This window comes from Abrus precatorius, unplaced genomic scaffold (assembly GCF_003935025.1).
Source record: "Abrus precatorius isolate BTA unplaced genomic scaffold, Abrus_2018 Scaffold8, whole genome shotgun sequence".
NCBI lineage: Eukaryota > Viridiplantae > Streptophyta > Magnoliopsida > Fabales > Fabaceae > Abrus > Abrus precatorius.
The window spans coordinates 16,985,720-17,111,140 of record NW_020874428.1 but is presented as its reverse complement, the minus strand read 5'-3'; the positions used below and the strand labels follow the sequence as shown (position 1 = coordinate 17,111,140).

General features: G+C 30.5%; 8 protein-coding genes and 1 pseudogene across 12 annotated transcripts; 4 read left to right on the top strand and 5 right to left on the bottom strand.

The window, feature by feature from the left end:
* Positions 1 to 9,990: 9,990 nt before the first annotated feature.
* On the bottom strand, positions 9,991 to 14,631 carry LOC113847639 (auxin response factor 17-like). Of its 2 annotated transcripts, XM_027476866.1 has the most exons (4): positions 13,438 to 14,534; positions 11,507 to 12,032; positions 11,286 to 11,367; positions 10,036 to 10,145 (listed from the first exon to the last, which is right to left on the bottom strand). In XM_027476866.1, exons 1-4 carry the CDS (start codon positions 14,449 to 14,451, stop codon positions 10,043 to 10,045), a joined length of 1,725 nt encoding a protein of 574 aa, XP_027332667.1. In that variant the 5' UTR covers positions 14,452 to 14,534; the 3' UTR covers positions 10,036 to 10,042. The 2 variants fall into 2 exon arrangements, with proteins under 2 accessions (XP_027332666.1, XP_027332667.1); XM_027476865.1 differs by having other exon boundaries at positions 9,991 to 10,145; positions 11,286 to 12,032; positions 13,438 to 14,631.
* Positions 14,632 to 24,231: 9,600 nt separating this feature from the next.
* LOC113848054 lies at positions 24,232 to 26,668 on the bottom strand. 3 transcript variants are annotated; one of them, XM_027477420.1, is made up of 4 exons: positions 26,422 to 26,668; positions 26,276 to 26,344; positions 26,030 to 26,197; positions 24,232 to 24,591 (listed from the first exon to the last, which is right to left on the bottom strand). In XM_027477420.1, exons 1-3 carry the CDS (start codon positions 26,569 to 26,571, stop codon positions 26,036 to 26,038), a joined length of 381 nt encoding a protein of 126 aa, XP_027333221.1. In that variant the 5' UTR covers positions 26,572 to 26,668; the 3' UTR covers positions 24,232 to 24,591; positions 26,030 to 26,035. The 3 variants fall into 3 exon arrangements, with proteins under 3 accessions (XP_027333221.1, XP_027333219.1, XP_027333220.1); XM_027477418.1 differs by lacking the exon at positions 24,232 to 24,591 and adding an exon at positions 25,687 to 25,884; XM_027477419.1 differs by lacking the exon at positions 24,232 to 24,591 and adding an exon at positions 25,687 to 25,842.
* A 1,468-nt stretch (positions 26,669 to 28,136) lies between these two features.
* Positions 28,137 to 30,353, top strand: LOC113846447. Its single transcript, XM_027474739.1, has 2 exons — positions 28,137 to 28,328; positions 29,980 to 30,353. Exons 1-2 carry the CDS (start codon positions 28,279 to 28,281, stop codon positions 30,215 to 30,217), a joined length of 288 nt encoding a protein of 95 aa, XP_027330540.1. The 5' UTR covers positions 28,137 to 28,278; the 3' UTR covers positions 30,218 to 30,353.
* A 1,195-nt stretch (positions 30,354 to 31,548) lies between these two features.
* Positions 31,549 to 34,897, bottom strand: LOC113874340. Its single transcript, XM_027512566.1, has 6 exons — positions 34,639 to 34,897; positions 34,454 to 34,555; positions 33,555 to 33,679; positions 32,607 to 32,884; positions 32,447 to 32,531; positions 31,549 to 31,989 (listed from the first exon to the last, which is right to left on the bottom strand). Exons 1-6 carry the CDS (start codon positions 34,895 to 34,897, stop codon positions 31,549 to 31,551), a joined length of 1,290 nt encoding a protein of 429 aa, XP_027368367.1.
* A 748-nt stretch (positions 34,898 to 35,645) lies between these two features.
* Positions 35,646 to 41,884, bottom strand: LOC113846446 (DIS3-like exonuclease 2). Of its 2 annotated transcripts, none has more exons than XM_027474737.1 (7): positions 41,350 to 41,884; positions 40,458 to 40,852; positions 40,311 to 40,364; positions 40,075 to 40,143; positions 37,225 to 39,501; positions 36,977 to 37,048; positions 35,646 to 36,486 (listed from the first exon to the last, which is right to left on the bottom strand). In XM_027474737.1, exons 1-7 carry the CDS (start codon positions 41,462 to 41,464, stop codon positions 36,118 to 36,120), a joined length of 3,351 nt encoding a protein of 1,116 aa, XP_027330538.1. In that variant the 5' UTR covers positions 41,465 to 41,884; the 3' UTR covers positions 35,646 to 36,117. The 2 variants fall into 2 exon arrangements, with proteins under 2 accessions (XP_027330538.1, XP_027330539.1); XM_027474738.1 differs by lacking the exon at positions 35,646 to 36,486 and adding an exon at positions 36,690 to 36,789 and having other exon boundaries at positions 36,919 to 37,048; positions 41,350 to 41,877.
* A 15,113-nt stretch (positions 41,885 to 56,997) lies between these two features.
* Positions 56,998 to 60,420, top strand: LOC113847570 (selenoprotein K). The gene is made up of 4 exons (XM_027476758.1): positions 56,998 to 57,134; positions 59,797 to 59,900; positions 59,992 to 60,172; positions 60,295 to 60,420. Exons 1-4 carry the CDS (start codon positions 57,029 to 57,031, stop codon positions 60,327 to 60,329), a joined length of 426 nt encoding a protein of 141 aa, XP_027332559.1. The 5' UTR covers positions 56,998 to 57,028; the 3' UTR covers positions 60,330 to 60,420.
* A 4,127-nt stretch (positions 60,421 to 64,547) lies between these two features.
* LOC113848076 (flavonol synthase/flavanone 3-hydroxylase-like) lies at positions 64,548 to 66,470 on the top strand. Its single transcript, XM_027477456.1, has 3 exons — positions 64,548 to 65,011; positions 65,820 to 66,147; positions 66,258 to 66,470. Exons 1-3 carry the CDS (start codon positions 64,548 to 64,550, stop codon positions 66,468 to 66,470), a joined length of 1,005 nt encoding a protein of 334 aa, XP_027333257.1.
* Positions 66,471 to 84,668: 18,198 nt separating this feature from the next.
* On the top strand, positions 84,669 to 87,654 carry LOC113874338 (annotated as a pseudogene).
* A 7,634-nt stretch (positions 87,655 to 95,288) lies between these two features.
* On the bottom strand, positions 95,289 to 116,272 carry LOC113874337. Its single transcript, XM_027512565.1, has 8 exons — positions 115,804 to 116,272; positions 113,348 to 115,472; positions 111,620 to 111,840; positions 110,511 to 111,535; positions 110,076 to 110,351; positions 108,508 to 109,989; positions 96,081 to 96,269; positions 95,289 to 95,372 (listed from the first exon to the last, which is right to left on the bottom strand). The coding sequence occupies exons 1-8, from the start codon at positions 116,270 to 116,272 to the stop codon at positions 95,289 to 95,291; spliced, it is 5,871 nt and encodes a 1,956-aa protein (XP_027368366.1).
* Positions 116,273 to 125,421: the final 9,149 nt, after the last annotated feature.

The following is a 125,421-nucleotide window of genomic DNA, read 5'->3' as shown; positions in this document are numbered from 1 at the left end:
TCTTTATGTTCCATCGTCTTTTTTGGACCTATCCACCATGCATAGAGGCATTCAAATATTGCAAAAAATTGATTTCAATTTATGGAACACACTTGTATGGTAAGTATAGTGGAACGTTGTTCATGGCAATTGTCCAAGATCACAACTCAAATATCTTGACATTTGCATTTACAGTGGTGGAGGGAGAGACAAAAGAAGCATGGTCATTTTTTTTTCTCTGAGAAATATTCATCAGCATGTGATACCACAAGAGGGCATTCTTGTCATATCTAATAGGCATCATACTATCAAAGCAGCTCTAGAAGCTACAAGGAGTGGGTGGCATCCACCTTTAACTTATCATGCATACTATTCATGACACATTGCATCAAATTTGGCTATAAAATTTAAGAACAAAGATGTAAAGTGACTGCTAATGAATGCAACATATGCAAAGAATGAGCATAATTTTCTATAGTGGTTTAGAGCATTAGACGACATGGATCCCGTGATGATCGCATGGGCTAACAACATACCGCGTGCAAAGTAGGCTCAATATGCTGATGAGGGTCATCACTTTTGGCATATGACTACTAATTTATCTGAGTATATGAATGTGGTCATGAAAGGCACTTGCAATCTTCCCATTACAGCCATATAGTTAAGTCAACATATTATTGTCTTATTGAGTTGTTCGTACAAAAGGGTACAAAAGAAAAGACGCAACTTGCTAGTGGCAAAAAATTTTCACAAACCCTGTTAAATGCAATTGAGGAGCATAGACAACACTTTGGGAACATAAGTAGCACTCGATTGACCCACGATGTGTTAGACTACTTGGTGTTTGAAAGAGACAATATGGGAAGTCGTGGTCAACGGGAATTCAGGGTACATTTAACAGAGCAATGCTACGACTATTGAGAATTTCAAAAGTTGCATTATTCATGTCGTCATGCACTCTTTGCATGCTCTAACACTCGAAGAGATTGGACCTTTTTTGTTCACGATGTTTATACCATGGAGTCTGTGTTCAATGTGTACAAACCATAATTCTCTTCGATTCTTAATGAAGATATATGGCCACCATATACTAGCGTTTCTATACGGCCAAATCCTGCATTAAAGTGAATTCTTGAAGGTCGTCTGGTTTTCACAATGAAATGGACGAAACTGAAATGAGCCAGGAAAAGCAATGTGGATTATGTAGAGGTACTAGTCACATTAGACAGACATGCCCACATACTCTATCCTCTAACCAACATAATTGATTAGTGTGTTATGTAGTAAAAGTAATATTGTTAAGTTTAATTTGTTGCTGTATATATGTTGTTTATCGTTTTATTTTCTTGTGTACTAAGAGTAATATTGTTAAGTTTATGTAACTACCTTCTTAACGAATATTTGTTTTCTATTGCCTTATTGTCTATTATCATTCGATGTATTTAACCAAGCTAAACTAAAATACATAATTGATATATTTCAAAGTATATAAAATTTAAAGTCGATTAAAAATAAATGTCTTACACCACCATGCTTTAATAATAAAAGACCAAAGTTCATAAATTTAAAAGAAAAAGTACATAAAATTAAAAGTCTTAAACCACCATATTTTAATAATTAAAACTATTACATCAACCAAATTACAAGTCTACCATACGTATTGATCTGAATTACTATAGGCCACGCCTATTGCATCTAGGGCTACCAATGTAACTCCTTGTTGGACAGCGACGATACACAATCTGTTACATTAGTCTATGATGTACATGCTCCTCCTCCTATTCCTCCTTTTGCTCATCCGCTTCTTCATCCCGGTCATCTAGTTCATCATCTTCCTCCTCCTAACGTGAGTCTTGAAAAGAAGGAGTTTGGATATATGTTGGTGATGGTCAATAGAAATTATCTGGTGGTTAAACCTCTTGAACTGGTGCACATATAGAGGATAAATGTAGCCATGTTATAACCTCAGCATCTGACATGAAAGTTGGACTGAAAGATATATTTCCTACAACATCACTCTAGCCTAAACTTGTGACGAAATGTTGCATTGAACTGGGAGTAACAAAAGAATCTGATATGAACTGATGATTATGGCCTGCCATAAACTACTGGCTCGGGGTCATGCATGATTGGCTAGCGCCTGGCATGAACTGGTGCTGAGAAGGGCCAGTCATGTACTGCTGGTGGATATGTCTTGACATGTAGTGCTAGCTAGGTACTGACATGAAGTGCTAGCTAAAGTACATGGGTGTTGGCTGGTATACATGGTGTGATTGAGACTCAATTGGGTGGCTATGTTGTGCTTAAGGTTGTAGGTTGGGATTTGCATCAGGTTGTACATGGTCATCATCATCACGTGCCTCATCTGGGTACTGGCGTCTACTAGCACGTGTACCAGCATGCAAATGATGCCTAAAAGATCGTTTATCTAGGATGTCAATAGGGTGTAATATGTCTAGTGCTTGGGGGGCATGAAGTGCTACACCATCAGTTAAATCCTTAAGCTTTGGATTCTGTGGGGCTCTATCCAATGACAAAAATTTATTCACTACTGACAAATACCACTGAAAATACTCAACAAAGGGACGATTATCTTCAACCAGTGGATACTGAACTTGCCGCTTCCTAAGTGCCTCCCATGCAACATGTTGTGTCACATGATACTTAAGCCACCATATATCTAGATCATCCCTTCCATCCTTAGCATGCAACCGATCAATGTTTATGGGGACAATTGGTATATGTTCTGCTTTACCAAATTGTCGAACATTCCTCACCTCCTCATAGCAAATTGGATAAGAGCAGTTATAGATACCCATACATCAGTCTCATCATAAACAAAACGAGGTGTAACATTCCTCACTTCCTTATTATTATAGGGCATTCACCTAAACTGAAACAATCGATAATAAATATTAGACTAATAATTTTTATAATTGAATAGAAGACTTAGTACCATATGTCATATTTTTACTTACTCCATTAATATCAATTGAATCAATGATCCTCTTATATTATAACAACTTATCTGTGTATGATCTTGTTGATGACCTAAAACTTTTCCACCAAAAATGAATAAAATTGAATTTCATACTTGCAAATTTAATATATATAAATCAATAAGAAGAGGGAGTCACTTCATATGAACCCTAAATCCAGATTTATCAGGGAATAATATGCCACCCAATAGAACCTTTATTTAAGCTCTAGTGTAACAGATAATAGTCTGCTCATCAACATTATAGGGTAATCCTCCAAATGTATCTGTAAACTAGTGTAGATTTATGGAGAATCCTTTTATGTCTCATCTTGAACTACTCTAAGTAAATCTTCGCACAATATCTATATATCTCGATCATAAAATTTCTCTCATGCTCCAATACACTCACTCACACAGAGCCCATCTACGCGTAAGTCTAACTGAAACACAACATCCTCCAAAGTTATCATACATTCTCCGTATGGAAGATAGAATGTGTGCAACTCAAGCCTCCAACGCTCTACAAGTGTACTAATGAGTGCCTTATCATAATCAAATATCGATACCATTTGCGCAACATGCCAAAAATCAGTCTGGCTAAAAAATGGTTCCATCCTCGGATTTGGAGCAACCATCATATTGTAGCGTTTACTTTTTAAAATTTGAATTTCCTATAAGATAAACAAAAAATAATATATCAAGTATTGTTTACCAAAACTAAAAAGAAACACCAAAATAGTAAGCAATATTTAATTCATATACTATATGATATCTAATATACACAAATTACAATAAAATTATACTTAAATTAACTAACTCACAAAATAAATTTAACAAACAATATAATTTAATGAAGATTATCTTAATACATCAAGTCCATTAAAATGAATAAATAAATTATTATAATACAAATTAATAGTTAAAATTCTTCAAATATATTTAACACATTAAATTTAAATTTATTCGAATTCACCAAGTTATAATCTAAATGTTTACTTGCCTAAAACTATAATTATTAAATTTACGAAACAAATAGTAAAAATTCTAATATCAAATACACTTACAGTAAAATAATCAACAAATTAAATACATAACAAAAATTATGTGTTATATACACAATACACATTATATAATACATTATCATAAAAAAATAAATATATAACATACAAATAATTAAATATACAATAATTTATTTATATTTTATATTTTTTTAATTAAATACTAAAAAGATTAATGATAAATAAAATTAAAAATAATTCAAATAAATACAATGATATTTTTAAATATTTACCTATACCAACAATTTACTTGTAATATAATCAATAAAATTAAGTAGATTTAGATCGTTATTTATCTCCGTTGTAGCAACAATGAGCTTCTTTCTCTTCCTTCCTCTCAATGTATTACTATTGCTGATGCTTTTTTCTCCCACTCCTAAGTTAGCCATGGTGAGGGTTAAATAAGCACACAAAAATCAATTAAAGTCAAAACTCACACTTCCTTTAAAGTCGATTTAAATTGACTTTTTCACATAACCAAAGTCAATTCAAATCTACTTCTTTAGATAACCAAAATCGACTCCAATCGACTTTTGTGAGAGAGAGTTGCAGCACAGTAAGCTTGAACTAAAGTTGATTTGAATCGACTTCCATGCACCAGCATAAACAGTTTCAATTGTCTTCCATTCAGCTAAAAACGTGGCGGATTGACCTGTAACTAAAGTCGATTCAAAACAATTTATATTTTAAAAGAAAATTTGTTTAAATTGTCTTCTTTAAAACTGATATCAAGACATTTATGTAATTTTTTTTATAACAGAACATTTTTGTAATTTTACTTTTTTTAATTTATTATTGTAAAAAATCCCACATATATTCATTTTCATGGAGTAAAGGTTAGTAGAGCACATTTAAGTAATTTGAAGAAATAGAAAGAAAGTATTAACTAATTGCTTTGTAATATGACTGTTAGTGGATTCAATCCAAAATAGATTCTTATGCAACTTCAACGGCGCGTGAGTGAAGTTTATAATGGATCCATCCATCTCAAATAATGATTGTTGAAAGAAAAAAGAAATCACCAGTCAAATGAAAGTTAATGCTTATTCTATAATATTCCAGAACAAGGACAAATAATAAACCATACATCTTTGCATGTGCAATATTGGTTAATTGGGAATAACATAAGTCCCATGAAACGATAAAAACAAACTTGAGCTACAAAAGCTTGTCCTCACTACTCATCATTCAAATCATTTTCTTCATGGTTTTTCTTAACATCACAGGTACAAACCCTTGCTTCCTTATAAATTCTACCCGCTCTACAAAAGTATCCCTTTTTTGGTGCACAGTGATTATCTTATGAGCAAATATACAACCCTTCTAACACACATCCATCCTTCAATATTGTCACCTCTTCTTCAAGTCCAAGCATTTGGTTTGTCCATTAGCTAAAGAAAAGTCTCTGTGGATTGTACTTCTTTTAACCTTCAAAAATTTGTCTGTATTATGATATTTCTTCATTGCTCCCAAAAATACTATGTTTATGTTTTTAGCCTAGTGAGGTAATCCTCCATATTTAAACAATTCAATTTGCTGTGACGCATGTTGATCAATAGACATGAAGCATGTTGATTGACAACGCTATCGTTCTCTTATGTCTGATACTGCTGCCTTCTTGACACGTATCACAAGGTGGGTGAGTATCAACGAAATGTGGCCGATAGAGTGTAAAATAATAATAAAATAATAGCTATCATCTCTTTTCTTTCGATATTATTATTATTTTTTATTTTTATTTTTTTGTCAATTTTTAATTTTCACGTATCATTAAAGTGGTCGATAGAGTATTAAAAAATAATAAAAATAAAGCTATCATTAGTGCATGACTGAAACTGGTAGTGACATAATAAAATAGCTTCAGAAAGAAAATTAGTTTGAAAGAAATTTTATTTTAAAATTTTTTTAAATATGTATTAATTAAATAAAAAAGTCATTTTTTTCCCTATCTTGCTACCTTCTTTTTCTTTCCCTACAACGGAATTTGCTGAAGCCATTCTCACATCGTCAATCATCGCTTCCTCTCACCAATACATCATATCCATTGCCAGTGTCTCAAATCATTCGATTGCAGTAACAAATAATTCAAGCTGCTATTTGATTAATGCTTTTGACCCTATTGATCTAACTTGGAGAATCAATATATCATTTACTATTTGAAGGACTTCCGCACTTCTATAAATTACAGCTTATGCAATACGATTTTTTTATATGTAAATTAAATTTAGAGTAAAAGAAAGAAGTTAACACATGTCAAGAAAGGCAAACGTCGCGGATTAATCTAATAAATATAAACTTAAAAAAATTACTAAAAAAATATAAAATCTAAATAATTTAATGTTTGGGTAGTTTAAATGCGTAAGTTCAAAATATAAAATTAATTTTACATGTTTAACTAACGAAACTAAAAAGAAAAAAGATAAATTTTGTTATTCAAATTTGCAATATATGTATAGTTTCATACGCATATTTTATTATTTATTTGTTTTGCAAGTTTTGCGTCATTTTAATTCGATTGAACCCGACTCGTGGAGTGAATTTGACCCATAAACTGGAAATTAGTTTCACAACTTTGAAAAAATTGAGTTTGGCCCACCAATGCAGCATACATCTTAGATGTGCTATTCATATGAATTTTGGATCTCTAAATTTTTGTGGACTTCTATTTTGTTTATTAACCTTTCATAAACGAAAGCTTTTATTAATTTAAACTTTATATTAGTTTTTTTATTAATTTAACTATAATATATGTCTGATTTTTTAAAAACTTAATTTAAATATTTTACAAATTTAATATTTAAAAAGCGTATATATATTTTGAGAACATAACCCTGTTTGATTTTTTAAAATATTTCTTTGTCTTCACCATAATTAATTTTCATATTTATCGTCCTCACTTGAAAATAAGCATTTTTAAACAAAGAAATATATTTTAAGAGACAGAATATAATAATTTTAAAATAAGATAAAATGTATTAATAAGTGTTGATTTTTCAATCAACAGTTATAATTATAACTAATTTTAAAATATTATAAAGCCTAAAAAAGCAATTAATATATGAAATATCATGATTTTTGTCTTGTGAATATTTATTTAATTTTATTTTCCATATTTAAAAAAATGTAATTTTGATATCTCTTTAAAAATTAAAATAATTTACTTTTATATTCTTAAAAATTAAAATCAGATAAATTATTATAGAGATAAAAAACAAAATATATGATATTTTCAAATTTTAATTGACTATAAATTTTTAACCATTAATTTATTTAGTTGATAATAGAAAAATACAAAAGAAAATAAATTATATTATTTTTAGTTCAATAAAAAAAATGGTAGAAGGAGACTTAAGAACCTTAAAGTGACTTAAATACGTAATTAATCTCTAAAATTATACATTCTTTTGAAAATTAGTTCTTATAATTTCTTTTTGTCGAATTTAATTTTGATTTTTTTTACATATACCTTATCATTAGAGAGTCACTAAGTGGTGATTAAGCAAACACTTTTTCACACAATTTCACATTTGTAAGATGAAATGTTAACTTAAGATGAAACAAGATTTAAATAAGTATTTAGTTCCTAAAAAATACACAATTTTCAAATTAGTCTATTAATTTTGTTTTATTCTTATAAAATTTTAATTTTTTAAAAATAATCCTACTAATATCTCTTGAATCAATAATTTTGATCTAGATAGCATCTTATATCTCATCTTTTTTTAAAAAATACTTGTAAAATTAGTGTTATTTGAAATCAAAATATTATTTTTTTGAAAAAATTTCAAAGTGATTAGAAAAAATTATATTATATAAAGTAGAAAGTCTTACTTCATTATATTCTTTGAACTCGTATTTTAATTTTCATCAATTGAAATAATTTGAAAAAATTTCATTAGGTGTAAGGCATGAAAATTTATTCTTATCATGTCCAAATTCATCTTAAACAGTAGGAATATAGACTTTTTTTGTCATAAGAAAAAGAGTAAAAAAATTAAAAAACTTTAAAAAATTATATGCTGGTTGATTTCAAATAGTGAAATACCTTAGTATTAAATATGCTGACGAAGAAAATCTCTTATTTAAAATTTTACAAGAAAATAAATAAATAAATAAATAAATAAATAAGGACTAATTCTAATAAAATATATTTTTTAAGATTAATTACTTATTTAAGTATTATGTGTAAAGCTAGCAAGTTACATAACAATATTTTGAAGCTTAATTATCACTTAACAACTTTTAGATAGTAATAAGGACTATTTTTAAAAAATTTAGGACTAAATAAAAAATTAAGAACTAATTCTAAAAAGAAATATACTTGTAGGGACTATTTACTTATTTAAGTTTAAAATTATTATAAAAATAAATAATATATAAGATAATTTAGTTTCTAACCAAGTCTAATGACATAATGTGATTTATGTAAATTATTTTATCTAATATGATAATACTTAAATTTTATAATTTTTTTAGAAAATTTTGCAAGTAACGAAACTTATATTTTTTTTAATTATATTTTCAGTTTAATTAAATTGACATAAAAAAGTAATTTTACTTTTTTACCTACAAATTTAAATTTCCTCATACATTTAAACTATTTAAGTTTTATACTATTTTAATAAATTATTTATAAATTTATATTTAGAGTAAATCCATAAATTAATCTCTTAAATAGTAACATTTGTACATATTAGTCATTTATTTAAATTATTTTATTAATTTTTTATATAGTAAGTTATCAAGTAATTAAGTTACTTCGTTAATTGATAACTGAGAAATATTAACTTTTATTATTAAGTAATATATAATACTAAAATAATGTCCTTTTAGACAAAGTTTGAAACTAATGTAATTAATTTTATGTCCTTGCGGTTGTTCTCATCTTTGACTATTATTTTCCCTAACTATGACTTTTTAATCCCTCCCTCCAGCTCCTCTCTCTCAAACCCACACTTCACTCCGCAACCACTTTCTCCTTCCCTTTTTCCACCAACTTTACTTTCTAGTAGACACCACCACTTGCCACAAAATCCCTCTCTGAATCACAACATTGGAGTAAATGCTATAAGTCTCTCTTTCTTTCTTCTGGATTCAACCTTAAATTACCATGTGATTACATAGATGTCTACAAATGCGAGTTAGTGATATAACTCGCATTGCATTTTAGATTAGGGCGATAGTTCCAACAAAGTGAATGATGATGGATGAGTTCGCGTTCAAAGAAGACGACTTACTATGGTTTATGATGCGCATTTTGTTTATGGTAGGCATGAGTGAGTATCTACCCTCAGTTTATAACAAAGGAGTTGAGGAGGATGATGGAAACGACCTTTATCTATAATTTTTGGCTTTTAGCAAATGAGGATTGAAGATGATGAGAATAGAAAGAGAGGAGGTTGAGTCAAAACCACTAGTGTGGAGCTGAGTTAAAGTGTAAAACGATGTCATTTTAATATTCTACATGTCACCTAAATATTTATTACCGAAAAAACTTGATTACACAACTGCTGTTACAATATGAGTGAGTTTACCCTTTATATTTATTAAGTTAATCGGTTAGGCAAACGATAACATACAAAATTCATGACTGCAAAGTTTGATTTCAACCTTCACGGGTCAAGACTTGATTAATTAGCCTTGATTTGCAATATCCAGACGCGAAAGAATGGGAAGGGGAATTATAAACAGCCACCCGCAAGTTACCCACAGTGAGTCATGACAAAATAATCACTACGTGCCGTTAAAGGGTTTTTTTTTTTGGTAGAAGTAAAATTTAAATATATATTCATCTAAAAATATAATTATTTCATTCCTTATAATTTATTTATTTATTTTTAGTCCTTCAAAATTACAAAAATTATAAACTTTAATCCTTGGAGAAGGACAAATTTCATATTTTGAAGGACTAAGATATATTTAAATTTGGGGGTTGGAGGGTGGTGGATGCATTTCAAAATATACACAATCTGTCGAATATTGATATCATACAATTGATCGAATATCACAAAGTTAATTTCACCGTTCAAGTTGCAGTCAGACCAACAAAAAAAGATAACCGGAATATACTTTTACCACTACAAGGACAAGAGTTGACAGTTTCGTGTTTACCTACCAGCCTTGAGTGCCTGCAAGAAAGGCAATCACAGTCAGCAAAATATAATTGATCCATGAATTTTAGTTGCCTAGCCATCATGATTTTAGTTCCAAAACAATTCATGATTTTGCCATTTAGTCTCTCTTAACTTTTTTTTTTTTCAAATTAATCTCATTAAAAAAATTTTACCAAATATTTCCTTCCGTTTAACTTTTCATTTCTTTTCCCATTTGTTATATATCTAAACATCATGAGTTTTTCATTTGGTCCCTGTAAATTGGGAGACCAAATGTTAAATTAGTAATATTTAGAGGGGAAAAGAAGAATAACTCATGATACATAGAGGAACCAAATTCTGTGGAAGAACTGGCAGGTAAAGAAAAATGTCTATGAAAGACTCCTTCGAAAACAATAATAAAACTACAGAATTAAAGAACCAAAGGAAAACTTATGAATCTTTTAGAGATAAAAAACTTAATTTAACCATATAAGGAACAAAGTCACTGACTTTGGTGACAACCAAATTCTCATTTTTGCCATTGAATTTCATGCAATGAAAAGCTGCACGTTATTTACAAGTTTTGGCTACAAGATGCATTACTCTGAAAAATGAATTAGAAAGGGTAATAAACGGATTAAAAACCTCTTTTCAACTCAGACAATCAGAAACAATGAACCAATTCATAATACTCAGGAGTTTGGATTATATATAATGAAGCAACAACAATCGTGATCTAAAAAATTTGCATCATGCTTTCCACCTTACAATGTTGCAAGTAAAGGATGAATTATGACTTGTTTCTGACTCATTTGATCACATCGCAATTTTAAGATCCCATGTTCAAATCAAGAAATTGTAAAAGATAATCCAGTTAAAGCAACAAAAGATTAATAATTATACTCAATAAAAATTGTAACTATAGTGAAAAAATTAGATTAAAATTTTGAAACCAAACTGCCTCTAAGTGATTATTTCTCCAAATTTGTGTTTCCTAATATGCACCTAGTCAGAACAGCACCTCCATCTGACAAAGGTGTATGTTCAACTAGATTTGAGACAGTTCAATAAAAGCCAGAGATAATTTCTTGAACACAGAATTTATCAACAAAGCATCAATAGCTGATTCTATCCTTGGATTAGAGACAACTTCATTCAGATATATGAGCATACCTGTACAACTTCTTATCTGCATAACTAGTTTCACAAATAACATGCCTCGACTGGGGAGGGTCGTTGACATTGGACATCAAGCCTGTTGAGCAATTTTGAGTAAGTCAAAGAATGATCTGGTGGGTTGTTAATGCCTTCAGTTTCTTTGCAGCCCCTACTGACATCACCTCCCATGCAATCAGCATCATGCAAATCACTTTTAGCAGGCCGGATGATCTTACCAAATAGCTGAATTGAACCAGAACCAACTTTGGAGTTGCCGTTGTGTGTCCCAGCAACCTGTGTGTCAATGGAATGAAAACTACTCTGACTATGTGGAGACAAGTCATCAGATTGAGGACTGCCAATGTTCAGCTCTGTTGACACAGTTCCCGCCCTTGGCAGTTTATTGTTCCCAGAGGAAAAATTATCCATATGTGGATAAGAGTTATCATTTAAAAAGTTGGAAAAACTTGAAGCAGAAAATAGATCATGCCTGGCTCCCTGCATGCCAGCAGGAGAAGTATCATAACTCAACAATTCTTTATTCAAGTGTCCAATTGTTAAGTTAGGAGACCCTGTCATAGGAAAGAAGGGATCTCCCTCTCTATCCTCTCTACCACTCAACAGCCCAGAACCCTGGTCAGCTCTAAACCTTTTTGCGGGGGGATATGCTGTATGAAGTGTAGGTACCGGGGAAACGAGTTCAACCTGCCAAGGACTGACCTGCTTTGCATTCTGCAAAACCTCAGGTTCATCCCAGTTAACCTACGATATTGAGATCAGCAGAAATGGTAAGAAGCCAATATCAGTCATTTGAGATAGATGATCAATTATAAAACCAAATTTTCTGGGACAAAGGTCTCTAATCAATTAAAAGAAAATGTCATCACAAATAACATAATTCTAGGAATCATTGGCACAAAATTACAGGAAAATTTAAATCATAGAAGGATAGGGAAAGAATTATAATAATAAAAAGAGATAACTGTCATCTGTATTAAAAGAAACTACCAAGGAAACAATAAAATCATCTCAGAGGCAGAGCATAATTACAGTGATTTTGTATGCCCCAAATTGATTCAAATGTGAAAATGTTATATATTACCCTTAACCAAAGTAAAGCAAAGATATAATTTAAATGCAGAAAATCTACCATTTTCTCAGTTCAATCTTCGATGTTTTAAAGTTCAAGAATGCATGCCAATCTTCCATTCTAGCATTTCACTTGTCACCAAAGGGCATGTTCTTTCTGTATTTCCCATATACTAAGACTATCCTCTTGGAAGCAATATTAAACCCAGAGCCATTAGCCACAGTGTACTGTTAGTCAGAATCCCTTATAGGAAAACGTGTAATTCCCTAACCCTCTCCAATCATCCTCACATGCTTTGGTCACGAGACCAATCCCATTGCGCACAAAGCAACACAGTCAACGCCTCTCCAATTCTATAAAAAGAGATCCATCCCAAACAATAAGTTATGGAGACTTAAGAATATCACTTTTTTGCTTCATAACCATATGAACTCCCACCGCACTAACAAAAACTTCGGAGCTAACAAGTTCCTAAGAAACATCCAATATACCTTATTAAATGGTTTAAATTAATTATAAAGCAATTATTAAATATTTTTTATATTTTCAATATAATGCATACTTGTTCTTCTAATAAAAACTTTCTAGTTTTGTTTTCCAGATAAGTTATAAGTGTTAGTTAGCATTTAGGAAAACTTAAAGAGCACCACTCATCCTCCTAATATCGTATCTTTTCTATCTGCATAAGAAATGACCAAATCAGATTAGCTTCTTACATCTATAAGCATTAATTGCTAAATTACAAAATTGCCCTTCCAAGTTTCTAGATATTTACAAAAAAATAGCTAGTTTTCTAAATCGGGCACGCAATAAGATCCTATATATGGTATGCTTTCTTTTATTGAAAATAACAAAATATCCCTGAATTCAAAACATTGAATTCTATAACTTTTAATAAAAAATTACTATTTCTCAACATGAGCCCTTGGCAAATTAGAAAAACTGTCCTAAAAAACTTGATACATTAGATGATTTTAATAATGCAACAAGTTTGATTTATGTTATTTCCTTGACTAACTCCTATAAGTAACTATTGAAAAATCTAATTCAAAGACTCGTTGCTCATACAAAATATACCTGAAGCATGCGCCAAGGTCCATTTTCAGAAGCAGAGGCAGAAGATACAGTCCCCTGAAACCACGTCATTCTAGAAGAATCCTCAGTCTCCATACCCATCTTCACTCTCATTCCACCAACCCACATGATCTTCATTGCTTCCTCCACAATCTCTGCCTTCACCACAAAATCCGCCAAACCAGTTCTCGGATAATACACAACCTCAAACGGCACCTTCCTCCCCGCCGCTTCCACCACCGCCGCAACTGCCCTTGCAGAAACCCTCCCCCTCGCACTCCGCGAAAATCCCTCATTCGCAGGCATCTCCTCCTCGGCGACCTCGCCCTTTGCGAACCGCAGGGCGCGGCGAATCCCGACAAAGACCTTCCCGTCAGAGTCCTTCACGAAGACGACGGAATCACCAGCGACGAGCTTCTTGTGGTTGACGAACTTGCTCCAGCCGGTGGTGAGAAGGTGCCGGCGCGGCGTTCCACGGTAAATGTGGCGAAACTGCCACGTGACGCCGTGGACGTCGGTGACGGAGAGAACCTGAACGGGAGGATCATCGTCGAAGTTGAGCGGAGGGAAGATAGAATCGGCGCAGAAACGCGGAACGGAGAAACCGCCACCGTTGTTGGCGTCGGAGGGAGTGAGAATTTTGGAAAACGAAACGACTGCGTTGCGGTTGTCGTCGTCATTGGGCGAATGGAGGTGGGAGAGGGGAGTGAGGAATCGGGGGGACACAACGACGTCGTTTTGGTTGTGGGTGTGGGTGAGGGGAGTGAGAAGGAGCTTGGCGAAGACCTCGTCGGAGAGGGGATCGGCGAGGTAATCGAGAGCGGACACGTAGCAGGGAACAAAGGGGAGTGAACGGATGAGAGGGGGGAGAGAGAGGTTACGTGAGGGAGAGGCGTGTTCCATTTGACCCCTGGGGAAGTAGTAAACCCTAGAATGCAGCGCTGGGATTTTCACGGTGGCGCCGGCGCATGCCTGCCACAGTTTTTGGTCGACGCGGCGGGGGTGCGGCGGAGGCATTCTCAGATACTCAAGAATGGATTCGAAGTTGGGAGAATGAATGAGGGGTTTGATTGTTATTTGTTAGGGTTTAAACATAAGAATAGAAATGTGAGTGTGTCAATGCCAGAGAGTGTTTATTCTGTTGGTGTCGCTGTGTGCGCTTCTTTCTCTCTCCCAGCAGTTGTGTCCGATCGATTTTGTGCAGTCAGTATCCGCCCTTTCCGCAACATGTTCGTTTTGTTTTTTTCTAAATAATTTTAGTTTTTCTGTTATTATCATGTATTGCGAGATTCTCGTTTAAACTTTTTAACGAACTCTTCTTAATATATTCTGTTAAAATTTATAAAATTTAAACATAATAAGAAAATATCTTTAAAAATATCTTTTTTCTTTAAAAAGAATTGAAATATGTCCTAATTAAACATAATATAAAATTATATTAAAATAAAATGAATTATAATTTATACATAAGTTACATAAAATTTTAACGACTTATAATAAAGTATATCTCGTTTTAGAAGTAAGTCCGGTTATACTTAAACTTAAGATGAATAAGTGAGATGACTATTATACTAACATGGCTATGTTAGTAACAAGTACAATCACGTTAAAAATTATGTTCTTAACATTTTTTAACTAAATATATATCAAAATTTGTGTATAAAATTTTTTAAAATATTATTTTTATTTTAATATTTTTTTAAAAAAATATATTAATAAATAATAGTAGTATTTTATACAAAAATTAAAATAAAATGTGTGTATAAGGTTTTTAAAAATATTTATTCATATTTTTATTTAAATAAATTTTATTTAGAATCAACTATATTAATAAATAATAAGAGTATTTATATAAAAAATAGTATTTATTTAAATAATTTTTTTAAAATGTGTGTATAAAAATTTGTTTTAAGATTAGTTATATTTTATTTAAGAAAATAATTTATATTTTTTAGGACACAAAATAGTATAACTAAACATGTTATTTTACAATAAATAATATACAAAGGTGAAAGCAAATCATACATTTATGTTGCAAGTTGTTATAAAAGAGTGTAGTAATTAAGACAAAATATTTTAATTTTTATAAAAAAAACAGTATTTTTAGTATATATTTTAATTTTAAAAAAATTTAAAACAGTGTAAAGTATATATAAATCTCTTATTACTTATTCGTTAATTAAAGACAATATAAATTATATATTGATATCGTGAAATATTATATGATAAGATAGAAAAATAAATTTAATTTATTAAAGTTAGAAACATAATTTATTATTATTATTATAAACATAAAATTAATTTTATTTAATAAGAGAAGAAATATTTAGAGAAAAGAATATATTTATATACTTAGTAAAGATAATTATTTAATAAAATGAGTGACAATTATAACTTAACTTTAAAAGTTACTTTTATTGTATGAGACTTAAGATAATATTAGTATATCAAAATTTTTACGATTTATAATATATAATAATAAAAATGCTACATGTTAACGTTACAAATTACTACTCTTAGCTTAGTTAATAAATTAATTGTTTAATTATTTAAAAGTTTAAAAACATTTATATCAATCAACAAAATAGTTATCTAATTAATTTAAGATAAATTATAAACTATTGTATCAATAAAAAAATAATTTATTTTTTATTTTTAACTTAATTGATAAAATATTTAAAAGAGTATATTTTAAAGGTGAAATATTTAATTGATTTTAAAATAAGATATTTTTAACTTGAAAGATTTATATGGCATAAAATCAATAACAACATATGTACATGTTAGCTTTGATGATTAATAATATATAAAGATAGAGATGGCTATATAGTTATTAACTATTGCATTAAAAATAAAATTTTGATTTAATTAATTAATAATTAATATTTAAATAAAGAAATATTTAAGAATAATCTAATAATTATTTAATTAATTAAAATTAAAATATAATAAATTTATATCACATAAAACCTAAAGTAATATAAATAAACATATATTTTATCAATTTATATTATATGATGATGTAGAAAATTTATATATTAATATTATAAATCGTTTAAAGTATTATTTATTTGCAAAATGTATAGAAGAAGATATAATCTCAGCAATATAAAATTTAAGAAACAACATAAAATTTTATAACAAATGATGTCAAGATAATATCAACAAATAAAATAAATAAATAACTAATGACTATTATAATGAAGTAAAATAAATGTTAGAATATAAATGATAATTTTTAAATTTTATTATCTATCATTTATTTATTTATTTTTATTTTTATATATTTTTTAATGATGTTATTACAATTTACAAGAGACAAGATGAAAAATAATTTGCATCCTTAAAAATAAACAAAATACTAAGATTAACGATGATGAAATCTTCATGCTAAAAAATAATGGTGATATCACTAATTATAATAATATTAAAATAAAATTAACAAAATAATAGATATATTATAATAATTAATTATTTTTTAATCAACAATTTTTCATATGTTTTACTATTATTTTTATTTTATTTATTTTAAAATTAAATTTTTTATGTAAATTGAAAGTAATAATATTAGTAACAACAATAACAGTAATACTATTATAAACTAAAGGTGAAATTTTAATACAAATTTAATTTAAAAAGTCTATTTACCATATTTTATTATTATTATTGTTATTTAAAAATTCATAAGTAAAAATTAAAATAGGTAAACTTAGAGAATAAAATAAAAATTTAAGCCAACAAAATAAATAAATAACATAATTTTTTTAATTTTTTTTCTTTATTAAATATTTTTCTCTTTCTCTTTGTTTTATTATTGGGGTACAAGAAGATCAGTCTAGATTTTTTAAGCTCTCTTTTTTTTTTAGGTTGGGCTCCTTGAACCTATGCTTGCCAAATTTTATTATTATGAAATTCACTATATATAGCCCAATTAGGTATTATAAAAAAAATCGATCCTAACTTTATCAATCAGATCCAACTCGCCTTCTAATTCATGACTTAATTTTTATTTTTTTAAAAATGTATTTATAAAATAAAAGTAAAAGGAAATTAATGATACAAAACATTAATTTATTCTTTAAAAGTGGACTTTGGGAAATTAGGACTAACAAGAAAGTTTTGGAAGAAGAGGGTGACTACGTTGACAAAGACTAATGAATTCAACACTGAAGGAGAATAAGCTATGGTAGTCCATGTTTTACACTCCTTCTTCCTTTCTTAATTTTGTCTCTTTTCTTTAATTTCTTTCTTTTTTTCTTATTTTTTTTCTGTGTTTCTAATTCTCTGTGTTTCTTTAATCATGGCTCCTTTTGTACGAGTATTATATTTGGTTAATGAGGAGAGAAGATCAACCATGTGGTATATTTATGAAGTAACAGAGAAAGGTAAATAAGCTATTATAAAGTTATTCGAAAATAATAAAAGCAAATACAAAAATATGTTTACAATCATTAATAATAGATTAACTTGTCAGCTTCATCGTCAATTGCATGCAGTTGATCACATTTTAAACTCAGTGTTCTATTATGACAACCTTCAAATAGAATTTGATTTGGAGGTTATAAATGGGTTGTATAATTGTATCAAGATATTGGTGCCAAGTCAGGATGTGCAACAAAGCATATTATTTGAATTACCAATTTATAAGAGTGGTGGTGGTCTCTTTGGGTTCGACTTTACAAAAATACAAAGAAAAAACATTGCTCCTAGTAATTCATCAAAAACTTCAACATTTTAAGTTAATTTATAGTTAAGACCTTACCTTTAGAGTTATAATTCATCTTTGATTTTATAGCTCAATGGTGGAGAATGTATGGATATTCACCTCCATATTTGCAGCAACTAGCTATAAAAAATTTGAGCTTAACATGTAGTGCATCCTGATGTGAATGCAACTGGAGTATTTTTGAGTAAGTAATTTTTCATCTCTCAAGCCTACTACTTTATTCTAGAACTTAGAAAGAAACTAATTAATACTTTTTTAATTACACTTATGTTACAAATTCATTTAAAGAAGAAGAATAGACTTGATCATAAAAAATTACATGACTTGGTTGACGTGAAATATAATCAACAACTCAAAGAATATTACAATCTTAAAGATGTAATTGATCCAATTATACTCAATCACATTGATAATTGTAATGAGTGGTCGGTTGGAGAGATGGATGATGATACACATGATGACTATGAGGATGCCAAAAATGACTTAGTTTTTTTTTTATGGAGATAACACTTTAAATTGGACAACTGTTTATGAAGCTTCTAGAATTGGAGAGTCAAGAACATATATTAGGCATCATTCTAAGAAAAGAAAGAGTTTATCAAGTGGTATTACTATCAAAGCTGCAAATTTTTTCAAGATTAAGTCATGTTCAATAGTAAAAGAGAAAGAGAAAATGATAATTCAAGATGATGTTGGTGATGATGAAGAATTAGAAGGTGAATAGATGTCAGAAGAAATAGAAGATGAATTAGAAATTAATCTTAATTCAAGATGATGTTGAAGAATTAGAAGATGAAGAGATGTCAGAAGAAATAGAAGATGAATTAGAATTAATCTTTCACAATCTACGAAAGAAGAAGAGAGGTGATATGCCTTGGTGGATGAGAAAGAAATCAATTACAATGGAGTTGAAGAAGAGGACTAAATTAATATCTTTGTTTTTATTGTTAACTTGATATTTGATAACTGCTTATTTTATATTGAATTATGCTTTGAATTGTGAATTATACTATTTATATTTTGAGTTAATTATTTTCTATCATTTTCTGTGACTTATAATATTTTTTATATATTTTATTATATTCACCATAACTCGCCATGGCGGCTGCCATAACTTTATGGCAGTTTTTTTAGTTTTCACCATGATTTGCCATTCGTTATTGATAACGTTGCTACATAATGTAAAACACTAATTGTTTTCAGAAAATAGTATTGCTTAGACTTAAAATATATACTATAGTCATTGTATGGTAGAATATGGATCTAAGTGGCATGTTTAACTAGTCATCTAACAATTCTAAATCACTAGATTTTTGGACTTTAAAAGGGCACCACACTTTATGTTCAAGTATGATGTTTTTATCAATAAGGAATAAAGATTGGTTGTCTCTTGTGCAGTCAAAACAAGTTAAAATATTCTAGCCTAAACATAAGAAATAACGTGTAGAGATTTGAAAATAGAAATAATGTGCGATATCTCTATTTCTTCATGCTAGCACTGCATTCCTTTCCAATCTATTTACGTGTGTGCATGTGATTTTTTTTCCCTTCTTTGTTTCTTATTTTTAAGGGGTTAAAAGCTAAAATGACCTATCATTTATCACTTTAGTTATGCTCACGTTAACATATGTGATTTTTACTAGGACACACACAAAATTAATGAATTGTATGAATAAAATATTGCTAGACTTCATGAACGAGTGATTGTTGGTTTAAAATTTCTGCTTGTCATTCTAACTTGTGTCCATTTTATACTATGTATGGAATATATGCAATTTTAATCCTACTTTAATCAACTTTGTTTAATAGCACATATGTTCACTATATGAAAATATATCATATATTAAACCACTATATAGGCAATAATCACTAATTAAATTAAATTATCCAAATCATCAAGCAAGTGCAAAATTCCTATGTAATACAGGTCATAGTAATATTCCTTAATCTTAGTGGTAAAATTGATTTCGATGCATTATTAATGCAGCTCCTTCCAGATTTAGTCATCTAAGGTAATTCTAACCTCAACAAATTTATATATTTAAAGCATTATTTTATTAAATAGTTTGATAAACATAGTTTTTTCTTTACAATATCCATGTTTTAAATTGATGATTATTGTATGCATAATGTTTTGATTCAAGAAAAGTAATAGTAAAAAGAGATGTTTATAACTTTCAAGTTGAGATATTAGAACTTTTAACAAGAGAAAAAACCTAATGATGAAGCATTTATGGAAGAGGGAACCAACTTTGTCACATGGGTAAGACATAATTCTTGCAATTGGATGAGTATAACTGTTTGAAGGAGTAGAAGGTGTTGTTAGATCAAAAAGAGTCATAAAGATAAAGAAGGAAGGAGAAGGAAGAAGAAGGAAGAAGAAGAAAAGAGATAAAAAAATGAAGATGAATGGAAGGAAAAGGAAAGGGTGGAGGCGACATAGTACAAAATTTGAAGAAAATGATAAACAATATCTACACAATACATGTGACAAAAAATGACAAAAATTTTAATGCGGTTAGCATTTTTAATGAAAGTGGACCTATTTGAAATATTTTTACAAGTTAAAGGACTAAAATTGACAAAAAAAAAAGTTGGAGAATAAAATCGAAACTTTCCTTAAGTTAAATGATGAAAATACTAATTTTGCCTAAAATTTAAATGCAAAAATTCTTGTAATGAATTTAAATGTGAGAAAATGAGTTAATTTTTTCAAATTTAGTATACAATGTTGTGATCTTGGTCTCAATTTCCTTTTCTAGTTATTTCCCTTCTACTTTGATACTTTCTAATTTTTTGTTCTTTTTATGTTCTCCTTCCATCTCTTTGTATGTGTGTCCTTTTTTAAATGCACTTATATTTATACTTCTTGTCATGTTAGCATTTTATAATTATAATTTTCTAGCTTCTCTTAATTCTATAATTTCAACTTACAAAGATATGAAACTAGTTAGCTAGCTTTAAAAAAAAAAAAAAAGGCAATGGTTGAAAGACCTTCACAAGAACTAACTCACCAACTTTTAAGGAGGTGAGTTTCAAGTCAATGTGCATAGGCCTCTTTTTTTTTTTTTGGTGGGGGGGCTTAATTTTTTCTCAAAAGTTTAGTTTTTATGATTTTGTAATGAGTTACAAATTAAAATAAATAAAATGGATAAATAAGAAATTAAAAGGAGACAAAATGAGAGATGAATAAAATAAAATAAGTGAGAATCCATTTGCAATTCAAACTATTGGATTTATAGTTTCACTTGCTGCTTCAATACTCGTCTGTGCATCACATCTTTTTGGTTTTGTACAGCAAATCATTGTTGCTCCACCACAACTTTTTGCAAGCACTAGTTCTACACCTCAACCTACCAACTCTAAGATAAACTCCCTATACAAAAAGCATTATTCAAATGAAGAGAAAAGTTATGTGTAACTCATAGCCAACTTCAAGGTATTGTCAAGTAAGGAATGCAACAAAGTATTTCAAGCCAAGAGTTTTAATTTGAAAAGACAATATTAGCATTAGAATTAGTGGATGCAATACTTTTTTTCTTTCTTTTTGGTCCTTTGTACGTGTAGGAGGGAATTTTTGTCCTTTGAGTATTATTGTACATCTTATTTATCCCATCTTCGTATTATAAGTGAAACACTTTGTCATTTTGATATAATTAAGACTTATTTAGCTGTAATCATCATTATGTAGAAATACTTGATTTATTTAATTGTAGTTATCTTTGCTCACAATTTATTCAATTTGGTACTCAAGTCAAAAGTTCTAATTTTAGAACAAAAATTTCATTCACATGGTAACATACATTGTACACATGAAAAGACAACTATTACATGACTATATTATCGTACAATTACACATTTAATTTCTGCTCACATACATGCATTCGTTGTCTAAACGTATTATACCCACCATTATATTGACTTCACATCAATTACATGTTTCAAACTCTAAAAATTTTGTAGAAGCAAAATCCTATCACCAACGTTGCTGTCATGTATCATGATAATATTATTATTATCTCGTACTTATGTACTAATTTTCTTATTTCTTTGATGCTATTTTGCTACATGTTAATTGTCTCCACTGAATGATAAAAAATTGGTTCATCCATCCATTAAAATTTTTTGAACCTTTAGTCCCCTTCGAGACAAAACAAATGAAGAATAGAAGCTAATATAAATAAAATTAGAACAAGAAACTAATTTTTTTTATTATTACAACTTATTTTAAAATTTGAATGCTAGTAAAACCTTTTACTTGAGTTTTGAGGAGTACAAAATATATAAATCTTCATCCAACCCATGCAATCATAAAATAATGTTCATTTTTCCTCTTAAAGATAGAAATGCTTGCATTTGACTCTATTTCTTACTCTGCAATTATTTTCTTGTTACAAACCAAAATAAAGTGATGGAGGCAAAAGAAAAATGTATTCTAAGGTCCCTTTGCAATCACTTTCAAGTTGCACTAGCAATTGAGTTGCATTTCAATCTAATAATAACTAGGTCAGATCGTTATAACTTCATATAATGACGAAAACTAAAAAATTAAATTTGATATCAGGACTAGTTTACAGGTATATTATTTATAGGAACCAATTTTTTTTAAAAAAAATGCTTCGAATAGAAACAAAAATATCATTTAAACCAAATAAAAAGAATAATATAAAATATCATTTGATGATAAGAATGTAATAAAAAATTCATATTACATATGCCAAAAATTTAAATTAAAATTCATCAGAATAAATAATTTTCAAATCTTTAAATCCATTTTATTTAAGTAAAATTTGATAAATTTATATAATTTTCTCTTCTTTTTTTTATCAATTGTTTGCCAAAATTTCAACAAAAATTTACACCTTTAGCTCCCTAATTAATTTAGCTAATTTCTTGTAAAATATATACATGTTTTCAACAAACCAACTTCCAATGTATTTATGAAGGTTATGAATTTATATTTTTAGCTAAAATAAAATGAATGAAACGAAAAAATGATAAATAAAACATTAGTGCTTTGAACTAAAACCAAAACTATTCATATAGTGAACTGCAAATTTTGAAAACTTATTTTATTCACGCGGAATTGAATAAAGTTAAATCAATTTTCCTTTTTTTTTTTATTAATTGATTGTGTCATGTAATCATAAACACTTTACTTTTCTTTTCCTTAATTGATTCAACTGATTGTTCTGTAAAAACTATGTTTTCTAACGAATCGACTTCATATATATACTGATTTTGAATTTATACCTGAATAAATAAATAAATTAAAAGCTTATCATTATTATTATTATTATTACTATACTTCTATTACTATTACTATTATTATTATTATGACTGATCGGTGGACTCGTAATCTAAAATTGCAATATGACAGGAAAATGCATGTAAGACACACCCTTCCTAATCATCAAAACACAACCTTAGATCATTTAAAAGAAGATTACAATCCTTTTTAGTGTTTATATCCGTTCAGCTCATGCAATAAATGCTTTAGTGTTATGTAATAAACCAGAAGGTGCTATTACTAAATTTCGTTGTCATTCTTATAGGGTTACAAGATTATAAGTGACAGGTGGAGATAATTATGGACCAGAACCATTTTCCACGAACAATCCTTAGCAAATCAGTATTTATAACTCAGTACCTATACAATAGAATATGATTCTTTAACTCATTTTTTATGTTAATTTAATACTTATTATTTTAGAATATCAAGAAACATATATTTTTTTTCATAATACTCTTATTTATTAGTTATTATTAACAACTATAATCAAGGTAAAAAAAAAGCCTTATATGAAGTAATATAAAGTCTTACAGCATATATTTAAATGAATATGTAAAAGTTGCATACAGGGATCAAAATGAAACTAGTTGTTGTAAATATTTAATGGAGAACTTAAGATTGTGTTTGAATAGAGGGCATGAAGAGTATCCAATCCCTTAATTCTGCTAGAGAAAGATCGTAACCAAGTTTTGATTAACCAAATGAATTTCATGTAATAGACTTTACGCGCAGTGCAACAGTTTGGAGTCCACCGAAAAATATTTTGCAACTATGGTCAAGTCAAAATACGATAATGGATTAGTCCATACTCAAATAATGTGAGGGTGTACACTTGATCTTAGAAAAGATAAAATGAAATAAAAAGAAAGGTTTAAAACACCTATGGTAAATAAGATTTTCGTAACGGTGCATAGATAAATAAAATTTAAGTTCATCATAAACGGGGTCATGAATGGAAGTAGTATTTTCCCCGTTAGAGAAGATTTTCCCGATATGCGTTGTTAGGACTAACATTTCAATGTGGGATTTTCACTCCGAAACATTACTTCATGCAGGTAGCACCAAGCTTTCACAAAACTTGCTTTAATAACTATATACGTAGCTCAATCAAGGTTCAAGCCCCTATACATAAAATTTCCTGGTACACACAAAGAAGAAGATAAAACACTAGTGAAGCTCAGTGGAGCTACTTGAAAATTCTTGTGCTGGGTTAAAGGGATCATATTACAGGTTGCTGTGATTATTGATGATATTTTATTATGTATGGATCGTCTAGCAGGCCTAGGAGGTGATTTCACTTTTTAGCATGGTTAGCGAATTTTAAATTGAAGTCCGAAGATATTCAATCTAGGTAAAGGATTTCTACAACATAGTAGGTAGGAGGGCAACCCTTATTGTATACAGAGCTCTAATACACCAAATGTATAATGGTATACCATGTTATGATGATTCAAAAAATGAAAATCAAAAGCTGAATTGATTAGCAATGCCTTACATTTTGTCAATTATTAATCTTATGATATTTTCTACGATTATTTATGTTTTGATACCACAAATTTTCTGGACAAGATAAAACTAGAAATACTGTATTTTCAAAAAGTGTTTTATAACTACTATCAACAATATCTCATTAAAATGTAATGCTTTCAAATGTTGAGAGAGTCCATATTATAGTGGAGGACATTTGCAATTCACCTCCAAGCCTCTGGTGTTCAATACACCACTCCTTGTTTTCTAACGAACCAAACTAGAACTTGCATACTTGGCTATATGCTTTTTCATTTCAAACTACCAAAAACATCTTAATGGATGGTCAGCATTAAAAAAATTGAAGTCACAACTCGCTTAAAACAATCATGTGACTTTTTAAATTATTTATGTTTTAAGCTTGACCATTCATGATAAGATCCAATAGTTTAAATTTATTCTTCTCATTCTCACATAAAAGAAAACATTCTCATTTGATATATTCCCATGGTTATAAAGCACTTGCTATAACATTGTTTTGATAAGTTAAGAAGCACCTATTTGTATAATGTTGAAACCAAGTTTGACCAAAACAGAGAAAATGTCACTTTGGTTTAAGGTGTGTTTATGGAGCCTTGCATATTCTGCAATCAAGCCGACCAATGCAGCCATTATTTCAAATATGAAAAGTAACATTCATCAAATACACATTTTAGTGATCAATTCATTATAATAATAATAACATAATATATTCCCCAATCCTCCCAGTGTTTGCTTCTCGATTCATAAGTAAATTTTGAAGGTAAGAAAATATTTGGGTTGAGCAACATATTATATGTCAACAAGATATTAAACTTAAGAAACAATAGTATATCCTTGAGACCTGTCTTCATTTTCTTAGTATTTCCTCAGTTTTCTTTAACTACAAAACATTCAACAGGGGGAAAAGTAACTTCATAACACTCTGCATTAAAACAATACTAAATGATCTGGCTATAACACTAAAAATAAACAACACAAAGATGATGGCCATCTTTCTTAGACCAACAATCAACAAAAATAACAATACATTTTATCAAGAAAACATGATGTAGTACAATTTCACGAACCTTGTTTCACTTAGAGGCAGGACCATAATAAAGCGCCTTTGCTGCAGCTATTGCAGAATCCCCCCTCTTAACAATTTTGTGAAGCTCCTCAACCTTCTCCAACAAGGATGCAACACTTGAATTCGTAGACTGAACCAATTGGTTCGCAGTTTCTAGAGCAGTGCATAACTGAATAACAAAATAAAATAATAAATTGAAGTTGAATCGAGTAACGGATTCAGTTGTGAAATAATAGCCAAATAGTACCTTCAATGTGAGAGAGGTCCAAGAATGATCGGTGCCAGCGAGAGCGGAATTCAAGTGCTCGTAGTTTTCCTGAAACGACAGAAAGGAAACGCTAAACGCAGGTTACGATGACGGAGAATTGACGGGTTAAACGGCGAGAGTGGAACCTGGAAGAGTTTGGTGAGGTCAGGAGGAGGATCGGGATTGGGGGTGTCGTTTAGATGCGAAAGAGAATGAGAAGAGTTTCCTAAATCTTCTTCTCCAACGTCGTTTAGGAGATCTCCAATGCATAGGAGGGGGCCTCCGATTCCTCTCATTTTCTGTTTCTGATTTCTCTATACAAAACGCTTTGCCTTCTAATCTCCACTTTCTTTGCTTCAATAATCGTTAAAACTCTCTCATCATGATTCATTTTTATTTTACCATTTTTCTACTCTTTCGTTAAAAAGCAACCCCGAATTTTTTCGGCATTTTTATTTTATAAAGATTTTATTCATTTGTTTATTTATATTAATTACCTTATTATTTATTTAATTTTCATACTTCTTAACTTTATCGTGTTTTGACATTTACAACATTGAGATAAAAAAAATCTTAAACTTTTAGTTTTTTTCTTATAATTATATATTTTATATTTTTCAAAATCAAATTAATATAAAGTGAATTTATAGATACTGAGTAAATAATTTGATTTTTTCTTTAATTTTTAATATTTTTATTAAATATATTCTTAAAGTAGGTATTATAATTTAGTTAGAGATGGCTTAACAAATCGTAAAAAATATTTTATATAACTATTTAGAAAATAAAAAATTCAATAATTTTATTATTAAATATTTGATAAACTCCACTTTTGTTAATGAGTGTCTCTTAACTTTTGATATACACAAAAAGTAAAAATATTTTATTTAATCTATTTAAAAATTTTATATAATTGAAAAGTTACAAGTAAAAATGTAGAAATTTCATTGTTTTAAACTTTTACATAAAAAACAAATAACAATAAATTTTTTAGACAGATAAATTGAAATAGATATAATCTAAAATAAAAATAAATTAAATAATTATAATTTTTAAGTTTCAAAAATATAAAAAAAACATAAACAAATCTAAATATAAGATAAGTCATAAGATATGACGAAAAAGAATTTTAAAAAATTCTCTCATTTTAAGATAATAAATATCTATGTATTTTTTATGAGCACAAAATTTTAAATTAAAATATTTTAAAGTTGAATTTAATAACATAAGTTTAAAGCTTATTAAACAAAGTTTCATGAATATTTTCACATTAAATCTCTTTCTTATCATGTTAAGCTTTTTTTCCCCATACATTAAGCATTTATTTTTTAAAAATAATCATAAATATAAGTTTATTTATTTTAAAAATATATTAATTTAATAATACCATATAATCCATAAAAATATATTAGTAATTCTTAAAATTGACCTCATTTAGTAACGAAGACTTACACAATATATAAAAATGAATAATTTATAGCTTTATATATTGTTTTTAATATATATCTAAATATATAAGATAAAAATTCTAAAGAATCGGTGGAATAGAGTAAGGTAGAGTTTAAGCTCTCACTGTTTCTATTAAAACAAAGTAAATATAAATTATTTTGAGCTAAATGACTTTTTTTACTTTAAAATAAAACATCATCTCTTTCTGAAAAATCGTAAAAGAAAACTATATATATATATATATATATATATATATATATATATATATATATATATATATATATTAAAATTTTAATATAATACCGTGTAAATTTAATAAAAATGTATTATTTATTAATATTTTTATATTAGCTTAAACATACCTTCAAAATAATTCAGAACAATTTCTCGCAACTCTTGCAAGTGAAACCCAAATCAAAACCGAAGTGAGTGAAAAGCTGTAAGCACGCCTTTCTCTTCCACTATTACAAGTGAACCGCACTCTCTGTTCTTGAAAGGAGCCTTCCCCATTCATCAATTCCCCAGAAAAACCCTAGCAATTCATCTTCAATCAAATGGGAGGTGAAGATAATGTAAAGCATATCGAAGATTGCTCAGTTTCCAAGTCAGTCTCACTTCTTTCCCTCTCCTTTATTTGTGTTTTTTCGGTTTTTTGAAGCCAGATTTGCTATATGTTACCAAAGTTTACGGTATGATTGATGCGAATCAGCCTATATTGATATTATTGGTTAAATATTAATTTGAAAAATTAAAAAAATGTAAAGATATTTGATGGAAATCAGCCGCAAAGTTGAATTATAGTTTTCGTAAAACCCGAATTCGTGACATTTAGCAATTTTCTTCTTTTAATATTTGCCAGAACCTTCATAGGATCTGTTTGGATTTTTTTAAAAGCTCTTTTTAGCTTATTTCAATAAGCATTTTTATTTTATTTCAATAAATTTCGTAGTTAAATTTTTTACACGTTATTATTTTTAAAAAAATATTAAAGAAACGATTAATTAAGCTGTGTATCAAAACACATCCTCATTTGACTGATGGATTCATAAAAACGTAGAATTGCATTAAATAGTTGAAACTAGCTTCTTACACATCCTTTTTGCCATATAATGAAATCAAATCAAATCTAAGAACTAGTTAGAACACAAGGAAAAATACCAAGTATTCTGTGACAGTGTATTTGGATTAGCTAATAATCATGTTCAACCTGTTTTAGCAATAGGTTTGGTACGGGAAAATTTGTTTCTTTTAAAGTCTTGAATGTATTCATGATATTGGAAACTCCCTAAGTTTGTCTCCTGGTTATTGAAAATGTCACTGATTAGTGATTAAGTGTTCTGCTAAAACTATTCATCTGACTTTTGGAAGATAAGGCTGAACAAGTGATGTATTTGTTTGGCATAGTGCTGCATACTTGTTTTTTTTAATTCCTGGTAGATTGGTACCATAATGAGTTGTCAAATATTTATTAGTTGCTGAGCCTTGGTGCAATGGTAAGGTTGTTGCCTTGTGACTTCGAGATCACAAGTTTAAATCCTAGAAAACAGTCTTTTGCTTGCGCAAGTTGTTCTGCTATATGACACCTTTGTTAGTTTTGGCAATAAATGTTTGGTAGTCCAAGTATAATTTACGAGTACCTAGGAGCTCTCAGGAATGAGAATATTGGGTTGAAAATATGCTTTAGGAAATCATAGCAGGTTTTGTATCATCAAATCTGTATCCACATAAGTTGCCTGGTCACAATAAAAATGTATCTTATTTAAAGAATTTAGGGTTAGTTAAAAGTCATGATTTTCTTGGTCATGGTTACTCCTTTGATTTATAATGACATCTATCTACTAACTTTACCAGTGAGAAAATAATTTGGGGCCTATGTAAGAACTGAAGAAACTAAAAAGGTTCTTGACATGGTGCAATGCAATGGCACTTTGTCCCCTAACAAACTGTTTACTTCCCACACCCTATCACCTTTGGTTATCTTTTGCTATATGATGATTTGGTTTTTCCAATAATGGTTATGAATTGAGGAGAGGTTGGTGCCTCTTATTAATGCTTATGTTTTTCTTTAGTATGGAGATCCTCAGGAGCTAGACCTTCAATTTTATTTTCAATTACTGAAAGTTCTTCATTCTACTTGGTTATTATTTCTTTTATTCATTTCTTTTGTGCTGACATTCTTTTTTCACAAATGCCTTTTCTATTTGTTTTAAACGGTTAATTTTGTTCAAATGTAACTGAATATGAAAAGTTTGCAGTGCATTGGGTACTTGGGTATTCTCAGTGGCAGGAGCTTTGCTAGCAATTCCAGTGGGGATAAAGCGCAAATCTCTTGCACCTCTTGTATTTTTTGGCACCACTGGTACTATGGTGGATATCATTTTGGGAATTAGTGCATGTGAAAGGGAACATGCAGAGCGCCAAATGAAGCTTCTTGAAGCCCAGAGTGCTGCTGCAGCTGAGACCTCTTTGGGAGAGACAAAAGTTGATTCATAACTTCTGTATCTTGAGGTTGTCATATTGGTTTCTCATGATTGTAACAAACTAAATTCACTTTTCTGGTAGCCCGTGGTTAATTGTTCTGCTAATTGGCGCCTTGTTATTGGCCTTTTTCCTCTAGCAGTACAAACAAAAGGTGAATAAAACCGGATTTCCTTGTTAATTCATTAAAAAATATTTCAGATGCTCTGTTCCTCTATTTTCTTATATAGGACCTGTGTGGAAGAGCTTATAAATAATTTATGAAAACCAATTATGACTTCTGTTTTTAGCTTGATTTTAATAAGTTTAATAAAATAAGTTATTTTCAGTTTATTTCAATAAATTTTATTGTTAAAGTTACAAGTTATTATTTTAAAAAGAGCTTGTTAAATAAAAATTAAATAATTAGTTATTTAAATGCATACTTATTAGAAATGGAAAAATGCCCTTATTGGATTCTTATACCTGTTGGAGCGGATCTATTTCTCAAGTAAAATTAAGAGTGGGGTATTGTTTATAACGAGGTTTAAATAGTCTTTTTCTTTTAAATATAGTCTTTGATTTAGTTCTTATAAAAATTTCATTTGTTTTAAATCTTTAGATTTAATAAAAATGATAAAACTTCAGTTTTTACTGGAAACTAAAAACAAGGTTTTTTTATTTTCAGAAATTGAAGAAAGTATTTTTTTACAAAAATTAAATAAAAAGTATCATATTTCAGGATTTAAAAATTTATCCTATTCTTACTTTATTTTATATAGTTTTTATACGAGATTGTAGTGTTAAATTACTAATAGAATTAACTTTTTTTAATGGTAATGAATCTTTTTAAAAGCAATCTTTTAAGGTTTAGAGATAGTGAACTTTATTATGAAAAAATTAAAATTAATTTATTTTAAATTATGTTCTATTCTAAAATATATTAATCTTCTCTTGCAAAACTTTTTGCCAATGTCCATAAATCGTATTATTCACAAAATTATTCTGGTTAATTAATTTGTTTTACACTTTTATCTGAAAATGTCTTTCACCCTCTAAATGATTCTTCCGATGCATGCAATTTTTAGATTTTTAGTTTTAAATAACTTACATATTTTGTAATTTATCTTTTTTTTACTCTTTCCTAAAACACAGAAGTATAATGTAAAAAGTCTTAAATAATGCAAATTGATGGATTCAGCTTATTGGTGCATTCGCTTATACGTAACATACAAGTTCCTCTAAAATGTTATTTTCTCAAATCTAAATGGGGCTAAAGTTTATTTTATTATTACAATTTGAGAAGAGAGTGTAGGGAGTGTTCCAGAATTTGCAGTTTGGAAGAAGATGCAAAAGTTAATATTAAATTAATTGGTACCAAAGCAAGGCATTGTTGTAGAAATCATTTCAAATTTTCCATTTTCTATATCTAAGCTGGGATCAACAATGATCTCAAATTTCAGAGGACTGTTCTTTCCTTGTTTCAGCAACATTTTCAGAAAAATTAACCAGACACGGTAAAAGTCAAACTTCTTAACAGGAAAATGTTTTTCCTCCAATTGCAAGCTCTTACCCACCTCTAAAGTATTGGCACTCGGAAATTCTTCCCCAGAAAGCCTCAGATTATTAGCAAGCCTTTCTTCGGCATCTTCATCTTTGTATTTATTTCTTGGCCCACAATTTTGGTTAGGCATTTGTTCTTTATAACTTGAATAGACCTTTCCAGCCTTGATGTTCCCAAACAAGATTTCTGCGGCCCTGTTCCTAACGAGAACTGGCAGGTAATCTGATTCATCCCACTCATATAGCTGCCAAAAGGGCAAAAAATGCATTAATAAGCAATGTTTAGGCAAGTCTAAGATTATAGTTTTATAAGAGCATTCAACATGTTAAAAATCAGATGCGTAACAAGATTTTTTTTTCTTATTATCTTGCATCTTAATTACGGAATAAATAGGGGGCAGACATTCAGGTCATTTATACTTCAAAATTTTACGTACTTAAAAGATGCCTCGCAGTTCATCAATTTGGCTATGGATATGGATAGATTATTTGTTTCATTTATCAAAATGATAAATTGAAGGTATATGGAAATGGAATTGTGGATTCCTCATTGACAAGAAGAATACATCTTTCTAGTTTCATGTGAATATAATTAAATGCAGCAAATTAATTAATCCTTGAAGTCAAATAAACGATCAGATAAGATCTCTTGGCTAGGAGAAAGAGAAACAGATGATCAAGGTGAATGAAAACATATATCACCATGAAAGGCCTGTATATCAAGCATACTGAATGAAGTCGGCTTGAACTTTTCGAACAAATCAGTGGAATGGCGCTTTTCTCATGTCTGAAAGGAGGGAAAAAGTATTAGTGACCATAATGGAACATACAATAGGGCCCAAGGAATAATCTAAAGTAATACTTTGAATCTAAGGGTGAACCACATAGCTGACAGCCAGTGCATAAGAAATCATCCACTAATTTTTTATCCTCAGTTCCATGAAATCTCTTGCTAAGGAAAATCTCTTTCATGGCATCAACAGAAGTCCAGGTAGTAAGTAGTGGAACAATTTCACCAATAGATGCACATACTATAGCCTTGCATGATGTTGTTAGCTGAGAAACTTCCATAAGTGAAAAGCAGTCCATAGGCTTTGTCTCTTCATGCAACGTCCAGTTTCTAGGCAGATGCTCTATTTGCTATGCATATCACATTCAGTAGATTCATAAGTATATCTAAGCCAATACAGTATGAATGAAACATATTGATAAGTATTTTTTCTAAGTGAAAATAATCAACTTTATCAATGAAAACCATTATTGTTATGAAAATTTAAACCTGAAATATGAAATATACAAGGTATGATAAGCACAATTATTTGCACATTATGTTTACAAGACAATGAAGAACAACAAAAGAACCAGACAAGTATAAAATATCAAAACAAGGACTTGCAAACTTTTAACATCCAACTTGCCTCAGGACAATCAAGCACAACAAAGGGCATCTGAAATATCAAAAAATAGAAGTACATAAGCACCCAGCACAATCCTCAAATTTAGGACATGAAATGATGTCAAGAAAACAATCGATGCACACAAGCACCCACCACAGTCCTATGAATACACAGCTATGCTATTGTGACTTAATCTTTATACAGAAGAAGTACTAAATCCTAATTTTTTCCTCCAAACTTGTAGAATAACATGATATAAATGCAACGGATGACACCCTCAACCTGAAAGTATGACCACAGCCATTGATGTAGTGTTCTAATGATAATTATTATGGTTTCATGAGGTATTCTCACACCCTTTGAAAGTGAGAAATTATACAGTTGAGGCAACAATTACAGGGAAAAGAGAATACTTGATTGGACTGCAACTTGATGTTGCAAATGGTGGATCGAGACTGTTGCACCCACTTTATGACCCTCCTAAGCTTGTCCTTTGTTATCGTCCCAATACGGCAACCTATTATCAACTCTTCCACAGCTGTACAGAAGCATATCATAAAAGTTGAAATTTAAACAGCATAGAGTAACTACCTTAATTCACATTTAATAATTCTTTTTACACGATGACATAGTATTTGTTAGGTTATCCCCATTAGTAATTTAGTTAAAATAGGTTATGTAATTACCCATTAGTTAGTTGGGTTAGTAGTTTGAATAAAACATGTTGCCTGTAAATAAGAGGGTAGGTTAAGAGAGGAATGGCTTGTCAATTGGAGAAAGGATTGTACTCTTCGAGAGCAATGAGAGTCTAGGTTCTCTCGAATAGTTTGAGATTTTCAGTCATTCAATAAAAAAGTTTTTTCTTTTTTCTTTCTCTTTTACTGATCCAGTTTCTATAAGTAACTCACATCAGCATGGGAGTGTAGAGAGTTCTAGCAGAACCAGCTGCAATTAATTGGTAAAAACTGTGCACAAATCACATCTACGGTAACAGCTGTGTAACTATGTGCAGGTAGCATTATTCAATAACACATGAGAACACATTTCTATAGACAACTCCAAGTTAAAATGAAAAAGATAATAAATAATTAAATTATTATTTTTCTAATATAATGATCAATGATACACAATGAGAAAGTAAATTATAATATTTGATATTATTAGTATATTGGATCCTGCAATTCTTAACAAAAATGTACTATATATAAATTTTTTTAGTATGTATCATTGGGCAGCTCAGAAAACCAGTTAAACTTAAACGACACTATAATTTAACTATTTACCCATTAAACAACATAAGTACGGAACAGACCCTTCGAGACGAGTGATTCATAAGGGTGAACCAAGCAAAGCAGCGAAGACCACTGCAGGGTTCTGGCCTCAACAACATCACCATATTTCGCAATCTTGAAGTCTGCCACGTGTCAAAGAATCGTTAACGCCGTCTAATCAAAAGCCATAAGTTTCGAAACGGAAAGCATATCATATTGTACTTACTCTGTAACAAAACGACGTCTCCTGCTGCCACCATGGACCCCATGTGCTTCTGCCATAGAGAGACTACGAAATACGGCATCGTATCATCGCCGACTTGAATGTGGGTTCGGGTAAGGTCTCGTGCGCGTTTTGAAGAATGAGAAACCTGAACGGAGAAGGAACGGTGAACGAAAACGAGAAGCTGAACGAAATCGCCGATGTGAGAAGAGGCTGTGGAGAGGTCTATGAGAGGACCGTACCATCCAAAAGGTGAACCCATTTTTATCTTGTTCAGAAGTGCCCTAATACTACCACTATTTATTCTTTCCTCTCTTTTGGGGGGAAGGGGGAGTGTTTAACTTCTGGGTTTTGCTCTTCTTTGTTGCTCATCAGCACGAGTTTCGATCCATCGTCATACCTTACTACACAGGATAAATAGTTTTATACGATAAAAAGTTATCGCATTTTAATGCATTAAATTATATTAAATTCTACATTTTTTAATAAAAATTTACAAGTTTGGAAAGTCCTTATTTAATTTATATATTCTTTTTTTATATTGTCATATATATAAATAAAAGTTGTATTGTTTTAAAATATTAATAAGGGAGATTTAAGCATATTGTTAAAACTAAGAATATTGACAAAGGATTACAATAGTTAATGTTCTTATTTTAATAATAATGAATTAATGTGTGTAGTTTTAGAATAGGTTTCTTGTTTAAGATAAAATAATGCTTTGGATCACTTCACAAAATATTTAAATACATAAAAAAATATTAAAATCGCTTCAAGGGTCTACTGACGTGAAGGGTTTTTGTTCGTCTCAGGTAGTTGTTGACTAGATGACAAGTTGACAACAAAAGAATATTTGATCGATGAAGAGACAAATATTACTTAAAAATTAATTGACAAAGAGTTTGAAGAAAGAACCAGGCAATAATGAAAAAAAATATTTCCTTGTTTTTGGCATAAAATAAAAATTAACCCTGAATGTGACAGAATAACAGTTAGGGGCAACAGTGAACAATAATAAACTCCAGCAACTGTATAAAGCATGAAAGATTATTCAATTTCAAAGTTTACCAAGTCAGAAATTAACATACAAAAATGTTTCAGAAACCAAATAACTAGTACAAGTGGCCACCCAAAATCAAAAACTTTATTGGGCTGCAGTCAAGCCGAGCAAGAACCAAATACGTGCACATACTAAGTAGATGGAACGGGCCAACAAAAACAAGCGCCAATTCCAGTAAGAAGCTTCTGTTAGAAACAGGCACCTTGGCCGAAGCTATAACAGAACCTCCACCTTTTATCTACACACCTACTTCCGAATTTTAGTTTTAAACATGTTCATAGAACATTAGCAAATTTTGAAATTGTAGTTTCCCCACCTATGTTGAACTATACACTATTCTACAATGGAGCTAAGTCCATTTCATTAAAACTTAAAACTGATAGATTCATCCAAACTGGATCTGCCACTTCAGAACTACCAACTTACCCAAAATAGGAGCTCATGTACAGCCTTACTCCGATATCAAGGGGGCCATCATCACCGCCAACAGCGTGAAGTGCAACAGGAATTGTTGAAAGAAGACCTACTGTGAGAGGAAAAACTGCAGGATCAATTTCAGTCTCTGATCTAGAAATGGGCTCCTTGACCGTGGAAGATATACTATCATCCATGGTTACATTCAGATTATATGGACATGTAAGCAATGCAACTTCTTCAACTGTCCTGCACTTGTTAGGGCCTCCCCTCCTAAATGCACGCTTAGCACATGTGCTAAGCACCAAAGTGGATGTTGTCTCAAGCCACTCCACAGTCAAGCCTTCAACATCATCGTAATATATGCGACGCTCAATCTGAATAGGAAAAAGGCATAAAAGAATCATAAGAATAGCATGAAGCATTTCTAACAGAATAGGTCCAAATTTCACAAGTTAAATCAAGAAAAAACTCTTTTTAAGTCTTCATATTTCAAACAATTTTTTTTTATGAAGTGCACAGAAAAATTCAGAATACGCAAATTCTGTCTCCAAGATGCAAACCACCACTGCAACAAACTACATCATTATATTTTATTATGAATCATGTCCATAGACAAACTATTCAGTTAATACCCAGCCTCTTAAAAGGATAAATTTCCAAAAATATATTATCATTGGCTACAAAAGGTGTGATTACCTTTGACAATCATCAACAGGAAATACCTATATAGTCAATTTCTTATTTGAGTGATATGTAAAAGCTATTCCACATAAAAAGAAGAAGAAAAGCATATTAATTTAAGAGACACTTATGCCCCCTACTCTATGTGTAAACTTGCACTGCATATTGTTAGAAGCTACTTACAGCTAGCTTTTGAACATATATTGACATGAATCTTGGGCCAAGTCCCAGTATTCTTGCTTCTGACAATAAGACCTGCAGAATGGATGACAGAAGTTAAGTGCAAAGGAATACATATGAGAATCAAACCTAGGCTTGAAACATGACAAGAAGAACAAAAGGCATTCCAACAAGCTATAAAGAGGTTACAATGTCAACAGAAGTAAATTTCATTCACCAAGACATTAAGAACATGATTAAAAAAGCAATACCTCCTTCTTCTTCAGGAGAAACCAAATGTAAAGTCTATCACAGGCATCCTTAACATTTCTACTAGCTAGCTTTCTCTCATTGCAATAAGCAGCAATATCTGCAAGTGTTTCAGCACTAGGAACACTATGCTTCACAGCTGCAGCTGATAGTGCTTCCTTACCTTCCATGGATTCAGCAGCAGTTTTATCAAAATTGATGCCTGTGAAACATCTTTTTTCCATTTCGTTGTAATCCTGCAAAACCTTCTGATGCTTCAAATATAATTTCTCAGCCTCTATAACAGCAAGTAGTGTCCGATGAACAACAATATCTGGATAACGACGCAGAGGTGATGTAAAATGAGTGTAAAATGGGACAGCCAATGCATAATGACCCCATTCATGCTCATTGTCCTTTAAATCTCCACTACAGAAGTAAGATGCCAACTGCATTGGCCTTGTAGCATACGAAATAAGTATATCATAAAGCACAGGATCACCCTTGAGCTTTTCCCTGATCTGCTCTAATGACCAATGGAACTGACCAGATGAAGATGTGTCCAATTCTAAACCATGCTTCTGACAAAATGCTATAAACTCTCTCAGCTTCCGCATATTAGGTTCAGGATGCCTCCGCAACAATGCGCCATCAGGATAAGCTCTACATATGACTTCAGCTGCAGTTCTATTGGCCAAAAGCATATATTCTTCAACAAGAAAGTTTGATTCTTTCCGTTCAGAAAGCATACTATCATAAGGAATTCCATTTTCATCAAACAAAATAACAACTTTGGGGTTTTCAAGACCCAGAGCCCCATCAGTAAACCTTTTGCTTTTCAAGACATTTGAAATTTCATAAAGACCCTTCAAAGATGTAATAATATCCGGCCATCCAAAATGGCCATGCACTTTAGGAAAGCCATCTTCAAAAAAGTTTGAACTTTCAAAATCAAAAGCCCTGTCAATGATGTCCTGGACACGTTCATATGAAAGCTTACAGCAAGAATGCATTACTGTACGACCAATCCAACGGTCTACAACATCCCCCGCAAGATTTATATCTAGTAGCATGGAAACTGCAAGTCGATCCACGCCAGGACGAAGTGAACCAATATTCTCTGACAATAATGCAGGCAACATAGGTAACTTTTTTTGCAACATATAGACACTTGCTGACCTAAAATGAGCCTCGCTATCTAAGGCTGTATCAGGTAAAACAAAGTATGATACATCAGCAATATGGACACCTACTCTATAATTTCCATTAGGTAACTTCTCAATTGACAGTGCATCATCCAGATCAGTGGCAGGTGAAGGATCAATAGTAAATATACATAAATTTCTAAGATCTATTCTACTTTGAATTTCCTTCTGTGGTACCTCCCAAGAAACATCAGGCAGATAGGACAGAGGTTCAGGGGAAAATTCAGATGAACAGATTGCATTCTGAAACAAAATTGCATCTAATTGGGGTTGAACTTCACCACCTCGTCCAAAAACATGCAAGATATGAGCCTCAGGAAAAGGATTATCTTCAACCCAATCATCAATATGTGCAGCTACCAGATCCATTCCAACTGTCACATCACCACTTTTCAGCCTTTTCTTAATATACTTTGGTAACTTTCTAACAAGAAGCATCAGATTTGGAAACTTTGGATTAGTTGGTGTCAGTTGGATATATTCATGCTCAGAAACCAAATTCTTATTTTTCTTTGCATCCTTATTATTTATGTCCCTGAAAGAAACCCACTGCTTCACATTCAGATGACCAACAATACCCTCTCGATGTGGAGACCTCTCAATAATAGCAACCACCCTGGCAGTCGGTCTTTTGTAAGGGAAAGAATTAACCAACGAACACATGTTTTCCACTGCACTAACTACTTCACTCTGTCCACCACAAGAATTGATCTTTAAGGAATCAGGAGCAGCACAGAGATTTCCATCAATGCTGTCATGGCTGGCCATTCCAAGTAGATCTAAATGGTTTGTTGAACCCTGAGTATTATCCCCAGAAACAATTCTTCTTTCAGGAAAAGGATAACTTCTACAGGAGTTGGAGTTTTGATCAATATCCTCCTTGTTTTGACCAGGAGAGCTTCTGCAATGGGCAGACTCATAATCAGCATCTAGCTTACCTTTCCCTTTACAAATATTACCACTCACTTCATTATCCTCAGTAAGAAGGTTGCAACCTTCCAGTGTAGCAGTATTGTTACAATTCCCGTTTGGTCCTTTCATTTTTGTCCACAATGAAAAGGGATCAATCTTAATTGCAACAATATCACCTTCCACCTACACAGAACAATCATTAGATGTGCACCCAAACACTAGGTACATGGCACAATGAGGCACATTTCAGTTATGTATCAACTATGTAAGGAAGCATTGCATCTCTATCTAAAATTCATGCCAATCAGAAATAAAATTTTCATTGTAGAAGACAGATGAGTGAAAAACTCAGCACCACCACTGTGCACCATGCGTGTGAAAAATTATAACAGCTAAATAGCTCAGAGAATTTGTTCTGATCCCCCACCCCACCCCACAAACCAATACACACTCGCATGCAAAAAAAAAAAAAAAAACAGAGATCAACATAACCAGGCACATGCAAGGTTGATAATTACATCTATAGATTCTATACATGCATATGTAATATATGAGAATCAGAAGATCTCAATGAATGGACATGAAACATAATGCGCAAATGACCCTGATAAAAGCCACATAAGCCATCACAATGATTTGTATATGATTCACAGACAACAAAAACTAATTAAAACTCAAGTGTATGTATGTGTGTGTGTGTGTGTGTGTGTGTGTGTATATATATTTATATATATGTATAATGACATCTATACTTACAGCTCTATTTTGGGCTGGAATCCCACCAACGAGAACATCAATTGGCAATCCATCAATTTTACAGTATGCCTACATATACGTACACGGGAAAATATTAACCATCATAATAATACAGTAGATGCACCAGGGAACAACAAACTAATTCAAGTTCCCCCACACACCCCACACCCCCCAACACACTGAAAAAAGGGGGAAAAAGAAACTAAATTGACTGTAAGATAGATGTTAGAAAAAACCTCAAGTCTATTGTGAGCATTGACATGAAAGAGAGCTTTAAAAACATTGCCCTTCTGCAAGCCAAAAGAAATTAACCCCATGTTATTCCATAGCAATGGTATCAACTTTACACTGTCAGCATGTGTGCAAATCACCACATCACTAACCTCTAATGCCTTCTCGACAGCCTCTACAGACCAGTGTGGACTAAAATAATTTCTCTGGGCACAAAACCCAATTTGACTGCAAGGGACAGAGTCCTTGTTTCTATTAGTTCCTGATGACCCTCGGCAACCAGTGGGCTCAGAAACCGATTTTGAATCAATTCCTCCACCAGAGATTTGTATGTTTTGCAAACCACCGGTTTCCCCTTGCTCATTGATATGCATGGGGGGCATTGAAACAAAAGCAACATTTGATGCTTTGGATAATCCTTGCTCATTAGGAGAACAAATATTGACCTGCTTCAGTGAACTGCTCAAGGATGTAGTTGTATTAGTAGCTATTCCGATTTTCTCCAAACTTTCCGACAACACCTCATGGGCCTCATTCACTTCAGATGCTATCATAACGAAAGAACAACAATCACTAAAGAGAAAACTGAACAGACATTGTTTTCAGCATTAATAGCATAAAAAAAAAAGGAAAAGAAAACAATTTTTCAAAATATCTCACCTATATGACAAAAAAAAAAAAAACAGAACGAAAGAGTTTATCATAGTGGCAGGTAAACTGAACCACCGCGGTACATTTTGCATTGAGTGAATAATTTCAGAACCCTATACTACAAAACGAAACAGTTACAAACAACAGACTCACAAAAAAAAAAAAAAAACCTAGAAACACTGGGAAAGAAAAGCGATCTGTGTTACTATAAATAGCAATGGCACACAGCAGCAACCTCAACAAACACAAACCCATGTTCTCTTAATCCTCAAAGACCACAGAATTGACATTGTAATAAAAAAATTGAACCTTTTATTCTGGGTAGGAAGCGAAAATCTTTCATTATGATTAACAACATAATAATCAAAAGAAAAATTGTAATTGCAATAATACCCGAAGGAGAGGGAGGGTTTTGCTTGGATCGACGATTGGATCGGCGTTTCTTCTTCTTCTCCTTTTCCCCATCATCAAACCTCTCAGCCATGGATCCTTCAACCGTGGCTTTCATATTTATCCGAAGAAAAAAATCAGAAATATTTTTTTCCAAATAAAAATAGGCCTTAACAGCAAAATTCAAGAACGAGAAGAGAAATGAATAAAGAAGAAAGAAAGGAAAAGAAAAAAAAAAAACAAGTTAGAAGGAAGAAATCTTCCGTGTTTTTAAAAAAAATATAATTCTGAAGAATCAAGGAAAGAAAAGTATGAAAATGGAACGAAAAAGGGATAGGGTTTAAGAATAAGAAGATGGTTGAATAGTGCGTAGAGAGGGAAGGGTTAAACGACAAGAGTAGAAGGAGAAGGAGGTGGGTATGATGAGGTTGAAAACGACGTTCTGATTGGTCGGCGGGGACATGGGGCGCCGACTCTCCTTTCCTTTCTCTCTCACTCTTTTTCTTCCCAATTCTTCTCCACTTCTTTCTCTCTCTTTTCTTTCTCACTCCACTTCAATCTCATAATATACCTTTTTCTCTCTTTTTTTCTTTTAATTGATGTTTTTTTAAAATAATTTTCCTAACCTGTCTCCCGTTGCATGTTGATCTCTTCAATATATAGTCAAGGAATATGATACAAAATTAGTACATAACAAATTTTATTAAATTTCTTTAAATAATAAAAATTAATAATTAATAAATTTTATCACAAATTATAATACTTAATAGTATTAATATACGGAATTAAATTAAATTTTATATTTTAAAACATATTATTTTCTTTTTCTTCCCTCAAGAATAGGGAGTGCAATAGAAATAAAATGCGTTTTAATTATTACTCATTTAATTAATGCAAGTATGGTATAGTGGCCAGCTGTAAGAAAAACTCGTCATGCGGTAAGGTACTGATCAACGTGTAATGTCTTGTCCGGAGTGGGTTATACGTTTTAATTAGGTATAGTTATAGTTATAGTTTTATGTTTCTTTGGGTGAGAAAACAAATAGAGGAAAAAATTATGAACGATAATAATGTATATTTACATTCGATGGGAGAAAATAAAAATATTCTAAAAGTGTGATAGATTATTAATTTGAATAAATATGTAAAAAAATTAATAAACAAAATTATTTTTGATATATTTTACATATTTTATATTTTTATTTAGATATTTTTAATTAATTTATATAAAAAAATGATATGTCACATATTTATTATATTTTTTAATTATTAAATAAATTATTTTGATAAAACTTAATTTCATAAGTTAATAAGTGACAAAATTCAAATTAGAAAAGTTAGAATTATATACAAATTGAAGTATAAAAGCTAAAATATAAATTAATTATTTTATTTAATTTTAATACTGAAGCAAAATTTTATCTTTAACTTATTTTTTATAAAAATTTACTTTGTCAAAAAGCAATATTGTTAATGTTTTAACATAAAATATTTCTTTTAAATATTTAAATATCTTTAAACTTTCATAAATTAAATAATAGAAATGTAAGTTTAACTTTTTTTTCAGTTCTTTCAGTCATAAAAATAAAAATATATACTTTATCTACCTTCTTTTGCTATAATTTACATTATAAATTAAAATATAAATTAAGTTTATTATATAATTTGTATGTATATTATCTAAAATTTAATATCTACTTATATTTTAAAAATGTATTATATGGTAAATAATGTAATGTGATAAAATATTTTATTATTTTATTTTATTTTCATGAAATCTAATATCCTACAAAATGTTATTAACATGTTATTAAATAGTGCATGCATGAAAGTTTAACATTTGATGTCTACAAATTTAAGGACTTAAATATTTTTTTATTTTTACAATTTTTTTAAATTTTAATTTTAATCACTCAACTTTTTTTAGTTAACTATGTTGTTATTTGATAGTTGATACAGATAAAAAGTGCTAAATTTTAAAAACTAAGGATAACCTATTTGGTGATATTTTAAGAAGTCTATATTCCTTTTTTATTCCTTTTTGTTTTGACAATAACAATCTATTTAGTGATATTTTTGATGTTATAAATCATAACTTTTTGTTTAAAGTGATCTATTTATGAATATTGGATGATGAAAATTTTGGTATTCATGGTATCTATTTATGATAAATTTGATTTTGAATATTATTTTGGTCTTAATAGTTTATAGTTGTCTAATAAACAATTAAATTGAATTGTGAATAGAGAATTAAATTTTAGATCATAAAAATAGATAATGTAAGTTTAGCTTATCTAAATTATAGGTGAGTTAGTTAGTAGAATAGAATTATACCTATTTTGGCTTGCCTAGTATTTTAAGAATTTAAACCTAATATTTGTGATGTGCTCTAAGATTTATGAGAACATAATGTTTGAGGCAAAGAATATAGGTTTAATTAATCAATGTTCTTATGATAAACTTTATTCATAAATATTTAATTTTACAAAATTTTATACATACCCAATTAAAATAAAAGGTGAAGATTAAATTTTAACCTAAAATATTCAATTAATTATCTTAGAGTTTATGTTTAATTAGGTAATAGGTTTAGTAATTGAAATTTTATTAGAAAGTCAATTCATGAATGAACAATGTTTTTACTTGTTTAGTATTCTTTGCACAACTTTTTTTTCATTCTTTAATGATAAGTCTGTATTTTGTCAAGTTTTTATAGATTATATTTTTATGAGTGACCATTATTTTATTAGGTTGTTACACTAATTTTTATAATTATTAAGCAATTTAATGCAAGAAGGCTACAACTAGGTTTTGGGTGCATTTTAAACTCAAATTAGATGAAAAAATAGATTTCACAGCAACTAGCACACCTAAACCTTTGCATCTAGCACGGGGTGCTTTGAGAACATGCAAAGAGACTTTTTTTTATCCTTTTGATATTTTTAATACCTCACATCTTCAATCTTAGTGTTAGCTCATTGCTAACGACTATAGGAGTTTTGGAAGCATATTTTGGGATCAAAAACTATCTTCATCTTTTCTCTATTGCAGATTCCTCTAGTTTGTATTTACTTTTCAATTACTAAAGATTTGTTTAGTATTTTTTTTATTTTCTTTTATATTATGTATAGCTAAATCCATAGCTCAGGTTATGGTGGATTCCTTGCATGACTCTATAGAATTTTTATTATTTATGATAGTTTTGTGTTTTCATTTTTTATTGGTATTTATCCTATTGTGCTATATTTATATGTCAAAATTAATAATTCTTGAATATACCATAATTAATTATATTGTAGGCGATCATACTATTATAGTTAATGAATCTATAGAATAAAACAAGACAAAAGATTAGGTAGACCAAGCTTAGTTCTTCTTTTTTAATCATTATTAAATTAACAACTCATAGGCTCTTTATACTTTCTCTTCCTTTTACCTTGCATGATCATTAGAGGTGATAGTTTAGAGAAAAAAAAAGTATTAACATTGTAATATCATTGGATGTTAATAGAATTAGTATAAGTGGTTAGTAATTGATCGCGAGTGTCGCTTTCGAACAAATTAATAAAAACCGAATTGCATAAAAATTATGTAGTAAATAGTGCAATCCGAATCATCTCCCAACGATGATAACGTTATACGATTATAAAATTTTTAGAGGGGGTTTGATTTATAGAATAACTAATTAGAATTAAAAGTTAAAAATAATTAAAAACTCTAATCCAAGAATTTAGAAGAACTACGACCACTCTATCACTAGATTCCAAGAAGATGCATCAAACAACAAATTAGTGATTAACATTAAATTCAAATGAAACCTCAATTCAAATTAAGCATTCACACAAGAACCCTCATGCATTCGATTAACACACAATTTGCTCAAAGTTCAGAAACCTCTAAAACCTAATCGATTTGTATTAATTTAATTCACCAATGCCATTAATCTTAGATCTCAAACCTGAAAATCTAATTCACACTCCTTCAAGAATTAATTACATGCATCAACCGAATAATATGTAATCAAACAACTGCACAATTATCAATCCAAACGAAAAACTTCAATTCAAAATCATAATTAGCAAGAGGAGAAAGAAAGAAGAGATGAAACCGAATTTGTTGTTGAATAAATTGCGAAACCAATCCTCAAGAGTGTCATGTCCCTTTTAATCCTTGAATTAGATGAAAATCTAAGCCTCCATGGATGGAGGGAAACAAGTCGTAAAAGGGGAGAAAAAAAAACAAAAACAGAGAAGAGAGGAGAGGAGCCAAAAAATTAAAATTCCAAATTCAAAATTTCGTTTGTTACTTTGTTCTATTTTTTGGGCTATGAAAACGGCCTCTTTTTGGTTCATGGCCTGAAAGAAAATTGTAGCCTTGGATGTTAGCTTCAAAACGCCACTAGAATGAGCTTAATCGGATGTCTGTGGACTGAGATATGGCCCAAATACTGCACCTTGCTTAGGATTCACGAGCAGCGTTTCAACTTTTTTCAGACCCAGTTTCAGCTTCTTATCATCAGAATTGGTTTCTGACCTCTTATAGGAATTGTGCACCTTTCTCTTAGCTTTCCTGCAAATCAAGAATCACAATAAAAAGAGTTCTACAACTCAAGATATGGTCTAGAAACCAAAACAGTATCAGAATTTGCCAAATACTAGAAAAATTAAATAAAGCCCAAATAAAATTCAAACATCATAAAATGATCCAATTCAACCAATTAGATATAAAAAAGGATTAATGAGCTAGGAATTAGAGAAAATAATGTTATAAAAATCCAATTGATCAAATTCCCCCACACTTAGCTCTTGCATGTCCTCATGTAAGACACAATCAAGCAAATAAAAACATGTAACCTAAAAAATCATAGAATAATCAAAATAAATAAATTCTACAATGAATCCTTAGAAGTGCTGAACTTAGGGACACAAGATCAAATAAAGCATCAAGAGTTCTACAACAATCAAACATCCAACTCCCAACCTCTAAAAAATGCAAGCCAAGCAATATCATTCAAAGTATATAGATCAAGCATGAAAGATCTCACAAGATGGTGTATACAACTCAACTCTCAAGTGTATGGTTCAAAGTGTTTCACTCAAGTCACCTCAAAAGACAATGCATTACCATAAGCTTGTTAATCTTCTACTTCTCCACTACTTACAATCATATGTAAACACAAATCAAGAAGACTTTATTCAATGGTTGTAATGAGGCTAAGGTAAGGGTAGGGAAATATGAAGATATGACAAGATACAACAAAAGAGAATAGGAATAACATTGGTCTTTAGACAAATCAAGTCATAACATATATTTATTCTCCTTGGACTTCATTTTCCCTTCATCAAAATTTTCCATTTTCTTTGTAATAATTTTTTTTATTATTTTTTTCTTCTTTTTTTTTTCTTTCTTCCCCCCCCCCCCTTTTTTTCTTCTTGCATTCTTTCCAAACTTGAAATGCAATAACATTAATGAAACCAATGCACTCCCTATTCCCTAAGGTTAGGTATAACATGGTTTTTCACTTAAAGTTTATAATGTACTAGAAGCCAAAGAATTGTCAATAAGACTTAAAGGGGCTAAACAAAGGGCAAAATGCAAGGTAAACTATATGGCCAAGTGGGTAAAAATTTGAAAGAAATGCCTCTATCATATTCATAATTGCATATGAAAATTGTAGCATTAAAGAAGAATCAAAACAAGTTCTAGAATGACAAAATCTAAGAGGGAAAGCACACAAGAAAGAAAAGAATGGCATGAATTCTAACCATCCAAAAATAAGGCTCAAAAGCTCACAAAGGTAAAGTCTAACATACTCAATCATACAAATTAAAATCAATCACTCAATTCATATATATCAAGAGGAAGGAGCAAAAATGAAATCATGTAGGAACTCTATCCTCCTTAATGACTAATGCCTTAACTCAACAACTTCTAATTCAACAAAGAAAAACAAAAACAATGCTAAATAATAAAAACCTATTACTCTCCCCCCCACACTTCAACTTTACATTGTCCTCAATGTAATGTATAATGAAAATATAAGTAAAATATAGTAAGGAAAGGGAAAGTGAAACTCCCTATTCAAGCATAAGTGGCTGCTAGCAAGCAAACCTCCTCAATGGTCTCCAAGGATATGTCCTCAATGGTCTCCAAAATTTGTGTTTTTCCACTGCAAAATTTAGAATTATGCAGAAATGCGTGTGAAATAATAAGGTAACGTGCAACATGAAGTGTTTATGCTTCAAAGATGTGTAGCAACTTCATGAATTATCACAACCCAAATGCAAGACCATTATTGAATGCAGAAAATAAATTGAAAACTTCTAAAAAAATAAAAATAAAATAAAATAAAATAACTGTGAGTTGTCTCTCACACAGCGCTCTTTTAACGTCACTAGCTTGACACCTTATGATCTTTAATTCTAAGAGACACTTTTGATGGCAGCAGTTTTAGTTGTATCCCTAGATATTCCTCCTTTTTTTAATAAATTTGCAGCACTTCATTTAATTGGGAACATGGAAGAAATAACCATGGATAGACTTCCAGTTGTTTGATAAACTCAATGAGCTTCTTTCCATGTTCTTGATTGCCTTGATGTGCAAAATATTGTGTACTCTTGCTATACTTTGGCTACTGTCTTCTTGGATATATAGTGATGTAGTATCCATACTTCAATTGCTTAGGAAATAGCTTCAACTCAGATGTAGGAGGCAGCGTTAGAGAAGGAGGCAATGTAAAATTGAAGCTGAATCTGTAGTGGATGCATCATGATTTACTTTTTCAGAATTTGCAATAGCTGCATCAAAATCACCATAAACATACGTATCAATCTCAACACAGATGCTACATTTTGCAAAATTATTACATGCATCGCAAGTAAAAGAATTAAGATAATTGGCTAAGTTAGGATAATTAATACAATCTGAAAATTTAGAAAACTCGGCCAAATTATAATCGACTACATTATTCAACAAATTATCATATAAAACCAAATGAAATGGAAGAGGAACATGTTGCTCAAAATTTTTTGCTGCATTGGTAGAAGTGGCATGAGCAGTAGGAGCAAATTCTACACTTGCTGGGCTGCAATCACTTGCTGGAACAGTAGTATTAAGATCTTCATCTGTTGGTTGCTGCTCTTGCGAGTCTTGAATGGTCTTTCTTAAATTCAAAGTAACATTTTATGGATCAACAACTGGTTGTGTAGAAAGATTACCAGGACCTTGAATTTGCAATTGGTTCAAAGTGGAAGCCAATTGTCCAATCTGATTTTTCAAGTTTTGAATAGATGCTTCTGTTCTTAGCTGGAAATTCAGATCGTTAATTGCCATTTCTCTCATCAACTCTTCCAAGGAAGGCTCATTCTTGGAAGATGCAGCAGTTTGTGGTAGGGGTTGATATTGTTGCTGTGTAAAATTACCCCATCCCAAGTTTGAATTATTCATCCAACCTACAAGCTCATGCAATATAGGACAGAAATCAGTATGATGTTCAGGTGAAGTACAAATTTCACACAACATTGTAGCCATTTGTGATAATGTCGATTGTTCAATCAAAGAAGAATGAAAAAAGTTACCCCATCTAGCTTGTTCTCTAGTCTTCTATGATCAGCCATATAAAAAGTTCTCTGAGCCATAATATCTAAATAAGAATGAAAAAATAATTTTTTTTCAAAAACCACCAACCGGCCTTTGGCCTATTGCCATTGCGTAGATCTCGTCAAGCTATATGACATGCATATATTACAATAAGAAATCAGAGCTGTATGCAAAAAGTTATGTCACTTTTAAGTTTGGACAAAGATCTACACGTTCAAATACACGCCTGTGTAGTTTTCAAAAATTGTTGGGCAGAGATCTACATGGTCATGTACCCATGTACTTGACCGTGTACATCTCTGTGTGAGATTTTTTTTTTTTTTTGGAATTTTTGGGTAGTGATCTACATGGTCATATACATGGCCGTGTACTTTTTCGAGAATGCAAAATGCAAAAATGCAGAAACACAACACAGAATGTAGAGAATTGAATGATGTAATACTAAGCAAGGATAGATGACTACCTATTATGCTATTCAAAGGCTACTAAAACAGAATGCATAGACACAATTATGCTGAAAAATGCTAATTATGCAGAATCCTAATTCGATGAAAAACACTAATTATGCATAATCCTAATTACATGTAAAATGCAACACAGAATATGCAATGCAATCAAATTAACACAGAATGATATAATCAAATAACATCATCATCCCCGGCAATGGCGCCAAAATTTGATCGCGAGTGTCGCTCTCGGACAAATTAATAAAAACTGAATTGCATAAAAATTATGTAGTAAGAGGTACAATCCGAGTCGTCTCCCAACGATGATAACGTTATACGATTATAAAATTTTTAGAGGGGGTTTGATTTTTAGAATAACTAATTAGAATCAAAAGTTAAAAATAATTAAAAACTCTAATCCAAGAATTTAGAAGAACTACGACCACTTTATCACTGGATTCCAAGAAGATGCATCAAATAACAAATTAGTGATTAATATTAAATTTGAATAAAACCTCAATTCAAATTAAGTATTCACACGAGAACTCTCATGCATTCGATTAACACACAATTTGCTCAAAGTTCAGAAACCTCTAGAACATAATCGATTTGTGTTAATTTAATTCACCAATGCCATTAATCTTAGATCTCAAACCTGAAAATCTAATTCACACTCCTTCAAGAATTAATTACATACATCAACCGAATAATATGTAATCAAACAACTGCACAATTATCAATCCAAACGAAGAACTTCAATTCGAAATCATAATTAGCAAGAGGAGAAAGAAGGAAGAGATGAAACTGAATTTGTTGTTGAATAAATTGCAAAACCAATCCTCAAGAGTGTCACGTCCCTTTTAATCCTTGAATTAGATGAAAATCTAAGCCTCCATGGATGGAGGAAAACAAGTCATAAAAGGGGAGAAAAAAAAACGAAAATAAAGAAGAGAGGAGAGGAGCCAAAAAATTAAAATTCCAAATTCAAAATTTAAAATTCAAAATTCCGTTCATCACTTTGTTCCATTTTTTGGGCTATGAAAACAGCCTCTTTTTGGTTCGTGGCCTGAAATAAAATTGTATCCTTGGATGTCAGCTTCAAAACGCCACTGGAATGGGCTTCATCGGATGTCTGTGGACTGAGATATGACCCAAATACTACACCTTGCTTAGGATCCACGACTGCAGCGTTTCAACTTTTTCCAGGCCTAGTTTTAGCTTCTTATCATCAGAATTGGTTTCTGACCTCTCACAGGAGTTGTGCACCTTTCTCTTAGCTTTCCTACAAATCAAGAATCACAATGAAAAGAGTTCTACAACTCAAGATATGGTCCAGAAATTAAAGCAGTATCAGAATTTTTCAAATACTGAAAAAAGTAAATAAAGCCCAAATAAAATTTAAACATCATAAAATGATCCAATTTAAACCAATTAGGTACAAAAGAGGATTAATGAGTTAGGAATTAGAGGAAATAATGTTATAAAAATTCAATTGATCAGCAATCATAAGGAAACTAAAATTAGAATTAATCTAAAAGTGAACATAGAGAAGTGTAAAGATGAAACCATATGCCCTAAGTTCTTCTTGATTAGTTTATTTTTAGAAGTTGTGCTATTTTAATTCTACTTAATTGCATTATATTGAATCCTTGTTTTATTTACTCTCACATTCTTTAGTTCAAACAATTAAATTAAGAAATTATTAATAATTGAAAGCAATCCTTATGGGACAATATTTCAGAAACTTATTTTAGAGCCTTTGATTACTTTCGATGGGTATACTTTCCTATGAACATTTAACCCTAAAGAAAGTGAGTTCAAGAAGATCACATTATGGATGTGAATTCTTGATTATGTGATGAGACTATTCTATGGAGGATTAGGAGCCAACTAGGCACCATGCTCAAGATTGATGACAATACTTCCATTCATTCACGTTAGGAATTTGCAAGATTGTGTATTGAAATTGATCTTTGTCAAAAACTAGTCCTTCACTTCACGATCCTAGGGAGCAATGACTTAGGCATTTTAGATTTGGCACACCTTTGACGACACTTGCAATCATAGAGAGCAAAGATTACTAGCAAAGACAAAGAAAGCTTCTTCAGAGTCTAAACAAGTGATCAAGAGTGTGTTGAAGAACAAGAACTTTTTTTCACTCCTTCCTTTAGGGGATTTTTTTAGTTTGCATTTTTCTTTCATGTTTATGGAAGTGTTTACAATTATTTTGATTGTTTATTTTGTGAGAAGTAACTAAATCCATAGCTAGGGTTATAATGAATCTCACATAATTTTATATGATTTTTAAATTTAATAATAGTTTCAGTTTCTGTGGGTGGTGATTTTTATTCTAGTGCATATAAATGTATGTTAGAAATTGGCGACTTCTAGCATATTATGATTAATTACATAGTAGACAATCGTACCATATGTAATTAATGAATTATAGAATAAAATGAGACAAAGAATTAGATGAACTAAACTTAACTATGTTTTTCTTCTAATTGTTATTTATTAACAATCTTATAGGTGTTTCATACCTTCCTATACTTTCACCTTTCATGATCATTGGAGGTAATAATTTAGAGAAAAAATTGTTAACATTACATGATAATTGGATGTTAATAAAAGTTGTATGAGTAATTGACAATCTTAAGGAAATCGCAATTAGATTTAGAGTAAACAAAAACATAAAGACGTATAAAAGTAAAACAATACACCCTAGGTTCTCTTTTAATTAGTAATACAAAATGTGTTTTTTTATTATTTTAAATTACTGAATAAAGTGGTTTATTTTTAGTATCTATCTCTTTAATTCGAACAATTAAATTAAAATTTTTTTGGTACTTGAGTACAATTTTTGTAAAACAATATTTTGAAAACTTAATTTAAAACTCTATTACTTTTTGACATGTACACTTACTGACGAATAATCCTTTAATGATAAAAAGAAGATCTATATCATTTCATAGATTATTATATGAAAACCAAAAGATGAAAATGTATTAGGCTTTCATAGTCTTTAGAAAATTAATGAGGTTTCTATGGTTAATATGTTAAGGGATGACCAAATCCAATTGTTTCTTTACACTACCATAATTTTACATTATATAGGTGGATTTTATCGACGAGTTTTAAATGATAATAAATGGATTTTAATATTATAGACATATTTTTTAATCCATTTGTAATGACAAATTTATGGACGGAATTTATTTCTAAATTTATCGATGAATTTTTCTGTCTATAAACCTGTTTATAAGTTTACAGATAGATTTTTCTGTCTATTATATTTATTATAGATAAATTTTACCATTTGTAAAATTATAGACAAATTTTTTCGTCTATAATAAATTAATTTATAACAATTATTTTGTTAGTTCTTATATCACCCCACCAAACACATCTTTTTCTACCCCTTTCTCTTGTGTGATCCATTTGTAATAAATATTTTATAACAAAAAAGTATATATCCTACACAAAAAATAGAGAAAAAAAATCGATTAAAAGTTAGATTATAATACTAGAAACACAATGACACAATTTATTTGCAAAATGGAGGCTCAAACTACTGGTAATGCGCAAGGAAGCGAAGATGTTAGAAAGAGATTAGAGAGACAAGAAAATAAAGAAATGAGGAAGAAGAGGAAGGAGACGTGCTTTTATTCTATTTTGCATATTACAGACGATTTTTTTATTTGTAAGTGCATTGATTAAATTTAGCATTTTATTAATTGACTTATAGATGAAAGAATTAATTTGTAACTCTATTCATGGAATGTTGTGTTTCATTAATGCAGTTACAAATAAATTTTACCGTCTAGGTGCAAAATAGTTTCAAATTACAGATAAAAAAACTAGTATTTAAATTTGTCTGAAATACAAATAGAAAAAAATTAGTTTGTAAAATATGCCTGTAAAATTGCATCTTAATTTTTTTTGTCTATAAATTCGTTTGTAAAATTATAGACATATTTTTGTCTGTAAATCTGTCTATAATATAGAAAGAAAAAAATTTGTCTAAATTTATAGACAAATTTTACAAACAAATTTTGTCTGTCTTTAGTATAGACAAATTTATCCAAAAATTTAAAAAACTAATTTTTCTATTTTCTGTATATAAACTCATCTATATTATAGATGGATTTTTTACGTCTATAATTTGCATATTTCTAGTAGTGTTTAGTTTCCCTCATGAAAGCTAAATATAAATGTAGATCTCAAGAGATTCCTACTACACATGCCACGTCTAGAGATTCAATGTGTTGAAAAATTATGACTAGAATATGACAATATCTTGATAAAAGGCTATGTTGGATGCTAAGAAATGGTCACTCATTGTATTTTTTGAAAGATAAATTCCTTTCAGGCATGAAACCTTTAAAAAGTTATGTCACTTGAGATATTTTTAGATTGGATGAATAATTATTCTACATCATCCTTTACAGTAAATGATGGTGGAGTAAGGATCTCATCAGGAATATTATCCCAACCCAAGTGATTAACTGTCTTGCAGGCTTTATACCTCTTAATGAAGAAGCAGACCCATATACAATCTTTTGGCATTTGGAGGCTAATGATATGTTTTTTATCCGATCATTTTATCTGCTAATAAATGCTACTTCTGTTTAGAATAACATACGTTGAGTAAGAAACTCATTGGAAGTGGCATAGCTCATCTAGAGTCAAGCTTCATGTATAGAAGTTGTGGTACAATAGTTTGGCCATGAGAGTTGAGCTATCTCATAAGGGGATCCATTGTGAGTAGTGCCTGAGATGTTAGAATCTTTGTGAGAACATAAGTCATGTTTTGAGAGATTACCCATATGCTAAAGATTATTGGAAAACCTATATCCATGAAGACTCTTTGGGATAGATTTTTTAGCTATGGCATTCATGATTGGTTATGATTCAACCTTTAAATCTTTCAAGCTTAAAGACAATGTTCATTGGTAGGATATGTTCATAGTTGGGGCTTAATAAATATGGCTAGACCGAAATGATATAGTTTTCGATCAAAAGTCTAAAATCTTAGAGTTGCTAAAATGGGATGTGATGAACTTTGTTACATGCATGAAGAAGAATGATATGTTAGGAAAGGTTATCACTAATAAAACTCGTACTATGTAAAAAATTAGATAAGTAGCTCTATGTGGTAATGTAACTAAGTCAAATGTGGATGGTTTAACAATGCTAAATTCAAGTTAGGTGACGTGTGGGGGTATTTTGAGAGACAATTTTGAGAAGTCTATCAAATATTTTATCTCCAACTTGGGTTGTTGTTCGATACTTCATGCAAAGTTATAGGGAATTGTAAAAGGTCTCAAGTTTACTCACTTTTTAGGTATCCAAGTGTTATGGGTGGAAGTAGATTGTTTGAGTACTTCTAATTTTGCTTGTAATGGTTGCTCGAAGGGACATTATTGTTTTTAAAATTATAAAAGAGATTTGAAAGCTCCTTGATTTAAATTGGTCATATTTTATTGCTCATCTTTACATGGAAGCTAATAAATGTGCATATTTTCTAGCTAGTATGGATCATTTCTTGTCCTTAAGTGATCATGTGTTAGAGGACATTCTTCTCAAGCTCAAACCTTTGATACATAAGGATGTAATTAGTATGGCTTTGTCCCGCTTGGTTACGAGTGGTTAATTTATTTTTAGGTGTTTTTTCTTTTCTTTAAACAAATAATTTATTTAATTAACTTTAATTTATTAATTAGTCCAAATTGACATTATTTAGGTGTCACAATATTAATTTTCAAAGTTAATAATCATATTATTCTAGGTTAATATTATTCATTTTTTTATATCATAATAATTTTAGAAATTTTAACTATTAATTTATTTCATAAAAACTTGCCTATTATTGAATTTTTATTTTAAATATTATGATATTAAATAAGTTTTTTTAATTAAAATAATTTTATATATTTTTTAAATATTAAGAGTCTTGGGCAATGTTTGGGAATTAGTTTAAAAAGGAAGGAGAGGAAAGGAGAAGGGAAAAGTTAAAGGAGTTTAAACCTTTGTAAGTTACTTAATTAAGAAAAGAAGAATTAAAAGATTTTTTAGAATTTTTTTAAATTTTTAAAAAATTCTCTGTACACTAGTTTTTTAAGATTTCTATTTTGGAATTTTTCTTTTTTCACTCTCTTATACTCTTTTATGATTAGAATTTTTATTTTTATTTTTTAAAAAATAATTTTAAAATTATTAATTTTTAGAGAGAAAAATATTTACTTTTTTATTTTTTAAAAAAATAAAAAAATATGAATAAAAGAAATAAAAGACAGTAATATCATTTATATTATTAAACTTTCCATCATTATCTAAAGAAATGATTTAACCTCTCTCTCTTTTCAAAATGTGAAACACAGTATCACACTAAAGTTTATTATAACTAGATTATGTATTTATGCATTGTACATGTAAGTATTTTTTTATTTTTATAATTTAAATTTTATTTAAATATATTTTTAATCTTTGCAAATATAGTTAGTTTTTATTTTAGTTTTCAAATTTTTTAAAATTAATTATCATAGAATGTGTTTTTTTTTTGTTGAAGTTAGTTCTAATAACAAATTTATGTTATTTAATTATATATATATATATATATATATATATATTATTTTCTCATTAAGAATGACAAAATATTGAATACCTAAAATTAAAAATTATTTAACAAATCATTGTAACAACAACACAGAGAAGACATTTTTCCATCATAATATATCATTTTTATTTATAGTAGAGAAGACATTTTTTTCTCATAATATAGCATTTTTATTTATAATAATATATAAAAAAGATGGTACTTTTACGATAATATTGTAGCTGATCTCCATTAATTTACAATTTTTACTATTTGGATTGCTAAAAAATCACATGTGATACAAGTATAATATTATTATTTTTATCTTTTGTGTATTTTATTTTTTAGCCTGTTTTTACATATCCATATTTAAAAAATAAATGCCATTTATAAAAATAGGCACATTTAAATAAACCATTTGACAGTTTCCTTTTTTGTTATAATATAAGCAAAATTTAGTAAAATATCTAATAATTTATTAATTTTTAAAAAATAATATTAATATATTTTTTAACATGTGTTTAATAATAATAATAATAATAATAAATTTTATATAAAAAATATTTATTAAAAATAACAGACTATCACATTATTTAATGTATAACTAATATTAAATATTATATTTGAATAAAAATTAATATTTTGTAAATTTCTTGAGCATATATTTAAAAAGTTTATCTTTATAACTTAACCTTTATCTATGATCAAAATAAAGCATTAATTAAGAAACTAAAAGTATAATTTATTTGAAAAAAATATAATAAACACATCGCTTCGAATAATTTTTAATGTAATTTAAAATATTTTTTAATAATTTTTTTTCCAAGTGCGGAAATTACTACCGAACACTAAGGCGGGCCGCGTTTAAGGGGCAGGCCCATTTCGGCCCACGGGCCACGTCTCAAATGCCAATGGCATATTGGCGGTTGGTTGTTCATCCAATAAGAACAAGACACGGGTACATCAAGTGGAAAATCGCGTAAAGCCTAGAACGGACTTCGAGTCTAGAACACCGTTGAATTGAATAAGCAGATATAATAATATGAATCAATTGAATTGCATAAAATTTAGATATCGATATCCCCAGTTTTCCTTTCCCTTCAATTGCAGCAATTTCCATCTTTGTCCCATGGCTTACGTTGAGCGAGGTATCTTCCTCTTCTCAATTCTCATTCATATCAACCACCCCCCCCCCCCCTCTTCCCCCCCTTTTTTTTCTATTACCGTTTAGGTTTAGGTTCTGATTCATCATTGGGACTTGGATTTATGGAAGCTATTATGTGTTGTTTCAGATCCAATGTTTTTTAATATTTGTTTTCATTTTCAGAATAAGCGTCCGAATTCTTAAAACTCCGAAGTCCTAACTTTCGATGATTGCTAACTTTCATTTATATTTTGAGAATTATACTGATACTGTTTCTTTTTTATAACCCATCAAATGAAATTACTCTTTTTTATTTTATTTTAATTAACCCGTTTTATATGTCACAAATCTTAAAGCATCAAATATCGAGGTCATTGAGCAGAGTCATTTTAATGTGCATGGAATTTTTCCGCATATTATTCTCAAACAGTGCCGATTTTTACATTCATCTCAAAATGTATGTTAGGAATATCAGCTTCTATAGTCAATAACCCTCTGAAAGTTAACGCAGGAAATACCCATTAGCTTGACTCGTTGACTCCTTTTTGATAAAACTCTTAAAAAACATAATCATCCTCAATTAATGGTTGTTTAGTACAGACTGTTGTGAACTCACCTAATTCTGTATAGAAAGTCTGCACAAAGCTCAGAGATTGATCATTCATAACTAACTTGAAAACCAGAAACATTTAAGTAAAATGGGAACCTATTAATCAATTGATGTTCAGAGAATATATGGTCCATTTATCTCTACAGATTGGTGTGGCCCAGCTCTTCTCAATGAGGGATTTTCATCTCTAATTTTAAAAGGGTTGTGGGTAGTGTTTTCTATTTCAATTGGTATACCAGTAATTTCAAAGATATACGAACATTGTCACACTGGAGAGTTTTCGTTAGTTTTGAATCCGATGTAATGAGTAATGACAGTAATGCAGAGATAGTATTTATTGGGGAAGGTGGTTGCATAATGAAGACTAAGTAGTGGAGGTGCTGGAGTAAATAACAGTTACATCTATTTGGAGGTTATTGTTGGTGAACCAAGGGCTTCTATTTCGATCAATTTCTTTGGATTTGTTTTAGGGGGCATTGGCAAATCATGGATTTGTCCTTTTCTGTTGCTTATTTCTGTCTTATCTTCTACTCTTTTTTATTCCCTTAGAGAATACCATTTTTATTGAGAAAAGGCATGGAGGTAAATTATGGAGATGTTCTGTATAGCTTTTGCAAATTTGTTATTTTCTAAAAGGGTTATCGCCGTAATAATCTTTCCTTTTAATTTAACTATCGTAAGCAGTCAATGTTGGGATTTTGGGGAATGCAAAATGTTATTGAATTAATGAATAACTTTTTCAATAGTATGTAGAATATTAATTCAGATATGAAGTATGATGATAGAACTGGATCAGAACTGTAGAAAGAAAAGTTTCTACTAAATCTTAATTGAAAAGAATGTAAATGATTTCTAGGACTTTCAAGAGGCTTAGACTCACAACAATTTGTATTTCCTCTCAAATCACTGGATAATATCTTCCTCTCAACCCCTTATATTATTATAGGCAACATGCCATGTTCAAACTAACTAACCCTCTAGTATAACTACGTAATCTATTTAAACAAACTACTAATGGGGGTTACCTAACATATGAACTGCTTATTTTCTTTTGCACTGGGGTTAATATCTTCTAGGTTTAAAGTGAAAGAAATGAGGTATCTTTTTTCTTCCCATTTCATGCTCAGTTTGTCTGATGCGAATACACCTGCACTCTTTCCCTTGCACATCTTTCTGTTATCTCTGTTTTTCTTCTTTTGTATGTTAGTTTTCATTCCTCCCTTTCTCATTTTGGCTAACTTGTTTTTTCACTTAATAATGCTGAAATATGATGACTACATAGACAGCTGAAATCTTTCATATGTTCAATTATATCAATTGCTCATTTTTTGTTTTGGCCATTATTTCTTTGTTTTTGGTATTCCATTAATTGTTAGCTAAGTACTTAAAATAACTAGCCTAAATGTCCGTGACTGCAAAAGTATTTGCTTGAAATGGCCAAATTTGTGGTTGCAAGTTACTGATACACTTGAAAAAGGAGTTAATTTTGTAATTATTGTAGTTTTTGCTCCTCTATTTTTTCCCTAAACATGTAGAGCTATTCCATTTTTTTTTACCTATGATGTAAAAATGTGGAGATACTCACCAACCCTTTCAATCAGTCATGATATTCTGCATGGGGCGAATTGCTGGTTATAGCTGCTCATCTGATTTTAAATGTTCATTTTTCTGTTTAATATTGTTCCGTGTCTATTTTGATTGCCCAGTTAGAGTTTTAAGGATGAGTATGAAGTTTTGATCCTGACTCGTTTTTTTCTGATGCTAGGCCTGATGTAATTATATGTTCTCTTTGCTGTAGTTGCATAATTTGATAGCATTACTGATAGAAACTTGAGCATGAAACTAAGGCTACCAGCTATGCTGTTGTGCCTTTAAAACTCAATACCTGTTATATTGTACTTCATTTTAATGTATGAACAGATTTTCAGCTTGTATGAATTGATGTGTCGAATTGTCCAAAATAGATCTGCTACAGATAGTTTCTTTCTTGACATCGCAAAATGATTATGTAAGTTGATATTGATCCATAAGTGGAGCTTCGTAAAATTTTGTGCAGGTGTTGTAAAATCAAAGCGATCAATATGGCGACTTAAAACAATCACTGATTTTTTCTGGGCCATTGTTAACTTCATAGGCGTCTTTTTTGCAACAATGTTCTCGGTAATACTTATGTTTCTTGATTCCAATTATAGAGTTTAGGATGAATCTGCGGTCACTGTATTGAACATGCTCATGATGTTTTCATCTTTAGATGGAAAAGTCAGATGCCTACAGAAAAGGTTCTGTTGGTAAGAAATGGGATGGAGGTGCTCCAGGAGGAGGACCTGGTGGAGGTGGTGGTGGTGGACCATATGGTGGAGGCCCGCGAGGCCCTCCCCGTGGCGGTCTTGACAATGTTCGTGGGTTAGATAGTATTAGGGGACGTGACCATAGTAAGTTTAATTTATCTGCATTGCTTTCGTTCTTTGCTTTATTCGGATATTTATTTTGCCTTTCTAGTTTTCCTGTGCTAATCATTTCTTCTCTTTTGGGTTGTCTTTTATCCAATTTCCAGGTTCACTGCCTGCCTGCGGTTCTTGCTGTGGCTAAGCGTTATCCATCCCCATTTGTCTATATGCCTTGTATTAAATGCAAATATTAGTAACTTTCGGGCTTTACATGTGGGCATAGGCTGAAATATCAAAATAATGAATGTTGTGAATGTTGATTGTTTTCAAATGACCAAACTACGAATTATATCCCTTATAGAACTTTCTTCACCGTGGGCGCGGGTTCAGACTTTAATTCGTTAACAGCAGTTACATGTAGTTTTCTTTGAGAGTTCTATTTTTATTTGTAAAATGATACGCGTTTTCTAACATTTTTGGTGGCGGATATACACCCTACTATGACGATGGAGTTCCAACATCCAAGTGAATGGGTTTGCTTATTATATTTATGGTTTAATTGTGTAAAATTTAAAATATTATATGAAATTTAAATGAGTCAGTATTCAATTATACTAGATGATAAATTTAAATATTTATACTATTTAATAATTTTTATAAAATAGTAAATTGACTAATTAAATTGTTAAATTATCTTATATTTGTAGGTATGTTAAATCAAAGTTTAATATTTATTTATATTTTAAAATTATATCATATGTCGGAAAAAAGTCATATAATGAAATATCTAATAATTTTATTTTTTTAAAAATTAATCTATTTAATAAAAAAATTAAATAATTATTTAATTATTAAATCTTTGAATTATATAAAAAATTATTAAGTGACTTAATTTTTAGCCTTAAAAATATGAACTAGCCATTCTTTTCTTATTCCTCAACGACAAATTCTCCAATTTTGTTTGATGCAATTTAATTCTGTTAAGATCTGAAAGTGTTCGTTTGAACATCAGTGCAGTACTAGAATTTTTGGAAGAAATTTCAAGTGTGTTTGGAGAAGTAGAATAAAATAAAATAATCTAATTGAATACATAATATGAAATAAAACTTATGTAAATATGTTAAATGAAAAATAATTTTCAGCTAAATGATATGGTTTGGGTCACCTGAAAGAATTATATTTTTTATAGGTATAATTTTAATAAAATAACTGCACAAAGATTTAAATGTTCTGTATATAGTTTTTTGAAGATTATTTTACTTATTTATTTTTATATAGTTTTATTTTTAAAATTATATTTTATTATTATCATATTTTAAAATTATATATTTAATTTTTATTATTCAAATAATATCAAAATTGATGAATTTATTATTTAAACATACGCTTAAATACGTTATCTGTTTTTTTTTTAATGTGACATTTATTAATTATAAGTGTTGTAGGGTTTCATTGTATTTAAAGTCAATAAAAAATATTCATTTAAACTATAACATTTAACTCAATTTAAAAATATTAGAATATATTTTAAATTATAGTTGTAAAATATACAAATGTATAATTATAAGGTCTTACTTAGTGTTATCAAGATAATAATCAAGTAATTAATAATTAAGATATTTTATTAAAAGTTATAATCTAAAATGTATTAAAAGTTATAATAAAAGCATATTAATAATATTTAATTAATATTATTAAAATTCTGATTAATATTTACTCTATATTTATATCATTTACATAGGTATAAATACGTAGTGTGTATAAACTTTTATAGATAAATTATCCATATATAAATTTGGATGAAAATGATATCCTCTTATAATTAATTTTTGTAAATACTTATTCCTTTAACATGTAATTTTTATCCTACGTGTAAACGAAGGATATGTTTATAGTCATATTTATATATCATTTATCACCATCATTTAAGTGATTTTTATGTAAAATATTATTTTCTTTCTCTATTATTACTATACCAAAGGATATTTTACATAAATTTACATTTGAGTGGCCATAGAAACTTGGGTCTGACAATAGACACTTTTATACATGAAACAAGTTTTAATTTTTGTGCTACATGCAGATTGATAAAATTGATTTTATTTATGATAATTAATAATAAAGATATTATATTTTTGAGAGATAATTTACTTTTAAAATTATCAGTTAAATTAAAATTTTCAATAACATAAGTTATATATGTATATATTAAATTAATATAATATATATTTAAATTTATCAAAATAAAGGCCTTTCAATAATAATCTTATAAGTATTTAATTTAAATAAATACAAATAATTTAAATAATATATAATTATAATTTAACGGCTGAATCGATGTATATACATACACTAATACATATAAATATATATATTTTGTAATTTTTTATTTTACTATATTTTAATTTAGTAAACTAATCCATTAAATTAGTATTGATATATATATATATATTTACATTACAAAAGGAGTTGAATTAAATTAAGTCACTAATTTGGTTGCTGAATTTGAGAGACATGCCTAAAGTGTATTGACCAGCCAACAGACTTATAATATTATAAAATCATATTTTTTCATGCAGTGACAATAACATGATATGAGTGAATTGATTAAGTAAAAATATAAAAATTACAAAAAAATGAGCAAATTTTGCAAAATCATCATCTTCTATGTGAAAAGAGAGCAAAAAAACGAAGGAAGCATGTGAATATAGGGGTTGGGTGGAGGTGGGGGAAGTTGGGTAGAAGGGAAAGAAGGTAAGTATGGAGGTTGTTGGGTGGGGGTAGGGACTAGGGAGAGTGGTGCAGAGGAGATCATCCTTTTGTTTATATCACTTCCTCATTAGGACCATCCATCCACTTGCACATTTAATTTTATGTTTGTAACTCACAAACATAACTTTAATACAAATTTATTCTTTGTTGTTAAGAAGAAAGAAATAAAAATATGTATTGAAACATATATTTTATTTTATTATTTTACAAAATAACAAAAGTAATAAAATGAAAATCTTCATATAAATTGAAATTGCTTATTAATTTTTCCATCTCTCATTTTTAATTTTTGATTAAAATCAGTTATTAAAATTAATTTTACTATTAAAATAGTAATGTTTTAAAAAATAAATATTTATTATATAAAAAATATAAAACTATTATAAATAATTTTTAACAATTTTTTTTTAAAATGTTTAAAATTTTTAAAGGCTAATATTAACAAATAAATTATTATTAAAACCATTCTCTTGTAATACTTGCATTTCTTTTTAAACTCTAGTATCTTTTTAAGCGTCACGAATACGCAAATTACTTGCATCCGTGTATTGCATCCCAATTTTATCAATAATAGGAGTTTTTATCGCAAGTCTCAGCCATTCATTGATATGCTTCCTAATTAGCAAACGTTTATTAGTGTTTTAAAAAATTAAAATAAAATATTTTTTTTAAAAAAATATAATTAATAAGTTTCTTTTATGATTTTTAATTCACTTATCTATATATATATATATATATATATATATATATATATATATTATAATTCCATTTTTAATTATCTAATCAATGTTTACGAGACCTTTTTAATACAGTTAGATGTGATTTTTAATAAAAAAAATTTGTTTTTGATTTTGTAACCAGTATAATAGCTAGTAAGATTCTTGAAGTAATAAATACACATATTTTTATTTAATATAAAATAATACAAAAATATAACTAAACTTTTTATTTATTATTCATGAGACTTCATGTGCTTTAGCTGGGGGCAAATTTTTCTATAAATTCAAGACTCAACTTCAAGAGTGTCACAACATCTCTTCTTACCAACTTGATAAAAAAAGTGAGAGAAGGAAACTATAGCGCACAGCATGGAAAAGGGATTAAACCATAGCTTGCAAGTATAAAGGTCATGCAATTAAAGCTTTTTATTTTTTAAAGGTATATATTATATAAAAATAAAATATTAAATATTTTTAGATTAATTTAAAATTTTGCACAGTTTATATGATTAGAAATTTTAATTTAATAGTTAAATTTTAAATTAAATCATCCAATGTAGTAAGAATACATATTACCTATACCAGTATAATTTGATTACTGCTCATATAACGTATTTATAAATAGTTATTAAATAATGTAAAACTGAATATAAATACTAGTCTAATTTGATTCCTTTATATATATATATATATATATACTATTTAATAAATTTTTATTGAATAATCAAATTTTAATCACATGTCATATTTATAAATTTTTATATTAATTTAAAATTATTTATATCTTATTCGTATATATTAAAATTAATATAATATATTTTAAAAATATATTTATTGATCATGAATGTGATTCTTAATGTAGTTTGGTAGGAAGTGGATTTTTCTATAAAATTCAAGATTCAAAACAAAGAGTGTGACAATTGAACAACATGGAGACATTAAGGGTGCAAACCATAGCTTCTGAGTTCAAAGATGATGCAATCCTAGCCATGTTTGTTAGGTCAGAGACAGAGCAACCAGGCATCACAACAGTTCAAGGGGTGAATCTTGAGGTTCCCATTATTAATTTAAGTGACCCAGATGAAGAGAAGGTGATGTATGAGATTGTGAAGGCATCTAGGGATTGGGGTATGTTTCAAATTGTGAACCATGAGATACCCAGTGAAGTTATAAGGAAGTTACAAAATGTAGGCAAAAAGTTCTTTGAGTTATCCCAAGAAGAAAAGGAGCTATATGCTAAGCCTATGAGGTCTGATTCTTTAGAAGGGTATGGCACAAAACTTTCAAACGAGGTGAATGGCAAAAAGGGTTGGGTGGACCATTTATTCCATATTGTATGGCCACTTTCTTCTATAAACTACCATTTCTGGCCTAAGAATCCTCCTTCTTACAGGTTATTATTCTTTGTGCAAATTAATAACTTTTTCAGTCTAACTTCTTATACTCGGGTCTAATATTAGAACAAGTGTGTTATTTATCACAAATATTTTATGTTTTTGTTGAACTCAATAATTTTCTTTACTTTTAAACATGTCTTCTTTCACTAAATTTTGGTTTAAAAAATTATTATTTGAATTACTTAATATTAACACTATATATTTATTGTTTTTTAATCTTTTCTCCACATACAATTACCAAAAATACACGTAAAATATAAAAGAATTACACCTTAGAACTTTCACTTTTAATGTCAGTTGTTTACCTCTTTTTTGCATGGGACTGACAGTAATTGTTCCTTTTGTGTGTATCCTAATTTCTTCTTCTTGAACAAAAGTAATACAGAAGAGATTCTTAATTGTTATTAATAAATATTTTAATTGCGTGTTATTTTTTTAATAAAATACAAGAAAAATATAAAACAAAAATTGTTCATTACAATATTTTTTAGTAGAAGCATGAAATGATGTTTATCATCATACTATGTCCATAGTTGTTATTATTCAATTGTTCTTTATCAATGATTTGTTAACGAAGTGTACCTCTTTCTTTTAAAATAAGGGAGGTAAAGGTATATTTATTTTATGGAGTTCGGAATATATATAATAATGACTAAAATAAAAAATTAATGAAAAAATAGGAACAAAACAAAAAGATTTTATTTGAAGTGATTAAAACAAAAAATTGTTAATATGAGAAAAATGTTTAAACTATTATTATTTTTTGAGCTAACGAATGTCCTGTAACACTTGATTTTCAATCAGGGAAGTCAATGAAGAATACTGCAAATACCTACATGAGGTGGTGAACAAATTGTTCAAGAGTATGTCAATAGGGCTTGGGCTTGAAGAAAATGAGCTAAAGGAGGCTGCACATGGAGATGAGATGATACACCTTCTAAAAATAAACTATTATCCTCCATGTCCTTTTCCTGATCTCGTCCTTGGTGTGCCACCACACACGGACATATCCTACCTCACCATTTTGGTGCCCAACGAGGTGCAGGGCCTTCAAGCTTCTAGAGATGGTCATTGGTACGATGTTAAGTATGTCCCTAATGCTCTCATCATTCACATTGGGGACCAAATGGAGGTATAATCCAAAACTTTTTACACTATTATAATATATAATTTATTTGCCTTTTTTCTTCCTTTTTTATTACATTTGTATACTTTTTCTCTTTTATTTTTATGGTGGAATAGATATTGAGCAATGGAAAATACAAGGCTGTTTTTCACAGAACAACAGTGAACAAAGATGAGATAAGGATGTCCTGGCCAGTGTTCATAGAGCCCCAACCAGAGCACGAGGTTGGTCCTCACCCAAAGTTAGTTAACCAAGACAATCCACCAAAATATAAGACCAAGAAATATAAGGATTATGCTTATTGTAAGTTGAATAAGATTTCTCAGTGAATGGATCGGCTTCTACTCCTAAGTAATACGCATGCACGTCATCCTGTAATCCTTGCTTTGCTATTTAGTTAATTTCAGATCCATAGTTAATGTTGGATGTATTTTATGTTTTTAAAACTAAATAAAGATGATAGACAACTCTTGTCCTATTAAATTATTTTGCAATTTCACATGTTGTTTTATCCATATATATTAGAATTCACTTAATAAGAAATTTCAAACTAATAATTATATTAGTTAATTTTATATTTTATGAAATGTTATTAAATGATGTAAGTGTATAAATTTAACATGTGATGTCAACAATTACAGGAAGCAAACAAACATAATTGTAATTAGATAGTGTTATCTAAATACAATAGATAATGATTAAATACAAATATATATATTGAATAAATGTACATTAATAGATTTTTTTTGACACAAATAATAATAATATACTAAAATTGAATCTATTTTACTATTACGCTTCCTATTATAAGTCTTATTTGAGGAAGGTGATTTTTTTAAAATATATGATCTATTCTACTTCAGTTATCAATGATAATTAGATTCCTAATTCATCAGCATTTATAATTTGTTTCCAAATTTTGCTTCCTTCCATTTAAGTGTAATTTAGTATTTTATCTACTTTACTTTTCTTAAAGAGGTAAATGAACATATACCAATAGATTCTTGTCAACTTGAAGATTAGATGAGAGAGTAAGAAATATGGAGAAAGATCAAGACAGTGATTGTATGTGAATATATGAGAAAAAGAAGAAGAAGAAGATCGGGTATACGGTGGTTGTGTTAGTAAGAAAGGTGAAAAACATTAATTCTTTGCAATTCATATTTGATGAAGTTATCAAAGGTGTAGGAAAATATTATATGTATAAAAAAATAAAAATAAAAAGTTAAGCACAACTCATGAAAAATAATAATTTTGCATACACACATATACACACTTATACAAAATAATAATTTTACTCATACACTAACATATATATACCCATAGGCGCATACATACAACTTGCAAACATTACTTTTTCAAAGCAAAAAAGTTCAGAAAAAATTGTAAAAAAATTAAGTGGTGATTTTCCCCCTCTCCATGATTTTAAGTAAAATTTTACGTTTTCTTATGTGTCCTTTGAAGTACTATTCTTTAATGTGGATTTAATCTTTTGATTTGGAAAGTGTTTAGTTCTTTCCTTAAATTTCCATCTTATACACACTGAGTTTTATTTGTTTCTTATGATCATCATGAAAGAAGGAGAAACTTGCATATTTTCCTTTTATAATGTATTTTAAAGTTTTATTTGAATCTTGAATTTCGAGTTTGTCACTATTTAATATCCATACAGAGCGAAGCTGAATGCGATCCACCTACAACTTATTTGATAATTTCTCCAAATATGAATTCAACTAAAAGCTTAATTTTTTTAAGTACCACTTTGATTTGAAAATGGTAAAACTCGTTGATTTTATTTTATACTTTTAAACATTTAATTTTTTGGTCAGTTTATATAAGATTAATACATGTGACATTTGCTTGTACTTTGTTGTACCTAGGGATGGAAACAGGTCAGGTCGCCTGACAGGGGCCTGTAGCCTGGCCTAGTTTTGGCCTGCCTTGACCTGACTTTTTTAATAAACAAACCAGACTCAGACCTTTTTTAAGGTCTGTTTAAGTAAACAAGTCAGGTCTGAACTGTTTATAAAGCCTGTTAAGCTTGACAGGCGGACCTGTATATATATATATATATATATATATATATATATATATATTATAATTTAAAAATAGAGCTATCAAAATATATTTAAATAATAAAGTTATTTCATAATATATTTTTATATTCTTAATTCTATTATTATTAAATTAATATATTATGTTATAATTTTATTTATTTATAATTATAATAAACAGAAATTATATTATATCAAAAATTAAAAATATTTATACATGATTACACTTTTTAAATAATAAATTTATTTAATAATAAATTATTATATTTAAACAATTTAAAAAATAGTTAAGTCTTTGAACATGAATAAGACGTAATCAAAACTAAACGAAATAATATTTAAAAATAAAATAATAAAATTATATTAATATATTTTTAATACTCTTAATTTTATTATTATTAATTTAATTATTATATTAATATATTATGTTATAATTCTTTTTATTTATAATAAATAGAGATTACTTAAATCTGAATTATATTTTATTTGAAAGTAAAAATTTATAAAAAATAAAATAACAAAATAAAATAAAAAGCTTATTATAATATATATATATATATATATAATCAGACCATGTAACAAATAATATAAATAATATAATTATAAATAAATTATATAATAATATATATTTTTATAACTTGCACATGTTTTAATTAAATTATTAGTCAATTTATTAATTTATATGTAATTTATAAATATGTGTTTTAATTTATTGTATCAGTAATATTTTCTATATTACATTAATATTATAGTGTAGTTAATTTTACATTTATTTGTTAATTTAAAATAACAAATTAATGAGACAAATAAAATTAAATATTTTATAATTATTTTTTAATTTAATAGTTATTATTGTTTTCATTTTATATATAGTACATTAAATTTAAATTTTTATATTAAGTTTTATCACATATTTTTTAATTAAGATACAAATTTAGAAATATAAGTTATTTTAATTTAAATATAAATTTTAATAATTCTTCCTATGCTCATATGTTATTTTTCTTCATATATGAATTTTATAATATAAGTATTTATTATCTACAATTTTTATAATGACGATATGTATTTACTTTTTAAAATATATTAATTTTTTTAGCTGATTCAATAAATTTTATAAGTGTTATTTTTTGTAATTATTTTTTTAATTTAATAGTTATTATTATTATCATTATATATATATATATATATATATATTGCAGTAAGTTTAAATTTATTTTTTTAAAACATATAATTTTCTTTTAATTGATTCAACAAACTGTGTGAATATTTTTTTTTTTTTATCAATTTTATGTATTTACTATAACTTTATTTGTTGAATATAAGATGTCTTTAAATAAACAAAATATGTTTCTAAAATAGAACTAAAATATTTAATATTTATATAATTTAAAAAAATATATAAATATAAATTTTATTAATATAAAATATTTATAATTAATAATTAAATAATATTTTAAAAATTATTTATAAAATTATATAAATATTATTATAATTATTTAATAATTATTAAGAACATATATAGAAATTAGAAAAATGTATAAACTAATTTAATAATAAAAAATATTTATATTTTTATTAATATTAATTTTTTTTTAACAGGCTTTGTTAACAGGCTTCAGGTCAGGCCAGGCCACTTAAACAGGTTAGGCTAGGCCTAAAATAAAGCCTTTAACAGGTAACAGGCCAGACTCAGGCCTAATAATTATGTTACAGGCCTGTTTAGAGTAAAGTCTGGCCTGGTCTGACCTGTTTCCATCCCTAGTTGTACCTACCAATCAATTGTCTTTAGGGATGACAATGGGTAGGGTACTATAGTACCAATCCCCATACCCGCGTTTTAAAAAAATACCCGTACTCGGCCCCATACTCGCATGGGTATGAACATTAATCCCTGTACTTGTACCCTCTGGGTACCCGCATACCCATCTTGTACCCATTACCCGTGTTTTTTTGAAAAAAAATATTTATAAAGAAAAATATATTTATATAACTTCACATAAGTAGCATAATAATACAAAAATTCAATATGTAGTTGCCGAATAAGGTACAAACATAGATAAAAATAAATATTCAAAGATCATAAATGTTAAATGTATCTTAATATAATAATTTTCTAAACTAAAAGTCTTAGAAACAATAAGTGAAACTAAACACACAAGTTATTTGTCAGTGATAATCTTATCTTGTGTGAGATTTGATCAATTGACAATGTCAGAGCGACAATGAAATAGATCTGTATAATGGTTGTCCTTTCGTGTGGATACATTGACAATGTCAGAGCGCAATGAAATAGATCTGTACATTGACAACTAACCTAATGAATAACATTTCATAGTTGTTAGGTTTTAATGAGAAAGACATTGAGAATGAGAATAGAATTAGAGTAGAGAAGTTCAATACTAACAACAGAAAGTTGATACATAAAATATTTCTTTTAACTTTTGAATTTGAAATTGTAAGAAAAATAATAGATTTAATTAAAATAATATAATTAATATATATATATATATATATTAATACTAATATTTTTAACTCATATACTATAGGAAAGTATTTTATCAAAAATACAAATTTTTGAAAAATTATTTTAATGAATTAAATATTTATAATGTATATAAATTTTAAAAGAAAAAATTTGAATAAAAGATAAATAGTTATAATAAAATTTTATAATAAAAAAATATACGTGTATATTAAAAAAATTATATTTTTTTATCTGAAAAAAATTAACAAATAAAAATTAACAATAATTTTTTATATTTATATCTTTTCAAAAACTTCTTTGAATGTGAATAAATAGTAAGAATAATATTATTTAGATTCAATAGATTATAGTTGTGCTTGTAATACCTATGTTGTATAGAAAAATATTATTTTAAATTAAAATATAAAAAATAAAATTTAAATATTATTAATAAATAATTTTAAGGTATTAGTAGGTGATTGTAACATTTATAAAATATTTACAATATATTTATTATTTATCATTCACTTTATGATTTAAACATCAATATGATTTTATTAACAAAAATATTTTATATGTGTCATATATAAATAATATTTTAAAAAAATTCAATCTCATATTCACTATGTAATAATTAAATTGTATTAGCCTAATTAAATGATATAAAATAGTAAATAAATTTTTCTATTAAAAATATAAACCAAATTAAATTTTTTTGGTTTACTTTATTATTAAATCTATTTTAATAATACAAAAATTCAATACATAATTATAGAATAAAGTTCAAGCATATATATATATATATATATATATATATATATATATATATATATATATATATATATATATATATATATATACGGGTATGGGGTGGGGTGAGTACTTAGATACCCATACCCGCACCCATGCCCATTAAATTTACGAGTTTTTACCCACACCCATACCCGTATAGCGAATAAATACCCTACCTATTGTGGATAAATTTTGTGGGTGCCCATCAGATACTTTACTCATTGTCATCCCTAATTGTCCTTACTGATGTGTAAATTAAGACGTACGATGATATAGAACTGTAATAGCCATTACTGTTATATATTTGAAGGAATATATGATGTATATCTATGATACATAAATTATCATAGATGTCCTTAAAGCAAATAAGTGATATGTACATAGTTCACTAAATTGGAGACACATCCAAACTCTATCAATTCATCGTGCCAAATTGGTGTGTTGTCATTTTCCACACGAAAATGGAAGCCATTGAGTAAAATGTTTTTTTTTTTTTTTTGGTTTGCTTTAACCAGCCCCTTTTCTAGATATGAAGCATTGTAGTTGGAATTTGCTTGTAACATGGAGTGGTTGGAGAGATATTTATGTGACTGTACTTTCACCCACATTGTCTCTATCCGTGACCATTTTCCACACTAGTTTACCGAGTGAGGTAGTATTTACCAGCCTGCTGTCTTGAATTCCAAGTCCCCCATGTGTTTTGAAGTTGTGACAGTGAACCAGTTAATAAAGTTCCAATGTTGGTGTCTCACCACTCAATTGGTACGACATCAACTTGATGAGGACCGATGAATACATCTACTATCTCAAAGAAGGTGTGCAAGACGACCCATAAGGTTTATCCATTGAAAGAATCAAAGGGTATATCGCAACGACGAAAGATGTGCTAAAGAGTATTGAAGTTTATTTGCAGATGTCCTCACCATTCACCGCCAACGGAGAAGAATGACAGTTGGATCTAACATCCCAATATACAAGAACAAAGGATATATAAAAGAGATATTATTTGGGGAGTTTTGAAAATTCATGTGTAAATGAATTATTTATATCTTACGTTTAATTTCAACACTTACATATTTTAATAATTTTTTTAGAATATAAAATTTTTCAATCTAATCGTTAATTTGAAAGTTTGATCAAATAGATTAAATTTATATTTTCTTTCAAAAAATAAAGATAATTATACTTAATTGCTTTATCTTAAGTGAATATCAATTTTTAATAACATACCTATAAATGTTTATATAGGTGAAGTTTAATCATAAAATAATATATATTAATTCAACAATTAAATTGGTCAACATTACATTTTATGAAAAATGATTGAGAGTCATCAATATATAACTTTTACTTACAGTATTAATAGATTTTAACTCTCTCAATATATAAACTCAATCAGTCAATCACTGCGTAAAAAAAAATTAATCCTAACTATAAAAGCTTATGAAAAATAAAAATACAATCAATACAATAAAAATAAACAACAATAATTAATAGTATTAATTTTTTTTAAAATATTTATATCCTTATTATTATTATTATTATTTCATTAGTTTTTTTTTTCTCTTCCTTACATTTAAGTTTTTTTTTTACTTATACAATATTGATCTCACGACTCATTTATTTAAATAAATTAAATATAAAATTAAATTTTGTTATAATTAAAAATTTTAAAATTTAAGTTTAATTTATTAATTTAATTTTTGAATATTTTTTATTGATTTTTAGTATTTAAAAATTATTTTATACTAAAATGTAAAATAAATTAGCAATGAAATATAATTTGTTTATGTAAAGAAGTTTTAATGTTAAAAATAAAATATTTTATTTTAAAATATCTTTTTTAATTATGGTCATTTTTAAAACATATAGAATCTATAGGCGGAAGCTTCTAGTGAAAGTTTAAATAACGCTATACTCTATCTAATGGAATGAAGATTAGGCTACATACATATTAAAAAATGTGGTCCAATACAAGTAAAACAAAATACATGATACTCCACCTTTAAGTCTATTGGACTGCCTAGACCCATGACTTAAATACAAGGCTTAAAAATGTCTAACAATTATGTACAAATGTAAAAATACAAGTAAAGTAGGAAAATGTATGCAATCCTATGGCCTTAATAATGTGGGTCTCTTAGTAGTATACAAGCCTTGTTGGGCTGTCTTCGCCCTAGCCCTAGTCATCAGCTTATGAAATTCTCCTAGGCTCTTATTCTTTATTAGATGCTCTTCATGGTTCACATCATCCCCCCTTTCTTAGAGAGAATTTAGACATGAAATTGCAGTATCCTTGACTTCCTATGCATCATCACATGCTTCAAAAAGGGCTAAGTTAATAATATTAAAAGTGACACTCACATTATTATTTATTCTTTCTACCACTTAGAATGATCCATCTCCCCTAAGTTGTAGCTTATATTTTTTTAGATTATGAAACCTTTCCTTCCTAAGATGAACCCCAATCACTTGGTTCAAATACCAATTTCTTTCTACCTTTATTGGCCATTCTCACATTATGTTCTATCTTCTTTTCTAGTTGCACCTTAACCTTCTTATGTAACGTTTTAACAAATTCAACTTTAGTCTCACCTTTCTCATGTAAAAGAGAAGAAGATTAGGTAAAGGCAATAAGTCTAAGAGGGTTAAGTAGTTAAACCCATACACAACCTTAAAAAGTGTGAACCTAGTACTAGAATGAACAATTCAATTGTAAGAAAACTCTACATGGGGTAAACATTCATCCCAAAACTTAATATTCTTTTAAATGATTACCCTAAACATAGTTGTGAGAGTTTTGTTTATAACCTCAATTTGATAATTTATTTGTAGATGGAAAGCGGTAAAGAAGAAGAGTTTGGTGCTTAAACTACTCCATAATGTTATCTAAAAGTGGCTTAGGAACTTAGTGTCCCTATCCAAAACTATGATCCTAGGTATACCATGTAGTCTTACCACTTCCTTAAAGAAGAATCTTGCCACACTACTAGCATCATCTACTTTGTGGCATGAAATAAAGTGAGTCAGTTTTAAAAAATGATCAACTACCACAAAGATAGAATCAAAACCCTTTTGAGTCAATGACAAGCCTATCGGATACCAAAGTGTCTCATCAAACCTTCTTCATGGGATTTCTGTAGTATAAGCTCTCTAATAAATACTTTAGCCACATAAAACTTATTATTATTAAAAAGATAGCATTTATGCCTAAAGTATCCATTGTAAAACTTTTCCTTACACAAGGCATAAAGTGGAGCAAATGTATCATCCAAAGCATACAATCCCTTAATGTTGTAAAACCCTAGCACTATTCATCCTAAGGTGGAAAACAAAATGTGTCTCCTAGAGAGAGCATTTTCCACCTTATTTATTTTTCCTTACTTATGTTTGATGACATAGGAAAATTGCTCTATGAATTCTACTCACTTAGCATGTCTTCTATTTAATTTCCCTTGACCTTTCAAATACTTTTAAGACTCATGATTAATAATGTAACACCCTACTTTATAAACCCTCAATTAGAGAATTAGTGATTTTTTTATATACTAATAATCTTCCTCCAATACATAATATCGATGTATTAAACTATTAATCGCAAAAATAAACTTTAACAAGCAAATTTTCAATAACACATTTCAGAATTTTGTCGTTGCATAAAGTACTTAAGGTAAACTTTCATAAGTGTTTAGATATCCTCTTACAGTAATACAAAGAGCAAAATGGTCAATAAGTTCCCTGCATTACACAATATTCTATACTGGAGAACTCAATTACCATTTCACCTAGCAACATAATTATATACAGATAAAATATTAGTTACAGTTCTTTAAAATAATAAAGGCAACACCGGGATGACTTTCTACAGAGCAGCACAACTAAACAAAAAAAGTGACTTCTACCTGGTACCATAAAGGCCTATGTATAACAAAAGAATGCCTATGACTAACCTTTGTCACTATACAAAAAAAAAAGAAGTAGTATCACTTCTACTCCGAATCTATATCTTCAGACTCAGGAGATGAATCTCCCTCATCTGAGTCCATCTCCAAGTCGCTAGACTCATCAGTGTTTAAAGGATCATAATCCTCCGGAATATCCATATCCATTTCCTCCTGCTGGAGGGAGAATTGGTGGTGGTATGGGCTGAAAAAGATTATTTTTATCTAAGTCAAGGGTTAGTCTAGTCCTTATAGTAATAGGGCACTACCTCTGGGTCCTGGTGCTACTCTCCTAAAAAATATAGTAAGTATGCTCGCAAAAGTATGTGTGTGTCTATCCCAATCGTGTTGTCTTTGACATGGCTTCGGGCTAATGAGCCTGATGGTCATATTCATTTGGTGTGGAATCTGGGCCATCTTCCTCTGCTACAGGTAGTAACCAATCAGGTCCAATGAGTACCGTAGGTACAGAGAAAATAAAAAAAATAAAAAATGATAGGGTGAGCCACAGTTCATACATCATGTTAAACATCATAAACATTCACAGATCAATCGTATTCCAAATGAATGATGATGGTGGTGCATGATCCTAGTTTGTTTTTCTAAAATATCCATGCATACGGGCCTGAATCATTTCTTAAATCAGTGCTGGGGTAGCTAGAAGTTGACACTACTAGGTATGAAAATCCACCCACGGGATTGTTGAGATCCACACTCAAATATGAACCTAATAGCTCACTGACCATGATATATGGCAAGAGCATAGTCAGGTATAGGAGAGTTTGTACAGTGGAATCCCCAACGACAGGTAGCGAGCCTAAGTCTTTTAGGGCTTCCAACCACTACCCCTAAGTCCTCCCTCAGGGCCTCCCTATCGTATTCCTAGAGTCCATAGTCTCTGATTTCCCATTTTGCACAAAATACCATTTTCAGATGAGTAATGTATGAGTTCATAAGTAGTTTTTCTCAGAAAAGTCCCATATTCTCAAATTCCTAAATTTGTTCGAGAATGATTAAAATTTTTTCTAAGTTTGAATATTTTTCAAAATTTTGATAGAGTTTTCCCTGTAATACGGACTTCTCAAAATTTTTCAAATACCTGTTACAATCAGAAAACTTCCCAATACAGTTTATAAGAGTTCTCAATCTATCATTCAATTATTTCAATTTATTTTAATTAAACTTTCCCATGAAAAACTATCATGCACATAAATGTTCACTCAAAAACAATTCATATTATATAACATAATTTATGTCTTAATGAAGTATCAAACATATATTTCCACCACCAAACACATAAGCAAACCATTATAAAAATTAAGCATATAAAGAAATCACAATCACCAATCATAACAAAATTTAGACAATTTCAACAAATAAGGTTAAACAAATTTATGATGTAATCCTTACTACATAGCCCACCTCTTACCTGTTACGTCCACGTTTGTTCTCTCCAATGCTTGAAGTTGATTTCCGATGAAATCTATACACGTAATGAAACGCTAGTTAGAACCTTATAGTTTTCTGATTTTATCTTGTGGGAATTTAAACTTATTTTGTTTTTTTAATCCATTTTTGGTAATATATTGAGCTCATATTCACCTTACACTTAACTTAAAAAAAAAATCCTAGTTGGTACACACTTAGAGTAAGAAGAATCTTAATGGCGAATATGAACAAGGTTCAGTATTTTGAAATTTTCTAGAGTTACATAAACTGTTTTGGCATGAGGTCAAAGCCTAAATTTCAATAACGTAATTATCTACAATATTGATGAAGAGGTCAAAGTCTAATTCGAGATAGATTGTACAATAAAGTTGGTCAAAGTCATGACAGGGAAATTTTTGAGCAGATTGCACAAGGTTCAGTGTTTTTTGCATAACTCAAGATATACTTAATATTTTAACATGAGATCAGTTTCTAAATTTTAAGGATTCATTTATCTACAACTTTTATGAAGGAATTAAGTTCAAATACCCTATAAAATAGTGCCAGTTTTCAATTTACAGTGGCTATTTCTGACAGGGCTCAACTACGACCATATCTCATGCTACACATAAGTTATTGACATGAAACCAATTTCTAAATTTCAGGCATAAAATTTCCTACAACTTTTATGAAGGAGTCAAGTTCTAATTTTATACTCATCAGTCTCAATAAATCAAAATCCGTGGTTGTTGGAACAAGGTAACCTCCTAAGGTGACAGCTAGAACACCTGTTAGTAAAATGGACATAACTTGAGTTATAAATATCTGTTTGAGGTGAAACCAGTAGCTAAATTTCAAGTATTAGACATAAACTCCCAATTCACTTCATACAAGTCTCAGAATTTAGTGAACATTAACCTGTGAATTTGGGTTCTTAGGTTTTTAGCTCAACCACTTCTAATCCTCCATTTCAAGTATGATTTTAGTATCCTAGGTGTAAAACCACAACAATAAAAGCAAGATAACACCCTTCACATTCCTACTCAAGTTCATCCAAGTAAGAAGAGAAAATTAAATAAGCATTATTTTGAAAAATAAAATCATACAAGTGTAGATGAAGATGAGGGTAACTGATGAATCCATATTTTGACTCATATTTTAGTGTAATTCTAACCCATTTGATAAGGAAAACATGTAAGAAACAGCAGAAAAACTAGAAAAATAGAATGATTGAAGGTTTTCTTTTATTATGTAGTTAGCTTAACATTTATGAAATTTATGCTTGTTTTTATAGGAATAATCTGAGCAAGGTTCATGGAAATGGAATATTAATGGAAAGGAAAAGGAAGAATAGCAGTTCTGGACTCCAAAACACAAGAACAATGGAATGCAGGCTGGGCGTGATCACTATTGTCAATGAGAGTGATCACTCCAGAGCTCAAGGAAGAAGTAAAGTCTGGGCGTAACCACTTTTATCATTAAAAGTGAGTGTTCCAGAGAAGCCTCAGACTCAGCAGGCTCTACGTAACCACTTTTATCAGAGAAAGTGAGCGTTCCAGAGAAGGTAAAATTTCAGAGTATTTTGCGTAACCACTTTTATCATTGAAAGTGGATGTTCCAGAGAATCCTCAACTTGGCAAGTTGTGCGTGGCCACTTTTACTCATAAAAGTGTTAACGCACAACCACTCGACCTTCTGCGTTGCAACTCTTAGCAGGAAAAGTGATAGTTCTAGACTTCCAGAATCACATAAGCCTCTGCGTAGCCACTCTTATGGAGAAAAGTGACAACGCATATAATCGATAATTTCTATAAATACCTGATTAAGCTTAGAACTCAAGTTCTTTTGCTCATTTTCTATTTTTCATTTCATTTCTTCTTTGAGAGAGAGTCAGAGAGAGGATTGGGAACGGACATCAAGCTCCAAGAAGAGGGATCAGATTGGGGATTGTTGAAGATGGATCTTCTGCGTTCTTCTCCTTCTTCTTCTTTCTCTTTCTTTGTTGCAATGTTTGCTTAATTCTTTGTAGTTAGGAGTTTATGGATTTTGAATTGATGTATTGATTAAACTTTTTCTTCTAAACTTTGAGTTCTGGATTAATTGAGTTGCTAATTCTGCTGTTCACGTAATCTTTGAATGGGAATTCACTTGATTAACCAAAGAGGAACCTTTACCAATGAGAATTGGATCTGTTTCTTTGATCTGAATTAGCAACTAGAATTAGGGATTTCTTAGGAATAAGAGAACTTAATTTTGCAATCTTATGGTTCTAAATCTTAATGCAACTTGAAATTGAATCTCACCTAAGAGATTAGGGGGGTTTGGATGATCGTTAGGGTCAATGAGTTAAGGGATTAACCTTTGACTATTAATATGTGAAACTGATTGTCAATTAACCAATTGCTTGAATGTTCAGAGGTTTAATTGAATTAATATTGATATTCTTGTGAAATAAATTCCTAACTATCCTTCATTCATATCTCATCTCAACACAACTTTCATTCTTTGTTTTACTGCAAGTTTAATTCTTTGTATTGTTCTGGTTTATTGCTTGTACATGTTACTACTCTTCCAAATTTGTATGAATCAAATAGTTCTTGCTCTGTGAAGTGGTAATTGAATTCTTAATTCCCTGTGGAGACGATACTTGGATCTTAATTTTACTCATTACTTGCTGCAATTCCTAGTTCACTTGCTAGTGTTTAGAATTGTACTAACAGTAACAAATTTACCTCTTGAAGCTTCTCAAGAAAATCAAAGTTTAGCCTTCAAAATCAAGCTTGAAAGTGAGATTATTTGAGAGAAAAATAGAGGAAAGAACTTACGAGAAGCTTGTTGGAGAAGAAGATTATTTTTCATGCATCTCCTCTCTCTTAATCACTTTTAAAAGTCAAAATTTAATTAATTTATCATTTCATTTTTTTAAACTTAAAAATTACACTTTCGCAAATGTAAATTTTTTTTCAGTTTAACGAGTAGGGAAAATTTTTAAAATAAGATAGTAGAATATTTAGAATAATACTGGGATGGTCACTAAAATTTTAATTCACTCAAATTGCTCTCGAATCAGTTCGTTTCTTGTCTAATAATATAGACGTGCTGCAAAATAGAATTTTAAAATTTATCAAATTTCATTGTAGAAATTTACTTTCTAAGATCTTTCTAATATTATTAGACTCTTGTAAAATTTTCAAAATTTTATGGCTTTATTTGCTATATAATCAGATTCAGTTTGATTTTTTTTTGGTTGCTAAAATGCCCATCGAATAGGCCAATTTTGAGTATTTCCTAGAAATTCTAGAAAAAATTAAAAAAATTACAAATTATCTAATAAATATAAAACTATAAAGTCACTTTAACTAATTCCTAATAATTTATTTTTTTTTAAATTTTGACAAAGGTTTTGTCAAAATTCAGCAGATGAGGTGTACTAAAAATTAAGATGTTACAACTAAAGATCACAAATTCCTTATGTAGGAGGTAATGAGGCAAAGTCTAAGAGCACTACCCTATCTAAGGAAAGAGAACACTTCTCTTGGTTAGAAAATAGGTTATGTGTCCTCTAAAATATTCTTTAGATGAATAATATGATCTCCAAAATTTTTACTATACACTAAGATATCATCAAAATAAACCACCACAAAGTGGCCTATGCACTCTATTAGGACATGATGAATTAGCTTCATGAAAGTACTAGGGACATTTGTGAGCGCAAATGACATCATTAGCCATTCATAGAGATCAAACTTGGTCTTAAAAGTCATTTTCCATTCATCCCCTTCCTTTATCCTAATTTCATGATATTGACTTTTTAATTCTATCTTAGAGAATATACAAGACCTATGCATTTCATCTAAAAGGTCCTTTAACTTAGGGATTGAGTGTCTGTACTTAATTGTGATATTGTTGATTACCTTATAATCTACACATATCCTCCAAGTTTCATCCTTCTTGGGGACTAAGAGAACTGATACAGCACAAAGGTTCAAACTCTCTTGTATCCACCCCTTATTTAACAAGTCCTTAACTTGTGCTTATACCTCTTTTGTTTCTTGAAGATTTGTCCTAGAAGCAAGTTTATTTACGAGTGGAGCTCTCGAGATCAAATCACTTTGATGTTCAATCCTCTTAATAAAAGGGAATCCCTTAGGGAATATGTCCTTAAAACTATCTAGAAGAGATTAAACTTGTCTCTCTAAAAGGGTAAAAGTAGTGGCAAGAGTCAAAGGGCTCATATTGCATATTAGGTACAATAGTTGACCACCATAAAGAGTTTTCCTAATATCTTGTACTTACCTAAGAAAGCCTCCTTTCTTGAGACTTTATTTTTCTTAGGTCTTTGATCTTCTTGGAAGCTCATAACTTCCCTCTCTTTATCCCTTTTAATTTTTATTTTTAATTAATTTTTCATCACTTGCTTAGGTGTTTGATAGCCATGTCGCAGTGGTATCAAAAACTACTAAATTCCTCACAAAAACATGCAGTTCAGGGAGCAACCTAGGTCATATCTCACAAGGATGCAAATGCACATTGCTCTAATCTCAATTATGCATAAAAGGTTGTATGTTTGGGGGTTTAAATGCAGAAACTGAATTGCAAAATTAAAATGTAGAAAACGAAATTACTGAGAATGAAATCGCAGAGAATTGAAATGTAGAAAACGAAATTACAGAGAATAAAATCGCAGAGAATTGAAATGCAGAAAATGAAATTACAGAGAATGAAATCGCAGAGAATTGAAATGCAGCAAACGAATTACACAGAATTGGAACCGAAAGTTAAAATCGAAATCCAGAGCACAAAAATCCAAAACTAAGATTGAATGAAAACTGAATTTGTTTAAATCTCTTCTGCACAACAAACAATTAATCAATTGATTGTTATACGATTAAGAACAATGCACAATTCAATCGAACAATGCTTCTATACAATCGTAAAAATGTGAGATCGGAAAACAAACTCAGAGCATAAAAAACGTCCTGAACAAATGCGATCTGGACTTTGGTAATGAAATTGAAGGGGGAACATAGCAGAAATCATCTTGACTTTGTAGAATCTTAAACGTCTTTCAATTGTAATTGCAAAGGCATACGAATTCAGAATGGAAAAATATAAGAAAAGAAGAAGAATGGTAAAAAAAATGAGACGTTCTATTGGAAGTGGGAAAGGTATTGCAAACTGAAAAATGAAAAAATTAATCAAAAGTTCTTCCCAATCAGCCCCTGACCTCTATAAATACTAATCCTAAAAGGGCAAAAACCGAGTGGGCCAAAGTTGGGCCGAAATTAAATACAAAAGAACTACAAAATAAAAGCAAAATAAAAACTTTCCAATAGTCAACTAAAAGTCTAAACTTCTAAAATTCGTAGAAACTAGCTCCGGACCCCAAACAGTACGATCCAAATATCCAAATTAAAGCCCCGGAAGGAAGGAATCCAATGCAAAAAGAATCAGCCAAAAAGGATATTTACAGAAAAAGTTATGGTCAAATTAGTAACCAAAGGTCAGAATAGAAAACATGAACAAAAGTATAGTATTTACGAAAATTCCTAATTATCAAGATAAATGCAAAAACATATTAAATGGAAGAAATAAGGGAATGAAAAGACATGCAAAGGATGCAATAAGACTAAAAATGTGGGAATAAAATATGAGCTATCAGTGTTAGAGGAATCAAAGTGATTCTTTTTAACTTATGGACGAAAGATATATTGTTAGAGGTGCTATTATGTGTGGCATTTTTGTCAAATTTTCACAACTTACCTAACAAAATATGGCTAGCCTTCATAGGGATTACATCATATAGTACCTCATCCTTATAATTACCTACAAAGAATCCAATTTTAATTTGGTTATTGACAAACATATAACCCTTTTCATTTAGCCATTGCAGTTTATATGGCTTAGAGTGTGGGGTAGTCTCTGGATCTAGTTTTTCACATAACCTAATACTAGTACAATTATCATAATTCACTTAATCCATAATTAGTATACACAATTTACCTTAAACATAGCACCTAGTATGAAAGATGTTTTCTCTTTGAGACTCGTCTAAGTCTTTTACATGGCTTTCTAGAAGCCTCTTAATACTTAAAAGATCTCCCTCACTACCACACGCTTCTTCATCACTATAGGAACACTCCTTCTCACAAGATGATGATGAAGAAGTTTTTTTTTTTTCCTCTTGACTAGAATATCCATCATTGTCGCTATAAATTATGGTTTTCTTTGTTGGCATTACGAGGCAATATGACCTCTACCTAAATACTTAAAACATTTAATTTATGATGTCCTAGAGCTATCCTTACTATGACTAGGCTTGTTACTTTGGGTTTTAGAACCCTTATCTTCCTTATTCTTAAAGTTCAAAGTGAGTCTATAACTTTTATTTTTATCTTTTTTACTCTCCTCTCTATTACCCTTATTATTGTTCTACTTAGAGGTATTGTTAGAATAGTTTGATAAAGAATATTTCTTATAGGAACATTTTCTTTTTAATTGTTGCTCTACCTTCATAGCTTACTGAATCATATCATTTAAGTCTACATAAGGTAGAAGCTCCACTACATTCTCAATTTTCTTATTAAGCCCACCTAGAAACTAGTTATAATGACTCTTTATTTCTCATGGATGTTAGATCTCATTACACAAATTTTTATCTATTTTCTATATTCTTCTATACTTTTTGAGCTGTGGGTAAACCTTTAAAGCTTACCTAAAAGCTCTTGGTCATAGTAAAAAGGAGCATCCCTCTTATCCCTCTTCCTAAGCATGACCTTAAATTCTTCCCAACCTTTTACATGTGGCAATCCTATAGTCCTTCTATCACGTGTTTGGTTTACCAAAATAGGACATAATTTTGAAATTCAAAGATAACTATTTTTACTTTTTTTTCTTCTACTATATTAAGGCAAATGAAGAGTTGTTTTATCTTTATTTCTCACTCTATATAGGGTTCTACATCATTTTTTCAATAAAAGTAAGTTATGTCCAATTTAATCTCTTTAAGCCTACTATCTCTGCTTCTATCATTTCTATTTTCTTCATCTCTATCTCTATGTTTATCCCTACTCACATCTCTTCTTCTCCTTTCATGCCTCTCTCATATGATTTTGTCATCATGTTTACTATTTTCACCAATATTATCACTTTCTCATCTTCCCATTTTTCTATTTCTTTTATATTGGAGATTTGTTAGTTCTCCATCATTATTTCCATTTGGACAACTAGATTAGTCACATAAGGTAGTGGGGTACTTCCTTTACTCCTAGGATTATCATAATGACTATTATTACCACAATTTACTCTTATATTGTTCAATTTTACACAAACTACCACACTACCAACAAACTCCATTTATTTAGCCTAGACCTATACTAAAAGAAAATAATCTTTGAAAGCAATAAAATGCTATCAAGTTAGTCGTTTCTACAAAGAAACTAAGGAAAAGGAGAAAGAGAGAGATAAGGTGTAAATTCGTATTTCACATCCCAAGACCTAGTTAAGATGCATGCAAAGAAAGGAGGAAGAAAAAATGGTCAAAATCTTAATTCAACACTTGAAATACAATGGTCTTTAGCGCAAAGAATTTAAAGAAGTATGATAAGCACACATAAAGCTTAAGCTAACATATTGTAGTCATGTGCGACAAAATAAACTAAATCTTAAGTGCAAATTACTTCGAATAAAGTAAAAATCCAAAGAAAAGTCCAAAAGTCACACTCTAAAATCCAAATTACAAAGAAATGTAACTTACTACAAGAGAAAACTATTTGTAATAAGATAAATTCTCAATCCAATTAAAACAAAATAAGACTCCAAAACACAAAGGGTATATAGAACAACATGGAGACATTAAGGGTGCAAACCATAGCTTCCGAGTTCAAAGATGATGCAATCCTAGCCGTGTTTGTCAGGTCAGAGACAGAGTAACCAGGCATCACAACAGTTCAAGGGGTGAATCTTGAGGTTCCCATTATTGATTTAAGTGACCCAGATAAAGAGAAGGCGATGTATGAGATTGTGAAGGCATCTAGGGATTGGGGTATGTTTCAAATTGTGAACCATGAGATACCTAGTGAAGTTATAAGTGATAACCACGTCGCAATGGTATCAAACAAACTAGATTTTCTTAACAATTTTGCAATAGAAGGAGTAAACCTAGGTCATCTCACAAGGACATAAAATGCATTCTGTTTCTGGTTCTATCATATAATTTCAGATTAGCTTAGGGAATGATTGTTTTGAATTAAATTGTAAACAACAGAAAAAGAAAAGAACAAAGAATAATTCTAACGAAACAAAATATGAAGTTCAACCAAATCAAGATCTCAATCACTACAACGCAATTCTCATTGTTACACGAATACAATTCTAACGAATTTCTAATCAACACTAATTCAATACGACATTAATAACCTGAAATCTAAATCTAGATTATTAATTCCATCAAAACAAGAACTGCAATCGCAAATCCGATGCTCTAACAAAATTCAGAAAAATTGATTTATTGAATTAGGTGAATTCATTTATTTCAAATATGAAATTCTCATTCTTTGTTTAGAATGCAAACGAAAATTCAATATCATGAAAAATGTAATTATCCTAATCAGAAAAGAGGAGGAAGAGCGAGAATTCGATAGAACCTAACCCGAAACTCAAATGCAATGTACTTCTTGAAACCTTGAACCGATTGATGGATTAGCCTTACTTCATGATCATGCTTGCTTCGGGCAAAACCAGAAAATATGAAAAGATGAAAGGTAGAGAGACAAAAATAAAAGAGAGGAGAAGAAAGAATTTAAAATATAGACCTTTTAAATCCTAAAAAAAATTGCGAGAAAAGAAAAACAAGGATTCGTACATGGAGTCATAACCTCTATTTAAAGACAAAATAATTGGGCTTAATTAAGGCCCAACTCCCTAATGAGGTTCCTAAACACCTAACTAAGTAAAATCAACAATACAATCAAATTCTGAAAATTTCAAAGCAAGGCAGCAACATTGTGACGCAATTTTGGATCTGAAGATGCTCGAACTGGGCTTTTCTCCCAACAGAGAAGTTGTAGATCTCTGTCTTATCTTTCCAGGGACACCTAGTTTGTCCAATTTCGAGTAGTGTAACTCCAGATATGGTCTTTGTAAGAAACTGTGTCAAAATAAGAAATTATGGTTGGAATTAAGAAAGACTTATATTTAAATCCTAAATTACTTACTACCACAAATCTAAACTAACACATGAAAATAATGCACTAATGAAGCTCAATTAAACCAAAAAGACGGAGAGAAAGATGTACTAAAATATGACTTTCAATACGCAAGTTACAAAATGTGGGCAAAGAGTTTTTTGAGTTATCCCAAAAAGAAAAGGAGTTATATGTTAAGCCTCTGAGGTCTGATTCTTTAGAAAGGTATGACACATAACTTTCAAACGAGGTGAATGGTAAAAAAAGGTTGGGTGGACCATTTATTCCATATTGTATGGTCACTTTCTTCTATAAACTACCATTTCTAGCCTAAGAATCCTCCTTCTTACAGGTTAGTATTCCTTGTACAAATTAATAACTTTTTTAGTCTAACTTCTTATACCCTGGTCTAATATTAGAACAAGTGTGTCATTTATCACAAATATTTTATGTTTTTGTTGAACTCAATAATTTTCTTTACTTTTAAACATGTCTTCTTTCACTAAATTTTGGTTTAAAAAATTATTATTTGAATTACTTAATATTAACACTATATATTTATTGATTTTTTGTAATCTTTTCTACACATACAATTACCAAAAATACATGTAAAATATAAAAGAATTACACTTTAGAATTTCCACTTTTAATGTCAGTTATTTACCTCTTTTTTGCATGAGACTGACAGTAATTATTCCCTTTGTGTGTATCCTAATTTCTTCTTGAACAAAAGCAATACAAGAGAGATTCTTAATTGTTATTAATAAATATTTTAATTGCGTGTTATTTTTTTTTATAAAATACAAGAAAAATATAAAACAAAACTTGTTCATTACAATATTTCTAGTAGAAGCATGAAATGATGTTTATCATCATACTATGTCCATAGTTGCTATTATTCAATTGTTCTTTATAAATGATTTGTTAACGAAATGTACCCCCTTCTTTTAAAATAAGGGAGTGTGTATTTATTTTATGGAGTTCGAAATATATATAATAATGACTAAAATAAAAAATTAATGAAAAAATATAAACAAAACAAAAAGATTTTATTTGAAGTGATTAAAACAAAAAATTGTTAATATGAGAAATTTTTTTTAAACTATTATTATTTTTTGAGCTAACGAATGTCCTGTAACACTTGATTTTCAATCAGGGAAGTCAATGAAGAATACTGCAAATACCTACATGTGGTGGTGAACAAATTGTTCAAGAGTATGTCAATAGGGCTTGAGCTTGAAGAAAATGAGCTAAAGGAGGCTGCACATGGAGATGAGATGATAAACCTTCTAAAAATAAACTATTATCCCCCATGTCCTTTTCCTGATCTCGTACTGGGTGTGCCACCACACATAAATATATCTTACCTCACCATTTTGGTGCCTAACGAGGCGCAGGGTCTTCAAGCTTCTAGAGATGGTCATTGGTACGATGTTAAGTATGTCCCTAATGCTCTCATCATTCACATTGGGACCAAATGGAGGTATAATCCAAAACTTTTACACTATTAGAATATATAATTTATTTGCCTTTTTTCTTCTTTTTTTATTACATTTATATACTTTTTCTCTTTTATTTTTATGGTGGAATAGATATTGAGCAATGAAAAATATGAGGCTATTTTTCACAGAACAACAATGAACCTTATTATTATTATTATTATTATTATTATTATTATTTCAGTAGTTTTTTTTTCTCTTCCTTACATTTAAGGTTTTTTTTTTACTCTCACACAATATTGATCTCACGACTCATTTATTTAAATAAATTCAATATAAAATTAAATTTTGTCATGATTAAAATTTTAAAATTCAAGTTTAATTTATTAATTTAATTTTTGAATAATTTTTTATTGATTTTTAGTATTTAAAAATTATTTTATACTAAAATGTAAAATAAATTAGCAATGAAATATAATTTATTTATGTAAAGAAGTTTTAAGGTTAAAAAGAAAATATTTTATTTTAAAATATTTTTTTTAATTATGGTCATTTTTAAAACATAGAGAACCTATGGGTGGAAGCTTCTAGTGAAAGTTTAAACAATGCTATACTCTATCGAAGGGAATGAAGATTAGGTTAAATGCATATTAAAAAATGTGGTCCAATACAAGTAAAACAAAGTACATGACACTCCACCTTTAAGTCCAATGGATTGCCTAGGCCCGTGACCTAAATACAAGGCTTAAAAATGCCTAACAATTAGTCATATCTGCAAATGTACAAATTCAAGTAAAGTAGGAAAATGTATGCAATCCTATGGCCTTAATAATGTGGGTCTCTTAGTAGTATACAAGCCTTGTTGGGTTGTCTTCGCCCTAGCCCTAGTCATCAGCTTATGAAATTCTCCTAGGCTCTTATTCTTTATTAGACGCTCTTCATAGTTCACATCATCTCCCATTTCTTAGGGAGAATTTAGCCATGAAATTGCAGTATCCTTGGCTTCCTATCCATCATCACTTGCTTCAAAAAGGGTTAAGTTAATAATATAAAAGTGCACTCACATTATTATTTATTCTTTCTACCACTTAGACTGATCCATCTCCCCTAAGTTGTAGCTTAGATTTTTTTAGATTATGAAACCTTTCCTTCCTAAGATGAACCCCAATCACTTGGTTCAAATACCATTTTCTTTCTACCTTTATTGGCCATTCTCACATTATGTTCTATCTTCTTTTCTAGTTGCACCTTAACCTTCTTATGTAACGTTTTAACAAATTCAACTTTAGTCGCACCTTTCTCATGTAAAAGAGAAGAAGATTAGGTAAAGGCAATAAGTCTAAGAGGGTTAAGTAGTTAAACCGATACACAACCTTAAAAAGTGTGAACCTAGTATTAGAATAAACAATTCAATTGTAAGAAAACTCTACATGGGGTAAACATTCATTCCAAAACTTAATATTCTTTTAAATGATTACCCTAAACATAGTTGTGAGAGTTTTGTTTACAACCTCAATTTGATAATTTATTTGTAGATGGAAAGCGGTAAAGAAGAGGAGTTTGGTGCTTAACCTACTCCATAATGTTATCTAAAAGTGGCTTAGGAACTTAGTGTCCCTATCCAAAACTATGATCCTAGGTATACCATATAGTTTTACCACTTCCTTAAAGAAGAATCTTGCCACACTACTAGCATCATCTACTTTGTGGCATGAAATAAAGTGAGTCAGTTTTAAAAAATGATCAACTACCACAAAGATAGAATCAAAACCCTTTTGAGTCAATGACAAGCCTATCGGATACCAAAGTGTCTCATCAAACCTTCTTCATGGGATTTCTGTAGTATAAGCTCTCTAATAAATACTTTAGCCACACAAAACTTATTATTATTAAAAAGATAGCATTTATGCCTAAAGTATCCATTGTAAAACTTTTCCTTACACAAGGCATAAAGTGGAGCAAATGTATCATCCAAAGCATACAATTCCTTAATGTTGTAAAACCCTAGCATTCTTCATCCTAAGGTGGAAAACAAAATGTGTCTCCTAGAGAGAGCATTTTCCACCTTATTTGTTTTTCCTTACTTATGTTTGATGACATAGGAAAATTGCTCTAAGAACTCTACTCACTTAGCATGCCTTCTATTTAATTTCCCTTGACCCTTCAAATACTTTTAAGACTCATGATTAATAATGTAACACCCTACTTTATAAACCCTAAATTAGTAAATTAGTGATTTTTTTTATATACTAATAATCTTCTCCCAATACATAATATTGATGTATTAAACCATTAATTGCAAAAATAAACTTTAACAAGCAAATTTTCAATAACACATTTCAGAATTTTGTTGTTGTATAAAATACTTAAGGTAAACTTTCATAAGTGTTTAGATATCCTTTTACAGTAATACAAAGAGAAAAATGGTCAATAAGTTCCCTGCATTACACAGTACTGTATACTGGAGAACTCAATTATTATTTCACCTAGCAATATAATTACATACAGATAAAATATTAGTTACAGTTCTTGCAAATAATAAGGGCAACAGTAGGGATGACTTTCTACAGAGTAGCACAACTAAATAAAAAGAATAACTTCTACCTAGTACTATAAAGGCCTATGATAACAAAAAGAATGACTTCTACCTGGTACTATAAAGGCCTATGATAACAAAAGAATGCCTACGACTAACTTTTGCCACTATACAAAAAAAAAAAAAAAAGTAGTATCAGTCCTACTCCGAATCTATATCTTCAGACTCAGGAGATGAATCTCCCTCATTTGAGTCTATCTCCAAGTCGCTAGACTCATCAGTGTTTAAAGGATCATAATCCTCCGGAATATCCATATCCATTTCCTCCTACTGGAGGGAGAATTGGTGGTGGTATGGGCTGAAAAAGATTATTATTATCCAAGTCAAAGGTTAGTCTAGTCCTTATGGTAATAGGGCACTACCTCCGGGTCCTGATGCTGCTCTCCTCAAAAATATAGTAAGTATGTTGGCAAAAGTATGGGTGTGTCTATTCCAATTGTGTTGCCATTGATGTGGCCTGATTATCATATTTATTTGGTGTGAAATCTGGGCCATCTTTCTCTGCTATAGGTAGTAACTGATCAGGTCCAATGAGTACCGCAGGTACAGAGAAAATAGAAAAAATAAAAAACAATAGGGTGAGCCACATTTCATACATCATGTTAAAATCAAATATCATAAATATTCATAGATCAATCGTATTTCAAATGAATAATGATAATGATGCATGATTCTAGTTTGTTTTTCTAAAATGTCCATGCATGCGGGCATGAATCATTTCTTAAATCAGTACTGGGGTAGCGAGAAGTTGACACTACTAGGTATAGAAATCCACCCACGGGATTGTTGAGACTCACGCTCAAATATGAACCTAGTAGCTCACTGACCATGATATACGGCAAAAGCACAGTCAGGTACAGGAGAGTTTGTACAGTGGGATCCCCAACGACAGGTAGCAAGCCTAAGTCTTTTAGGGCTTCCAACCACTACCCTTCCTATCCCTAAGTCCTCCCTCAGGGCCTCCCTATCGTATTCCTAGAGTCCATAGTCTATGATTCCCCATTTTGCACAAAATACCATTTTCGGATGAATAATGTCCTAAGTGGTTTTTCTTAGAAAAGTTCCATATTCTCAAATTCCTAAATTTGTTCGAGAATGATTAAAAAATTTTCTAAGTTTGAATATTTTTCAAAATTTTGATAGAGTTTCCCCTGTAATATGGACTTCTCCAAAATTTTCAAATACTTGTTACATTTAGAAAACTTTTCAATATAGTTTATAAGAGTTCTCAATCCATTATTCAATCATTTCAATTTATTTTAATTAAACTTTCCCATGAAAAACCACCATGCACATAAATGTTCACTCAAAGACAAGCTATTGACATGAAACCAATTTCTAAATTTCAGGCGTACAATTTCCTACAACTTTTATGAAGGAGTCAGGTCCTAATTTTACACTCATCAGTCTGAGTAAATCAAAATCTTAGAATGGGTGCATTTGTGAGCATATTCAAATTGTGAACCATGAGATACCTAGTGAAGTTATAAGCAAGTTACAAAATGTCGGCAAAGAGTTCTTTGAGTTATCCCAAGAAGAAAAGGAGCTATATGCTAAGCCTATGAGGTCTGATTCTTTAGAAGGGTATGGCACAAAACTTTCAAACGAGGTGAATGGCAAAAAGGGTTGGTGGACCATTTATTCCACATTGTATGGCCACTTTCTTCTATAAACTACCATTTCTGGCCTAAGAATCCTCCTTCTTACAGGTTATTATTCTTTGTGCAAATTAATAACTTTTTCAGTCTAACTTCTTATACCCTGGTCTAATATTAGAACAAGTGTGTTATTTATCACAAATATTTTATGTTTTTGTTGAACTCAATAATTTTCTTTACTTTTAAACATGTCTTCTTTCATGAAATTTTGGTTTAAAAAATTATTATTTGAATTACTTAATATTAACACTATATATTTATTATTTTTTTAATCTTTTCTACACATATAATTACAAAAAATACACGTAAAATATAAAAGAATTACAGCTTAGAATTTTCACTTTTAATGTCAGTTGTTTACCTCTTTTTTGCATGGGACTGACAGTAATTGTTCCTTTTGTGTGTATCCTAATTTCTTCTTCTTGAACAAAAGCAATACAAGAGAGATTCTTAATTGTTATTAATAAATATTTTAATTGCGTGTTATTTTTTAATAAAATACAAGAAAAATATAAAACAAAAATTGTTCATTACAATATTTTTAGTAGAAGCATGAAATGATGTTTATCGTCATACTAAGTCCATAGTTGTTATTATTCAATTGTTCTTTATAAATGATTTGTTAACGAAGTGTACCCCTTTCTTTTAAAATAAGGGAGGTAAAGGTGTATTTATTTTATGAAGTTCGAAATATATATAATAATGACTAAAATAAAAAATTAATGAAAAAATAGGAACAAAACAAAAAGATTTTATTTGAAGTGATTAAAACAAAAAATTGTTAATATGAGAAAAAATGTTTAAACTATTATTATTTTTTGAGCTAACCAATGTCCTATAACACTTGAATATTTGAATATTTGAATATTTTTCAAAATTTTGACAGAGTTTCCCCTGTAATATGGACTTTCCAAAATATTTCAAATACCTGTTACAATAAAAATCTTTCCAATACAGTCTATAAGAGTTCTCAATCCATCATTCAATCATTTCAATTTATTTTCATTAAACTTTTCCATGAAAAACCACCATGTACATAAATGTTCACTCAAAGACAATTCATATTATATAACACAATTTATGTCTTAATGAAGTATCAAACATATATTTCTACCACCAAACACAGAAGCAAACAATTATCAAAATTAAGCATATAGGAAAATCACAATCATCAATCATTACAAAATTTAGACAATTTCAACAAATAAGGTTAAACAAGTTTATGATGTAATCCTTACTACATAACCTACCTCTTACCTGTTACGTTCACGTTTGTTCTCTCAAACGCTTGAAGTTGATTTTCGACGAAATCTATACACGTAATGAAACGCTAGTTAGAACCTTATAGTTCTCTAATTTTATCTTGTGGGAATTTAAACTCATTTTGTTTTGTTAATCCATTTTTGGTAATATGTTAAGCTCACATTCACCTTACACTTAACTTAAAAAAATAAAATCATCCTAGTTGGTACACACTTAGTGTAGGAAGAATCCTAATGGGTGCATCACACTTAGCTCAAATAACTGGGAGAGCTAAAATGGGTGCATTTGTGAGCATATTCTTGAAGGCTTAGAAAAATTTCTCTTACCTTTCACCCCATACAAAAGCTGTAGTTTTCTTTAATAACTTATTTAATAAGATAACTAGTGTGAAGAAATCCTTAACAAACATCTTATAAAAGTTTACTAGGTCGTGAAAGATTCTCACATCTCCCACGATCTTAGGTGTTGGCCAGTTATTGATGGCCTTCACCTTCTTTTCATTTATGTGAACTTCCTTGGAACTCACCACAAAGTCTAAGAGCACTACCCTATCTAAGCAAAGAGAACACTTCTCTTAGTTAGCAAATAGGTTATGTGTACTCTAAAATATTCTTTAGATGAATAATATGATCATCAAAATTTTTACTATACACTAAGATATCATCAAAATAAACCACCACAAAGTGGCCTATGCATAGGACATGATGAATTAGCCTCATGAAAGTACTAGGGACATTTGTGAGCGCAAATGACATCATTAGCCATTCATAGAGACCAAACTTGTTTCTAGTTTGATTTTGTTTTGATTATTTTACTTTTCTTTATTTTATTTTCAATATAATTTTCTTTGTTGCATGCTCATCTACTTTAAGTCTTCTACAAATTGTTTATTTGATCTAGGGATTGAAAATTTTTTGCAAAGACAAAGGAAAGAGTTAAGACAACAAAGGATAACATAGGGTAGGAGATCAATCCAAGATAATATTACACCTATTGCTTGAGGTGTCCCAAAAATCATTGAAACCCCCAACATAGAGGCCAAAAACTTCTAGTGCTAGCCAACACTAATTACTATGCTTTAAAATTATGAATAGTTTAGATGAATACCTAATAAAGATCCCAACCTCCATCTGACAAAATTCCTCTGGTTCACTAACACTATAAAATATAACAGTGTCACTAACAATGCTATTAGGCTTCGTCTTTTCCAATTTTCTATCTTAGAAAAGGTGAATGCATGGATCACCATGCTACTAGGTAATTTCATTACAATGTATGAGGATCTTACCTAGCAATTCTTAGAAAAGTACTTTCCTCCATCTAGATCTTCAAAGCTGATGGAAAAAATCTCCAGCTTTCAATAATATGAGTCAAAATCCCTTTTTAAAGCATGAAAACAATTCAAAGAACTTTTGTGGAGGTGCCCTTGCATCTTTCATAGTGGATTATCAGTTTCTAATAGAGTCACAATTGACGCAACAGTTGAAGGGACCTTTATACGAAAAGATCCATATGAGATATATAAATGGTAGATGAGATGACATCTGCCAATTTCCAATGACACATAACTAGCTCTTACATGACCAAGAAAAAGGGAGACCGCTCTAGTCTACCAAGCAAAGAGCAATAATTCACTAATAAATCAAATGACAACTTTTACAAAACAATTGAAATCACTAATGAAAGCATAAGATTAAGGGAGTTGGAGGCTTTTCATGGGCCTATGACCAGGGCTAGGGCTAAGAAGGCTCAGCAGGCCTTATCCACACTTGTAGCACATTTAGAGATCCACCACATGGACATCATAAGATCACACATGTATACACTTTTTACTTGCATTGTTCATGTTTAGAATAGTTTTTTCTAGGCCTTATATTTTGGCCATGAGCCCAAGAAGCCCATTGGGCTTTGGAGTGCAGTCTCTTGTATTTTGTTTGGGCTTATATTAGGCTATGTTTCAGGGCATATATTCAGCCCAATCCCCATTCCTTTCTTTTCCTTGTTTTGACGGCTCATTAGAGACTTTTTTGGGCTGAGTTAGTTTGCCTATATATAGGCTAAACTCTTTTGTAAATTTTTAGATTAGAATCATTTGATGTATTTGTCTCCTCTTAGGTGAGTGAGTTTCTCTCTGAATTCTGATTAAAAATTTTAGAATCACACTCTTATCATGGATTCTTCCATGTGGTGAATGCATTGGTGTTTATCTCTAATTCTTTGGAGTGACGTGCTGCATTATTCTTCCATTTTCCTTGCTTTGCACTTGCCTTTTTTTTTCTTTCTTTCTTTGGTACTGGATCTGTGAATTTCCCCCACATACATGCTCAAACCATAGCTGAAGGTCTCTTGGATGGTCCTATCTCTTGGTCATTCTTGAAGAAAGCTTCAAGGATCACATCATGTGGTATCTAGACACAACAAGAAAATACCTGATTAGTCACCGAATTTAGAAACCGAAATAAATCCGTAGCAAATAGTTACTAATTTAGCGACTAAAATTAGTCCGTAATTTAGCAACAAAAAAAAGGTAGCAAACAGCTACCAATTTTAGCAACCAAAATAAGTCAGTGACAAATAGAAACCGAATTTAGTAACTAAAAAAAATAGGTAGCAAACAACTACCAATTTTAGCAATCGAAATAAATCAATGACAAATAGCAACCGAAAAAAATAATATTTTTTTCTCTTCAGTTTTTAATTTAATTTTTTCTCTCCTCTTATTACATTACTTTTTAAAAAAAAGTTTATTTATTTTTGGTCAATTATTAGTTCTTAAACAAAGAATTAAGCGAATGCATATAAAAACAATATTTGATGAGTTTGGCCTCACATATCATAGAATACGCCCCCAATTTGTTAGTCCAATTTTCAATAAAGGAATTCTATTGGTCTATTTTACATAGCCACAGATCACTATTGCGTCCGTACATTATTAGCTAATCAACGGTTTATATTTATTCTATCCCAAAACCACATTTAGACTTCCCGCTTCTATTTTCATAAATCCTCGTACTTAAACGCCACACCCACATAATTTCAATTCAATTTTCAGAACGATTTTCGATTAAGCGTTGAAACACACAATAGTTCACTGTGATGGCAAGAACCAAGCAAACCACACGCAAGTCCATCGGAGGGAAGGCGCCAAGGAAGCAACTTGCCACTAAAGCGGCGAGAAAATTAGCTCCGGCGACCTGCGGCATGAAAAAGCTGCACCAATTCAGGCCAGGGACGGTGGCTTTGAGGGAAATCAGGAAGTAACAAAAGAACATGAGTTGCTGATCAGGAAGCTTCTGTTTCAGCGTCTGGAAAGGGAAATCGCACAGGATTTCAAAACCAATTTGCAGCAGCGTTGTTTCTGCACTGCAAGAAGCAGCAGAAGCTTATTAGTCACCGAATTTATTCATCAATTTAGCCACTGACTTAACGACAAATTTAATAATCAAATATTTAATGAAATTTAGCCACCAAAATAGCAACTAAAAAAATTAGATGTAAAATTACAACCAATTTAGCTAATGACAACAAAATATAACTAATTAGCAACCATATTAGCTACCAATATTTGGGGTTGCAATTAGCAACTGAATTAAGTGGTACAATTAGCAACCGAAATAGCTACTAACTAGGTGGTGGCAAAATAGCGATCGAAATTTTTTGGTGGCTAAGGTCAAATTTTTGCAACTGAATGCATTTTCGGTCGCTAAATATGTTTGCAACTAACATATTAGCCACCGATTTTAATTGGTGGCTATTTCGGTGGCTAAAAAAAATTTGCAACTGATTTTTATATTTTAGCCACCGATTTTGTCGGTTGCTAAATACAATTTTTCTTGTTGTGAGAGCCTCATCCAAGAGGTACTGTTTCTACAAATTCTATATTGATCTAGTTGTTATTTCCAAAATCTGATTGCATATTCTGCTTCTACACCTTTATTTTGTTGGAAATCCTTTGTCTGAACACATTTCTGCACTTTGTTCTTTATTTGGCGCCAAATTCTATTTGAATTTAAAACGATGATCTACTTAGATTTGTTGGAAATTTTGATGATCAGATTTCATATCTAAGTTCCTCGTTCCATGCGCAATAAAATCTTGTAAATTGATCCAACATCTAAACATTTCCAATATTTTATGTTTTTGGCGCCAAAATCTGTTTTTATTTTTTTGGATATGCTTTTGAAATTTCTTGCATTTCTACCGATTGATTCTTGTTGCAATGTATTTCTAAGAGTCTAATTGTATGTTTAATCAGTTTAGATTTAAAATTTGAACTCAAATTCTGCAAATAAATAAATAAATATGAATTTTGTTTGGTTATGTTTTGTTTTTACCGCCAAATTTTGCACATGTGTTCTTGATGATTTAATTTTGTTTTTGTGCATGCTATTTGCTAAATCCATGAGATGAAAATCTTAATAACAAATTTGTGTTTCTGCACTATTAATTGTGAAGATCTTGGAAACGTAAAAATTCTGCAATCTGCGTACCTACTTTCTTGTTGTATTGTGATTTTTATTCAATGTTTTGTCATGCTTATTATTCCCTGCAAGTGATATAAGTAGGATTTGGTTTGAGTTGGTTACTGTAGTAGTTTCACTTAGGTGTTGTGATTAGAGATTCAAAGAAACCAATTAGAACAAAAAATTCTAAACAAATTTTTTTTTTTTAGTTGAATCAAAATTCGAACAAAGGCCATTGTATAGCAAAATTGAAAAGAAAAAAAGTGAGTTAATCAAAGGTAAAAAGCAAGAAATACATATTGTAAAATAATACATAGTAAATCTAGAAAAAAAAAGGGTTAAAGAAATTATGGTTTGTTGTTGAAGTTCACATGAACCCAAAACCTACTAATATATGTGATTTGTGCTTGCTTAATCTAACTTGCATTCTAAAGTTCTAGGGTTCATTTGAAGTCCTTGCTTGTAAAGGTGCCTTAATTTTAGCTTGTCATTATTGATTCTTGATTGTCACATTCACACATTTCTTTTGAGTTTTGTCTACATACCTTGCTGCACTCCATTTGATTGTTAATTGCATTAAGTGTTACTCAACTCAGAACACTCCTCTATAGGTTGACACTTTTACTCCCAAAAAAAATTATTACCTACAACAAAAAATTCAAATCATGTAAAAAAATGAAACAAAAAACCAGAAATTAACAAAATCTAAAGGGAAAGAAGTGTGAGTTGCCTCTCATAAAGCGCTCTTTTAACGTCACTAGCTTGACGCCTATTGATCTTTGATTCTAAGAGATGATTTTGATGATAACAGCTCTTGCTCTGTCTTTAAACATTTTCCCTTTTTCTCACCAACTTGCAGCTCTTCATTTAGTTCAGAACCTAGATGAAATAAAAGTGGAGGGACTTCTAGCAGCTTGATATACTCAACAAGCTTCCTTTCATGCTCTTTATTATCTTCATATCTAATTCCAGCAAGGATCTCTCTTAGAATAGAATCATCGTTCTATTTTTCCTGCTTAGAATTCTGCAGTCCTTGAGGAAATGGAAGCTTAGCTTCATCTATTGGCTTGCAAGTATCTTCAAACAACTGCTTTTTGGTCTTTTTTTCAGGTTGTGTCTTGTTGCAGTCCTTTGGTTCTTCTTTCTTTAAAATTGTTAACTGCTCTTCCTTGCAATCCTCTTGTTGCTTATCTTGAATGTTGTTTTCTTCATATTTATCTAATGCTTCCTTTTTCTTAGCAGCTTTAGGACTTAAAATTTCCACCTCACTCCTTGTGAAAGCAGCTTGACATTACTCTATTGGATTCAGAATGTTGTTGCTAGGAAATTACTCATCATTCCTACTTAACAATCGTTCTAAAATTTGTCCTATTTGCCTCCCCATCTTGTCCATAGATGCCTCTTGATTCTTGAAACTTGACTGAGTAAATTTCATGAATTGGAGCAAAGTTTCTTCAAGTTCATTATTTCTGTTTGGAAGAGTCATTGAAGGCTGCAATCCTCCTTGAAATTGAGAATATGATACTTGAAAATAAGGCTGTGAAAATTGAGGACTAGAGAATGGTGTTGTCGCAGCAATCATTTGTTGATTCTAATCATAATATGACTGACTCATAGCTTGATATTGATATACATGAGGAAAGGTAGATTCAGGTCTTTGAAAATTTTCTGCATAATTGAATTCTTCTTGAAATTCTGGTGCAGCCACATCATAAGTTTCATTCAAATCATTTTCACTGTAAAAATCACACACCAAGGGGTTAGTTTGGGCAAATCCAGCTTGAAAATTATTAATTAAAGCTTCAAAAGCATCTGTTTCATAAGCTCTTGTTCTTGCAACTTGGCTTTGATGAAAATTCTGATACATGCTGGTTGCCATCAAACAATAGAGCAACTTATTTTTCTAATTTTTCCTTGCTTACAAACAAAATTCAAATTAAATCAGTAACTAAGCAAAATGAAATCTAAAACTATACAAAAAATTACAAAACAAAACATGCAGAAAACATAGAAAATTATGGCAAATGAAAATTACAATTATACAAAAAAAAAAGCAAAACAAAATTATGCAAAAAATAGCAAAAAATACATAAAAGTTATGCAATAAACAACAAATAAAAAAAATGCAGAATCTATCCAAAAAAAAATGCAAAAACAAAAAATGAATTATGCAGAAAAATTAAACAATCATGCAGAAAAATGCAAAACAACTCATGCAAAAGTCAACAAAAAAAAAATTATGCAGAAAAATGCAAAATGAAAATAAGCAGAAATTATGCAGAAAATTACACAAAATGCAAGAAAAAATTATGGAGAAAAATTAGAAAGCAAAATAACAAAAAGAAATGTTCAATCTAGCTATCTCTCTGCTACTAATGACATTGAAAAATAATAATTCCTAGCAACGACGCCAAAAACTTGTCACACAAATTAGAGAACTAACTAGCAAGTGTACTAAGTAGTTGTAACAAGTAATAAAATTTGGAAATCAATGAGTCCCAAGTATCGTCCTTAGGGATTAGTTCTATCAATTACCACTTCACAAATCAATAACTATTTGAGCCAAACAAATTTGGAGTATTTTGAATCATTTAACAAACAAAAAAATAAAGTGCAAAAATCTTAAAAATATAGCAAAATAAAGGTACGAATTTAGAAATAAAATGATATGTAAATGAAGTAAAGATTGATTTCACCTCTTTATCAATTGCCAAACTGAAGTAGATCTGAACTCTAAGTTCCTTAATCGATTGATGATCAATTTCACTAGATTAATCAAAGGATAATTTCTTGCCTCATTGATCCTAATATCTAACTAAACTACTATTCGGGAGGGCAAGTGTACCCATCGAGAAGTAATAAAAGGTTCTTAAATTAAGTTCCTGAAATATCGTCTCACAAGAATTAATTTTCAATTACTAAGAATTTCCTAATTCAATTGTTTAAGCTTCAAAGATACGAAATTAATTTAAAAAAATTTATAAAATCAATTATAAAACTAAATGCAAGAATACATTGCACGTCTTGGTTAAACTTATCAGAGAGGAACCTAGGACATATGGGTTTTCTCATTCAATCCTTTATGTTATTTTTCTTTTTAACTCTAAATCTGATTTCTTTGTGATTACTAATCATTCATACGGATATTATTAATACCCAATGGTCATGCAATATTAATATTCTTTTCTCTAAATTAATATCCCCAATGGTCATACAAGACATCAATTTAAGAAAGCTTAAAGAACCTATGAACTTGTTAATTTAATAACGATTAGAAGTGAAAGATTGGTTTGATCCACCTAATCCTTTATCTTGTTTTACCCTATAGATCTATTAATTTATCAAGGTACGGTCGCCTGACAATATAATTAATTAGGATTAAGAAAGAAGCGCAATAGGATAAAATCTAATCACATAATGGAAATCAAATTAAGATTCAAACATCAAAATCCCATAAATTCATAAACAATAGTTCCCATAGCCCTAGCTATGGACTTAGTTACTCATGCTAAAGAAAAGAACTAAAACATTCATGAATAAAGCCATAAAAAAAAGAAATAGAAAAACTAGAGTGTGATGGGTTCCCAGTCTTCAAGTACGGTCGCTTGAAGCTCCAAGTCTCGCCAAGAGTGTGCCAAAGATCCCGTGCAAGAGAGACGAGATGAAATGTATCCCAGAGTAAAAGCCAATATAAAATGGTGTAAAACGATATATCCAAGATGCCTCTTACTATGCCTTCGGTCTTCCTTTTAATAGAGTTTGAAAATCCTAAAAACTCTAATTAATTGGGCTTCCTGCAGATGAGCACGGTCGTACAAGGCCTTAAGCACGACCGTGCATGGGCTCGAAGCACCCCCGTGCTTGTTTAAAGGGGCTGGGCGTGCTGACTGCTACAAAGCTCTAATCTTCTATCAATTTGGGCCCAAAATGCGCCCAAAATATACTTGCGGTCTCTTTATACAAAACTGCACAATTAATAAATAAATTAGTGTAAAACCTAAATAAAATAAAGATCGTATATAAATATATGGGTTATAAAAAAGGGTCTAATTACAGACTTATCAACTACCCTAATTCCTTAGGTGTAATTCAATCAAACATTGCATTAGGCATTAGAAATTAAGAGATCACAAGATCACAAATTCTTATCCCTAAAATATCCATAACCTTGACATTTAATTCAGATATGAGAAATAAACTCAATTTCCATTAATGAAAATTCCTCTAAGTTCAATTGAATGAAGGATTAGTTCACAATTACATTAAAAACAAAATTAAACATTCAATACAATCGATCTTAAAATCCAGATCCACAATCAATTTACAATATCAAAATCGGATCCATCAATCTATAACAAAAAGAAATCAGAACATGTTCCTAAAAGAAAAAGAGAGATAAAGAGTAGGAGAAGAGGAGCAGCATAATTTCTTCATAAATCTAATCCCCAGCCTGATTCCTCTAGCTCCAGAGCTTGGAAGTCGCCCCCAATCTCCCTCTCTAACTCTCCTAAGGTGTAGAAGTGAAAAGAAAACAAAAAATGGCCAAAGACTTCCAATTCTGAACTCTTAATTTCTATTTATAATATTTTTCTCGCTTTTTCCACTTTCACACTTCAATCTCTAAGGATTATAGCATGAAAGGTCTTCTAGAAGCTTCTATAACTGAATTAGGAACTCAAATCGTCCAAAGTTGACACTTAGAAGTGATATTTAAAATTTGGTTACTTTTGCGTAGACACTCTCAGCACTTAGAGTGTCTACGTGCAGCTTTGCGTAGCTAGTCTCAGCACTTGAAGTGTCCACACGCAGCTTTGCGTAGCAACTCTTAGCGCTTAGAGTGGCTATGCTCACTGTGCGTAAGTGAATTAGCCTTGGGCGTAGCTACTCTTAGCACTTGGAGTGGCTACGCGCTTACTGCGTAATTCTGAATTGGCTTGGGCGTAGCTACTCTAAATGCTTGAAGTGGCTACGTCCAACACATAACACTTGATTCTTCATCTTTTAAGCTCAATTCCTCTATTTTTTTCACTTTAATCTTCAACTCAAATTCTCAGCTCAAGCTTCTACACAAGAATTAAGTCATTTTAAGTCAAATTGTTCAGAATTGGACCAAAAATCTAATATTCTAAACTATTTATACAATTATGAATATTAATGCATTTTTTATGATATTTTCAAGTTTATTTACTATTTAACTCTTTATTTACTAACAAAAAATAGGCTAAAAATATAGTAAAATATGGATTTATCAACGGCTGCTAGAGTTCTCATAATACCAAGGAATATATATACACAAAGGGTATGATGTATTCTACTTACAGAAAAATCAAAAGGGATACTATAGTATAGTTCCATTTCTATCATAACAATGTTCCTATGCACATTATCAACATGTTCAACAATTCTAACTAAAGTAGCATAGCCTTTGATATTCATAAAATACATAGTTAAGTCTATTATGTACAGAACTATCTACGAGCCTAATTCTTTTTCTGGGTGCTATCATCTTGGTCCCCTGAAAGGTTTATGTAAGGATGAGTCACTATTCATATTACCAAGTATACATTCACAATTAGTCACACGATACAAGAACGATAATATAGCAATCAATCATATCACAAAATCATACTCATATGCATATAAACATCTTTAAATATTTAGCTTATTCTTCTTCATCTCTCTCTCTTAATAGTTAGAGTTCTCATTTTACTTTCACTACCCCTGAGATCCTTTGAGGTCTTCCTTAGTGTCGCAACCAGGCAGTCGCAATGGTACGGCGAAAAATGTTTTTAAGAAAAAAAATCAAAAGAGTCGCCATCGAGGTTTATCAAAGAAAACCTCAGAAAAAAATTTTAAAATTTTGATCTTTGAAACCAAAAATGGATTTGGGAGTCATTTACGTGTAGGGAATGTGTTAGCACCCTACAACGTCCGTTTAAATAACGGTTACATTAAATTAATTGTACAAATTTATTATAATTTTGAAAAGTATTTGTTTAACCCTTAGAAAATAAATGTTCCTATTTTTTTTATTTTTAAAGAGAGAAGATTTATTCATTAAAATGTTAAGTTATATCTTAGAAAGAAAAAAGAAAAAAAATATTTTGTAAAAATTATTTTGACTCGACGGATATGATTTTGCTCCTACGTATCTCCAGGTGCAATGGAGAATTCAAAGCCACATAGTTCTATATAAAAATTACGAAATTGGTTGATTAAAATTAAGTTCTGTAAAAAGAAAATTTATTTTTAAAATTAAAATTATTTTTATAAAATTATAATGTTTAGAATACAAGATAACGTGGTTATACATGTACTCTACGAGAAACAATACGAAAGGCAAAGGAAAATCACACATCCATATTGTAAGTCATTGTAAAAACTATGATATTTAAAATCTAATATTTTAATTTACAAAAAAGTACTTTTAATACATAATTTAATTAAAAAATTAATATTTGAAGAAATTTAAGATAGCGTAAACTATACATAAATATTTCACGATTTATTTGTCGGTAGAAGACAATATAAATTGCACATCTATATCGCAGATCATTTCGTTAAAATTTAGTAAAAATATTTTCTTCAAGTTGGAAACATGATTTAAAATTTTTAAATATAAAGTCAATTTTGAAAATATTTAAAGAGAACAAATTAATATATTTAAATTGATTAATAAAGATAGATGTTTATTTGAGGGAACTTAAAATATATTTCTAATAATTTTGTATTGCGTGAGACCAAGATAACGTTGGTATACAAAGGTCTCAACAATTTAAAACGTACAAAGGTAGAGATGCTACACATTAACATGATAGATCATTGCATTAATTAAATAAATCAAATTTGATTTTATAAAAATATGATATATTTTGATTAACGAATAAGATGAGATAAATAAATAAAAAAAGGTTATGTACTCCAATTGATTGACAAATTATATAATTAAATAGAGGTGCACATTATTTTATTTTCAAAATAAATTTTATATTATTTGATAACATGAGTGAAAAAGATTTTTAGACATATATAAAATTAAATAAAATAAATATATAATTTATTAATTTTAGAAGTAAGATTTTTAGACGCATTAATAGTGCATACGACTTAAGATAACGTAAGTATACATAGGTCTTGACAGTTTATAACATTTAAAGGTAGAGTTACTATACAATAACGTTATTAACTACTGCATTAATAAAGTAATTTAAAAATAATAATAATATTTAAATAGAAAAATATTTTAAATTAATTAAGAAAATAATTATCTAGTTAATTAGAGTTGAAACATGATAAATTTATATTGTGAAAGACCAATGGTAACATGGGTACACACAGGTCTTGCCAATTTATAACATAAAACAGTAGAGGAGATATACGTCAATGTTATAAATTGATATAAATATTTTAATGTTCATTTAGTCCTCCGTCTATCATATATAAATAAAATTACTAAACGAGAAATACAAGAAAGTAAAACATAAACATAGAAATCAAAATATACGAACAATTTATAAAGACAATGATGTTATGACAAATAATTAAGATAAAATAAAATAAAATAACTAAATACAAACAATGCGATAATACAAGAATAAAAGTCCCAATTTAATTTCAACATTACTGCATATTTTAATGAAAGAAAAAAAATTTGTAAATAAAGATTAAAAGGCAAATATAACTCAATTAAAAATAAACAACAACTAATATTAAGTTCTAATCAATTTTAATTCCCTATTAAAGAAATAAATCTGAAAATATTAACTAGATAATGTTTGAAAAGAATAAAAATAACAAATAAATAAGTAACTAAAAATGAAAACAAATGAGAATATAAAAAAATAAAATAATAAAAAAAATTATGTGAGAGTAAGTACATCATTTTAATTTTAGTGGATTAATAAAATTAATTTATTTAAAATTTGTATTATTATTATATATATAAAAAACCATAGTTTAACAAGATTTAAAATAAATATTCTTATTATTGTTGTCATTATATTTATATATATAATTTTTATTAACAACAAAAATAAATAAATAAATTTAAATATATGGATAAAATAAATAACACATATTTTTTTAATATACATATATTTTAAATAAACTAGAAATAAAAGAAAAATAAAAGATAAATTGAACAAAAAAATGCACTTTTTTTTTATTATTATTGGACTAAAATGGTATTAGCCCAAAAACTAAATTCTTTTCCCTATTTTTTTTATGTGTATTTTGCAGATTGGGCTCAAGAGCCCAATATTACTTCAGATTATAAGGAAACCTGATCCAACTATCCAAAAAGGGAAGCAATAAATAGATACACTAAAGATAAAGGAAACCCTAGCCGTCCAACTTGCCAAAACGCAAATTAGGGATTTCTAAAAAATCTAGGGTTTCTCCAACTATGAAAGAAAGAGGGGGGGAGGGGGACGACAGTGGTTTAGGAGCAGGGCTGGGGCTTGAGACAAAGGGAGTGCGATGATGACAACTCGCCATAGGTGCAGTGGTCGTGGCGACAGTTTGGGGTTGCGAAAGGAGAAAATGAGAGGGGGGGAAAGAGAGGAAGAAAGAGGCGTGATATAGGAGCAAGAGAAATCAAGATGATTTGAAGCAAAAAAATGAAAAAAAGACTGAGAAGAGATACATGTGGCAACAGTGGAGACAATAAAGAACTTAAGAAGATTCGCAGCTTCAATTTTTTCTGTATTTAAACTCTAGTTTTTTCATTTGTATCTTCTCCCCTTTTATTACAATGTTGCTCATCACCTCTCTTTCTCTGTTTTTTTCTTGATTTTAGTTTTTCTGATCTTTTTCTCTTTCGTTCCTCCCTCTCTTCTTATTACTAATCTCTGTTATTTGATATCCCTCCTCCCCTTTCCTTTTCGGTTGCCTTCCTTTTGTTCTGTCATATGCTATTTTTGCTTTCTGAATTACATCTTTTTTCTTTGCTCAAACACTCTATTCCATTTCTTTGCAATTTCGAATTTAAGCCTGTGTTAGTAGGCGGCAGGGCAGTTTGCGTGTTCACTGTTTTATGGGTTCTTGCGTGTTCACTATTTTATGGGTTCTCCGTTCTATTTAATTAAAATAAGAAAAAGGAAAGAAAAAAAATATGTATTCACAGTTGCCCCTCTGTACTTAGTTCTTATCAAGCAATATGTATGAATAAGTTGTGCATTAGGTTGATAAGGATTGAGTAAAGATGTGAATCAATTTTTGATAATGACCCTGTGCACAAAAATGCGAAGACAAGTGTGGTGAACACTTGTCATGAGATAGACAACATAACAAAATGTCACAAGATAAATAAATAAATAAGGTTAGTGATGTCGCGTTGAACTCTGACTAAAAACAAAGGTTGTCAAACAAATGCAGGGCTTATATTGAAAATACAAGTTACAAATGAAGTACTAGACTTTGTCAAAAGTGTAAAAGTGCTAATCAGATTCAGAACTTTGAAAGAAGAGTGAATAAGAGCCGGTCAGTTTCTGTGCCTTTGACAATACAAATGAAAGGGTGATGCTAATCAGGTTTTGGACTTTTGAAAATAAAATGAAAGGGTGATGTCAGTCAGGTTCTGGTTTTTTGAAAATAAAATGAAAGGGTGATGTCAGTCATGTTCTGGGTTTTGATAGTACAAGTGAAATGTGTCAGTCAGGTTCTGGACTTTGAAAGAAATGTAAAAAGTGTGAGTTAAGTTATGAATTATGACAGTAAAGTGAAATGTGCCAATCAAGTCCTGGACTTTGACAAAAAAATAAAATGTGTCAGTCAAGTTCCGAGTTTTGACAGTATATAAAATATGTCAGTTAGGTTCTGGGCTTTGACAGTAAAAATATAAGGAGATCAATCAGTTTCTGAATTTTGACAAAGGGGTAAAAAGTAGCCACTCAGATCTTGGGTTCAGGTTGAGAATAAAAGTAAAGTATATGCTGAATTTTAAGCTAATCTTCAAATGGTGACAATAGATAAAAATAAATGCATGCTAATGTAATGATGTGATTGCGCAAACTGAATGAATGTTAACACTTGGAATGCGGTTATTGCATGGTAAGATCAGATGAAGCTTTATTAAATCAAAACAAATTTTCCTTTCCCTCTTTTCTGGGGGAGGAGGGTTTCAAATTTCTCAATCCTTATTAGAACAAGCGCATCAAGGTTCCTGAATGAGTAAGATTTTGGTCTGGATCCATTCTTTCATTGGAGTTGTACTGGGTAGAACATCAACCAAGTTGGATTGTTGTTTACTTTTGAGTTGTTGTGAAGTGTCAACTTTTTTGTCATGCTGAACTTATCAGGAGACTCATGAGACTCACCGTGGATGTTAAAGCCTATTATTGTAATTATATATTTTTTATTATATTTTTTTTTTGCAATTAACATGTTTCCTTTTAGTATATAAATGCTGAAACGACAATAGAATAACTGTTTAACACTGTTGAAGAATTTGAGTAAACAAATTAGCAAGATGATGTATACATTAAACAACAGGTGACGAAAGCCAAGAAATAATTATTTGAAATAAAACGGGATCACTATAACTAAAGAAGAAGAAAACAAAACAAGGTTAATTTACAAAGAAGGATTACAACATGAGTAATAAGAAAAACAAATACATCAAATCAGAAAAATTACAGTGATAACGACATATCCTACTGCCTAAGTGACGCCTTCCAGATGAACAATGCTAGTCTCTCATGTAAATTGACTTATCATTAACAAAATTCCAATGGAATTGCTCCAGTATGATGTTTTGGTTTCATCTCCGGCTCGATGCAACTTCAATCTCTCCAAATTGCCTCAGTTTAGTGTTTCAATTCATCACATTGCCCCAATTTCAAACACTTTCTTGCAACTAAAGTCTTGCCCCCTTTTCTTCTGAACTGCCTCTACGGGTTTTCAGTTCAGTGTAGAGTTTATTTGACCTTAATTTTTGTCTGAGCCGCTCATTCGAGTTTTCAACTCAGTAGGTCACTCTAACTTTTGCCTAGGTCGCCCTTTCAGGTTTTCAACCTAGTGAGCTATTTTCTTTTCTTCTTTTTTTCTTTATTATTATTATTTAAGCATAGTATTTCTTGACCGCATCAGAATTCATGGGGTTTGGAAGATCTTCTCCATCCATGTTTGTGAGGATCAAAGCTCCTCCCAAGAACGCCTTTTTCACCACATAGGGTCCTTCATAGTTTGGAGACCACTTGCCACGATGATCTTTATGTGTCGGTAAAATCTTTTTGAGTACCATATCTCCCTCAACGAATTCTCTTGGACGAACTTTTTTGTCAAAAGCTTTTTTCATCCTTTTTTGGTACAGCTGACCATGACATAATGCATTCAACCGCTTTCCTTCAATGAGATTTAATTGATCAAAACGAGACTGAACCCATTCTGCCTCATCCAATTTAGTCTCCATTAACACTCTTAAAGAGGGAATTTCAACCTCAATAGGGAGTACTACTTCCATTCCATATACCAAAGAGTATGGAATTGCCCCAATTGATGTACAGACCGAAGTTCGATATCCATGTAAGGTAAAAGGTAACATTTCATGCCAGTCCCTGTATGTCACCACCATCTTCTGAATGATCTTCTTAATATTTTTATTTGCTGCTTCAACCGCTCCATTCATCTTTGGGCGATACGGGGAGGAATTATGATGTCGAATCTTGAAGTTATCACACAATTCTTTCATCATTTTATTGTTCAGATTAGTGCCATTGTCTGTTATCAACTTGCTCGGAGTGCCATAACGACATATCAAATCTCTTTTAATGAACTTCACCACCACATTTCGAGTTACACTAGCATATGAGGCAGCTTTAACCCATTTTGTAAAATAGTCAATAGCAACAAGAATGAAGCGGTGACCATTAGAAGCTTTAGGTTCAATGGGTCCGATGACATCTATCCCCCACATTAAGAATGGCCATGGTGATGACAAAACATTTAAAGTTGTCGGGGGAACATTAACATTATCAGCATATGTCTGACATTTATGACACGTCTTTGCATGTTGAAAATAATCGGTCTCCATCGCCAACCAGTAATACCCAGCCCTTAGAATTTTCTTTGCCATGGCGTGTCCATTGGCATAGGTCCCAAAAGAACCTTCATGAATCTCTTCCATGATCTTTTGTGCTTCTGAATCATCCACATATCTGAGCAATACCATGTCGTGATTCCTTTTATAGAGCACTTCTCCATTTAAGAAGAAACTCATTGCTAGTCTCCTCAGTGTTCTTTTGTCATTATCAGTAGCATTCAATGGGTACTCTTGATTTTTCAGATAACTCTTAATATCATGGTACCATGGTTTACCATTAGATTCCCCTTCGATCATTTGACAGTAAGCCGGCCGATCATGTTGTCGCATCTTTATAAGTGGCATATCCTCATTTTGACTTATTACAAACATTGATGACAAATTGGCTAAAGCATGAGCTAGTTGATTATCTTCACGAGGGATATGTTGGAAGGTAATCTCATCAAAATACTCTATCAATTCTTTGATATAGGCTTGGTAAGGAATCAACTTTGCATCTCGAGTCTCCCATTCCCCTTTCAACTGATGGATGACCAAGGCTGAGTCACCATACACTTCAAGAACTTTGACTTTTGACTCTATAGCTGCTTGAATTCCCATAGTGCAGCCTCATATTCAGCTATATTATTTGTATAATCAAATGATAATCTAGCTGTGATTGGGATATATCGCTTCTTAGGAGAAATCAGTATAGCTCTAATCCCGTGTCCAAGCTTATTAGAAGCACCATCAAACATCATGACCCATTCTTCTTTCCTCGAAGATCCCTTCTCTTCAAACAACATCATTATACTTTCATCAGGAAATTCACATTGCATTAACTGATAATCATTTATTGGTTGTTGAGCTAGAAAATCAGCAAGAGCATTGTCTTTGATCGCTTTCTAGGTAACATACACAATATCATACTTTGATAAAAGAACTTGCCATCGAGCAATTCTTCCAGTGAGGGCTGGTTTTTCAAAGATATACTTAATTGAGTCCATTTTTTACACCAACCAAGTCATGTGACTTAACATATATTGCCTTAAGCTATGAGTTGCCCAAGCCAAGGCACAATAGGTACGCTCCAGTAATGAGTATTTTGCTTCATAATCAGTGAATTTCTTGCTCAAGTAGTAAATGGCATGTTCTTTCCTGCCAGATTCGTCATGTTGACCTAAAACACATCCCATAAATCCTTCCAAGACTGTCAAATACATGATGAGCGGTTTCCCTGGAACTGGTAGCACCAAAATCAGTGGATTTTGTAAATACTGCTTAATTTTCTCAAATGCTTCTTGACAATTAACATCCCACTCCATTGATTGATTTTTCTGCAACAGTTTGAAGATTGGTTCACAAGTAGTAGTTAATTGGGATATGAATCGGGCAATGTAATTCAATCTCCCTAAGAATCCACAGACCTCTTTTTCAGTGCAGGGAGGCAAAATTTCATTGATTGCCTTTACTTTATGAGGGTCAACCTCAATTCCTTTTTGACTGACTATAAATCCTAACAATTTTCCTGATTTCACACCAAAAGTGCATTTAGTTGGGTTCAATCTCAACTTGAATTTTCTTAATCGCTCAAACAACTTATGCAAATTAGTCACATGGTCTTCTTCATTTGTCGATTTGGCAATCATGTCATCCACATAGACTTCGACCTCCCTGTGCATCATATCATGAAATAAAGTGATCATTGCTCTTTGATATGTTGCCCCAGCATTTTTTAATCCGAATGGCATGACTCTATAGCAAAAAGGGCCCCAAGGTGTAATAAACATGGTCTTCTCCATATCTTCTTCAGCCATTTTAATCTGATTATAGCCTGAGTAACCATCCATGAAAGAGAATAATGAATGTTGGGCTGTGTTATCTACTAATACATCAATGTGAGGTAACGGAAAATCATCTTTAGGACTGGCTCTATTTAGATCTCTGTAATCAACACACATTCGAACCTTCCCATCTTTCTTTGGAGACATCTCAGGCTTCATTCTTCTTAACTTTTGCTTAACTGGAGGACATTTTGGTTTCAAAGACATCTGATGCTCAACTATGCCAATATCAAGACCTGGCATATCTTGATATGACCATGCAAAAACATCATTGAAATCATGCAAAAGTTTAATCAACTTATCGCATTCTTACTCATTCATGAGGATACCAATCTTAACCTCTTTCTTATCTTCTTCGGTCCCCAGATTAATCGTCTCAGTTGGCTCTTCATGAGGTTGGATGACTTTCCTTTCTTGCTTGACTAATCTTAACATTTCTGAAGATAATTCAAAACCACTATCATCATCTTCGTCAGTTTGATTAATTGGGCAATCAAAATTATTTGATGAAATACTAGCATTGTTACTTTCAAGCATGTCACTTTCAAATCTGCAAAATTTAGGAGTTGAGACAAAGGAAAGCAAATAAACAACAATACTCAAACAAGAAAGGAAGACTAGCAAGATTACTGAAAGTTCAAAGTGCATTTCATTTATAGCATACTAAAAGGAAATATGTGTCCTGATAAGTCTATAATTAGGCCCTCTTTTACAACCCATATATTCATATTTGATCTTTATTTTATTTTAGATTTTACACTAATTTATATATTAATTGTGTAGTTTGGTATAAAGAGGCTGCAAGTGAATTTTGGGTGCATTCTGGGCCCAAATTGATGGAAGATTAGAGCTTCGCAGCAGTCAGCATGCCAGAACCCATTCAATAAGCACGAGGGTGCTTTGAGCCCATGCACGGTCGTGCTTAAGGCCTTGCACAACCGTGCTCATCTGCAGGAAGCCCAATTAATTAGAGTTTTTAGGGTTTTCAAAACCTATTAAAAGGAAGACCGAAGGCATCATCAAAAGGCATCTTGGATACACTATTTTACACTGTTTTTACATCTTGACTTTTGCTCTGGGATACATCTTTCATCTCGTCTCTCTTGCATGGGATTCTTGGCACATGCTTGGCGAGACTTGGAGCTTCAAGCAACCGTACTTGAAGACTGGGAACTCATCATACTCTAGTTTTTCTATTTCTTTTCTTTATGGCTTTATTCATGAAAGTTTTAGTTCTTTTCTTTAGCATGAGTAACTAAGTCCATAGCTATGGCTATGGGAACTATTGCTTATGAATTTATGGGATTTTGATGTTTGAATCTTAATTTGATTTCCGTTATGTGATTAGATTTTATCCTATTACGCTTCTTTCTTAATCCTAATTAATTATATCGTCAGGTGACCATACCTCGATAAATTAATAGATCTATAGGGTAAAACGAGACAAAGGATTAGGTGGATCAAACCAATCTTTCTCTTCTAATCGTTATTAAATTGACGAGTTCATAGGCTCCTTAAACTTTCTTAAATTGATATCTTGCATGACCATTGTGGATGTTAATTTAGAGAAAAGAATATTAATATTGCATGACCATTAGGTATTAATAATATTCGTATGAATGATTGGTAATCACAAGGAAATCGGATTTAGAGTTAAATAGAAAAATAACATAAAGGATTGAATGAGAAAACCCATATGCCCTAGGTTCCTCTCCGATAAGTTTAATTAAGACGTGCATTGTATTTCTTGCTCTTAGTTTTATAATTGATTTTATAAATTCTTGTTTTTAATTAATCTCGTATCTTTGAAGCTTAAACAATTAAGTTAGAAAATTCTTAGTAATTGAAAATTAATCCTTGTGGGATGATATTTTCAGAATTTAATTTAAGAACCCTTTATTACTTCTCGATGGGTACACTTGCCCTCTGAACATGTCCCAGTTTACAAAACATATTTGTGAACATAAATTACAAAACAAAGAAGCCACTCGTCAATTTTTCAAAAAAACTATCCTAAGGCTTTGGACAGAGCAATAGGATTGGCTTCATATAATTACTTTGAATAAGCATTAAAGACTACGGGAAGCTCGATGATCTTCCAATTTTCGATTTCAGTGTTCAGCAGACAAATGCGGACTAGGTTGACAACTTCTTCTTTAGGTTCCTCTTCATCAGCAACAGCCACTGAATCTTGAAATTCAAACCCGGCACTGTAGAAACTTTTTTGAAGATCACAGATAGGGACCCCTTTAGTGTTTGGCTCTCTACCCTCCAACCTAGCTGTTCTTCTTTCTTTTTTCTCCTCTATAACTCTTTTCTTATCAGCTTTGGTAGGTGTGAACCCCAGCCCAAACCTATCCTTGTTTTCATAGAGCTGTGGCCATTTTGCTAGTTTTGACATAATTTGTCCTGACCCATATCCATATTGACAACCTCCATTAAGCATGACTTTAGCAGTCATTATGGATGCATTGGATAACTGAGGCTTCATGATTGGAGCTCCTTCCCCAACATAAGTAGCATTTGCAATCTCTAAAGCTTGAAAAGCAATCTCCAGAGCTTCCTCAGCAACTTCAATATAAGGAGTGGACGAAGGCTTGCTCACTAACATATCATCTTCACCAGAGACAATTACCAGCTTGTTGTCAATAATAAACTTTAACTTTTGGTGCAATGTAGATGGAACAACTCTAGTAGAATGAATCCAAGGCCTCCCTAACAGGCAGCTATAAGCTGGTGTAATATCCATTACTTGAAACAGGATTTGAAAAGTGCAAGGACCAATTTGAATTGGAATTTCAATTTCTCCAATGACCTCCCTCCTTGTTTCCTCAAAGGCTCTCACTATCATGGCACTGGGTTTCATATGCGACCCATCACATGGTAATTTTGACAATGTCATTTTTGGCATCACATTTAGAGAGGACCCGTTATCAATAAGCACTTTAGCAATGATATGATCTTGACACTTCACAAAAATATGCAGTGCTTTATTGTGTCTCGTTCCTTCAGCAGGTACTTCATCGTCAGTGAAAGTGAGATAGTTATTTGAAGCAATATTACTGACAATGCCCCCAAACTTGTCAATAGTTATGTCATGATTGACATGTGCTTCATTTAGCACCCTCATTAATATCTTCCTGTGTGGCTCAGAATTTAGTAGCAGGGATAGAAGAGATATCTTAACTGGAGTGCGATTTAACTGCTCCACAACTTGATATTCACTTTGCTTAATAAACTTCAAAAATTCATAAGCCTCTTCATCAGATACCGCCTTCTTTATTTCAAGCATTTTCCCTTCATTCATATCTCCAGAGTCTCCCAATTTGGCCTTCCCTTTTGAAGATCTCTCCATTTCTCTTGTCTGCTCTTTTCTCAAATTTTCAAGTGTATATATACGACCACTTCGGGTCATCCCTCCAACACTAGCTATATTTGAAATGGCAAAGGTATTAGAGCTGACACCTTTTGTTTGGTCTCTTTTCTGATTATCAACAAAAACTCTCGCATCATACCTCCAGGGCACTGCTTTGTTATCCTTGTAAGGAAACGGAGCTTGTACTTGTATAGTGATGGGTCTAGGTCCATTAGGGGTTGGAGTATTCACACTTTTGCTATAATGAATGACTAAGGGTTTTGGGAAGGCTGGAGGCTGTCCATCAATAACTAAAACTTCATTTTTCTCTTTGGGACACCCAATTTGGACCAAATGTTTGTCCATCAGGGTTTGTAGAGCATGCTTGAATTCTTGACAATTCTCAATGGAGTGGCTTGCATCAGGGTGCATATCACACATACTTTCCTCATGAACAAAACCCTTAATCATGTTAGCCTTGCACAATTCAGCGAAGATAACTTTCAGAAGAGTTGTAACCTCTTCAACTTTCCTCTTTAAAATGTAGGCAGACTCTTCTTTTATGACATTTACTAATGATCCTCCGTGTCCAGGCAGAGGATTATTCCCAATGTTAGGAGTATTCTCCTTGAAATTCAGCCATTTGGCATTGATTAAGTCTTGCACTTTGAACTTCAGTGCCCGACAATTTTCTGTCAAATGACCAATGGCACCAGCATGATACTCACACTTGGCATTTGAATCATACCCTCTCGGATAGGATGGTTCTATAGGTTTCATTGGACATGGTATAACTAGTGGACTTTGGAATAGGCGAAGTAATAACTCTGTGCAAGACATGGGGATTGGGTCAAATTGAACCTGCTTTCTCTCTTGATTATTTTAGGATCTTATTTGGCTGGTGTTTGGAAGTTGGTGCCAATGTTGGGGTGGTCTCATGGGTGGTGTAATAGGAAAAGTAGGTGCGGAGGGTTGGTAAGGCCGTGATTGGTAGGATTGGCAGTTGGGGTGGTTTGAAATGGCAGTGACATACGGGTAAGGCATTTGAGGGGCAGGGAATACAGGTTGGAAATGGTGTGGTGTCTGGTAAGGTCTAATGAAAGGAACTTCTCTTGGGTGGAAAGTTACAACATTAGTCTCTCCTTCTTTTTTTTTTGCCCATTCCAAACTGAGGTTTTTTTGTGTTGGCCACTCTGACAAAACTGTTAGGAATTTTTCCTGTCCTCATGCCACTTTTTACCCTCTCCCCTATGATTACAATGTTTGAAAAGTTTGATGATACGCTTCCAATCATCCTATCATAGAAGGGTGATTGGAGAGTATCAATGAACATAGCTACCATTTCTTTCTCTAGTAGGGGAGGCTCTACTTGAGCTGCCAGTTCTCGCCACCTTTGCGCATACTCTTTGAATGACTCATTTTCCTTCTTAATCATGTTTTGCAGCTGCAGCCTATCAGGAGCCATATCAATATTGTATTTATATTGTTTCAAGAAAGCATCGGCTAAGTCCTTCCAACAACGAATACGACCACGCTCCAAATGCATATACCAACTTAAAGCTGCCCCAACTAAACTGTCTTGAAAGAAGTGAATCAGTAATTTATCTTCATGAGCATGTGATGCCATCTTTCTACAATACACTATTAGGTGACTCTTTGGACAAGTAGTTCCTTTATACTTATCGAATTCAGGCGTCTTAAACTTTGGAGGATAGTGACGTACGGGACTAGGCATAAATCTGTAGCTTCCCCTATACCATAATTGCTTCCTTCAATGGCTCTCAACCTTTCTTCAAATATCTATAGCTTTTCTTGAGATTAGAGATTTTCCTTAGGATGGAATGGTGATGTTGATGGATTTCCCCCAATACTGAGGTTGGTGATTTGTGGCTGTTGATGAATTAGCAGGTTTGTTGTGGGTATTGCGTGTGGTATGTGGCTTTCATAAGGATTAGCATTTTGAGGATAAGTATACGGTGGAATGGATGTTTGGGTTGGTTGGATTTGTGGTCCTGAAGGTTGGTTAGGATTGGTTTGATTTGACGGTTGGCTTGTATTTAGTGGGTTCTCAGCTATTGGCGGAGTATAATTAGGGAGAAGACCATATGGAGGAAACTGGCCCTCTTGATGATTACCAGATTGTTGCAAGGGTCTTTGTATGTGTGGAGTCAAAGGCACCATTGTTTCCTGAGCGGGAAAGCCTTGAGATGGTCCTTGTGTAGGAGTAAAACCAAGTGGGCAGATAGGAGTAGGTTGTTGGGCAGTAGGGGGTCCCTTCTATGGCTCTCCTTTCTAGAGACTTTAGTGCCTCCAAAATCTGCACCATCTATTCCTTCAGTTGATTAACGTCATTTCTCAGCTCCTCATTATATTCTTCCAACTCATCCATGATCTTTGATTGAGCGCGAATTCTATAAGGATGCTTTAGAAAGTGTTTCCCCATTATGTTTGTTTTTAATTTTTTCTGGGTCATGCAGTCAAGAAAGAAATTAATAAAATGAAACTATAATTAAGGGAAAAAAAAAAGAATGAAAATTTAAAGAATCATCACAGTTGTTGAGTGTCTTCAGGTCTTTAATGGAAATTAATGTAGGATCTTCATTAAATGAAACACACCAAAATACAATTCTTAATCAAACATGAAGTACATCATAGTTTGATTCAAAATACACCATTCTCTTCCTACCCTTACATAATCTACCCGCATCCTAAGTCATTACATCACCCTTTCCTGGCCCTAGCTATCATTCCTTTCATCTCTGAGATTAACCAGTTGCAATGGCTGAGGAAATCTTTAATTTCTTGAGGTGTTTCGTAGAAAAAAGTAGCTGTCTCAGCATTTGCTAACATGCGTAGAATATCATCAATTGCTCCATTAACCAAAGATGCTAGCTGTATGAAACGCTTCATCCAATACTCAATGAGCTTGTCTCCTTCTTTTATTTGACCATTCTTCTGTTTAACAATGACTTCATATTCTTGCATTACCCTGATCACTTCCCATTTCTCCATATTAATTTCAGCCTCGCACGCTACGACAATTTCTTGTATCTGTTGCTCCATGTGTTGCACTCACGCCTGAAGCTCATTTACTTATGTCAGTGCTTCTTGTTTATCTCCTTTGGCTTTGTACAATGCACCTTTCAGTTGACGCTTTTCATACAAGGCTGCATTCCGTTCTTTTACCCTTAATCCCAGCTCTTTGCTTGCAGCTTCAAGACATCGTTGAACCTTAGATGCATGACTTTGCACTGACTTCTGCTTCTTACAAACTTCTTCATAAGCTTGTTGTTTTTCGTTGTTTTCTCTCTTCAAAATGGCACAAGTCTGGCGGCTTTCTTAAAGTTCCCTTTCTATCTTCACATTTTTCTCTATCATCTTTGCTAGTCTTACCTTTAAGTCTTTCACTTCTTCATCCTCAATAGGTTTTGGATTAGATGATTCAGTTTCTTGGGAAGTACCTGGGGCCTTAAATGGTAGCTTAATCTCTTGGACCCTTTCATTAACCCACTGACGGTAACTTGCTTTTGCCGCACAACTCCTCACACTTAACTCTTTTCCTTTTTGAATAAACTTTGCCCAGCACTCTTTACTTTTTAGATTAACTCAGTGAAATTTCCATCTTCATAGTAGAAAACAAAAGGAGTCAGCAGTTCCTTGGCAGGTGGTCCCATCATAGGATAGGCAAGCTGACGTTGCCCCATAACTGGATTATAATTGATGCACCCTCAAGTACACATAAGAGGAACATTTGGGTAATTCCCACAATGATAAACTATGGTCGTCGACTACTGCCATAGGGTGTGCCACCTAATGTGTCCTTTATTCAAGCTAGCTAGGTGGTTGGCCCATTCTTGACCACTCTTTGTCCCAATCTGAAACCTCAGCAAATCAGTGATTGGGCATTTGATCTCACTTGGTCTTTTAAAGATATGAGTTGTGAGCCATATATAGAGCATAGGCAGACAACATATTATTTTTTTCCTTTCTTCTCGTGGCAAAAGCTTAGTGTACAGTAGACATCAGCCAATATAGCAATGACAGGGTTTTCAAGTTGATTTTTACGTGCGAGAAACACATCTATGGATGTTAAATCCACAAAGTTATCATGCTTGGGAAAAAGGACAATGCCATAAATAGTGAGTGCTAAAACATCCATAAAAGTCTCCCAATCTTCATTGCTTGCTAGGTTTTGCATATGTCGCTCAAGAAAATCTCTCGTGAACCCTCTATTTTGATGTCTCTCTTGACAAGCTTGTTGCAATTCTGCTGGGTGGATCCTTAAGACATTGGCTATGGTTGGGAGGGATGCATGGTGTTCTAAGGGACGGTATGGCTGCTGACTTTCCAAAGGCAAGTCTAGATGCTCAAACTCCTCTAGTGTTGGAGCCAGCTGAAAGTCTTGAAAGGTGAAACATCTTAATGGAGAATCATAATATTGGGCTAGGGCTATTATGGCATCTTCTTGTACATCCACCTCTATCAATCTCAGAATGTTCTCGAATTTTCTCACTAAAGTGAGTTGTTAAACTGTCTTCAGCTTTTTTCCTAACTCTCTCAGGCTGGTGGTGTCAACTTTCTTAACCTTTAGATGCAACTTTCTTCTCAATTCAACTAACTTTACCCCACTACTACTTGATCCCACATTAATTTCCATTTTCCTTGGATACTCAAACAACTTTGTGATCTTTCACCTATAAATAAAATAAGAGAAAGGAAATAGATGAGAAATTATTCAAAATCTTGGATTTATTTCATTGATATAGGATACTAGTGGTGATAAGGAGTAGTACTGATTCTAAACAGATAAATTATCCGTGTAAGAATCAATATTGGTTTTAAACAGGTTAAAAAAAATCTACTAGACACTTACATCGATGAAACAAATATGTGATGATCATGATAATGAAAGAACAGTATGAATCATTATCCTCTTTAACATTTCTTTGAAAATTATTTTTTACTTTTTCATAAATCTAAATGGATGCTTAGAAGGATAATGCTTCACATTACAATGTAATGATGCAAGAAACATGGCAATTGTCACAATTAACCCTTTTTCAAAATTTTATTTTACAGTTATAACAAGTGCTATAGAGATGACAACAAGCATGATCTTTGAATTTATGATATGCCATAACATGCAAAATGATAATGATATAAAGAAAATTAACATAGAGAATCATGTGGATCACTGGCCTTTAACATTATTCCAAATTTTAACAATATTTCCTCTCCTTTTTTCTTTAAAACCTTAAAACGCTAATAATTCACATGATTTCTAAAAGAGGAGATAAGATAAAATGCTCCCTCTGTGCCCTATTTTGGATCACCTAAGGGTCTAACCTAAAGGTCTAGGGCATTCTTTTATGTGTAAAGACTCGTCAAAGGTAGCTTGTAATCCTAAAAGGTCACTAGAATCAAGATCTAATTCTTAACGTTGACCACAACAGTAGGGAGTCTACTAGATGTGGGACATCAAGAAAAGATCAAATTCTAACTAGGGTTTTCACGATAGTCAAATAGGACGTGCATCCAAAATGCACTGCTACATAACCCTTCTATTTCTAAGCACACTCAGACCCGAGTATAGGGCCCCGCTCAAAGTGTGTGATGAATGTGTAAGTGATAGTGTGTGAGGGAGAATACAAACCTTATCAACTTGACAGAAATAAAAGCTGCAAAATTAAACAATACAAGAATACCACACAAATTATTAATAGACATCTACCCTAGGATTAACAACAATATCAAAAGTATATACAATGAGGTTACAAAATTCATGTACAAATAAAAGAAATATAATACAACTAATTCCAATAAATAAGAAAAGAGAAAAGGATTAAACAAACATAAATAAAATAACATAAATTTGCACAATTAATTATCAAAGGCCTGACTCTCTAAAAATTTCCCTAGTGGAGTCGCCATCTGTCGCAACTAGGCAGTCGCAACGGTACAGCGAAAAATGTTTTTAAGAAAAAAAAATCAGTAGAGTCACCACCGAGGTTTATCAAAGAAAACCTCAGAAAAAAAATTAAAATTTTGATCTTTGAAACCAAAAATGGATTCATGAGTCATTTACGTGTAGGGAAGGTGTTAGCACCCTACAACGTCCGTTTAAATAACGGTTACCTTAAATTAATTGTGCAAATTTATTATAATTTTGAAAAGCATTTGTTTAACCCTTAGAAAATAAATGTTCCTATTTTTTTTATTTTTAAAGAGAGAAGATTTATTCATTAAAATGTTAAGTTATATCATAGAAAGAAAAAAGAAAAAAAATATTTTTAAAATTGTTTTGACTCGACGGATATGATTCTGCTCCTGTATCTCCGAGTGCAATAGAGAATTCAAAGTCATGTAGTTCTATAGAAAAATTACGAAATTGGTTGATTAAAATTAAGTTCTGTAAAAAGACAATTTATTTTTAAAATTAAAATTAGTTTTATAAAATTATAATGTTTAGAATACAAGATAATGTGGTTATACATGCACTCTACGAGAAACAATACGAAAGGCAAAGGAAAATTACACATCCATATTGTAAGTCGTTGTAAAAACTGTGATATTTAAAATCTAATATTTTAATTTATGAAAAAGTATTTTTAATATATAATTTAATTAAAAAAATTAATATTTGAAGAAATTTAAGATAGCGTAAACTACACATAAATATTTCACGATTTATTTGTTGATCGAAGGCAATGTAAATTGCACATCTATATCATAGATCATTTCATTAAAATTTAGTAAAAATATTTTCTTCAAGTTGGAAACATGATTTAAAATTTTGAAATATGAAGTCAATTTTAAAAATATTTAAAGAGACCAAATTAATATATTTAAATTGATTAATAAAGATAGATGTTTATTTGAGGGAACTTAAAATATATTTCTAATAATTTTGTATTGCGTGAGACCAAGATAATGTTGGTATATAAAGGTCTCAACAATTTAAAACGTATAAAGGTAGAGATGCTACACATTAACATTATAGATCATTGCATTAATTAAATAAATCAATTTTGATTTTATAAAAATATGATATATTTTGATTAACGAATAAGATGAGATAAATAAATAAAAAAAGGTTATGTACTTCAATTGATTGACAAATTATATAATTAAACAGAGGTGCGCATTATTTTATTTTCAGAATAAATTTTATATTATCTGATAACATGAGTGAAGAAGATTTTTAGATATATATAAAATTAAATAAAAAATATATAATTTATTAATTTTAGAAGTAATATTTTTAGACACATTAATAGTGCATACGACCTAAGATAACGTAAGTATACATAGGTCTTGACAGTTTATAACATTTAAAGGTAGAGTTACTACACAATAACGTTATTAACTACTGCATTAATAAAGTAATTTAAAAATAATAATAATATTTAAATAGAAAAATATTTTAAATTAATTAAGAAAATAATTATCTAGTTAATTAGAGTTGAAACATGATAAATTTATATTGTGAAAGACCAATGGTAACGTAGGTACACACAGGTCTTGCCAATTTATAACATAGAACAATAGAAGAGCTACACGTCAATGTTATAAATTGATATAAATATTTTATTATTTATTTAGTCATCCGTCTATCATATATAAAGAAAATTACTAAACGGAAAATACAAGAAAGTAGAACATAAACTTAGAAATCAAAATATACGAACAATTTATAAAGAAAATGATGTTGTGACAAATAATTAAGATAAAATAAAATAAATAACTAAATACAAACAATGTGATAACACAGTCCTAATTTAATTTCAACATTACTACATATTTTAATGAAAGAAAAAAAATTTTGTAAATAAAGATTAAAAGGCAAATATAACTCAATTAAAAATAAACAACAACTAATATTAAGTTCTAATCAATTTTAATTCCCTATTAAATAAACAAATATGAAAATATTAACTAGATAATGTTTGAAAAGAATAAAAATAATAAAAATAACAAATAAATAAGTAACTAAAAATGAATACAAATGAGAATATAAAAAAAAAATAAAAAAAAAATATGTGAAAATAAGTACATCATTTTAATTTTAGTGGATTAATAAAGTTAATTTATTTAAAATTTGTATTATTATTATATATATAAAAAACCATAGTTTAACAAGATTCAAAATAAATATTCTTATTATTGTTGTCATTATATTTATATATATAATTTTTATTAACAATAAAAAATAAATAAATAAATTTTAATATATGAATAAAATAAATAACACATATTTTTTTTAATATACGTATATTTTAAATAAACTAGAAATAAAAGAAAAAAAAAAGATAAACTGAACAAAAACTAAATTCTTTTTCCTATTTTTTTATGTGTATTCTGCAGATTGGGCTCAAGAGCCCAATATTACTTCAGATTATGAGGAAACCTGATCCAACTATCCAAAAAGGGAAGCAATAAATAGATACAGTAAAGATAAAGGAAACCCTAGCCGTCCAACTTGCCAAAATGCAGATTAGGGATTTCTAAAAAATCTAGGGTTTCTCCAACTATGAAAGAAAAACGGGGGGCGATGGTGGTTTAGGAGCAAGGCTGGGGCTTGAGACAAAGGGAGTGCGATGATGACAACTCGCCATGGGTGCAGTGGTCGTGGCGGCGGTTTGGGGTTGCGAAAGGAGAAAATGGGGGGGGGAAGAGAGGAAGAAAGAGGTGTGATATGGGAGCAAGAGAAATCAAGATGATTTGAAGCAAAAAAATGAAAAAAAGACTGAGAAGAGATACCTGTGGCAACAGTGGAGACGACAAAGAACTTAAGAAGATTCGCAGCTTCAATTTTTTCTGTATTCAAACTCTAGTTTTTTCATTTGTATCTTCTCCCCTTTTATTACAATGTCGCTCATCACCTCCCTTTCTCTGTTTTTTTTTCTTGTTTTTTAGTTTTTCTGATCTTTTTCTCTTTCGTTCCTCCCTCTCTTCTTATTATCAATCTCTGTTATTTGATATCCCTCCTCCTCTTTCCTTTTCGGTTGCCTTCCTTTTGTTCTGTCATATGCTATTTTTGCTTTCTGAATCACATCTTTTTTCTTTGCTCAAACACTCTATTCCATTTCTTTGCAATTTTGAATCTAAGCCTGTGTTTGCAGGCAGCGGGGCAGTTTGTGTGTTCACTGTTTTATAGGTTCTTGCGTGTTCACTGTTTTACGGGTTCTCCGTTCTATTTAATTAAAATAAGAAAAAGGAAAAAAATAATATGTATTCACACTTAGCATAGATAGTCACTGGATAGTTGCAGCTACACAGATACGTGTGCTAACACAACCCTTTTTAGTAAAAGTATGGTTATGAGTATTAGTCAGGAAACGAGTGTGAGGTCTGTAGTGCTCCTACTCTCATTTATTTTGCGCAATTAAAGAGGAGCATCCACCATCCTCATTTTTTCAAGATTTCTCAATCGTCTCCATCTTTCACACTTCCAGTGTATCTCTGAACTATCCATATTCGTCCTTATCGTATTATTTCTCATTTCATTTCTCTTTTCATATTTCCCATCTCATCTCTATATGTTTCATTATATGTTTACTAACATATTATTCACACTTTTATCTCTATTTTACTTTAGTTCATTATTACATCATATATCAATTAATCATTGTCGAGAGTTAGTCCCTTCAGACTCAGTCCATCACATACATGCTTATACACTCAAATCAAGAATCATACACTTCATCAACATCACAAAATATGTTTCAAATGTAACAAAAACATGCTCTCATCCAACAAATACTCCAAATCGTGCATTTCATCACAGTATTTTCATGAATACAAGCATACTACTTTCTTAGTAACAAGATAGAGCTCTCCTTACCTTGAAATGGAGGTTTAGTAAAAAGTTTTTGAGGATTCTTGATTAAAACGTGAGGTTCTTCCTAAATATCACAAGAGATCTCGTTTAGGGAAGGAGAATCAAGAAAATAAACAAAGTAATGGAGAACCAAGCTCTAAGAACTTACCAAGAAATAAGGAAAGTGAACTTTCAAGCTTTGATTGGAGAAAGGTTGAGATTTTTCAAAGATTTTTTAAGGAAATAAGGAGAGAAGTCAGAGAGAATGTAGGAGTGTCGTAACTTAGATTATAATCTAAGTTTCTCAACTTGAAAACCCTTAAATACCCCTCAACTCATGACATTCTCGCTACAGCGAGTAATTCTCACTACAGCAAAAAAAACTAGACAAAATTGCACTTTGCTGTTTGTCATTCTAGCTATAACGAGAGCTCCTCGCTACAGTGAGAGAGTATCAGAATACCTGATTCTGAATATTGATTTCTCGAACGAGACATATCTCACTACAGTGAAAAATCCTGCAACTCACATCTAAAACTTTTCTAATTTCAAGTAATATGCATTAACAACTCACACCAAATACAAAATTAATAAATAATAAAATAGGGGTGTTACAGAACTAGTTCTTCTTCTTCTAGTGAGGGAACAGAATACACTATCACAGAATAGCATAATTTAACAACAACATATTAGAAAAATTAAAAACCATTCAATTCATCACCAAAAATCATAGAATCAGTGACATTCTTTCACTTTGTGTATCTAGTTTCACAAAAAAATAAAGTAAAAATTTATAGCATTCAAATTTTAGAATAAGTCCTAAACGTTCTATATTACTCATAGTAACTTACTTTTCAGAATCAGTTAAAAAGAAAAATAATAACTATTTTATTTTAAGTTCAAAATTCATCAAACTAGTAAGAATTTTTTCCTTATAATATCTATTTTCATAAAAA

Excerpts from the sequence above, each read along its gene's own strand:
- LOC113847639 (XM_027476865.1), bottom strand. The coding sequence starts at position 14,451 with ATGCCTCCGCCGCACCCCCGCCGCGTCGACCAAAAACTGTGGCAGGCA. Across the intron at positions 12,033-13,437 it reads GACCTTGGCGCATGCTTCAG|GTTAACTGGGATGAACCTGA; the intron begins GTATATTTTGTA and ends TCAATATCGTAG.
- LOC113847570 (XM_027476758.1), top strand. The coding sequence starts at position 57,029 with ATGAATCAATTGAATTGCATAAAATTTAGATATCGATATCCCCAGTTT. Across the intron at positions 57,135-59,796 it reads CATGGCTTACGTTGAGCGAG|GTGTTGTAAAATCAAAGCGA; the intron begins GTATCTTCCTCT and ends AATTTTGTGCAG. Across the intron at positions 60,173-60,294 it reads TATTAGGGGACGTGACCATA|GTTCACTGCCTGCCTGCGGT; the intron begins GTAAGTTTAATT and ends TCCAATTTCCAG.
- LOC113874340 (XM_027512566.1), bottom strand. The coding sequence starts at position 34,897 with ATGGGTTCACCTTTTGGATGGTACGGTCCTCTCATAGACCTCTCCACA. Across the intron at positions 33,680-34,453 it reads TGAATCACTCGTCTCGAAGG|CTGTGGAAGAGTTGATAATA; the intron begins GTCTGTTCCGTA and ends GCTTCTGTACAG. Across the intron at positions 32,532-32,606 it reads GGTTCACCCTTAGATTCAAA|ACATGAGAAAAGCGCCATTC; the intron begins GTATTACTTTAG and ends CCCTCCTTTCAG.
- LOC113848076 (XM_027477456.1), top strand. The coding sequence starts at position 64,548 with ATGGAGACATTAAGGGTGCAAACCATAGCTTCTGAGTTCAAAGATGAT. Across the intron at positions 65,012-65,819 it reads AAGAATCCTCCTTCTTACAG|GGAAGTCAATGAAGAATACT; the intron begins GTTATTATTCTT and ends ATTTTCAATCAG. Across the intron at positions 66,148-66,257 it reads ACATTGGGGACCAAATGGAG|ATATTGAGCAATGGAAAATA; the intron begins GTATAATCCAAA and ends ATGGTGGAATAG.
- LOC113846447 (XM_027474739.1), top strand. The coding sequence starts at position 28,279 with ATGGGAGGTGAAGATAATGTAAAGCATATCGAAGATTGCTCAGTTTCC. Across the intron at positions 28,329-29,979 it reads GAAGATTGCTCAGTTTCCAA|TGCATTGGGTACTTGGGTAT; the intron begins GTCAGTCTCACT and ends AAAAGTTTGCAG.
- LOC113848054 (XM_027477420.1), bottom strand. The coding sequence starts at position 26,571 with ATGAGAGGAATCGGAGGCCCCCTCCTATGCATTGGAGATCTCCTAAAC. Across the intron at positions 26,345-26,421 it reads ACCTCACCAAACTCTTCCAG|GAAAACTACGAGCACTTGAA; the intron begins GTTCCACTCTCG and ends CTGTCGTTTCAG. Across the intron at positions 26,198-26,275 it reads GGACCTCTCTCACATTGAAG|TTATGCACTGCTCTAGAAAC; the intron begins GTACTATTTGGC and ends TTTGTTATTCAG.
- LOC113846446 (XM_027474737.1), bottom strand. The coding sequence starts at position 41,464 with ATGAAAGCCACGGTTGAAGGATCCATGGCTGAGAGGTTTGATGATGGG. Across the intron at positions 40,365-40,457 it reads CTGTCGAGAAGGCATTAGAG|AAGGGCAATGTTTTTAAAGC; the intron begins GTTAGTGATGTG and ends TTTGGCTTGCAG. Across the intron at positions 37,049-37,224 it reads TTCTCCTGAAGAAGAAGGAG|GTCTTATTGTCAGAAGCAAG; the intron begins GTATTGCTTTTT and ends TCCATTCTGCAG.
- LOC113874337 (XM_027512565.1), bottom strand. The coding sequence starts at position 116,272 with ATGGCATCACATGCTCATGAAGATAAATTACTGATTCACTTCTTTCAA. Across the intron at positions 110,352-110,510 it reads CCTATTGTGCCTTGGCTTGG|AAAGCGATCAAAGACAATGC; the intron begins GCAACTCATAGC and ends TATGTTACCTAG. Across the intron at positions 96,270-108,507 it reads ACCCCATGAATTCTGATGCG|ACGCTGAAACAGAAGCTTCC; the intron begins GTCAAGAAATAC and ends TTCCCTTTCCAG.